Source organism: Chelonoidis abingdonii, chromosome 4, assembly GCF_003597395.2.
Source record: "Chelonoidis abingdonii isolate Lonesome George chromosome 4, CheloAbing_2.0, whole genome shotgun sequence".
Taxonomy (NCBI): domain Eukaryota; kingdom Metazoa; phylum Chordata; order Testudines; family Testudinidae; genus Chelonoidis; species Chelonoidis abingdonii.
Genome location: NC_133772.1, coordinates 40,477,409 through 40,621,587, shown reverse-complemented (window position 1 = coordinate 40,621,587; position 144,179 = coordinate 40,477,409). Strand labels below are relative to the sequence as shown.

Below are 144,179 nucleotides of genomic sequence, written 5' to 3'. Positions count from 1 at the left end.
CCATTTTAGCTCATGCCAGATTACAGGGAAGAGCCAGAAAGGTGGATTTAGCCATAAGGTAGGGCAGTGCAGTGTCTTCTGCGGCTATTGGTCAGTCCAAGGGCCTCTAAAAGGGAGTGGGACTTGGTGGTGTTAGGCAGTGCAGGTCAGTTGGGCCAAAATTTGGAGCCATCAGAGGGACAAACGCTGCTCCATCCTCCTATCTTTGCTGCATAAGTAACTAATTCAGGGATTAGAGCTCTACTGTGAGGTTTTCCGAGAAGAAGATGTTTGATTACAGTATTTACTGTTAAAGATGTGTAACTTTTGAGGTTTGAACTGCCTTGCATCTGGCTGCAGTCCTGTCCTTTTTTAATATCTCTGCAGTATCTGAAAGAGCCTTGGAAATCAAAGCAGTGTGAAACACCAGTGAAATGGAGCACAATCTGGCCTATTTACTCATTCTCTCATGAATAATGCTGCACAACAGACTTTATTCTTAGCACTGGTATGTTCCCAAAAGAGTACTTATTCTTCTTTAAACAAGTCTGAAGGCAAAGAAGTATTGTGAAGGTTGAACAATCAGTATTTTTTTCCCAGCGTTAGAGGGTAAATTGGGTATTGTTTGAAGCTGATATTACCAATTTCATCATGAGTGAATGGAGTTTTGTTTCTTAAACCAATGCTACAGCTCTCTCCAGCTTTTCATAATGTAGTTTCTAACTTTTGGCACACACTGAAGTGCATCTTGTTCTGCAGTTCTTCACCTGGATAGCTTTCAATAGACAGACACTGTATATAATACATACAACTGTATATTTATATGCCAATCAGCTGTAGAATACACTGTGTTCCTTTTGAATTACTGTACCAAAAGTTTGTTAAATTGCTTGTACCGTAATTTTAAATTCCTTCTACAAGTCACTACTCTAATTACATTGTTTACCACATCTGGAAAATTCAAGTAGCCTCAAAGGCATGTAATTAACCAATAGATAGACGAACTGTAGTAGATCCAAGGGGAATCTAAATTGCATATATACCATTATCTTATGATTTTATATTCAGATGGGTTTCCAGTCATGAAATCATACATAGGAAAAATGAGAGATTTTCCAAAATTGCTGTCAATGAGCAGCTATTCTCATACCAATCACTTGGGAATTATTGCAAACAAACCACACTTATGATAGCAAGAGTTAATCAGGTGAATCCTCTGATCATCAATGGAAGAATGGCAATGCAGAAATAAAAATGAAGGTAATGGAGAAAACTTAGTCCCCGAGTGTAGATCCTGATCCAGTACCCAGTGGGGTCAGTGGAAGGTCTCACATTAACTTCAACAGTGAATTGATCAAGCCCCAAAGAAGTAACCCCATTTAGCAAAAAGAAGTCTGTGATTTAATATAAACTCATTTATAAGCATAAATGCACTTATCCATATATACCCCCCAAAGACCATTGAAACGGTCTATAAGAGACACAGCTATCTAGTAGTGAGATCAGAACACTAAAAACTAGGACTCCTATATTATTCCTGTCGATGCTACTGACTTGCTATGTGGCCTTTTGAGAGTCATTTAATCGCTTGGTGCCACAGACTACCTATCTATACAATGGGGATATTAGTACTTAAATTACAAGAGAGTTTGTGGGCTGAATTAATTAATATTTATGAAATATGTTATACTTCTCAGATGATATGTGCAAATACACTTTTTGCAAGAAACTATTACTTTAATGTAACATAAAACAAATCAGTTTAATTAAAATGGTGCAAGTTTGTATATAGGTAAGGACTTGTGTAATGGTAGATGTTGTTGGTCAGAAACTGAACAGAAATGGATCTTATGGCAGCCAAGACTAAAATATATTGGGAATCCTTTGTATTCAGAGTTTGCCTAATTCCTGCCCATGCCATGCCTTGATTTAGCTAAGGATATTAGTCCCTCATTTTCATGAATGATAAATCCATCCATTATTCCCATAGAAAGAACACACAAGGTCAGACCCTCATCTGGTTTCAATTAGCGTAGCTATCTTGACTTCAGGGAAGCAACATCAATTTACAACAAGCTGAGGATATGGCCCATAGTATGCTTCTATCCCAGGGGTAGGCAACCTATGGCACGTGTGCCGAAGGCAGCACGCAAGCTGATTTTCAGTGACATTTACACTGCCCAGGTCCTGGCCACCGGTCTGGGGGTCTCTGCATTTTAATTTAATTTTAAATGAAGCTTCTTAAACATTTTTAAAACCTTATTTACTTTACATACAACAATAGTTTAGTTATATATTATGGACTTCTAGAAAGAGATCTTCTAAAAATGTTAAAAATGTATTACTGGCACGCAAAACCTTAAATTAGAGTGAATAAATGAAGACTCAGAACACCACTTCTGAAAGGTTGCCAACCCCTGTTCTATCCTATTTCTAAGATACCTATCACCTTGGCATGAGAGCACAGAACATAGTTGTTTCAACAGCGTAAGAGCTCCAAATTGTGTTCTCCTGTGCATATACACATGTTAATATGTTACACGTACCACAGACCCCAAGCCTCCAGCCGTTCAGGTGTACTCCTCTTGCAGCACAATCTCTGGAGTATGTAGAGAGCACACTACACAAGGCTGCTTCACTCTTCTCAGCATTACAAGTGTCATAAACACAGTTCTAGGCAATAGACAAGGAAACTGATATTATGATGAGAGCCCGAGCAGCAGAAACAAGGACTCATCTTAAATATTTATATGATCATAAACTCATTGCCAGTGAGACTTAATCCTCAATATTTGAAAACCAAAGAATGTTCCTTTTTTGGATTACAAAATGAATAAATTCAACTTTATTATGAGACAATGTTTGCAACTTTTAAGATACACAGATTATTGCCTTTTCATAACACACATTTGGTTAGCTGAGACTGAAACCCTGATCTCCCTCTTAAAAAACATGGCCTCTAACACCGAGCTAAAGCAAGAGCTCTGGTAGCTATCACCTACAGAAATATCCTTATGTTCTTTCTAAGCCGCAACCAGTCAGTAGAAGGCAACATGCTTATACAATGCCCATGCCTGCTCCTGCTTATATTAATGGGTAAAGCTCCCATTTGACATCAGCGGGAGAATTGGGCCAGCAACTCTCATTGAAATCAACAGGAACAGCAAAATTATCCACAACAAAATTCATTTCTGGTTTTGGTTAATTGCAATCTATTTTAAACATAGCTGGTCCATGAGTTTTCAATGAGATTTAATAATTTGGAACATTTGAAAGGTAATTTACAAGCCATTTTTTAATTGAACCCAAAGGCACATTGGACAAATGAACGTTAAAATCCCAGGTGATTTCTAAGTGACTTGTATCAAAAAAACAGTAGGGTTTTTTTTTTTTCAGATTTTTCAGAAACTTCGTTACCTTTAGAATAAAGATGGCCATTTTCAGGCCAAGTCAGTTTTTCTATATCATAATTACAGAGGTGTGAAATCAGAGCTTTCTAAGGACAGTTTGTTTCAATTTTAATAGGGAGTGGCTAATGTCTCTTCACCACAAAAGCCACTGATGTTTAATATAGTCTTGTTTTTAGATCTGAATTTTAAATGAAGCTAAGTGTGAAGCCAAGATGTTTCAGAAGCACTAAACTGTATTATAACATCTTTCTTAGAAGATTCCTTAAGTAACATGTTAGACTACCTTATAGGTATAAAAAAAGTGCACAGAAAGCTAGTGTCTTACCTCCATCTATTCAGTTTCTTTTATTTAGACCTTAAAACCTACAAGTCTTATCATTTCACAGTGAAAATGAGCTAGCACCATTTGTGGGAAGATAGTTAGTTTAAATGCCTTGCTGGTTACTAAAGCCCCAGTCCAGCAAAACACTGAGGCCTATGCTTCACTTTAGATATATGAGCAGCCCCATTGACTACAATGGGGCTATGCATCAGAGCTCATCAACACTTTTTTCATTGGAATCTTTTTGGTGAAAATGGGTCTGTGATGTTATCTAATTAGAATATAATTATGCAAATCATTATGTCTACCATTGTTATATAATTGCAATGAATCGTATACAAAATATAACTCATGGCCAAAAAGGGTTAAACAGCTTGCAGGCAGAATGACCCAAAGCCAACTTTCAAGTCATGTTAAAAAGGTATATGAATGGTAATTAGGGCCACTCATTGTAAATAGGCTAGAACTTTGAAATGCAAACCTATATTGTTAGAAGTTAGAAGCAATACTGATTGTGTGTATCTTAAATGCTAGCCAGGTAAACAGACTGTTCCTGTCGGTCACTATAACTATTAATTCAGAGATCAAAAGGGAATATTAACATTTAGATGAATTTTGGGTGAATGATGACAGTCTGCCTACCAGATAAATTGCCCTATGTTAATTTGTGTAACTAATTACTAGCGGTGTTTAGGAAACAGAGGGTTACATCAAAAGCCTATTGTTTACCCAGAACTGTATGGTCAAGAGAAGGCTAGAAAGCTGTATAAAAAACCATTGGGTCCTGATTCTATTCTCTCAGATCTGTTTGAGGCTTCATACAGGGGAAGCTTAGGCCACAAGGACTGAGTTCCCAGTTCTAAGCTGGAACACCCTGCAATGACATTGGACTATAACCTATGGTCTATTTCTGAAAGAACTCTTTGCAACTATAAAGCTCACCATCTGTGCTATGAATGTGAACCTTAATGAACTGAACCCTTGTCTGTATGTATATTGATCTTTTAACCATACTCTCACCATCTTTTCTTTTTTAATACATTTTAGCTTAGTTAATAAGAATTGGCATAAGCATGTGTTTGGGTTAGATCTGGAATATTCAATAACCTGGGAGGTAATGTGTCCGATCATTTGGGATTGGTAGAACCTTTTCTTTTATATGATGAAGTAAAATTTTCAGAAATCATCATATTTCACGAGGGTACCCAGATGGAGGCCTGAGGCTGGATCACTTTAAGGGAACTGTGTTGTTTGAACTTCTGAGTAACCAGTGAGGTAGAACAGAAGCTGTTTAATGCTGGCTTGGTAAATCTAACTGTTGAATTATCCACCAGCTTTGGGGTTTGTCTGTCCCATTCTTTGTAGTTCACCCTAATTGAGTGACCACACCTGGCCCCCACTGGGACCCTAGTCACAGTGGCATAGTAGCACTAGGATACATATTACCACAGGTTAATTGAGTTCTTGGATCAGAACCGCACACTTGTCAAAACTTAAATTTGATACTGGAGAGTTTAAAGGTTAAAAATCAGTTACAATGAGTGACCCATGATCAAGAGCCCAACTAAAAACAGCCTGGAAAAACTGTGCTCACAGAGGGAGTTTTCTTTTAAGAAAAAGCCCCAGAGCAGGAACTGAAAAATCTGTCAATTGCCAGTGATAAGGAAGTAGACCCAGCAAAAATGCTTGCATTGAGAAAGCAGCAGCAGTTTGAACATGAACAAAAAATAGCTGATATGAAAAGAGAAGCTGCTGAAAGAAAGAAAGAAAGAAAGAAGCCCATGCAATGCACATGGAACGGCTGGCTGCTGAGGAGAGGGTTGCCAGACTTAAGATCCAAATCAAAAAACCAATGAAAGAACAGCAGAAGCTGTATCATCCTGAAAAGCCATCTCCTCATAACAAAGATGGGGATAGAATCTATCCAGTTTATAACAATGTCGGTATATTATATGAGTCTAAGCAGTTTTCTATGTGTAACCAAATATACCCCGACACTGCCACCTCTTATGTAAATGCTTTTACTGTGAGCTCAGGTAAAGGTAACCACATAACATGTGCAGAGAATGTAAAAATCAATGGTAAAAGCTGTTTAGGGCAAATTACAGTTTCTAATATCCCTCTTGTTAAAGCAGATCTTGTCAAAAAGGAAGATTACTTACCAGATAAGAGTGTTAATAGTGTAATCCTCTATGAGTTTACTGTAAATGTGCTTTTAGCCAAAAGCCACTTTGAGTAGAATGGTGTTAAACAGGAAGTTATAGCTGGTGTAAGGAAGTTATTGCCTAAGGATCTTTTGATTGGGGATGATATTAAAGCTTTGTTCAGTCAGGTTGACATAAACCAGTCAGAGGAAAAAAATAATCCTAAATCTGTGTCAATTAGGGGCAAGGACTTGCCTCTGGAGCATTTCTCCAAATGTTTGTCTGAGAAAGATAGCTGTTTATCTGTGCAAAAGAGCAGTTTGTCTGTAAATGAAGTTTCTGAATATCTGTCTAGTATCTGAGAAGTGAATCTGGAATCAGATAAAGCACAGAGAAAACTTTGGTCAGGAAAATGTTTCTCTAGAGCAGATTAAAGTTAATGGTCAGATTAAAGCCCTAACTGAGGAAGGAAAGGGTACATGCTTGGGGAGTAACGGATTGTTGGCTAGTAAAGCTTGTAAAAGTGAGCCTAGGCAATGTAAAAGTGATTTGCTTAAAGTAGATCAGTATGAGCCACTGTCTGTGGAAAGCAGAAGTTTGTCTGTTGGAAGTGGCAACTTGCCTGTTAAGGAAGCTGTCCCACTATCTGAGCATTTGTCTGTGGACAGCCATAAGTGCTGGGACAAGGGAAATGATATTCTGAGCTGTTTGTCTGTTAAAGGGGAATGTTTCTCCAGCTCTTTTTTATGTGTAAAGCAGACAGAAGAAGCCTGTCAGCCTACGATGGTTGAAAATTTATCAGTTGACTCAGAGTTGATTCTGGATACAACTAAAGCCCAGGAAGGAAGAGATCTTAAATTTGTATCTGCTAGGAATAATGACATTGTAACCAGGTTGCATCCAGCTAATGTCATAAATAGCTCCCAGAGACCAAGCAATTCTGATGCTTCTATTTTGCCTGTTGCTAGTGTGTTGCTGGGTAAAGATATGACAACCTTGTCTGATTAGGCTGATATCGTAGCCAGGACATAAGGAACGCATAAAGGTGATTTGACTATGTTGCCCACGGACAGTGTGGAAGCTTGTGATAAGGAAGAAATGGTTCCTAAGCTTGTAGTTGTTGAGCAAAGAGAGCTGCAGGGGAGAAAACACTTCTAACCCTTTGACTATGAAATCTACCAGCTTGCCTGAAAGCAGGGCCAGATTAACCTTTTGTGGCCCGGCATCAAATATATTTGTGGGCCGCCATGGAGACAATGGAGCATGGCGCAGGGAGATCAGTCCCCAGAGCAAGGAGCCAACCAGAGTCAATGGGGTATGGCATGGCAGGGGTGACCCTGCTCCACTCAGCCCAGTGCGAGGGCACTATTTACAAACTGGTAGTTGCCAGATGCACAGTGCCCTGCCTGACCCTATGCTGCCAGCATACCCTTTCCCCTCAGTGGGGGGCCCATGCCACACCACACCCCCCATACCTCCGCCCAACAACTCCCCAGCTCCCTATGCCCAGAGTCTCCCTGGACCCACTATGCCCCTGGACCCTCTATGCCCAGTGCTCCCCCAGACCTCCCCCACAAATGCACAGCACCCTGCACAAAACCACCTCTGCCCAGAGCTCCCCTGCCCACAGCCCCACCACAACTGCAAGTGGTGGGTAGGGGGAGCCAGCAAGGTCTCAGGGCACAGTGCAAGTGGAGCAGGCCGGGACCCCTTCTGAGCATGGGCTTGGCCTCATGGAGCCACTGGCACCACTGCAAACCGCCAATGCCTGAAAGGGAGCTGTGTAAAAATCCTCCTAATGTGCCAGAGGTGATTCTGGATGTAAGTGAAACTCAGAAGGAGTTTGGTTATTTGTCTGTTGTGCCACAGTCTGTTCTGGACATAATGACAGTTCAGAAAGAATCTGTTGTAGTTCATGATATTGCAGAAGGAAAGGAATTTCCGGGTGAAATCTGAGGTTTGTGAGACCTCAATAGCTGTGCCTAGGGAGGGTGAAAAGGAATTGCTTCTTTTGACTCTTAATGGGCCACAGTTGATAGTAAACAGTCTCTTTTCTGAGGAAAGTGTGTTGGTGCCTAATGGCCAAAGTCTTTCAAATAAATATGAATCTACTGAATTTGCTTTGGAAAAAGCTAGTGTGGATAGCTTAAAGGAGGCTTCATTAGCTAATATTGGAAGTGAACAGACTGTGCCTCAGGTTCAAGGAAAAGGCTGGATTCCTGGCTTTACACAGCAAAGCAGCCTTATGAATAGACCTGTAGTGAGGCAGCCTGGCTCCCAGCCGCCCCAGAGAAGGACGAGCCCCTCCGGATGCCAAAGTCGGGGGAGCCACTGGAGCCTGCGCCAGAGGTCAAGGCACAGGACAGGAAGTATAAAAGCCCAACCCCAGGACTCAGAAGCTGCCTGGCCGCCAGAGAGGCCAGACGCTGGTGTCCTAGCTCCTGCTGGGGAGACTCCTGCCGCCTGTGACCGACCCAAGGACTGGCCATACCCGTTGAGGCCAGACACCGACCAGAAGCCAGTAAGCCTGCTGGGCCCAGAGGAGCTGCTCAACTTACCACTCGTGGAGTACGCCGAGGAGTCCATGGTGGTCAATGCCATAGAGGACAATGACCAGATACAGGTACTGCTAGATGGGGAGGTCGCAAGTAGCCTGGGGGCAGCCAACTCTAGTCTGGCTGTGGCACACCCAGAGCTGATGTCAGTGTGTTGCGGTCAGGATCCCCACTGACACAGCAGCAGGTCGTCTGCTGCTGTCAGGGCCCCGGGCTGGGACGCAGTAGAGTGGGTGGGCCTGCGTCCCCGCTGCCACCCCACTCACGGGTGGCAGTCTCCCCCTCGCCCTGATGCTCAGGACCAGGAGCCTGGGCTTTGCTCTTGAACTGCTTGTTTGCTGCCACGCCTTGACCGAGGGCCTGGGCTTATTACTGAACTCTCTGCTCAGCCCCTGCCTGAGGGTCTGAGCCCTGAATTGTTTGTTTGCTGCCCCACCCTGACCTGGGCTTGTTATTGAACTATTTGCTCAGCCCCTGCCGGAGGGCCTGAGCCCTTGACTGTTTCCTGCCCCACCAAGCTAATTCACCTACTCACCGGACTTGTGTAGTGAGGCAGCATGGCTCCCAGCCACCCCAGAGAGGGGTGACCCCAACAGCACACACCTACAAGACCCATAGACACTTGAGAATTGTCATGTGATTTCTTAGTAAGTTCTAATGCATCTGATGCCTTGTGAGTGCAGAAATTGGCAGTTGAAAAGCAGCTGTGTCCACAATAGAAAAGAACCATAAACCCTTGCAGAACATTCTTAAACTCTTGTTTTGTTACTTCCTCATTGGCATCGGTGCATTTAATTTTAAAGAGCAAGTAGAATACAGCATGTAATCCTTGCCTGATCAGAATACATTTATGGCAGGTCAAGTTTTGGACTAGACTAAAACAATTCCTTACCTTGACATATGATGCAGGATCTACAACGGAATGACAGGAAGCAAATACACCATTTGTGTTAGACAGTAGTTCACACCAGTGCTGCCCAAATTTTTCTGAAAGGGAAAATAGGAATAAACTACCCAAAGTCACATATGCAAATTTATAATCTCTCTCTTTCTCAATGGGCTTTACAAATCTCTAAAATGTTTTTCATCTTGAAGATATTTTAAGACATTCAGGTAAGAGTGGAAGAAAATAGCAGACAATCAGAAACTATGGTGATGAGTGTGATTAGATTGACAGATATAGTGGACAGACAGCTATGCCCCTGTCTGAACATTTCCATTTGCTACTAATATCAGTCCTGTGGTTTAGGTTTGCAGGACAGATGTTAGAATGCATTTTTCTCATTTCAAGCATTTTTTTCCAATCGCTTCCAAAGACATGATCGAACTAGCCATGTGATCACCAGAAAACTGTAGATTTCCTAACACACAGTGGCAGTTACCAGGGCAGATGTTGTACTGAAGCCAAACTGGGAGTTTTGGCTGCACATAGGTACAGCTTGCTCAGAAAGGACAGCCAGGGGAAAAGGGAGAACATGTTGCCTAGTATACCAAAGATGTATACACCTGCACTGAGGTTAAGATAGAAATGAGAGGCAACCCTGTTGAAAGTCTCAAGGTAAGGAAAAAAGGAGAAAAAACCAAGGATGATGTTATGGTAGGAGCCAACTATAGACCACCTAACCAGGAAAAAGAGGTAGATGAGGATTTTTTTAAACAACTAATAAAATAATTGAAAGCACAAGACTTGGTGGTAATGGAGGATTTCAAATACCTACACATCTGTTGAGAAAATAATACAGCAGGGCACGGATTATCCAATAGGTTCTTGAAATGCATTGGAGACAATTTTTATTAAAAAAGGTGGAGAAAGCAACTGGGGAGAGGTTGTTCTACACTTGATTCTGACAAATGGGGAGGCACTGATTGAGAATTTGAAGGTGGAAGGCAGACTGGGTGAAAATGATCATAAAATGATAGAGATCATGGTTCTAAGGAATAGTAGGAGGGAAAAAAGCAGAATAAAGACAATGGACTTCAAGAAGGCAAACTTTAACTAACTCAGAGAACTGGCAGGTAAGATTTGATGGGGAGCAAGTCCAAGGGAAAAAAGAGTTCAGGAGAATTGGCAGGTTTTTTTAAGGAGACATTATTAAGAGCACAAAAGCAAACTATCCCAATGAGTAGGAAAGTTAGAAAGTATGGCTGAAGACCACTCTGGCTTAACTAGGAGATCTTCAATGACCTGAAACTCCAAAAAGAGTGATACAAAAAGTAGAAACTAGGTCAAATTATGAAGAGCGAATATTAAAAAAACCACACACACACAAGCATGTAGGGATAAAATTAGAAAGGCCAAGGCACAAAATTAGATTAAACTAGCTACGGACATAAAGGGTAACAAGAAAACATTGTGCAAGTACTTTAGAAGCAAGAGGAAGACCAACGAAGGGTAGGTCCATTACTTAATGAGGAGGGAAAGACAATAACAGAAAATGCAGCAATGGTTAAAGAGTCAAATGTCTCTTTTGTTTCATTTTTTACCAAAAAGCCTACTATTGTATGGATAACTAACATAGTAAATATCAGTGTAAATGGGGTAGAATCTGGGGCTAAAATAGGGAAAGAACAAGTTAAAAATTACTTAGACAAATTAAATGTCTTCAAGTTGGCAGGGTCTAACAAAATACATCCTAGAATATTTAAGGAACTGACTGAACAGATCTCTGAGCCAATAGTGATCATCTCTGAGAACTCATGGAGGACAGGGGAGATCACAGAGGACTGGAAAGGGGCAAATATAGTGCCTACTTATAAAAAAGGGAATAAGGACAACCCAGGGTATTATCGACTCGTAAGCTGAATTTCCGCACCCAGAAAGATAATGGAGCAAATATTCAAGCAATCTGTTTGTAAGCATCAGGAAGATAATAAGGTGATAAATAACCATCAACATGGATTTGTCAAGAAAAAATCATGTCAAAACAACCTGACATCCCTCTTTGACAGGGTAACAAGCCTTTTGGATGGGGGGAAACACTGGATGTGATATATCTCAACTTTAGTAAGGCTTTTGATACTGTCTCATATGACCATCTATTGAGCAAACTAGGAAAATATAGCCTAGATGAACCTATTATATAAGGTGGGTGCATAACTGGTTGGAAAACCATATTCAGAGAGTAGTTTTCAATGGTTTCCAGTCAAGCTGGAGGGTCATATCATCTGGGGTCCTGCCTGGATCTGTCCTGCGTCTGGTTCTGTTCAATATCTTCGTAAATTATATGGTTAGTGCCATGGAGAGTATGCTTATAAAGTTTGCAGATGATAGCAAGCTGGCAGGGGTTACAAATGCTTCGGTGGACACGATTAGCACTCAAAATGATTTTGGCAAACTGGAGAAATGGTCTAACTAAATAGGATGAAAGTCAGTAAGAACAAATTAAAAGTTCTACACTTAGGAACAAATAATCAATTTCACAAATACAAAATGGGAAATGACCACATAGGAAGAAGTACTGCAGAAAAGGATCTGTGTGTTACAGTGGATCACAAACTAAATATGAGTCAACAATGTAATACTGTTGCAAAAAAAAGCCAACATCATTCTGGAATGTATTAGCAGGAGTGTTGTAAGCAAGACATGAGAAATAAATCTTCCACTCTACTCAGCACTGATAAGGCCTCAACTGGAGTATTGTGTCCAGTTCTGGGCACCACATTTCAGGAAAGATGTGGACATATTGGAAAGTCCAGAGGAGAGCAACAGAAGTGATTACAGGTCTAGAAAACATGAGCTACAAGGAAAGACTGAAACAAATGCATTTGTTCGGTCTGGAAAGGGGAGACTGCAGGGAGATATGATAAAAGCCTTGAAACTCTTAAAGGGTTGTTATAAAGAGAAAGGTGATAAATTGTTTTCCTTACCCACTGAGGACAGCACAAGAAGGAATAGGCTTAAATTGCAACAGGGGAAATTTAGGTTAGACTCCAGGGAAAGCTTCCTAACTGTAAGGGTAGTTAAGCCTGAAACTAGTTATCTAGGGAGATTGTGGAATCTCCATCAGTGGAAGTTTTAAAGAACAAGTTCGATAAACTCCTTTCAGGGATGGTCTAGATAATACTTAGAACTGCCTCAGTGCAGGGGACTGGACTAGATGACTGTGACGTTATTGATATAACCTGGGACCATATAGAACATGGGTTGCAACCAAGGTCCTGTAGTGGCACCAAATCTTATGTAAAGGGGGTCATATAAGGTGTCTAAGACCAGGTTACGGGTTACTGGTTATGATTATGCTGTTGTATATCTGTATCATTTTGTTTCGTAGTTTCAAGTTATGAATGATTGGTGAATATCTGTCTATATCTTCAAACTTGTGCTGTGTTACTGGGAAAGATCCCAGACAAGTGGGGTCTTTAGCTCTGCTAGCCTGCTTGATGGCCATTAAGGACCATCAGTACACAATTGACCATTGAGAGGAGGCAGATACGCCTTGTGGACTCAGCAGGGTGTGCAGAAACTGCCCATGTGACTGCAGACGCCTTTTGCTGTATTTCCACAGTAAACAAAGAATGTCCTTACACGGAAAAGCCTATATAAGGCTGATGCCTCATCTCCCATCTGGTCTTCAATCCTGCTTCTTACCTCTGAGGGACTTTGTACAAACTGAAGCTCTGCCACAAGGACAGAATGACCCATCCCAGGGCATTGTCCAGAGACTGGATTTTAACTTGGTAGTCTTACTCATCATTTGCTACAAGCCTGGATGACTTTGCCATTCACTGTATTGTAACTTATTCCATTTTAACAATTCCTAGCTTCATCTCTAATCTTGTCCTTTATGAATAAACCTTTTAGATTTTAGATTTCTAAAGATTGGCAACAGCGTGATTTTGTTGGGGTAAGATCTGTGTGTTATATTTGAGCCTTTGGTCTGGGGCTTGGTCATTTGGAGACGCGAGGAAACCTTTTTTTACTGGGTGTTGAGTTTCATACACATAGCCAGGGACGGTGGCACTGTAGGTAGATTACTGGAAGGACTGGAGTGTCTAGGAATTGCTGTGTGACTTGTGGTTAGCCAGTGGGGTGAAACCGAAGTCATTTTTGTCTGGCTGGTTTTGTTTGCCTTAGAGGTGGAAAAACCCCAGCTTAGGGTTGTGACTGCCCTGTCTAAGCAATTGGTCCTGGATTGGCACTCTCGGTTGGGTCCTGCCAGAACCACATCGTCACAATGACTTATCAAGTTCCCTTCCAGTCCTACACTTCTATGATTCTGTGATTCTATGGAATGCAGGGTCAGGCTTATCGGGCCAGATCCTTAGCTAGTGCAGTATGACGTAGTTCCACTGATTTCAGTGGTGCTATGCCAATTTATATCAGCAGTAGATATGGAGCATAATATTAATAACAATATATTTGTAGTCTTTAAAGTCCTTTATTCTAATACATCTTCTTTGGGTTTTCAAATTATTCAATGATCAAATCAAATGGAAAGTGCCACATCTTTCTGCATTACTATGTATGTTCTGTTTTAAAAACAAAACTATCACCTTTTAAACATGGAAGAACAACCTTTTTCAGGTTAAACCCACCTCCAGACGAAATCATTGTGTTCTCTCTTCTAATAGCACTGGAAGACAGACAGCTCTTGCGACCATAAACTCCCTGGTTAAAAGATTTCTAAAGCATTATAGGCTACCCAAAATACAAAAGACATTTAGCTCTGGAACATTACTGAGGATAAGTACCTTTGTCCACACTGTTTGCACAAGGGTCCTCAAAGTTATCTTCAACATCAGGACAGCTGCCCCTAGTCTTCCATGAGTTACCAAAGGCTGAAGCTGAATCCTCCACAACTCCACTAATTGTCCGAAAGTCATCAATCGGGATGTTGTTGAAATTGCCACAAAGACCTGGGTGGGGGATAAATCACAATCAAATGGTATAAATAGGGTTTTGAGATTTAGAGGGATGAGCTTAGCTCTCTGATGCTCTAGGTTTTCATCCAGGAAGTAGGAAATGAAGACTTGTCTTGCTTGGTATATTTAATATCCACACACAGCAGACTAGCCTTTTTAAGGTATAATTTTTATTATCTACTATAGTAGAATCAAGGGGCCCCAACAGAGACTGGTGTTGTACATATACATAGTGAGAGACTGTCTCTGCCTCAAAGAGTTTACAAACTAAAGAAATGGCAAAAAAAAGCTGGAGAAACAGAATATTATGCCATTTTACAGGCAGGAAACAGAGGCACTGAGAGGTTAAATGACTTGCCCAGGGTGTAACAGAAAGTCTGTGGAAAAGGTAGGAATCTAATCCACAGTCCTTGAGTCCTGGCCCAATATCTTAACCAGTCTTTCTTTATAGTCTAATAATCAAAAGATTCTCACATACCACATAATATGAAATTCAATTTATCTACCTCAGCAGAGTAGAAGGATTTAATCGATCCTACCTAGACTTTAAGTTTTTGTTCTAGGTGTGACATTGCACTCCATATGTTTATGGAAATATACTTATGAGTGTGAATATAATGTAACTGGAATATGCTTTATGCAAAAGGTCTCTTGTAAGATATCATTACAAAGCTTATATCTACTGAGTGTGTTCATCCTATTTGTATGAATGTATCATTCTTGTATCTGAAACTAGAAATATGAAGTATTACTTTGAGGTCCTATTGTAATTATGCAAAGTGTGGGCCATTAATGGTGGGTTGGAATCTTGATGGATCCCATTAACCAGGACAATTGGTTGTAAATGGCTCTGTTTATTCACAAACCTTCCTGGGTACGTGCAGGCCAACCCTGAAAGAACAGAGAATGAGGTCTTACAGTGACATGTGATCATGTCACCTAGTATTGCAATCCATCTTAAACCTGGTGCTTTTCCATTTAGAAGGAAGGGTGGGAACCCAGAGAGAGACAAAGGATTCCCACCTTGTGCCAAGCTATAAAAGAAGGTGGAACAGAACAAAGGGGGCTGCCATAATGAGAAATCCCCTAGTTACCACCTGAACTGGAACTAACAAGAACCGTACCAGGGGGAAGGATTGGGCCCAGACTAAGAAGGAGTCTAGTCTATGAAAGAAGCTTATTGGAACATCTTTGAGGGTGAGATTTACCTGTATTCAGTTTCTTAATGCATTAGGCTTAGACGTGTGTGTTTTGTTTTATTTTACTTGATAATTTACTTTGTTCTGCCTGTTATTACTTGAAACCACTTAAATCCTACTTTTTATACTGAATAAAATTATTTTTGTTTATTAATTAAACCAGAATAAGTGATTAATACCTGGGGGAGCAAACAGCTGTGCATATCTCTCTATCAGTGTTCTAGAGGGTGAACAATTTATGAATTTACCCTGTATAAGCTTTATACAGAGTAAAACAGATTTATTTGGGGTTTGGATCCCATTGGGAGCTGGGTGTTTGAGTGCTGAAGGCAGGAGCACTTCTTAAGCTGTTTTCAGTTAAGTCTGCAGCTTTGGAGCATGGTTCAGACCCTGGGTCTGTATTGCTGCGGAGTGGTGTGTCTGGCTCAACAAGGCAGGGTTCTGAAGTCCCAAGCTGTCAGGGAAAATGGGCTCAGATGTAGTTTCAGCATGTCAGGTGACAGTCCCAAGGGGGTCTCTGTGACCGAACCCATCACACCAGGGATGCGAGGTATTTCAATAAGGCTCTAAGTAATTTGGACAGGAAGTGTGATGGATGTACCATTATAACATGGGTAGACAGCATGAGCGTAATATACTGTACCAGATGTATGATTTTGGTAAGAGTCATCCACTGTTATGAAGAGCTGCATAATGGGTTTTATTTGCACTTGAATCTGTACTCCAAATGAGGTCAAGATGTTGATGTAGAATGTAGACGGTCTGAAGATAGTGATGCCATCTAAAAATACATAAATATATCTTTACCAAGAAAATATGCACAAACCTGCACATATGTGAAGAGTTGACGACACCAAATGTACACCTCCGTTTGCTTGCTCAATGAACAGGAATGCAGCAATTGTAATATTGCATCAGATCGTGGTCCATCTACTCCAGTATCTTGTCTCTGACAGTGGCCAGAAACAGATGCTTCAGAGGAAGGTGCAAGAACCCTGCTGCAGGCAGGCGTGGGATAACCTGGGGCAGATGTGAACACTGAAGAAGGAACACTTACCTCTAGTTATTGGCAGCACTGCAATGAAATTATTGATATAGACATTTCCACAGGAACAGAGTCGAATATTCTGCAAATGGAAAATGAAATATGCCACAATGCCAATCAAATATCAAAGAAAGGGATGGAATTGGTGTCACATTCTGACATGCATCAGCCTTGGAAACTTGCTTACAGAAGGAAGAGTCTTTAATAAATCAAGACCCCTCCACCCCTTAACACAGTTTGATATTATCTGGTGAGTGGTGTTGTCCAGGGATCTGTGCAGCAACACTGAAAAATTCTGAGAGCTGTACTGGAAAAAAAGAGAATCCATCTCCTAAGCAATATTCTTGACAGCATATGTTAACTCACTTAACTTTTTGAGGACAATAGAGGAAATTTACTTAGAGGAAATTTTTATCTTCAGAGCACTGTATGGACATCAGGTCTCATTCTGTTCCCAGAGTAGTAAATTTGAATTTTGCCATAGGCTACATGGGGAGCAGGATCAAGCCTTCCATCTGGAAAACGATGTGCTGTTATGGTGATTCTACTTCACAAAGGAGATTAGAGAGGATACAGCATAATGTAACAAAAGTACTATCAAGTCTCATGAATTTTAATGATAAGAAAGGTATAAGAGACTTGGGCTTCTATTTATTTCTTGGAAAAGAGGAGATGTTTTTGAAGTAGAAATTCTCAGAATTATGAAAAGGACCAAGAAGTCTGATAGAGATTCTTTTTGAACCTCTTACCACTGTGAAAAATGCAAGAGGCAGAATCTCAAAAGTTAGGAACTTAGAAGAAAACAGAGGATTTCTGTAGAACTAAGCTGGCAAACATATGGACCAGATCCTTAACTGGTGTAAAGTGGTGTAACACCATGAATTTCAATGGAGCTATGCTGATTTACATTACCAGAGGAGACCCATAAAACCAAATTCAAGCCCCTTTCCTTTTTCCCTTCAAAACCATCAAGAAAGCATGCTGCAAGGGTGGTGATACTTTAGATCCATTTTTGGTGGCTCCTTGTTACCCCCACCCCGTATATGTATATAAGAGTTGCCTGACTTAGGTTGGATCCAAAGAAGTGGGCTGTAGCCTACGAAAGCTTACGCTCAAATAAATTTGTTAGTCTCTAAGGTGCCACAAGTACTCCTGTTCTTTTTGTTCCCAGGAAAGATAATTGAAGCAAAAAGTACAAATGAATTCAATAATTCCCCAATGGTTTGTTCCTGGAGTAGGAGAGTTTGTGGAAGATTGAAAAGCATGCGGGTTAGAGAAACAATGGTCTTGTGATCAAGGCACCCGACAGAGGCTCCTAAGATCTATGTTGGGTTCCTGGTTCTGCCACAGACTTGCTGTGTGACTTTGAATAACTCAGTCTCTGTGTTCCACTGTTATCTGTCAAATGGAGACAATAATACCTCCCCTCTCCCACCCTTCATCAGTCTGTTTAGATGATAAAATCTTTGGGGCAAAGACTGTCTCTTCTTATGTGTTTATACAGAACCTAGCACAGAGCTCTGATCTTGTACGGGAATCTTGCAAACATTTAATCAAAAAGTTCAGGCATAGAGGGCCAGCTGATCTTTCCTGGTCCTTACATTTCTTTTTAAACTAAGTAGTTACCAATGACTTACAAGGGCTCTTAATGTGACTAATACATTCTTCAAGCAAGTCATAGTGCTTGATATCCCACATTGAATGATCTCTCCAACAACCACAAAGCTGCTGCCATTGTCCTGAAAATAAGCCAGAAAAACAGGTATGTAAACCATTTTCTGTCATATAATAAGAAGCAAGCAGTGGGGAAAATAGATCTCTAAAACATTTACAGGGAAATAGGAAAGGACCCAGGCATGCCAACTACAATTGCAAAATGTTACCTTTCACTCCCACTTGCAAAACCATGCCCGTTAACCTTTCCCTTATGGTCCATTCCTTCAGCATCTGCTGCTAGTCTATTTTTCAAAGGGCTACTTGGAGGTGGGTCTTTGGATAAGAAGGGGCCAGCTCATCCACCTTTGTTTGCCAGACAATTTTCCACCAGGACAAAGTGACAAAATCTATGCTAATAGGTCCACTAGAAAAGTAAATAATTTTTAAAAACTTTTTAAAAATGTGTTGATGCAGGAAAGATCCACTGATAAGCACTGAGCAGATGAGATCCAGACTTATGAGGTAGCAAATAGGACCCCTCATGCTTAAAAGTTAAGCACATGCTGAAGAGTTTTGTTAGATTGGGAGCCATCTCAGCAAATGAGGCAATAAAGCTCTAACATAGCTTAACTTTTGATCCTAAAAAGACTGAGAAATTAAAGAAGCTATTTTTCATACCTTAGCTAAGACATAATGACAATTGCCATGAAAAATGAACTCTTTGTTATCAAACGTAGTAATGTGGAACCCTCCCTCCACATTACAATTTCCAGAAAGAGGCAGAGATACACAAACCCATTGGCCACCAGCACAGGTACTATTAAAAAAAAAAGAACAGTTATAATCAGAATACATGTGAGGAGATATCATCTGCGTTGAAAACTTGAGATGTCTGTATAAATCAGTCAATCTTCTTCCTGTTCTTAGTAAAGCTGGCTGAAACTTAGAATTTCCATTTCATGGGAAATTTCAACATTTTGAAATTTGTGTCATTCTGAATCAGAACAAAAACAAATATTTTCAAATTTTTCTGCCAAACAGAAATTCCAAATTGGAAAATTTTCATTTTGTTTAGAATTTTATTTTATTTTATGATTTTTTTATTTTTACATTACTTCATAACATGTACTAGTGTAAAACTCACACATTATAATGTGACAGAATATAACGGTTGAAATAGCCTATTTTATTTCATTTCATTTTTAAAATAATCAATTGCAGCTGCTACTTAATACTGATTGATTGATTATCTTCCTTTCTAGATCAAATCGTTTCCTGTTCATGTTGTAATGAAACAGTTTGAATAAAATTTCAGAATTCCCTGAAACAAAGCTTTGGAATTCCCCAAACAAAAATTTCAGACACAACATTTTTTAAATTTAGAAATATTATTGTTCCCCTGGCATGTCAGAGACAATTGACACATTTTTTAAACAGCAAAGAGTCCTGCGGCACCTTATAGACTAACAGACGTATTGGAGCATGAGCTTTTATGGGTGAATATCTACTTCGTCGGTGCATCCAACGAAATGGGTATTCACCCACGAAAGCTCATGCTCCAATATGTCTGTTAGTCTATAAGGTGCCACAGGACTCTTTGCTGCTTTTACAGATCCAGACTAACACGGCTACCCCTCTGATACTTTATTTTTTAAACAATGTGTCCATTTCTATCCACAATGGCATGTTCAGTCAGAAAGATATTTCAATGCATAATTTTGCACCAGCTCTAGTTAGTTTGTTACTCAGCTACCTATTCAATGCAATGCTCCTCCCAAATGTATAAGACTTTGCATGATCAGGCCCTGAAATAATAAAAGTTTACTGAAGTTAATGGAAAGAAATTCACCCTTGGGTACTTAAAGATCTAGCTGAAGCCATCCTGGAATCATTAACCATTATCTTCAAGAGCTATTTGGAGAATGAGTGAGGTCCGAGAGGACAAGACACGGGCAAACATAGTACCCATCTTTCACAAGGGGGAACAAAAATGATGTGTGAAATTACAGACTAGTCAGCCTAACTTCTATACCTGGAAAGATACTGGAACAAATGATTAAACAATCAATTTGTAAGCACCTGAAGGATAATAGGATGAATAAGTAATAGCCCACATGGATTTCTCAAGAACAAATCATGCCAAACTAACCTAATTTCCTTCTTTGACAGTCTTATTAGGTTAGTGCAGGGGGAGGAAGCAGTAGACATGATACATCTTGATTTTGACACAGTCTCTCATGACTATCTCATAAGCAAACTAGGGAAATATAACTAGATGAACCTACTATATAAGGTGGGTGCACAACTGGTTGGAAAACTACTCAGAGAGTAGTTATCAATGGTTCCCAGTCAAGGTGGAAGGAAATATCTGCAAGGAACTGTCCTCTATCTGGTTTTATTCAATATCTTCATAAATGATTTGGATAATAGCATAGAGAGCACAGTTTGCAGACAGTACCTAGCTGGAATTCAATAACAAGTGCAAAGTACTACATTTAGGATTAAAAAATCAAATGCACAAATACAAAATGGAGAATAAGTGGGTAGGCAGTAGTACTGCAGAAAAAGGTTTAGGGGTTATAGCGGATCACAAATTGAATATGAGCCAACAATGTAATGCAGTTGTGGAAAAGGTTAACGTCATTCTGGGGTGTCATATGTAAGAAATGGGAGGTAATTGTTTTGCTCTACTTGGCACTGGTGAGGCCTCCTCTGGAGTATTCTGTCTAGTTCTGGGCACCACATTTTAAGAAAGACCTGGACACATTGAAGACATGTTTACTCTTGAGAAAAGAAGCATGAAGGGGGACCTGATAACTCTTCAAATATGTTAAGGGTTGTTATAAAGAGGCCAGTGATTAATTGTTCTCTATGTCCATTGAAGTTAGGACAAGAAGAAATCGGCTTAATATTCAGCAAGGGAGACATAGGTTAGATATTAGGAAAAACTTTGTCACTATAAAGATAGTTAAATAGCAGAATAAGTTACCCAGGGAGGTTGTGGAAGTGCTACCATTGGAGGCTTTCAAGAACAGGTTAGACAAACACCTGCCATGGATGATCTAGGTATACATGGTCCTGCCTCTGTGCACAGGGATGGACTAGATGATCCCTTGAGGTCCCTTCCAGCCCAACATTGCTATGATTCCTTTAATTCAATGGGCTTTGACTCAGGCACTTGAAAGGGACACTATTTCAAAACCCAGGATGTTATAATTAGTTGAGAAATATCTTACAGATTCTAAATCAATAGCTTTCTTTCCCCAGTGTTGCAGAGAACATAAATGAGTCTCTATGCAGGACCTACACTACTTTGTGCTGCAGATGCAGGTCTTCAGCTGGTATGGAGAACTCAAGGTAAAGGGCAATCTTCATTCTTAGAGCTATGCACACATAAGGAAAACAGCAAAATATGGGCATAGTGCTTGGACTTCATGAGGAACTAGGGAAATTTTTCAAACAGGAAAAGATAAGGCCTGCAGGAAAAACAAGCATGTTTGTTGAGCTTCTCAATGGACACTAGAATGATGAATAAAGGAGTAAAATGAAAACCGGCAAACAGCATATATGACAGGTCTCTTCAGTGAAAACCTTCTATAGGTGAAGACTAGAGATGGGCTCAAGTTGCAAAGTTTGGACCCAGATCTACACATTCTCAATGTTCAGAGAGTTTTAGATCCAGGGCATTGAAGCAGACCATTATTTCTATAAGAACTAATTGTGAATGCAACCCACACTAACACAGTGTAACTGTCCCCCCATAGTGACTAGACCACATAGAAGTTTGAGTCAGCTAATGCCTCCAAGCTAACGGACCTGATCCTTTATCTCAGATGGGAGAGGCTCATGCTTTCATCTTCTGAAGTCTCAGGTTCTGTATCTGCAAAGGATTTCCAACTAAGTTCATAACTACGATGTTCAGATCTCACTCTGAACTTCCCTAGAGCGTGGTGGTGATCAGATCCTAAGTTTTGTGTCAATACTATCTTTAGTAAAGACAAATACTAGGACTGGGATGTAGAGACAATGACATTTAACTCATCAGTGCTTTCTAATAAACGCATCTGCTACATTAATATAGTTAGGCTTGTAACAATACCAGTTTTGAGAAGGAGTGGAGTAGGACCCTCCGGTTGCATAGACTTTGCCTTGAAACATGCATGGACAGCTGTTAGTGGGGATGCATTTGTTGCCATTCATGTCATCGAGAATAGTCCCTGTTCAGAAATACTGGCTAATTAATATTTCTTAAGGTAGAAAGGACACTGAAGAAAATTCAGAAAATAAGAAAACACAGTACATCATATTTGGACATTTCTGCATGTCTGGCTTGGGATGAACTATAAGTTTTAAAGAAAAATCACGTCTTTTTGCTCATTGTCAGCAGCATTCTGAAAGTTCATCTGTTAGCTGATAGGAGACATTTCTCACCATGGCTAAAGTGCAGATGGTTTTAATTGCAATATGCATTTCTGATCCCATCGGGCTGTGTATTGTCTGTTACCTTGCTGAAACGTGACATCATGTGTGGCAAATGCAAGATTATGATACAGTCTCCATCCATTTCTAATACTGGTTCAGAAATCAGAAAGGAACTTCAGGGCCACAGCCCAGCCTCCATTTATCTATGTGCAAGCCTGCATCTGCACACACATTTTTTGTGTTTGACTTCAGCAGGAGCAAGTTCCCAGTGATTTGGACACATATCGAAAACTTAACTGAAACCATTGAGGTGCCTGACCACCCACACAGGCTCACACAACATTTCTCTGAATATATTCTCCCTATCGAGACAGCTTCTCCTTCCCTGATCCTTCCCCAACCAGACCTGTGCCTTTTTCTCTGTTCCTACACCAGAGACCCTCCTGTCTTCCTTTCCATTGTCATGATACTGACCCTTTAGAGGTTTGGCTTCAGCCAGGAGAAAGAGATGTAATTCAAACCAATCTTTACATTAATCCATTCTTCAGCTATAAGAAACTATTCATTCATCTCTAGTCATGGGTCAATACTGGATATTCCATGACTTCCGGGGACAATCCATGCAAACTTGTAAGACACAAACTATTATCTGTCTACTTGCCAGTTTTCCAGACAAAGGAATGTAAAATTCTGTCTACAGTTTTATTTAAGTATGTTCACATTTTAATGAAGAAGAATGCCTTTCACTCAACAACAAGAGATATCTCCCCATAAGTCCCTTCATGAGCATAGCCTGTTATAAGAAGGATACTACTTTACCAGCAGGGCAGAAGCAACCATCAGTACATGGGGCTTTACAAATCTTGCTCCTCTCTGGATTGGCGCATGTGTCAGCACAGGGGTTTCCACATTCCATATATTCCAGGTTGTTTGGACATTCCTGGACTGCAAACCCAAATGAAGCAGTTGTAGAGGGTAATGTAGAGGGTAAATCAATGCTCTAAATGCAGTTAATCATTTTCCAAAGGTTATAAAATGTTGGTTATAAAATGTTCTATCGAGAGCATTAGTGTAATTTTATCCACTTTTGGAACCAGTTATGTTTATGGTTACTTTGGTTTTATAAGCCAACAGGTCTTGCAGTTTTTAAATTGGCAGGCATTATAGACTATAACACTATTTACACCAATAGTTCACTGTTCACTCACTCTCAAACTGAAGTAGTCACTGTTGTAACATGCTCTGTCAGGCAGATGATCATCACACACACTCAGAAGCTTGCACTAAATACCTGCATTACTAACCTTTATTTAACTTATTCAGTTCTTGGAATCATCTTTCAAAACAGAGAATTTTATGAAAGCACGTAATTTCAGAAGCGCTTATAAAACACATTAAAAGAAACACTGCAGTTATCTTCTCTAATAAATACTGCTAAGGATATATAAATTATCCTTAGATGCCAACTGAATTGGTTACAGAATTTAAATTCTATAGTTACTTACAACAAAGATCTTTGGTTCTCCATTTGCCAGGGATTCCCCCATTCAGGACGCAGTCTCGGGAATACTGGCTAAGGGTACTGCATATGCAGCTAGAAACCAAAGCAGAATCAGAAGAAAAATTCTTTGCACAGATGCACATATCTCTTGTGCAGGTGGCTACATAGTCATCAAAAGCAACCACTCTGGAACAGTTCCCAAGTTGGGCTAAGAGTTTCTTGCATTTTGATTTCTGTAATGAAAGAAAAAGGAATAATCCACATCTTATCTTGGGGCCTGATCCTCAGCCAATATAAACTGGCAAAGCTCCATTGACTTACAGAGTGAGAGTTTAAGGCCAGAAGCAGGGGCGGCTCCAGGCCCCAGCACGCCAAGCGCGTGCTTGGGGCGGCATGTCGCGGGGGGTGCTCTGCCGGTCACTGGGAGGGCGGCAGGCAGGCCGCCTTTGGTGGCATGCCTGCGGAGGGTCCTCTGGTCCCGTGGCTCTGGTAGACCTCCCGCAGGCATGCCCGCAGAGGGTCCGCTGGTCCCACAGCTTCGGTCGAGCCGCGGGACCAGCGAACCCTCTGCAGGCATACCTGCGGGAGGTCCACCAGAGCTGCAAGACCGGCGACCTGCAGAGCGCCCACCGCGGCATGCCGCCATGCTTGGGGCGGCGAAATGTCTAGAGCTGCCCCTGGCCAGAAGGGGCCTTCAGATCATCTAGCTTCAGTGAACTCTGATTTACACCAGCTGAGGATCTGTCCCATGATCACTAAGCCCACAGAAAAGGCCTGCCAGACATTTGATGTGCTCATTTGCTGTTCTTCTTGGACTGGAGGCTATAATTCACTCATGTGCATTTTTCCACTGTAAACCTCTATAATACTATAATAGCACAGTCTTACAGCTACAGGTTCATTTTGGGCTCTGATTCATGGCTGGATTCCTGAAGAATTTTAATTCTTTGAAAATTGTTTATATAATATTTGCCTCAAGTTAACCTCTGGAATTGTACTTTATTGTATTTCAGGGAGGTTTATACTTACTGTGCCACTGGCTGCACACACTTACATATTTACTACATTTATTTTTTTGTTGATGAGAGCGACCTTTATGGTTTCTGGCATCTTCATCTTCAGCTACATCAGGGCACTTTTCTGTAGGCTCCTCTACTTTGTGAAGGTTTCCAAACTGCCTCGGGAGTAGTTTATAGCCTGGAAAATTCCAAAGTTCATCCTGAATACCAATCAAATGCAGAATCAAATCTTCAACTCTGCTTCTGTATTGTGAAGGCACATTTAATTATTGTGCTCTAGGGCAACATATTTTTTACTCAAATTATTTAATATAACCCAGACACCTGAAATATAGTGACTGACAGACTTACATCATTCCTATTGAGTTAGAATTCTGAAATAAAGAACACTTTTATTAGGAATTGATGATTCTTTTTTTAAAAAGTGAACTTTGACCTTTCACTTAGAGGTCATCAGTCTCAAGGGGTTTCAACTGTTTAAGTGCCTATTTGAGCTAGATGGCAAATCTGTCAAAAGTATCTAAATGGCTTAGCAGCCTAAGTCCCACTGGCTTTCAGTGAAACTTATGGTGAAATTTTAAAAATGGTCCTAAATGACTGAGTCCCATTGGAAAGTAATGTAATTTAGGCTCCTCAATCACTTAGGCCATTTTGAACATTTTGTCTTTAGGCTCCTAAGTCATTTCTGAAAATAGAATTTAGGTGCTGTTGAAATTGTTACCCAGAACCCTGAAGTCTCCTACATTAGCCTGGTAGGGTTATAAGAATGGTAAAGGGTACACGTAGTGTTCCTTTCATTTCTCCCCTTTGCAGGGGCTGAGTGCAGTTGAAATCCTCTCATTGCTCACTACCCAGGAGCTATCACCAGCACAAGATTTTGGCTGATCCAGGCTGTGATTACTGCCAATGCTGTCAACGTGCAGTGTGGGTCCAGAATGGATTTTAAAGTTATGTTGTTTGGACATAACCCTTTATTTCCTAATCAAAAATTTTTTGGAGGGCCATGCTATGACAGTAGGTATTTTGCTCAACAATTCTGGATTTGTGCCTAGGTAACACTCAGTTTCAGCTCTGAGTTTCAGTTGAATTCCTCCAGTTAGTGGGAGGGGAACGTTCCCTTCCCATGGAAAGAGATTGGGGTGTTCTATCCCCAAAACATGCAGATCCCTCAGGACCCAATGGAGGCACAGTGCTACCACAGAGAGAGGCATTGCCTAGGGTCGCCAACTGTCTAATCACATAAACCCAAACACCCTTGCCCTGCCCCCTGCCCTGCCCCTTCCCTGAGACCCCGCCCCACTCACTCCATCCCCCCTCTCTCCATCACTCACTGTCCCCCACCCTCCTCTCACTCACTTTAACTGGGCTGGGGCAGAGAAATGGGGTGCAGGAGGCAGTGAGGGGTGAGGGCTCTGGCTGGGCGGTGCTTAATTTGGGCAGCTTCCAGTCGGCGGCGCAGCAGGACTAAGGCAGGCTCTCTGCCTGGCCTGGTCCTGAGCCACTCCCGGAAACAGCTGCTCCATGCACTCCCCCTGCCTGTGGGCACCCCACCTCTGCAGCTCCCATTGGCCACAGCTCCCAATCAATGTGAGCTGCGGAGTCAGTGCTCAGGACGGGGGCAGGGCATGTAACCCCCTACCCTGTGTTCCAGGGGCTGCAGGGATGTGCCGGCTACTTCCAGGAGTAGCGCGGAGCCAGACCAGGCAAAGTCTGCCTTAGCCCTGCTGTGCAGCTGGACTTTTAGCAGCCTAAAATCTTCTGGTTTGGCTTTGGTAGCTTCTGGGAGTCAGAGCCTGATTCCAGGAGACTCCCGGAGAAACCGAGAGGGTTGGCAACCGTACCCTTGCCTCTTCAGTGCTGTTCAGTCCCATTAGTAGCTGCAGGCCTGAGATAGCCTGGCTCCTGCAGGAGCCATACTGCAAGGGGCTTTCCCAGTCACTGTGTGCCCCTGGAACTACCACAGGGCATGAAATTTAAGTTGATGAAGACTCTGTTTGCTTCCTGCACAGATATTGGCAGGGGAAAGAATCTTCCAGGGAACGCCACCTGCAAAGCCCAAACCTGAGGAACATCCAGGAGGGGAGCCCGATGCAGGGGAACATTCCCCCTGCTGCTCCCCTTCATCACCGATCCCGGGGTGCTGTCTTCCCTCCATTTTCAGAAGCAGAGGGAGCCTCGGGGCCAGAGTTGAGGGTTGCATTGGCCTCTTTCCAGTATAGTGGAATATTTGAAGCTGCCAGTAGCTTGCATTAGGGTTTTTGTAAACATTATCCTGAGCTCACTGAAGTTACTGAAAAGTATGGATCACTGTTGATGATTTTTAACAATACACAAATGAAAAATCACACTGGTTCCTAACTGTAAGAGGATGAAAATGTGAAGATCTGTCACGGAGGAAACAACTACCCACCCCTACTATGAAAGTGCAACTACCTTAGAATCTATTACTATCAAAGGTAAATATTAGGGTTGCCAGGCGTCCAGTTTTCAACCGGAACATCCAGTCAAAAAGGGATCCTGGTGGCTCCAGTCAGCACCACTGACTGGGCCATTAAAAGTCCAGTTGGCAGTACTGCGGGTTTAAGGCAGGCTAGTTCCTTCCTGTCCTGGCACTATACTGCGCCCTGGAAGCAGCCAGCAGGTCCGTCTCCTAGGTGGGGGGGCCATGGGGCTCTGTGTGCCGGCCATGCCCAAGCACCAGCTCCACACTACCATTGGCCAGGAACCATGATCAATGGGAGCTGGGGGGCGGGGTGCCTGCAGGTGAGAACAGTGCGGGGAACCTCCTGGACCCCCTACCTAGGAGCCAGACCTGCTGCTGGCCACTTCCAGGGTGCAGCGCGGAGCCAAGACAGTCAGGAAGCCTGCCTTAGCCCCACTACACTGCTGACTGGGAGCTGCCAGAGGTAAGCCCGAGCCCCAACCCCCTGCAACAGCCCTGAGCCCCCCAAAACCCAGAGCCCCCTCCTGCACTCCAAAACCCTCATCCCCAGCCCCATTCCAGAGCCTGCACTCCCAGACAGAGCCCTCAACCCCTGCATCCCAATCCCCTGCCCTAGCCCAGAGCCCCCTCTCATACCCTGTAGCCCTCATCCCCGAGCCCAGCCCCTCACTCCAGAGATTCACACCCTCAGTCCAGAGTTCATACCACCCCCTGCACCCTAACCCCCTGCCTCAACCCACAGCTCCTTCCCACATTCTGAATCCCTCGGCCCCATCCCCCAGCCTGGAGCCCCCTCCTGCTCCACAAACCCCTCATCCCCAGCCCCACCCCAGAGCCCACACCCCTAGTTAGATCCCTCACCCCCTCCCACACCCCAAACCCCTGCCCCAGCCCAGTGAAAGTGATTGAGGGTGGGGCAGAGTGAGCCACCAAGAGAGGGGGAATGTAGTGAGTGGGGCCGTGGCCTCAGGGAAGGGGTAGGGCTAGGGTGTTCAGTTTTGTGCGATTAGAAAGTTATCAAACCTAAATATGGTAGCGGTACAACATGAGAGATCTGCAATTAACTTTGGTTCGATGGGGCTTGTGTGAATCTTTCCAGGTTTGTAACCCCCTGAGAATCATGAATCAGCATTAGGTTTCTCAAAATTCACCCTAGGTTTGTCAAAATGTGTATATCAGGGTACCTTTCAGCAAACCAGAGGAAAATGGTTTTTAGTCATACTTCATAAAACTCCAGGGAACATATAATGTCCAATTCCTACCATTCAAATGCAAATCATTCTTCTCATTGCCATCATAGTTCCCACATAGACCACATGTTTTCCCCTTGTATGTATCTTCCAAGTCCAGCTACAAAATAAAAACAAACAGGAAAACCAGAGTTTTAAGTGGTTCAGTATGGAAAAGAACTAAGGTGTCAAATTTCTTCTATCATGTGAAAACATTGAACAAACAGCTAAGCCACATTCCTTTAGCGTTTATCTATTCATTTCTTTGGAGCATTATTTAATGTACATCATTTGCTTCAATACCTTTAAAGTATGACAATTCAGTTAAATATAAAATGTTGCTTTCTTCATTATATACATTTGGTCTTCACAAGTCCTTTCTCATTATCCACTCTGTGGCCCAAATCCTGAGGTCCTTACTAGAAGGGGCACATTCTGCTCTCAGTCACATGGTGTAAATCTGGACTATCTCTAGTTACTACAGATTTATACCAAGGTGGCTGAGAGTAGTCTTTGGACCTCAGTTTTCTTTAGGGATATTCCCATTGATTTCAGTGGAGAGGTGAATAAGGACTACAGACTGGACCATATATACTTACAGCTTAATTAGAAAAAAAGATGGCCAAATCCTGAGAATTACTGACCATAAACAATGCTCATGAAACACCTATTAAATGAAGATCAAGAAGCCAGGAAAATAATTGGGAATACTTTACCCAAGCTCCTCCAATTAGAAACTGTTTAGATAAACTCAGCTACATCAAACGAAGGAGGGAAGGTGATCCCCCCAACAGAAGGGTGGGGTGGGAGAAATCAGATTACAACATATATATAAATTTGCACATACAAGTGACTGGATTACAAGATGTAAATATATGTTTGGCAAATTTGCAACATTACTGTTTGGTAAAAAACCTGTAATAGAACTTCATAGGAGACAGGCCAAAATCAAAGAGAAAAACAGTTAACAAATGCTATTCCTACCAGATAAACAGCTAATTGCAATATATTACACAGCTAGATCAATAATACAAGTATCCTGTGGTAGGACAACTTCTTCCCTCCTCATATCAGGCACTACAGCCCCACTCTTCACAGGACGCTAAGTGTTCATGGAACAGCGGAAACCTGGTGAGAATAAGCTCCTGCCCACGTAATAGTGACTCCTATTGGCTTATCCTCTTCACCACTGGATTGAAAGGAAAACTTCATAGCACTTCTACATCTTGCTGGCTGGAGCAAATAGCAGACTAAATCGGAATTTGAACTATCATGTGACTGTAGAATCTTTTCCGATATGGATACCAAGCTGGCCTTCTAGCCACATGAGCAACTTTTCAATCTTTTTCTATCTTCTCTATTCCCTTCTTTAACTCTCTGAATTGTGAGGCAGAGAATAAAAATCTCTGAAACACCCAATAAGTGGATAATTAGAGAACTACAGTCTCTAGGGCTGTCAACCCAGTACCTTTCAGCAACACTAAAATTCACTAAAAGAACCAACTAACTGGATCTTCATACTAAGAGAGTGTCAGCCCAGTTCCACTTGAGAGTCAGGCCAAGCGTGGAAGTGACTTGGAAGTAAGTACAGGTGTCTTCAATCAAAATGCTCTTCAAGCTGAAGGGGAGAGGAATCCTAAAAAACAGAGCAGAAAAAACAACAAAACTATAAAATAGAGCCCAAATCAAATTCTCTCATCAGTGCTACTGAAAAATTAACAAAAGTCAAATTGAAGCAATGAAAGGTACAAGTATGTTCATGTAAAAGTTAGAGATGGTCTCCATTTATGCACAATAGAAGAGACTGCATCTTTTATCTTGTCCAATATGCCCTTTCGCCAGTCCTAATCCACAAGGCAATGTATTTTGCCCATTAGCCTGTTGATACTGGGACGCATCTTCAATTAGTGTAAACTGATTGGCTCCATTGACTTCAGTGTAGCTATGTTGATTTATACCAGCTGAGGATCAGATCCATCAAGACAGTAAGAGGAGCCAGGTCATAGTACTGGGGGTGGAGGAAGCTGCTTGCCTGCCTGGGGGCTCCCCCGTGTGAGGTACCACAGGTTCCTGTTTTCGCTCCACTGTCTTTAAAGGGCATGGGAGATGCTTTGGCCTGCAGTGTCATGTATACTGCTTTTACATCTGAGCCAGTTGATAGTCTCTCACTTTGCCTGTGCCTGGCTGAGAACGGAGTTTGGATAGCCAGCTAATGCTCAGCCTATGTAAGTCAAAGCAGGGGTTCCTCAACATTTTCCATAGTGTGATCCTCTCTTACATACCAGGACCATGCTGTGGTCCTATTCCATTTAGCAATACAGGAAGAGTAGGTGGTTTGGTTGGAGAAATAACTGGAAGAAATTGCAGATTTTTTCTGCTTTGATTGACGGGATGCATCTGCCTTTTGTCACTAAGATTTGCAATCTAATGACTCTTTCCTATGTTCCACTACTTCTGGATATCTGGACAGAAACAATGGCCAATAGTACTTTTTCCATCTTTGCTTGGCCAGGAGGGTGTGAGTATTTCTGCCAGGTTTAACCTTTGCCCATGCTCTTGACATCTCTGTGCTGGAATATGGGAACACACTTTACAGGGGATTGCCCTTGAAAAATCACTCCAAAAAAAAATTCAGCTAATTCTATATGTGCCTGTCAGTGTATTTAGGAGTGGTTCATGAATGGATCATACTTACCCCATGCTCCACAGAGTGCTACCAATTCATTTCAGGTTACCATTCAAGGTGAAATTCCACATGTATACGTTTTCAGTGTTTCAGTATATTTGTATAATTTGAAATAGGAGAAGACAGTTTCTGGATTGACCTTTTAGTTGTGGAAGATTCTTTCAATTCTTATTTTGATCACCACCTAATTGTGGATCTGTAAGTAAGTATGAAAAATTGGGATGGGAGTGGGGGTTATTAGGCACCTATATAAGACAAAGGCCCGAATATTGGGACTGTCACTATAAAATTGGGACATTTGGTCATCCTAGTCCCACAGTGCAGGAATCATTGGCTGGAAATGTGCATGTGTTACGTAGAAAATCAAAATCGATTACCATAAGGGTCCTTTTTGTCTTTACCATCTATGAACTCTAATGGAACACTTGCCAGGTGCTGAGTGCCTCATCTCCTATTAGTGTCAGTGGCAGCTGAGATGCTCTCACTGAAATTGTTCAGCACGTCAAAGGATCAGTCCCTGTATAAAGAACAGGAGTACTTGTGGCACCTTAGAGGCTAACACATTTATTTGAGCATAAGCTTTCGTGGAGATGAGCTTTCATATCTCCTCAATATATGTTCCATTCTATGCATCTGAAGAAGTGGGCTGTAGGCCCATGAAAGTTTATGCTCAAATAAATGTGTTAGTCGCTAAGGTGCCACAAGTACTCCTGTTCTTTTTGCGGATACAGACTAACATGGCGGCTACTCTGAAACCAGTCCCTATATAAATTTCTAAGAATTTTCACTGGCAGAAGGGTTTTAATTGCACTAACTCGGATACAACTACAGTACAATCTCTGTCAATCCTCATCCATTGTGGCACAATCTGGTCTACCAGCTGAGTGCAGGTTGAAAACTCTCTCACCTGGTATACAGTTGCATTGCATAATGTGAGGTATTTTGAATGTCTTATTCCTTCCTTTGATGATTCTGCCAAGTCTAGAAGGGCTATTAATGCATTGCTAATATACAAGACTGTACTTAGAACAAACAACTTAGTCCAGGGAGAACAATAAATGTTTACTTACTCATGTCCATTCACTGTGATGCCTGACTCTTTCACCTCTAGAAGCACTCCATCAATGGTAGCAGTGAAGCAGACTGGAAATCCATTCTTCTCGCTGCGCCTGACCTGGATGTTGAAGTCCTGGTAGCTGTCCTTACAGTGCGAGGCGAAAACATAGTGGCAGATTCCGGGGAAATCGAATTTAACATGGTCAAATGTCTGAAAGTGGAAATTTCCCCAGGTGGAACATTCACTCCTGGTGACTACAGGGCGCTGGACTGTAGAAAGAGATGCGGGGGGGGGGGGGTAATGTTATCAGTGTGTATTGCAAGGTTTTATTTATACAGTGCCTAGCACCTGCCATTGAAGTGGCACTTCAAAGATTTAAGGTGGAGATTTTCAGACATCCATGACACTTTGGCATCCAACTCTCATTGGCTTTCAGCTGGAGTTAGGTACCTAAGTGCTCTTGGTGCCTCTGTAAATCTCCCTTTAAACTGTATTAAAGCAGGTTGGAAACTGGTTTGCAGTTTCTTCTATTGGGCTGTCATCCAACAAGAGTCACAAATAACATCACTTTTCAGCAAGATGGCTGCCTCCAGCAGTAGACTCAGAAATGCCAGTTGTAATTAAAAAGTTTCTAAACTACTCTTCATTTCTCAGGTTATTCAAATTCAGAAGTGTCTCTAATATTGACTTAGCAAACATTTCCCTTCTTTGAGAGGGATGCCAGAAACGAACTTTTGCTGTACCTTAAATGGACCTTCAACTTCTAGTACATCTCAGTCCTATCTCAAAAACTTTGGGCCAGAACCTTGGCCCCTATGCAGCCAATTTGTGATGCTTAGAGACACCTTTGCTTCATCCGCCACTCAGGACTGAATCCTTTGAGTTTTCAATTGCATATGCTAAAGTTACACATGAAAACTTTCTTTGACTGTGTATGAAACTACATCTCAGAAACAACCTCAGACTGTGAAGCTAAGCAAAACGGGTGTAATTCTCCTTCAACAGGAATTACACTTTGCTGAAATATGCTTTAAGCCTCTCATTTTGCCTAGCTGGCAGAATGGCAGGAGAAAATGGGAAGGTTTTTCTGATTTGTTGATGTGATGGCCTTCAGTAATATTAACCTAGCAATAGACATCACAGACCACATCAAGATCAGCGCTTAACATACTCTGTGAATGCTGAAATGTTATGAAATATTCGTAACTGGGAATCAGCAGGGGTGCATTGAAAATATATTTTATTTAAATAAGATGCATCAATAAAACAAAGTAAGGTGCCAATATGTCTTTCCAGATTGCATGTGGTAATAGGTGTTTGTAAGACTTGAATAGAGTAGAATAAAGTAGCACCTTTCCACATAGGAGGCAGGGGGAAATAGGTAGGTTTTACTCATTTGTTGGTGTGGAGTTGCTAGAAATAATAACCCTGCAGCAGACATCACATGAATTCACAATCAACTGTTTGTGTAATAAATTAACTCAGAAAGCTATGAGACATTCAGAACCAGGAATCAGAAGGTAACAGTGCAGTAGGAAAAATAAATAGTACTCCTACTACAGTGCAGGTACCAGGCAATTAGCTCTAGGGGACATCATGCAGAAAAATTTATCCTAGAAAGTCAAACAATTAAAAAGGATGTCACCATTTTCTATATTACAAACTGTGTCCAGCAAATCTGCTCTTTAAACAACTAATCTTGGAATAGCGGAATGGCTGATGAATTGCTTTTTAAGGCAAAGAAAAACAATGAATTACTTAAATGAGGTTCATTTGCAGTGTACGTACAGAGGGCTAAGCTATTTACAGTATGCACATATATCTCAGTCTAAGCAATTATATTTTAATTTGACATTTGTATTTGTTACTTAATGGAGGTAAATATCTAGGCAAACAACTTCAGAGTTAGATTTTTCTTACCTATCTGCACGGGTGTTTTGCCCTCGCAATAACTCCAAATTAGGCAGAATATCCATAGCGCCCCTCCTTTTTTTTCCCCCATCACACCTATGAAGAGGTAACTTGAAAATCCTTCCAGGGAAATGTCTTTTTCTTGGCTTATCGGCACAGTTTTATAGTCCAGGAATTTGGCATGAGAACAAAACATTGATGGCAGGGTCCCTGAAAGGTGGAGCTTCACTGATTATTCCCTCGCTGATTCAAGCTTAAAAGACTGAGAACTCACATTTCCTTCTGCAAAGACAACCACGTGTTTCTGTGGTACTTAATTTTGGGGGCAGAGGGGCATGGCTGTAGCTTTTTCCATTCCCCTTTTAAATACTTTAAAGTGGTGTTTCTTTCTTCCCTTCCAGTTTTGTCTTTTCCTTCATAGCAAACATTTTCCTTTTTATTGTGACTTATTGGACACAAGCACTCTGGCCCTGATTCAGTCCCTTACTCCTTTCTGCAGACACCAGTGGAATTGCTCTTCCTGAGGATTAGTTTGTTGGTTATTATTACATGCTCCCTCTGCTGGCTGGATGGCTACTTCTGAGCAATAGAGGAAAAAGTACCGTTGGGTCAGGCATAAAGGAATGGCTTATTTAAAGAAAAAATATTGATAGCTGAGTGGTGGACTTTAAAAAGTGAAATCAAAATGGCTCACGAAAGGGGCCAGGTTAACTGCATTGCACACTGAAGTCGACTTTCCATAGAACAGGTGCAATGTTAATGCAGAGAATGCAAACTTCTTACCCCTACCATAAAAATGTGGCTCAACCTTGCTTTGCAGGGAAAGGAGGGTGATTTAGTCTTCAACCTCATAAAGCTGAGATTCATTGGTTCATTGGAGTTGGTTTTCGTTGTGAGGCTGTAAGATTTCAAAAGCCCAATTCATACAGGCCCACCAAAATACCATTGCAACAGTTTTCCTGCTGTTCCAGCATCACTAGGGTCTGAGTCACTTTATTCTCAGTGAACTCAAGACTGTGTGTGACACTTGACTTATGTACAAATGGAAGTGCCCAGGTGCTAATGAGTAGATATGGGTGAATTTCTTTGACAGAAACTTTTTTCAACAAAAAAAATGCATGTTTGATGACCTTAAAATATTTAGTGACTGAGTGTTGTATTGTTTCAGTCAAAAAAACTAACAATTTTTTGAAAAAAATGAAACATTTAATTTCAACACTTTTGAAGCAAAATATTTTGATTTGAAATGACTTTTCATTTTGAAATTTTCTTTAATTTTATTTCAAAAATTAAAAATCATTTTCACCTCCCATTGAAATGAAATGCTATAGATTGAAGAAAATGTTTCATTCAACCTAAACCTAAGTTTTTCAACTTCTGATTTGCCGAAAATTTTGAAAAAATTGGTTTTGCTTTGACCCAAAACAATTTTTATTATTTATCAAAATGCCAGCCAACTGAAAGTTCCGTTATTCATCCTGCTTTACTAAGGAGACTCATAGGCTTTAAGGCCAGAAGGAACTGTTGTGATCATCCAGTCTTCTCTCCTGCACATCTCAGGCCACAGAACCTCACCCACACAATCCTGTAATAGACCCATAACCTCTGGCTGAGTTTCTGCAGTCCTCAAATCATGATTTAAAGATTTCAAGATACAGAGAATCTACCATTTGTTCTAGTTGAAACCAGCAAGTGACCTGTGCCCCATGCTGTCGAATCTGCAGCGAATACTTTATGGGAGCTCATCATCCAAGATTCTCATCCCAAACAGAAAAGAGGGTATAGTGGTTTTAAATTGGATTTTTTTCCAACATTCATTCTATATATACCATTCATTGCATTTATATCAATCTATCTAAACCATTCATTGTATCAATATACATTATACCTGTAGTTAGATGAATAGTTAATCATTTATACTTTGATAGTTTTTCCACTTTCTCCCTTTGCTAATTTTCCATAAATGGATTGCAACTTTCTTATCACACTTATTCATTGTGTAAGGTTTTTCCTCTTGGGCTTGATTTCTTGATGTTAGGGCTGATTTATCCTACTCTTTGGGTACAAAACTGCCCTAAAAGCTGGCTTACCTGCTCAGTGGAGGATATCCTCAACCACCATAATAGCACCTGTGCTAGCTGCCCTCCCACCCAGCCAATCCCAGCTGCTGAGATGGCGCTACATGACATGGGTTCCTTTACAACTAGCTGCTAGAATGTCTTTTTGGGCCTAGACTTGAGCTAGAATGGCCATAGAATTGGGAGAGCACAAAGCTGGTTTATAACTAATTTTGACCTCAACCTCATTTAATACTGCTTTACCAGACTTTCTGGCATATACAAAGTTAAGCCTCCTAGCTCTGGCTCTTTGATTTCTTACTGCAGTTTCCCTGAGAGGTTTATGGGCATTCAGTGAGTAACTCATAGAAGTGCAGGTGCAAGTCTCTGGCAGACGAAGATTTGCTGCTGCTGTTGCTTTTAAGGAAATCCTGCACCAGCAGGTGAGCACATTGTGCAGGACATGACACATGGGTTCACATTATCCCTTTCCCACTGCCTGTGCCCCATTAAATCCATTGTCTGTCAGACACAATTAAACCAGGGCCCTTTGGGAGGTAAAGTCTGTTCTTGAACCTTTGCCATTTTGGCTGCTGCGCAAAGCGGACATTAGACTTTATGGCACCAAGGATGGAACTGCTGGGTTTCTGCCCCTTTTCCTTTTAATCACAGCTCTTCTTCTACTCCAGGCCCACCTGAACACTTAGGATGTCAAACCCCACAGAATTTCTGATGATAAATCAGAGTAAGAGAATGTGTGATAACAGATATTCAGATGATCCGAATTTCCTTTTGTTCAATAGGGTACTATTGTAATAATCAGTTCAGGCTTTGGTCAAACAATGAGTGAGCCAGAATTGGGTATCCCCATATGCATGAAGGCCATGCTACTACTAGCAGAGATGATTTTAGGGAGGGGTGGTTAAACCAAGGAGAGAATGTTCAAGAATCAGTGGCTCACACAGACTGGTATTTTATGGGAGGAGCTATATCAAAAAGGTGTGTTTGGCCAAGGGTGAGGAAGGGATGCTGAACTCAGCTGAATCCCCCACAGTAAGACCCAGTGGGAAGTTCTGATGTGATGCTGTAGGCAGGTATTGTCTCCATGGCTGCTGCTCAGGCATGCTGCAATGAGGTGAGGGAAGAAAGAATGCTTAAGGGGCCAGATTCTCAGCCCTGCTCCTTTCCTTTTATATCATTCAGGCAATGCAAAGGCAGCAGCAACGTCCTGTGAGCGCCTTGCTGAGGATACCCCGCATGTGGAGAAGCCCCCAGCATGGTTAGAGCTAGCAGAGCAGATTACTGCAGCTTCCTCCCTGAAGCCCCCATGCATGGGGTGTTCTGGGGACATGTCGGAGATGGCAGAAGGAGCGGATAGTGTGTGACTTGCTCCAGCAATTGCCATCTGGTAAATGTTCCCTTGGAGGAATATTGCCAGCTGGCACAAGTTAAAGAAACCCCTACACTGCTTCTAGGGAACAGGGCTGGGTAGAGAATCAGAATGCTGTGAGCATTGCCACCTGCCTTTGCTGCATCCAGCAAAAAAATTTGGCCCAAGTTAGTCAGCATCCTTTCCTGGAAACACAACAGAAGCAATTTGGAAGGCTCTTCCTGCCCAAACAAAAAAGGAGACCCTTCTCCCTTTTCTTGCCTTTATCTGTGTCTTGTCCATTTTTTACCTGTGCTCGGGTCCTCTCTGTCTATTTTATGGGAGCAACATTTGCTGCCAGTAACTGATCAGGATGTTCTGTTTCCAGCTCCTCTCCAGAAAGATGCTCTGCCACACTCTCAATAATCACTAGAAGCATCCACACACTGGGCAGTGATTTCAGGGATGCTGATATGATAGGGATATTTTGAATGGAAATAAGGGATTGAAGTAGCTTTTCGTAAGCCGTTTCATACCAACAAGGAGCCTGGGGATATGCTGAACCCACAGCACTGAACCAATGCCATTGCAGGCTTTCAACATATAACTTTTGCCACTGTAACAATATTAGAATTAATAACTTTTCCCTTTATTGGTCCCCCTGGCCTAAGAGGCAGTTGATCTAAGTTTCTTGCTTTCCACAGATGTCCTGGCAAAGGTACACTTATCTTGGCCTTTTTACAGCATATTTCATGGATCATTTGCCATTGAAGGGGACTTGTTTTTAGTTAATACAGTAGGTAAATATTAACTCCACTTTTTATCATATATAGAGGAAATGCTTCTATGGTCCAGATTCACCCATGTCTTACTGGAGATTCACTGGCATAAAACTGGAGTAATGAATAAATCACATCCCATACCCTTTTCTAGACTCTTGTTAATGACACACACATGCTGTTACTTACTGAATAACTGAGAGAATTACTACCACCCATCTCCAATTGCTTTGGAACACAGTACTTAAGGTCAGCACTTGCACTCATATCATTCAATTGTGCTGAAGGGTGGTCCTATAAGTGCTGCAGCAAAGCAAGATTTAAGCAATAAAGTAGCTTGTAACTTGTGCCATTATGGAAATAGTTTGCATGCTGATAGGATTCTCACTGGAAACCTGCTGGCATCCCAGTTAATCTCAGATTAGAAAAAGTGTGCCTTTTTTTAATGTAAATATCACCATAAAACACTGAGTTTATCCAGTCCTCTATTGGATAATGAAGTTTACTTTAATAACAATGTAAAGTTAGCCAAGATAGAGTGAGATTTGCTTTTGGTCTCATTCCTATGAGTGTAAACCATAAACATAAATTTGGCCAAACTGAACTGGCAATGTCTTTAGGGTAAGTGGTTGTTACATTATTTTTTTTTTATAGCTAGTCACATTCTACTTTACCAGTAGGTCACAAGTACAAAATGGGTAGAATTAATCGCTGGAATAATTCCAATGAATTCAGGTAATTTACACCAAAGATTAATTTGGCCCATTCGATTTGGGTCTGATCATAGCCACTAGTCCATGGTATAAAACCATTTCACTTAAAGGTGACCTGCAAAGTGGAAAAAAAGTAAGGCTGTGTCCTTGTTTGTTTCTTTATGATGTACGAAGAAGGAAGATTTTATTTTATGTTTTCAAATTTAAAAAAAAAAAGGTTAGAGTTCTTGTTTTTTTGCCTTTGAACATCAGAAATTTAAAATTCTACCCACTCAGATTTTGCCATAGGGTTTGCTGAATCAGCGATAAGAATTGGGAAACTTTGTTAGCCCTTAACTGGAAGGCTCCTGTCAATGTCATCAGGTCCTCACTTCCGTAAGGAACAAATTCACACAGTATTTTTTTTTTAAGAATTTTTTTAATAATGTCTGCATATAGTAACAATTACATTGCTGGCTAGGGCTGGCATTTGCACAAAAACACTGACAGATCTCAATAGGCTGTAGGCAGAGCTGTGTGAATAATGGATTTTAAGTTCACTGGCAGTTCCGAAAAAAAAATCATTACAAATTTTTCCTTTCAGGTCAACCCAAAACTAATTTTTTTTCCAGAATTTTTGGTGAAGCACAAGAATAACCCAACATTTTGGATCAAACAAAACATTTTTTTTTTGCCCCAAAACAAAAATTTTTCATTTAGATTTTGAGTATTTGATATTTTATAAAATTAAAGGAAATTTTGAAAGGAAAAGTTGAAACATTATATGTCAAAATGAAACATTTTGAGTTTTTCAACATTTTTAGGGTTTTTTTTGTTTGGTTGGTTTTTTTACCAAAATTGATATAAATTTGTAAAATGTGTTGGTTGACCCAAATCAGTATTTTTTTTTTACTGAAAGATGTTTCAGTTGAAAACTTCCCAACTCTAGTAGCATCTCCCTAAACTCCTCGCACAGGAATCAGTTTCATGAAGAGGCTGGTGCCTGTTGAGCATTTTTTAGCTAGAAGGTTCTGTTTAAACCTTCTTTATAAGAAAGACAGAGTATGCAACAATGCTGAATCAAGAGATAAGCCCTACAGGCCTGTGCCAGAGTCATGTGCTGACACCAGACTTTCTTTTTATTTTGCACAAATGTTTCTAGCCCTCATGGATGCGAAGAAGCTTAGTAGTATGGCCTGTCTCCAGCTGACACCTGAGTTGGCATACAGCCTGAAACAACAGCTCCATCAATAGCGACCTATTCATCTTGACTGAAAACTGCTGTCGTGCTAATGCCTGGTTAACCATGCAAAGACAGGCCCTGATCCTGATTGCCTGTATTTATGGTGCCATGTTATTGTTGTAGCCCTGTTGGTCCCAGGATACGAGAGAAACTAGGTAGGTGAGGTAATATATTTTATTGGACCAACTTCTGTTGGTAAAAGAGACAAGCTTTTGAGCTCCACAGAGCTTTTCTTCTTATATTTATGGTGCTCTGTGCCATATTGTGCGCTGAAGCTGAGCACAATGGGCTACATCATATAGTTCTAACACAGCCAACATTGTCATTGGTTTAAGTGGGAGTTTTGTCTGGGGAAGACTGTAGGATTTGGCCTAGAGGATCCATCAGTGCAAGGTACTGAACTCGGGAACAAAGTACACTAGGCTAAAGCAACCTTATAAATCAGATGTGTAGTTTTAAACACTGCAGATAGATGAATAAATAACCACAAATAAGGAATTCACTTGATAATTATCTGTTTTGTTCACTCCCTCTGGCATTGACCACTGTCAGAAGACAGGATATTGGGCTAGACGGACCATTGTTTTGATCCAGTATGACCATGTTCTTCTGTTCTTAAGCGCTTCCCTCCAAAAAGGAACCCATCATTAACCAAGAGTCCTTCTTATTCCAAAGATAAGGAATCCCATTAATCATTCCCACTTCCCCTAGAGAAGAATACCAGCAGCAGTGGAGAAGTAAAGGTGTCAATGGCATACCATACCAATTTTATTTCACTGCTGCTGGCAGTGGTGCTGCCTTCAGAGCTGGGTGCCCAGCCAGCCACCACTCCCTGATCTGCCTTTGAAGGTGAGCAGAGGTATTTGTACTTGTATGGCAGAAGTGTGGGGTTGGGGTGGAGGGGGTAAATGACTACAGACACAAAGAAGGCGGGCATAATCAAAAATAAGTTTCAGAACCATTGCGTGCATGTATCTTTAATAATAGTCCGACACATAGGTCTGTTGGCAGGAAACGGTTTTTCATTTCCTGGCTCCAGTCAGGGTTCTAGAAAGATCTGGTAAGCAAGACTGGAGGACTGCAAAGACCAACAAACTGTGTGGATCTGCATCTCCTATTACCCCATGTTTTGCAGAGCCTTCTGTGGGGTGAAGGGGTATATGGATGACTATCAGGACTCATTAGAGTCAAAACTTAAATTCCATACGAGCAAGGGATAAACTGCTTTGTATTACAATGAAGTTCTATGTGGGCAGTTTGCTTTCCGTCTCTTAAATAACACTGCATTCTTGGCACCAGAATTCCCTGTAATGATGACGCCAATACCTACCTTGTTATCAAAAGCATTTTTACAGACTGCCATTAAAGTCCCTTTGCTATTTAGAAATATTTGGGGGAGCGGATTAGGTGAGAGGAAGAATCAATGCAAATATGAAAGAAAGGCAATAAGAAAAGATGCTTAAATCTTGAATATAAACTTAGAATGTGTTAAATTCAAACATGTTGATGTGGTGTTGTCGTAGTATTATTCCTTGATTTGAACATTAGAGTTCAAATATAAGGTACTCGCATGAAGTCCTCTAAGCTTAATCTCTAGCTTAGATCTGATAGGCTGCCACCAGGTCAGGAATTGATAGGGCCTGACCCCCCTTCCTCCTCTGGTGTCCCCAACCTCCCCTGGGGGGACCTCCAGATAACCTGTTTCTCTGCTTCCCAAGAGATAAGCGTCTTCTCAGGACAGTTGAGATGCCAAAATAACAACAGCTGGCCTTTGCCTTTCTCCGTGCCTGCCTTCCCATTGAGGAGGACGATAACCTGATACAGAGGTTTCAATTTCTCTCTGCCTTACTAGAAAAAAGAAACTTCCACAAGGTTTTGAAAAAAGAAAGCTTTATGAAAAAGAGACGATCAGACTAATGACTTGCCATAAACATTTATACAGGCACCTACTAAGAAATCTGAATTAACCCAGTCTGATTTAAAATAGCCAATTTTAAATTGCCAGACAATCCACACACAGTAAGTACAAGCAAAAGCATATCATAGCCAATTTTACTTTGTCCCGTCTTTGTACTGCACTGCCCCTAGTAGAATGAGAAGAGATGGAATCAGCATAGCGTTAGCTTGTCCTCACAAGCCGAGGAAGCAACAAAGACCCAGCAATCCACATCTGTAATAAACACCAAAGCTCCTCTAGCCGAATTACTGTGCCCTTTCTTTGTACTCACAGACTTTTAGTAGAATATTTGAGATAAGATGGAGGTAAAAGAAACCTTGTTTACTCATAGCCGAGGAAACAACAAAGACCCCGAGTATACAAATTCCCGCCCCTGACTTTAAACAGTCCAGTTCTCTGATTGGTCCTCTGGTCAGGTGTTTGGTTACCCTTTCCAGGTAAAAGAAACTTAACCCTTACCTTACCTATCTACTTATGACAGGTATATATGTATATATATATATTTTTTTTTTAAATGACAACTCATTTTTCTACTCTGTTAGAGGGAGGTAAGCACCTGATCCATGGACTCTTCTTCTCCAATGTAGACAAGCATTTAAGCCCACAGCTCAATGTACATATGAGTCCTGTAACTCATTTCATTCCCTTTCTACATACCATCCTGTAGGCTTCCACATAGCCATGGTTGGATGAAAAGGACTTACTTTGGGATCTATCAATGTGTCTCACTAACGGGGCCAGAGGAGTCACTGTGGAATGCGAAAAGGCCACTGAGCATACTGCCTCTGCATAACTCTGTCTCTGTGCTTGTCTTGGGACATCAAATGTAGATCTCCCAGACGGCCAACCAAGTAGTACACGGACTAGCCCTTACTAGGCATTTTCTGCACTTTCATGGAGTCCCTTTACTGCCAGTTGTATAAAAAGGAGAATCTGAAACCTTACAAACCTACTTATGATTACATGAAGAACACTGGCGGAATAATGACAATATCCTTCATTTTATACTCATCAATAAATTCAGTCAAGTAAACTAGTGTGTTACTGACTTGCGCAATGTCTCAGTGCTTTAGACCATATTCTGGGGTCATTACTTTTGTATTTACTCAACTTTTAAGACTAAAAGAATTTGCCAGTATAAGGAACTGATGAAGGATTTCAGGATTTTTCATTTGTCTTGAAAATGATCTCTTATAGTTTGTTGGTAATATTGAAGGTATTCAAGTGGGAATCTCTTGGATGTACTTAGTTGAGCATTAAACCAAACCAGGTTGTGTATTGTATTAATTCATGATGAGTAGGTTAGGCAGATGTTATACAAACATAGCTGGGATATGATAGCCACTTCTGATGTTGCACAAACAAGCAATACTGCCTTTTTCTAACTCCTCACCCCCAATTAAATCAATGCAAAGACTCCTGATGACTTCAGTGGGAGTTGGATTGATCCTTACGGGAGGCTTGTTGTATGCAGTGTTGTTGTAGCTCTGTTGGTTCCAGGATATTAGACAGACAAGGTGGTTGAGGTAATATCTTTTATTGGACCAACTTCTGTTCCTGAGAGAGACAAGCTTTCTGGCTACATAGAGTTCTTCCTCGGGTCTGGGGAAAGCACTCGGAATGTTACGGCTCGATGCGAACTGGGACAGATTGTTTAGAATAAGTAGTTAACAAATATTTCAAGGGACCATTCAAGGTGAAGTGGCCAGTTAACACTGTTGGCATGTTGACATTTCTATCATATCAGGGTTAATCTCATGACTCGTGATACCCACCACAGTGTTCTTTTGTAGCCCATCAATATTCCATTTAAACGTCTGGTCCTAAATGTATAACAAAGTAAAGCAGGGGGGGTTTACCCCCATATATTGGGTGCCTAAGTAGATATGAAGTGGATAATGATATCTTGGCCACATGACATCATATCAGGAATGCAATAAAGTTTAACATACTTATTGTCAGTCTAGATGCAAAACCTTTAATTGCATACGTTATTTAAATCAATTTTATGCCTAAAACAATGGAAAGAGATCACCAGCTCGATGTCTTGACATAACTTGAGGTGCCTCTTTTTATAATAGCTATCCCAGAAAATGTCTGATCTGGTGTAGAATGGTAAGAGAAAGCAGCGTGGGTAGGAATGGTGGACATGCATTTTTACTCTATATAATACTTTGGATGTCATGGTATGAGACCCAAAAGATGATTATTTTAACTCTCAATGGTTGACAGATGCCAGTGGCCTGCCATAGAGTAGAATCTGTCACTTAAACTCTTCTGATGATATAAAGCTTCTGTCTTGTGTCTCACTTATTATATTGTGTATCCTTGGGATGAATGCCTATTTAGATGACATACATTTAGCAGGCCAAAAGATTGGTGGAATGGATGATACATAATAGGAAGTAAGCTAACTTTTAGCATACAGTACACTGTAACTACAGAGGCTGACTTCTGTGTCATTAACTCTTCTGCCTTATTTGGTGGATGCATGTATTTAAACTATACCAGTGGCTGGTATGCACATACAGATTTATTCCAAATTGCTAAGTTGGTAGACTACAATTTCGACTTACCAATGAGAGTGCAAATATTGCCACAGATTTCTGCTATCTGCACTTTTCACACACAATGTAAGTACATGGTCCCCAATTTTCAATTTCTGTGAGTAAGTGCAGCTATTTTTATTTGATGATGAGTGGTCTACTGGATCATCATTAATAGGAAGCAGCTCTTCAGGCATTTCTAATGCATAGAGAACAAAGCTGAAAACAGAGAGGCCCTGATAATGGGCTACAGGGAATATCTCTTAAAATAACTCCCAATCTTCTCAAAATGGCTGCTTTCTAGTAAATGAAACCTGATATTTCCCATATTTTGTTTTAGCAGATGTAGCATCATAATGCTGATACAAAAGAGTCTTGCCTGTTGGGACCCAGAATCTAGACCTCTATAGATTCTAGCACTTAGAGAGCCAAAATAGTTATTCAACTGACTTAGAAAATCTGGCACTTTACTACTTAGGCCTGGGACAGATCTCCCTTCCCTTTAAAGGTCTGAAGGCTCAAGAGTGCTGGTGAATAAACACAAAGTTTTCATGTCTGAAATGAATTTTTAATCATTTAAAGCAAAAGAAACTAACTTAAAACTAAACAAAAGAGACTCTCTCTTTTGTATACAAATAAATAGAGCACAATTACAAATAGTCAGAGAAGGCACAAAAGAGGAGGAAGTGAAAAAAGGCAAAGCATTGAATCCCTCTTGGAAGATTAGACTGGTGCATAGACCCTCCTTGTACTTTTTTCTGTGCGCCATTACTTTTCTCCCCTTCATTTCAATATTTTCCAAATGGCCCGCTTGACACGTTCGATGGAACTCTGTTCTTCACTTTCCTTTGACTCTTCTGAGGAGCTGGGTTCTGTGCATTCAGTGTTAAGACATTCACAACGGTCCACATGCAGGTACTTGTGCACCACAGATTTCCCGTTGGGGCATTGCAGTAGAACTTGCTTCTCGCTAGTAGCTGCCTCCCTGCAGCAGGAACACTTGTGCTCCATGGAGTTGGCCTCAGCAGAGTATCTGTTTGTTGGTGTGGGAAAAGATACCATTACACTTTGCCATAAGTGACAGAGAGAAAGAGAGAGAGTGAAATGAAGTACGATGAGGAATTCTGGTGAATAAGCTGCTGTAAGGAATTGGGAATAATATGTAAAAGGGGGCCTCTGATGGTGTGAGTTAGGGGAACTGCTCCTTTACCTCAGCTGGTGGAATGTTAGGCACCCAAGTTCAAGCATAATGTAGTCTGCTGTTTCAAAAACCAAGCCATCAAGGGCAGACTTTCAAAGGGGCTTAAGGGAATTAGGCACCCAACTCCTATTGAAAGTCACTGGGAGTTGGGTGCCCAATTTCCTTAGGCACCTTTGAAATCCTTGCCCAAAACCATTTAAGTTAGTTACTTTCTGTTTGCAGCAGATCAGATGTAGTGTAGCCAGCTGCAATATAAGCCTCCCTGCATCATCCTTCCAGTGAAACCAGCCCTAAGCATCCTGTAAGGATCAGCCTAACTTAGACTGTAAACTCTTTGTGTCAGGGGCCATCTTTTTTATGTTTATATTCAGTGGTTACCCCATCAGGATCCTAACTGGGGCCTGTCAGTACTGTAGCAGTACAAATAAATAATTCCCATGAGGAATTTGTAATTCATTTTCCACATTGACTAAAAATGGGTTTTCCTCCAGATAAGGGCTTCCAATTGTATTCAGTGATAGGCTGCAAAGGATCATTCCAGTCGGAAATTAAGGTTATAGACTTAATTTGTCAAAATGGTGTTCAGCAGCTGTATTCTAGGTTTCTTGCTAGGTTTTAGCAGCTGTACCTCTGGTTTCTTCAAAGTTCTCTCATCCCAGAGCAATGATACTGACTCCATTATCTCAGGAGTCATGTACAGCCCCTGAGTACACATTTTTTCAGTTCTTTACTCAACAAGTGTCTCCCTTGGGACTTCTTACAAAGTGTATTTAAATAAAGTGTCTCTCTCTTTTCCCTCCTCTCATTATATGTTCATCATTGGAAAGTAGCTTCTCTGCTGTTGAAGTTCAGACATGGCTACCATTAGGATATTTCCTGCAAAGGAGAATGAACTCAATGCCACATATCCAAGTTGCTCTAACACAAATGACATGTGAGCTGGCTAGGGTCACCAGACAGCAAGTGTGAAAAATTGGGACGGGGTGGGGGGTAATAGGCATCCATAGAAGAAAATGCCCCAAATATGGAGATTGTCCCTATAAAATAGGGACAGCTGGTCACCCTAGCTGGCTTTCACTTTATAGGTAATAAGGAATCAACACAACTCTCTGGAAGCAAAGATGCAGCCCCATGTGTCCCTTGGCTTTGGACTTCATTACTATGGTGAATCAACCCTTCACCTAGTTTCACCAAACCAGTTACAAATTTCAGTACTCGTGGGACTGGAAGTTGAGCCAGTTCTAGGTCTTCTACCATTCTTCAGCCTGGCTATGTATTGTCCCTTTTATAGAAACAGTCTCCTTGTCTGATTCACTTTACTTACAATGAGAAGGTTCCGCATGATCCTTCACATTGAGTCAGGTAGACTTTATCCACAGAGCGGCAGCCCTTATGGGTGATATAGTCCACGATTTGGGTGACAGAACATGGTGATGGGCTTTCGCGAGGGATGCCTGTGGGAGAAAAGAGTGGTAATGCCCTTCAATCAAATGGCTCCAAAAACACCTTGCTGCTTCATCACAGGCTGTGAGTCACTGATGCTTTGAAATAACTGCATTTAAAACCCAATGTAGCCAGAAAGGCCAAACACCTTAGCACTCAGCTTTACCCCTTAAACTTTAGCTCTCTATTGATTGCCTGGAGGACAGACTGTCTATTGAACATGCCCCGTATTGGAGCCGCTGAATGGCAAAGGAAATGATGAAACAAGCGAGGAAGAGAGAGAATGGCTCATTTATCATATATTATTTAGGTTTATACAAAATCAAATTATGTGAGAGTGTTTGGGTGTCTGTGGAGGGAAAAGTGAAGGCTGATTAAATCAAAACAATGATTTCAGAATGATTATTGTTTGGCGCTATCAGTGTTACTAGTGTCCAAATAAGTGCTGAAGTGCATGTTTTGAGAAAGCCACATGCAGTAGCCAGTTATGAGAGATGTGTCAAATAAACTGCTGGAGGGAATTGTAACATACCAGCTTACAGGGCAGAGTTTCAAACCCAAGGCCAAAAAGAAAACTCTTATAATTCTTATCTAGATACTTCTATGGCCTACTTCTCTGCATTAGGCAATGAACTCAGCAATTCAGAAGGGAAAGTGCAGAAACTCCACCAAACATATAAATACAGTAGATGAGTTACATTAGGAATGTCTTCCGATGCCATTGAGTTAAGTCCTTTCCTTCACCTGCTTTTCCTGTCTCAAAAGGCACTTTTGCTGCAAAGCCCCCTCTATGGAAGCACCAATTTATTAATAACAACAAAATCTGCTATGTGACCTCATACTCAGCCAAGGTTTTTTCTGCCAGCCTACAGTAATAAAGTAATAATTTACTTTTCTCAGCTTAGACTGAAAGCTGCTTGAGGCAGAGTCAGTGTCTGACTCTGTTCTGAGCACACTTTAAGTGCTCCACAAAATAACTAGCATGAATTTACTTGCATCTATTTAAATTAATATGTATTAGCAATAGCTTTTAGATAGGAAAAATCAGTCCCCATTTTGTTTTGCAATGACTATATGAACACTGGGTAATTATACTCACATGTTTTACAGCAACCATTAGGCAGCAGTGTAATAGTGCCCTGAAAACAAATCAGAAAAAAATATCTGTATTATCAAAATTATCTGTATTTTGAAATTGTCTGCATGCACAGTGAGAAAAAATAATTTAGTCCATGGCAGGAATTACTGGTTAAAATTGTGTGGCTTGTACTATGCAGATGGTCAGATTAGATTATCACGATGGCCTTTTCTGGCCTTAATATCTATGAATTCAGAATGGAATCTGTTGCAATATGTAATTCTCTGAAGGAAAGGCTTGTGACATATAATGGTCGCCACTTACAAATTACTGTTTACCTGGAATTCCATGCTGTTTAATCTGACATACCACAGTATTTCCTAATATTTTCAATAGGAAATAAGTGTGGGGTAATCCTTTCTTCTTACAACCACTGTGCCTACAGGGCACTCATGAAAATATGCAGTCTCATACAAAGAGGATCCTGCATACTATAGTGTGATAGGACGTTATAGCCCACTATTGGTCAATTTCTAAGCCATGAGATGCTAACTACCTATTATAAACCTCAGAACCCATCAATAAATATGTAGTATATACACCATATGTCCCTTTTTCAGATGGAAGCGTGCTTCAAGTAAATTAGTGCAACAAAAAAATCATAACCCCTCTGGGCTTAAATTCTTATCTATTATTTCCCGGAGCCACTCCATGCCCCTCCCAGTTTGGGGCTTGGGGCTTCAGCCCGGCAGGAGATGCTGGGGCTTTGGGCTTCAGCCATGGGGCATGCCCCACAGGTTTGAAAATATTTACCAGCGCTCCGCTCCAGACGGCGCTGGCTGAATTTAAGCCCTGATAATAACAATTACGGCAGCTCCTCAGCCCAATCGTGTCTTTTGATAGTAAGGTGGTTGGATCAAACTAAAATGCGTTGTCATAAAGGATGAGGGTAAATGTCCCAAATTTACTTACAGCCTGACAGTTCTCCTCATTGAATGATGGGCAGGTAATCTTTGAGGTGGAAGAGATCAGCTGACCTTTGATCGACACACAGCTATAAAGGGTGCAGTTGTCTTTTGGATCGTTTTCCGTTTCATCAGGCTGTGTACAAAAAGGAAATTCCGCATGCACGGAAGGATTCATAATGGGCTTAGACAGAAATCTTCCTAGCCTCTGAAAAAGATTCTCCTCATTTCTCAGCATAAAAATACTAGACAAATAACTGCCATGGTTAGCAGGGTAGTGACTGTATTGTGGGGTCCCATGGGTGGAGGGAATTTTGAGCTCCATAAGGAATTTTCCTTGGGAAAGAAAAAATCCCTCTGTGGGACCTAGGGTATTCTGGAGCTAAGGAAAAATAAGTGGGTGAGATTTTGATTAGGGATGATGGGTAAACTGGTAGCTATTAAATAGGAATAGCCCTTTACTCAAAAAAGGGCAACACAATTGAATCATGTTCAAGCTTTTCTGGCACCTTTCCACTTCTTGGTCAAAAAACTGCAAGAAAGGCTCTTTTCATAGTATTTCTGAGAAAGCCTGATCTGATAAGATCTCCAACCTATCTTCCAGATCAGAGAATTTCAGATGACTTTCTTTCAGATGAGCAGCTGAACTTTCAAATACACATCTGAACTTAACCACTGAACTTTTCCTTTCCCCCCATCAATAATTGCCATGTCTTTCCTCCCAGTTAACACTTTGAGGAATACAATAGGAATGATACACGTTTGGAAGACTCCTAAGAAGAGCAGCACACTTACACTCAAGATGAGGACGGTGCTGTCACCCTTATTTACAACACACTTGGTCTGCACGCATTTTGGACAGCATTCCCCTTTCACATCTTTAAGTTCATATCCCTAGGAATTAAAAAAGCACTAGGTTAAAAGTGTCCTTGAGAAAAACAAAAATGTAATAGTCTGAGCACCAGATTAAGGCTCTCTGTAAAAACCCAGCTAAATAGCAGCACTGATTATGGTTTTAAGGATAATCTAGATCTGTTGTGTTTTGTAACAGACAGAGATCACCAGGTGAAGAGAAAAGGGATAATGAAAGTAGAAAATAAAAGGAAGCAACAAAGGCATTATAATAACTACACTGTGCTTAGATGTCACTTTATCTTCAAAGCATTTTTAAAAACACGGTTAGCGAATCCTCACAACACGACTGTGATGCTCATAAGTATTATTATTGCTCTCTTTAAGATGCAGAAAACTGAGTGCCCAAGGTGAGCCAATGTCAGAGCTGGAATTAGGACCTAGGAATTCCTTTGCTTAGAATACACCTCTCTCAATCATGGTTATTTTTCAAGAAAATGTACATGACATTTTTTTTTTTTAAAGTTTGTTACTTACTGGCTGGCACGCTTCATTGCATGGAATGTGCTTGCATGAAATGACATTCAGACCACTACTGTTTGATTTCTCAGTGCAGACACAATCATGGCACTTATCAGCAAAGACTGGGGAACCAGGCTAGATTTTTTTTTTTTAAAAAAAGCAAGAGTTCTGGTATCAGGAAGGTGTGATTTGTAAGAGAGACATATCTCTAATATCCAATACTTCCCCCCACAAACATCCACTAGGGAAACATATCATAGACACATGCATTATGGTACATACAAAGTGGGTAACTTAATACCTGTCTGTATTAATAAATAAAATAATTACTGGAGCCAACAGAATTATAGGGGTGTAAGTCAGTACAGAATGTGACCCTTACTCATCTCTTTTTATTTGTGACAGCGAGTCTTTAGCATAGTGCAGCAAAGTACTGGTGTTAAATGTACATTGATTTTTTAGGGATATCTACATTGTGTATTAAAAACAAATCTTTACACCTGTGCTGCTTAGAACCACTGCTTCATTCTCTCTTATATGCAGCAACTTTCTCTGGAAAGCGTTAGGCTCTGTGTAACAGATAAATCCCTGACTGCAGTTTGGGGACGGGGGTGGGGGGGGAAGGGGATCTCTAAAAATGAATCGTACCAAATGCAAACTGCCTCAAAGCACTTCAATTAAAGGATGCTCTTGGGACTCAAATGTTTCATCCAAGAGTCCTTCTCATGAACAAATGGAAACTTACCATGTACTCAGCATTCTGAAGCACACAGACTTCCTTGGGAACTGTGAAATAAAGCAGAAGTTGTATGGTTATACATGCAAGGAAAGTGCCAAATTTTATTATCCCAGTCATACAAATTTCCTCCACAAATAATCACAACACAAATGTTCAAAAGTGTCACCCAGATTCCTTCTTTGCAGTGCAAATTGTGCAATACATGGACACAAATATTGTAAGGTACAATTTGCACCCACAAAAGAGAAAGGCTGTCTGGTCTGAATATCTATATCCCAGGTTTTACATCCCAGGATGTCCACTGGATGGTTGCAAAACGTTTCCTGGTATGTTTAGTTGGAACAATCCACGAATGATCATCTGCCTTTCCTATTGCTAAAGCTCATAGGGACAATTTCTTATGGGAGTACTGAAGTCCCAGTCAACAGTCCCGCAATTCTTACATAGGTGTATAACCAGAAATATTTGACCTGACCAGAGTGAACTCTCTCTCATCCACCTTGCACCACCATTTTCTCAGCTACTACTTGGGCTCGCCGATGGTGGCAACCTAGAATCTAAGCCTGGTTTTGTCACCTCCTCCAAAAGAGAAGCATACAGTGTTGGCTACCAACCTTAATGCTCAAGCATGTAAAGTGCAATACTGACTGTTCTCGTATATTTAAAAGCTACTTACCGCACTTATACGTAGGACAGCACTTGCCAGTGGCAATATCGGAAACAGGTTCGTAACCAATTTTACATTTAGGAGGTTTGGTTGTGCAAAAGCTCGTGTTGCATCCTGCAAAGGGAAAAAGCCAAGAGAAATGTAAAATAACAGCTACGGAGAAAGAAATATGCCACTTGGCTGGACTCAGTCCAAGCATTTAGCTGGCCTGGGCTTCACAGACTAATCTCAATTAAATTAACACAAATGAATAATGCAACTGTTATTGCAAAAGAAAGTTTGAGGGGTAGTGGAGTGCTGTAAATGAAGCAAAAGAGGAACTTACTGCAGGAAGTTATGTTGCAGCAGATGTTGTCAGGATTGACTTCAGTGACCTCGTAAAAGCCTTCATCACTGCAGCTTGGTTTATCCTCTTGCTCTGGACATTTGCGGGGCACACAGCTAATGCCACTTCCACCCTCCAGGCAAATGCATGTCTGACAGTCAAACTCAAAAATTTCCCCAAACTGCCATTAAAGAAAGAGAATAAAGGAACTAAATGAATAGTTAGTGAACAGAAAAAACATAAATCTGTTGTTTTCAATAGGCTGTGCTGGGTGTTTAAGTGTAAGCATGTGTACATGTATGTGCTAGGAGGGAGCAGAGTGGAATTATAAATTAACTATTTTGTAGTCTGGAAACTGAATATCAGAGCTGTCTAAAGGACAATATCTCCCACTAATGTATAACTCAAGCTGAGATAAATATAAATCAAGGATTTTCAAAATTCCACTCACCTACCAAATAAGTGCATGGATGAAAACCTGGGAGTCTATACAAAACAAAACTGATATGGAGGAGACACAAAATACTTGCAATTAGGGTAACCAGATGTCCCAATTTTATAGGGACAGTCCTGATATTTGGGCCTTTTTCTTATATAGGCTCCTATTACCCCCCCACCTTCTGCCCTGATTTTTCACACTCGCTGTCTGGTCACCTTACTTGCAATGGAAAAGCAAATGTGTAACATACCTTTCTTGGTTTATTATCTGGTCCAACACACCCTGCAAATAGAGCAAAATAAATCTCCATTACCACTGATATGATGACAGGTAGCCAGATTCAGAACTATATTGTGTACATGACATGGCAACAACAAAAAGGAAATGCACATCCATTTAAATATGGTAACACTACCCACCGCAGGTTTTTACACAGACATCCACACCATCACCATAAAGCATTGTTCCAGCAGGACAGAAGCAGCCTTCCACATGACGGTTTTGGTTTTGTGCAATTTGGCTGCACAAGGCAAAAAAGACCACCATTATTATCAGTGACACACAGTGGAAGGTTGGCCAAATATATTTTATCCAGAAATGTATGGGCAAAAGAAACTGCATATGTGAAATTTACAGATTTTAAATCATCCTGATTCTAATCTTAGCTTATTCCAATATACAGTGTTTGATTCAGCTGTATGAGGGGCTACCAGGGCAGATACAATGATAACCTGTTAAAGGCTGTCTCAAAGATTTCTATTTTAAATCAAGATTGTTAAACTGGATATTCCTCACTTCTCTATGGATTATCTACCCTGGGTAGTTGCATGGGACCTGACTGGCAGGAAAGTAACTATTTACCTTGACTTGCAGGTCACCTCTTCAATAGGACCACATGCTTTGTATACTTTGTTTGATGGGCACGTAAGCGCTTGAATGGAAGAAATACAGAGAAAGAAATATTTCAGCAAGACCATCATAAGCAGGCCCAGCAAATGTACACCTTTTGCAATCTTCAAACAAATATTGGAAACAAATAGATTTAAAAATATGTCAGACTCATTCAATAACATTGAAGGTCTGACTGAGAACCATAAAACCAAGAAACTCAGACTTAAGAGGGAAAAATCCATCCATTACCCCTCCTGCAAGTAGACAGGTATTGCAGGGTCTCTGGGTGGTAGGTGATTTTACACTAAGTAACATATGCAAAGCAACATCGCATCCTGTTGTGCCAAGGTAAGGACAGGATTTGACCTTCTGAATACAAATACGTTTGTTTGCTAGGGTTTCTTAGAGTCATATTTTTGAAAATGGGAATGCTCCCATACTGCACCAGCAAAAAAAAGTTTGTCTCCCATTAAATATATAGATTCACCCATTGTGCCTGCAAAATCCACATACTGGGCACACAGGCATTTGCTCAAACAGAAGTAGAGCATTTCACACACAATAGCACACTAGCATTTTTACAGGCTCATCTATTTCCCCCACCTTTGAAATCTGGCCTGTAAAATTATTTCAATAAAGCTTTTGGGGTTTATTACAGTCATTAGCGACTTGGAGAGCCATGTAACCCATTAATGGAAGGGGAATTGAAATAGACCCTACAACTAATAATTCAAGTTAAATGGCAGAAAAATGTCTCTACTTACGGCAGATATCACGAGTATGGCCTCTCCAATCAACACAGACCCCCTGATCAGCGCAGAGAGCAGCATAGTTTTGCAAACTTGCACACTCCAATTTAGAGTTGGGAAGAGCGCAGCTGTCAAAAACGCAGGCTGCATAGTAGTGGTCAGGGTTGACAAAGGGATGGCATGCTTTGAACGGGCTAGAAGCAGAAACATGTATCATTATTAGTTACTGAATGATCTGTGCTCACTTCAATATGCTGTATGCCATATTTTAGCATGATGCTATACAGGAAGATTTGAACAGGACTCATCAATGATAGATAAACATTTTGCTGGATTGCAGCCTTCCAACACACTTAGACCTTAACCTTTAGACTATCCACCCACTACTCTCTCTCCAAAATACTGCTTCCCACCTAGTAGCTGGAGGAATATAATTGAACACAGCCATGAATTAGAGTTGTGGATAAGACTTGGTTGGACATTTCCTCTTTTTGAAGCCATTTCCTGAAACTGAAGCACGAGATCCCTTTGGGATCTTCAGGGGACCTACATCTACTGCTGAGAGAGCATGGAAGAGGAACAAAGTGGAAAGGTCTGGAGAAGGCCAAGGGATCCCAGAAGAGTATGCAAGGGCTAAAGAATCATTAAAGAGGGCTGAAAGGTAGTGAGCAAGATGCAAAGATTAGAACAGATTAGGAGGGAAGATAAAGAGAATGGAAAAGAGGGAATGGAAGAGAGAGAAGGAGCAGAAGCAACTGCAAGAGACAATGAAGCAACACCAAAAATTTGCATTTCAGATTGCCACTGAATTTCAAAATTAGAGGTCTGTACACACGTCTAGTGTATTTACCCTTCTTTAATGAGCTTGCAGAGATCGGATGGTTTGCAGGGTGGTGGAGTGACAGGAGGTGCCTCTGTAGAAGGTGGGGATGGATAGCAGTCTGGCTTTTCGGGGTCATTAATCACCCAGTGATCTGCCATGGTTTCACAGTTACCTATGATCTTTCCACCAGGTAACATACAGTCATCTGCTGTGTTGTTGGTACAAGTGCCTACAATTGACAAGAGGAGAAAGAATTCACACACAAATCTTCACTATCAAATAATCATTGTATTTCCATCCATCACAGAGAACCAGCATCACATCTCTCTTACTGCCAGAGTTTACATTTAACTTTTTGTATTTCATTCTAAATGTAGAAAAATAGATCCTCACCGCACTGTCCTTGGGTGTTGTTGCCAAACCTCTGGTAGGACAATCTAATTGAGAAAGCCAATCCATTGTAGGTCACATTTACCCCGATTCTAGAAATTTCCACTACGTGATTTATGCCTGACTTAAAGACTTTCACGCCGTATTTTTCAAAAGGTGTAGCCACTTCCTGATTGTTTACCGTCACCTATTGTTTAAAGGAAAACAGAGAAGATATATATATATATTGTATGATGTTAATAAAAACAATCTATCAATCATTAACTTACAGTGGAGATACAATGTAAAGGAAAGGAATGTTCCTTTCTTTCTGTTTCCAATGAGCTGTATGTTTTTGCATATGTGACTGAAATGTTGAACTCTAAGACCCAATGAAGGGGTACATCAGCCTTGGGACACATTTGCAGAATTTTGGAGAAATGAGGATAGAATTTAGAATGCAGCCCCTGTTAAATGTAATAGGAGATGCATGCTAAATTTTCACTGCACCTGAGCTGAAATTTTCTCTCTCTCCCCAAAATGCTTCAAAGAAAGGGAAGCCTTTGATCTACATTTGTACAAAAATGGAATTGAATGAAATGTGGGGAGAAAAAAAAATCGTATTTACTAGTTCAGAACGAGGTGGTGGGCCTAGTGCAGCATTCTCAAACTATGGGATGGGCCTCCCAAGGGAGATGCAGGAATATGTCAAGGGAGGTCCGTGGTTTGTTTTTTAAAAGCTTGGGCTGTCAAACCTGGGTGGCTGGGGCTTGTGCAGAAGAGCCATGCACACCTGGGAGATGGGGATAAAGGGAACAGCCAAAGTCCAACTGCCCAGGCTCAGGCTCCCCCCTTACCAATTCCCCATGCTCAGTCTCTCCCCCACCATCTCTTATATGGAAGCAGTGTGGCTCAGGATCTCAGCCCTGGGGCAGCAGGGCTGTGCCTGTCAGCCCCCTGGGTGGCAGCAGCAGCTCAGAAGTAAGGCTGGCAATGGGGCACTAAGTCTGCAGTGAAAAGTGATAACAAATATCACTTTTCACATTGCCTCCCTTACTTCTGCACTGCTGCACCTTTACTTCTAAGTCTGCTGTGAAAAGTGATATTGACGAAAATCACTTTTCACATTGCCACCCTGACATCTGTGCTGGTGCAGTGTTGCCTTCCAAGCTAGGTGCCTGGCCAGCAGCTGCTGCTGTCCCCCCTACCTTCAGAGCAGGGTGGCAGTACAAGTACTTGCAGGAAGGACACGTAAATGACCACAGACACAAAGAAGCTGGGCCCAGTCAAATAAGTGTGAGAACCACTGGCCTAGTGCATCCCCCTTAAGTTCATCTAGGACTGATAAGTTTTGCTCGATCTCAGAAGGTAATGAGGAATTTAACCATATGTTGTAGTCTTGCAACACTTTACCTGTAGTTGCACCTCAAAAATTCCCCACCTAAATAGTCCAAAAGTCAGCAGAGAGCTGCTGATGGAAAATAAGGAGGTGAAGAATCCTAAAAGTAAGTACTTCCAACACATTTTGAAGAAAACAGATTCTATTACATGCCACAGCCTAATCCTTGGAACATGGGGTCTAAAAAATGACATAAAACTGATGACAGTCCTTCACCTGAAAAATCAAAAATGGAAGCATCTTAACCCATCTTGAGGTGTGACTACTATCACTATGGCCTGTTGAGGGTGTCTTTTAGAAACATTTTGGTCTACTACTTTGATTCCCATCTCTAATTCAAATGTGCCCTCTTGTTCAAATCCCAAAATGATCCAATGCCCTCCCTCAATCTTGCTTTACAAGGATAATGGGATGATCCTTGCTTGTTGGAAACCCTTTGATATACTATAACATTTATTCCTTTGAGCTGTTATCTACATTAAAATCTTTAAAAGTCATAATACAGTATTCCATGTTATGTTGTCAGCTAAAATGAATTCTTCCTCTAATCCATGTTTTGAAGGATCAGAGGATTGTAAAGATCTGAGTTTAGAAATGGGATGAGGGGGATGATCTCTTTCCATATGCAGATGAAGTAGTGTCCCTATAAAATTCCTTCAAAGCAACCCACAGAACAATTATCCCATTTTCCTAACATTGCTGTCACCAAAGTTATCAGGTTTGAGTGCCCCTAGCAAATAAAGATGTGAATCTGATTAAGTGAGGGCAAGTGTAGCTGAGCATGTACATTTGGTTTATTAGTCACTTTCCAATACCTGTACTTTGAGAGGAATCATTCTGATAGTCTTTATGCGCACTTCCTGGGTCTCGTATCTCACGATGAGTGTGCGTGGACAGGACACTCTGTCCTGTGCAATGCAGTGATAGTTATCAATGTAGATCCCAAAGTCGTCAATCTTTTTGTTAATCTCTTCCACCAGGACATACGTACAATTCCCTTGGTAGCTATAGTAAAGTCCATCAAAAGTCACATAATGTGGGTCTCCCCAGCCAGTGCAATAGCCTACCAAGAGATTCAGAGTTAGTTTAGCTGTGTATGGTAACATATAGAAGCAGAGCTGGACTATGAATAAAGTCTTTAGTAACTGGAAGACCAATCTACCCTACTAGCACTGGAGTCAAATAGGAGTGAGAGAACCTGAATGAAGTGAACTATAGATAAAGTAAAGAGAATTAATCTAAGACCTCAGTTGGACCCAAAATGTAAGTTTTTTCATATTTAAAGAAGCTGAACTCTTTCTTTCTTTCTTCCTTTCTTCCTTCCTTCCTTTCCACTCTCCATTTTCTGGATCTCCAGATTTCAGACAGGATGTCAAACATTCTCTGAAAAAGGCTGCGCTGCTATTTCCTATCAAGTTGAAATCAGTAAGTTCCATTAATCTCACAGGTAGGCCTGTGCCTGTGGGAGCTCCAGCCCACTTCCTGGATCAAAGAGTTCAAGATAATTTCAAGCAGCTGGCTCAAGATCCAAACTCAGCAACTTGGACTCATCTTTAATGTAATCATATAGGGCCACATTCCACCACCTTTCTCCTGCCATTAGTACCTTACACCAAATTATTTCGATGAGACTACTTGTATAGTGAGCTACCAGTCGACATGAGTAACTAAGTGACAGAATCAGGTCTGTGTAGATTATATCATAAAGAAAAAATTGCCAGAGCCAAACAATTTGGAGAACAAAATATGAATACATGTTTTCACTGTTAACCTTAATTTATATCAAGAGTTCACACACATTAATTTGTAATTGAAAAATTCAAATAATTTAATAGACTAAAAAGGTAAAATGAAAGATTAAGGAATATACATTTCATGAACCATTGTTAAAAGCAAGTGCTGTGGCAGAGCTGGGGGGAAACCCAGGACTAAGCTAGCAAGTGGTACTACAGGTAAGACTGAATTGCATTGCTAGGAATATGAGGGGCTAAACTTGCACAGCACTTGCCCCCACCTCAAATACTGTAGCTCTTAAAACTAGTATTCATCCATCAGTGATAAAAATATCCCTCCAGCTATATACTCACAGTCACACTCCCAGTGCGGACAGCATTCACCCTGCACCAGCACAGGAGTGAGCCCATTGACACAAGTGGGCTTAGGAGGAAGTTCACATACAGTCGAAACCAGCGTCCATGTGTTGTTGTTAATGCATATTAACTCGGTGCAGTTACATGGCCAGTAGCTTTCACCTGGCTGGATTTAAGACAGAAGTAGGGAGCAAGGGGGGAACAGTGAGAGCTATAATGAAGCAATCAAATTAATAAAGGAAAAATGGATTTCTGGATATTTTACACAGCTTTATATTGCCAACATCTTTATCCCAAACAAATATTGAAAGTGAGAATAAAGCACCACATTCAGTACCATCATCAAGGTCTGTAAAATGAGATTGTTGCATTGTTAATTATTAACTGTAAAGGATTTATTATGAGCACAATGCCAGTGACCAAGGTTTTATTCTGATTTCCCTTCCCTGGGTCGCATTGTAAAACAGCAGCTGCACCCGAGTTATTGACTACTAGTAGTCTTTTTGGAAACTGTATCATCAGTCAGCCAATAGATGGATCCAAATGTATTTTGTATGTCACATTTCACAAGCAAAAAGTAAAGCAGGTGAATATGCCGTGCCTGTAAAAACTTGTACATTTGAATAAGTCATTAGTGCAGTGATTCCAACTTTGTGCTGCTAGAGGCAAATACATCCCTTCAGAGCTCTTCACGAGGCACTACCTAAATTTGTTTGATTTGAGCTCCTCTTGCTATCCCTGGCTTCAGAGGCCTTCTGATCAGAGGAGTGGTCCCCATGCAACCTGATGTATGCAAGGCAGAGCACAGTGGCAAAAAAGAAAATGGATTGGCATTGCCAAGACCCCTCTTTGGCCCTACAAGAAGTGCCTCAAGTTTCTTTCCAGATGGAATCAGAAATGGAAAAAGATTGGAGTAATATGCCCCTTCCCAGAACAAAGAGCCAAAATGGAGGGGAGATCTGATCATGTAAAACGGAATTACAGTGAGACACAAAGTAATTGTGGTGCAATGTCCAGAGATGTTCACATCCATGCATCATAACAATACAGGTTGATGTTACATTGTCAGTATGTCAAAGCATGGCTATTTTTGTCTCCCTGTAACTGCATTTGGTGATGAAGAGGATCTTTGTGTCTATAAGGCTGAGTACCACTGTTTTAGACTCAGACATTTTCAACTGATTAGGAGAAAGCAGCCACATGCTACAGATTGAGAAGGTATTGGGCCAATCCAAAAAGGGGATGGGCTATTGACTTCAGTGGGAGTTCCAGGTTTTCAACACATTCTCTGTGCCGTTCAGGATGTGGCCCATTAAATCTAATCCAGGATACAGTTCATGACTGATTTGGGTTGGTAGATGAGTTAATACTTTGGCATAATCATTCTGACAAACACTAGAAAGATAAAGTGGAAGGTATGGAAGGTGGAATTTGCTCGTGGTCAGAGACCTTGTTGTCACTCTTTCACCAAAGCTCCTTCACAGTTCTGCACTGTGATATAATCCCTTGAAGAAATGCCACCTGAGAGCTTAAATTCAAAGAATGCCATGAGTCTCTAAGATACCATAATGAGAGAAAGGGTCACTGAGTGCCATGACAATAGCCAAAAAATTAGTATGACATAGATGGAAAAATCTTTATATACCCAGCATAACAGAGGATCACTATGTTAATGAATGAATTAAAATATCTCATGATTGCATCCTCCAAATTGCAAATATAGTAGTACAACATGGTCTTCTTTCATAGACGTATAATAAAAACATGAAAGATACTTACGTTAATTATAGTGCCATTAGGTAACAGACAGCCAGGGGGTGGTATAGTTGTGGTGGTAGGTGTCGTTGTCTCCGTGGTAGTTGTTTCCGTGGTGGTGGTGGTGGTGGTAGGTGTCGTTGTCTCTGTGGTAGTTGTTTCCGTGGTGGTGGTGGTAGGTGTCGTTGTCTCTGTGGTAGTTGTTTCCGTGGTGGTGGTGGTAGTTGTCGTTGTCTCTGTGGTAGTTGTTTCCGTGGTGGTGGTGGTGGTGGTAGGTGTCGTTGTCTCTGTGGTAGTTGTTTCCGTGGTGGTGGTGGTGGTGGTAGGTGTCGTTGTCTCTGTGGTAGTTGTTTCCGTGGTGGTGGTGGTGGTGGTAGGTGTCGTTGTCTCTGTGGTAGTTGTTTCCGTGGTGGTGGTGGTGGTGGTAGGTGTCGTTGTCTCTGTGGTAGTTGTTTCCGTGGTGGTGGTGGTGGTGGTAGGTGTCGTTGTCTCTGTGGTAGTTGTTTCCGTGGTGGTGGTGGTAGGTGTCGTTGTCTCTGTGGTAGTTGTTTCCGTGGTGGTGGTGGTGGTGGTAGGTGTCGTTGTCTCTGTGGTAGTTGTTTCCGTGGTGGTGGTGGTGGTGGTAGGTGTCGTTGTCTCTGTGGTAGTTGTTTCCGTGGTGGTGGTGGTGGTGGTAGGTGTCGTTGTCTCTGTGGTAGTTGTTTCCGTGGTGGTGGTGGTGGTGGTAGGTGTCGTTGTCTCTGTGGTAGTTGTTTCCGTGGTGGTGGTGGTGGTGGTAGGTGTCGTTGTCTCTGTGGTAGTTGTTTCCGTGGTGGTGGTGGTGGTGGTAGGTGTCGTTGTCTCTGTGGTAGTTGTTTCCGTGGTGGTGGTGGTGGTGGTAGGTGTCGTTGTCTCTGTGGTAGTTGTTTCCGTGGTGGTGGTGGTGGTGGTAGGTGTCGTTGTCTCTGTGGTAGTTGTTTCCGTGGTGGTGGTGGTGGTGGGAGGTGTCGTTGTCTCTGTGGTAGTTGTTTCCGTGGTGGTGGTGGTGGTGGTAGGTGTCGTTGTCTCTGTGGTAGTTGTTTCCGTGGTGGTGGTGGTGGTGGTAGGTGTCGTTGTCTCTGTGGTAGTTGTTTCCGTGGTGGTGGTGGTGGTGGTAGGTGTCGTTGTCTCTGTGGTAGTTGTTTCCGTGGTGGTGGTGGTGGTGGTAGGTGTCGTTGTCTCTGTGGTAGTTGTTTCCGTGGTGGTGGTGGTGGTGGTAGGTGTCGTTGTCTCTGTGGTAGTTGTTTCCGTGGTGGTGGTGGTGGTGGTAGGTGTCGTTGTCTCTGTGGTAGTTGTTTCCGTGGTGGTGGTGGTGGTGGTAGGTGTCGTTGTCTCTGTGGTAGTTGTTTCCGTGGTGGTGGTGGTGGTGGTAGGTGTCGTTGTCTCTGTGGTAGTTGTTTCCGTGGTGGTGGTGGTGGTGGTAGGTGTCGTTGTCTCTGTGGTAGTTGTTTCCGTGGTGGTGGTGGTGGTGGGAGGTGTCGTTGTCTCTGTGGTAGTTGTTTCCGTGGTGGTGGTGGTAGGTGTCGTTGTCTCCGTGGTAGTTGTTTCTGTGGTGGTGGTGGTGGTGGTAGGTGTTGTTGTCTCTGTGGTAGTTGTTTCTGTGGTGGTGGTGGTAGGGAAATCAGATATAAATATCCAAATCGTTTGTAAAAAAAATACTGCAGGAAATACATACGCTACTCTTACCACATTACCTTTTGTGATAATGATCTCTTTTACAGAAGATACCATGAATCCAAACTTTGCTAACTAATATAGTTTGTACGAAGCATTGCTACATCCTGGATTCTTAAAATTCTACCTCAGCTTCACATAGGTTGTCTCTTTCTTGGAAGAACATCAGTGTTATTCACCAAAATTCACCATACGAATGGTGGAATCAAGGACTGCACACATTTTGGAAAAGGACAAATGTGATAATTATATGCATATCCAGTGAGGCAGCAATCAATCCTTCCACTCATGCCTTACATGTAGGAGAGATATAGTCATAATAGACATTAACTCCTTTACTCATGAGCAGCTCAGCATCAGTTGCCCAAATAGCAGTAAGAGCAATTGCTCTGTGCACTCTTTAATACCGGTTTCATCCTTCTGAGGTTTGAAGGGACAGCTGTGGAACCAGCTTACACAGGAATTAGGGACTTAACGTGCCTCTTATTCCCATGTAAACCATGGCCAGAGCTTGTTCTAAGTAGTAATAGATGTCTCTATTATAGCATTCTTAAATCTCAAAAAATCTTGTTTCAAATCAATTGGCAATAGATATCTTTAAAATATCAATTACATTTAAATTAACACATGGAAGGACATCTAGGACTACATGTATAATGTTCAAAAATGACATTTTTCCTGTTGATGCTATATGTCATATAATATTTTGTTAGAAATTCTGGAAAGCTAAACAGAGATGAACCCATTAACTAAATCTATGACGTTAGCACAATTCTAACTATAGCATCTGCATCCACCCTTCAATATCTGAATTATTAATGATGGTTACCTGTGGCTAATGAGAATCACACGAACAGTTACAGAATTTTGTTGTTATCGTTAAGTGTGAGTAGTTACTATTCAATACTTACCTGTTGAAGTGCTGGTTGTGGTTCCGGTTGTAGTAGTGGTAGTTGCAGTTGTGGTGCAAAATGATGAGCAGCAGTAAACACTGATCTCATAATCGTAGCATATCGGAATCAGACTTCCTAGGTCTTGGTCTCTATTATTACAGATAAGCCCAGTGGAAACATCACATGTCACTTTTTGTCCTAAATCTTCAATGGGGGTGTCAGGAAATTGCTGAGCTCTGCATGAAATATTTAGTGGAGTCTCACATATCACTGAGGCATTCCACTCTCTGATTTTGTCATAGGTTTCATAATCACCATTTTCTGGGCCATATTTTGGCTTATTCACATTAATCCAGTCAGACCACCAACAATATTGAGATAGAGGTGTACATGGTGCTGCAAAACAACAATGGAACACATAATTTAGAAAGAAGGGAAATATGCATGACATAGTAGCGGTGTAAGCAGTGCTGAGAGTGAAACACTGGATGTACATTGGTCCAAAACAAATAATTAGTGCAACCTACAAAGATTTAGCATGAGAGCAGGATTATGATCTCATCTACACCAGTTTTAGTCACAAGTGCTTCAGTTCAAGTCCATGGGGGTAAACTAGCCTAAAAATAGTGCAAGATCAGAATCAGGCTGTGAATGTGCTAAACTGGTGTTTCTTTTGCACAAAAAATCATGTAGCATGAACAGTTACATGTAAGAGTAGAATAGAAGAGGGAACAAGATCAAGTAGGAACTTCCTACTTTATCTGACACTCTCCTTTTAGTTGCTTTCCCAGCCACTTGCATCTGATAGAAATGACACGGGGGCAGGGCAGGAGAGCAGATGTAAGTATTCAAATTATTTATAAAACAAATTTAACTGTATTAAATACACACACCTTCCCTCTCACACACACAGTTTTCTGAGATAATAAACTGTCTGAGAGAATCCAAAATTTGCAAAGTTGTATAAAATATAGACTGTAGAAAACTTCCTCATTATAATACAAGGGATTCTGTCCTAATTACTGAAGCCAGAGCAATTGCAGCAGTGGAGTGAGAGTGCAAACTGGCTGGACTCCGCAGAGGCACTCTGGTTGACTCAACTGGAAAGCCCTCTGGGCTTTTCAAGGAGAACATGGCAGACGGGAGGACACAAAACCCTTAAAAAGAATGCAGCATCTGTTCCTTATGTGCAGCCCTGCTCCAATTAACTGTGTGAGGGATGCAGAACAGCAAAGCCATGTTCTCCTCCACTTTGGGATATGTCCAGTGTCATTGCTAGTAATAGACACCCTGGTCTTTGTGACCTGGTTCTCTTTTTGCCCAGATGTATAAGGGGCGAGGGATCTCAGTCCCACCACCCCTCCTCCCAGCTGTGTGCACTTTAGAAGGGCTAATCACAATTTAGGGTGAAAGGAAATTCTTTGACACACACCCCAAATCATGAGCCAGAGACTGTAGCAGCATACAAAGTAAATAAGAGCACAAGAAGCCTTACCTCACCTTGCCCCCTTTAACTTCCTACAAAATTCCTGCACTGATTCGTCACAATTAGGGACGGCTCCAGGCCCTAGCACGCCAAGCGTGTGCCTGGGGCGGCAAGCCATGGGGCGCGCTCTGCTGGTTGCCGCAAAGGCGGCTGGCAGGTTGCCTTCAGTGGCATGCCTGTGGAAGGTCCGCTGGTGCCGTAGTTTAGGCGGACCTCCGGCAGGCAGGCCACCGAATCCGCGGGACTGGGGACCTCCCACAGGTAAGCTGCTGAAGACAGCCTGCCTGCCATCCTTGGGGCGGCAAAATACCTAGAGCCACCCCTGGTCACAATAACAATCCTTGCACTTCTCTCAATGACCAATATGAACTCATTCTCACTCTGCATGCACTATAGTCTAGATTCTTAAAGTTCCACCTTTTCTATTTGGGAGTTGTGTCTTTTTTATAGGAACATCAATAGTATTCAGTAGAATTGACACCATAGGACAAAAAATCCCCTCCAGGACTGGTGGAATCGAGGGCTGCATATATTAAGGCCTAGAGACTTTTATGTGTGTCATAGCTGGTTACACCAGATATAAAGTTGTCTGAGTGTTTAAAAGCAAGCTTTTTGTTTTGCCACTTACTTCATAAAATGCAAGGATGAAATACAAACATGCGCACACATATTCTTTTACCATTCTAAAATGAAAATGTATTTCTTTTCTGCCTGGTTATCTCTGTTTCTTCCTTGTCCCCTGTTTTCTACCTACCATGTTTCATAATGAGCAGCTTCCTAATAAATAAACTTACTTGTAGAGGTTGAAGAGGTTGTGGTGGAAACCGCAATGGAAAAATAATAAGTATTACTACAAGAGTCCAGAGGAAAGAAAACAGTAGCTAAAATCCCACCAACATTCAGTTCAGGATTTGTGTCCAAGACACTAGGGGCACCTTCCATCAGTGGACCAAGCCCAAAGATTTACAGCACTTGCTTCAGATTCCCAGCTGTGACCTTGTGATTCAGGAACATTTTCATCATGGTGAGAGCATCAGTCACACCAATATATGAGGTTCTCAGCATTGCAGGACAGAACAACTTCTAGTATTTCAAAGTTTTATTAGTTCAGCATGATAAGGCCATGCAAAAGCATAGTTATAAACAGTTGTAAGAAGCCAAATTTCTATGCAATCTATCTGTAAAACCCTTACCTGAGGTAGTCGTTCCTGTGGTGGTGGTGGTAGGTGTCGTTGTCTCTGTGGTAGTTGTTTCCGTGGTGGTGGTGGTAGGTGTCGTCGTCTCTGTGGTAGTTGTTTCCGTGGTGGTGGTGGTAGGTGTCGTTGTTTCTGTGGTAGTTGTTTCTGTGGTGGTGGTAGGTGTCGTTGTCTCTGTGGTAGTTGTAGGTGTTGTTGTCTCTGTGGTAGTTGTTACCGTGGTGGTGGTGGTAGGTGTCGTCTCTGTGGTAGTTGTTTCTGTGGTGGTAGTGGTAGGTGTAGATGGGGGGCAAACTGATGAGCAGCAGTAAACACTGATCTCATAATTGAGGCACATAAGCATCGGAATCATGCCCCCTGGGACTTGGTCCCTATTATTACAGATAAGCCCAGTGGAAACATTACATGTCAATTTTTGTCCTAAATCTTCAATGGGAATGCCTGGGAATTTCAGAGCTCTGCATGAAATATCTAGTGGATTCTCACATATTGCTGAGGCGTTCCACTCTCTGATTTTGTCATAGGTTTCATTATCACCATATTCTGGGCCATATTTTGGCTCAGTCACACTAATCCAGTCAGACCACCAACAATATTGAGATAGAGGTGTACATGGTGCTGCAAGACAACAACGGAACATGTATTTTAGAAAGAAGAGAAACATGCATGACATAGTAGTGAAGTAAGCAGTGCTGAGAGTGAAACAGTGGATGTACATTGGTCCAAAACAAATAATTAGTGCAACCTACAAAGATTTGGCATGAGAGCAGGATTATGATCTCATTTACACTAGTTTTAGTCACAAGTGCTTCAATTCAAGTCCATGGAGGTAAACTGCCTAAAAATAGTGCAAGATCAGAATCACACTGTGAATGTGCTAAATTGGTGTTTCTTATGCACAGAAAACAATGGAGCATGAACAGTTACATGTAAGAGTAGAATGGAAGAGGGAACAAGATCAAGTAGGCACTTCCTACTTTATCTCACACCCTCCTGTTAGTTGCTTTTCTAGCAACTCGCATCTAAATTCTGTTATTGCTAGAATGAATTAACTGGTATAGTATAAAGACCCAGAACAAAATAGCCATCAAGTAGTGTTTCATCGCCCGAAGTAGACTTGCAGTGGCTCATCGGGAAAAGAGACAGTATCCTGATGTAGTATGTCATCAGGATAGAGAAGTATCCATGGGGCATAATCAGATATTGTAATACCAAGCCTCAGTCTGCAATCACTGTCCTGTGCATATACTGAAAATATAGTCAGTAAGTCCTTCTGCAGAGAGTTAAACAAATACACATTCATGCTTTTGTGGAATCAATACTTCTTCTAATGGAACTTGTGGTTATTACTGATGGACATGACACAAGTGGGGAAAAAGGAGAGCAGATGTAAATACCCAAAGTATTTATAAAACAAATTTAACTGTATTAAATATATATACCTCCTCTCTCTCACACACAGTTTTCAGAGATAATAAACTCTCTGCGAAAATCCAAAATATGCTAAGTTATATAAAATATAGACTGTAGAGAACATCCCTCATTACAACACAAAGCAATCTATCCTAAATCCAGAGCAATTGCAGCAGTGGCGTGAGGGTGTAAACCAGCTGGACTCTGCAGATGCATTCTGCCTGACTCAGCTGGAAAGCCTCTGGGCTTCTCAAGGAGAACATGGCAGACTGGAGGATACAAAACCCTTCAAAAGGGTGCAGCATCTCCTCCTTATGTGCAGCCTTGCTCCAATTAACTGTGCTAGGGATGCAGAACAGTAGAGCCATGTTCTTGTCCACTTTGGGATATGTCCAGTGTCATTGCTAGTAATAGACACCCTGGTCTTTGTGACATGGTTCTCTTTTTGCCCAGATGTATGAAGGAATCTCATTCCCACCACCTCTCCTCCCATTTTTGTGCACTTTTGAATGGTTAATCATAATCTAGGGAGAAAGGAAGCCCTTTAGTCCCCACAATAGTGAGCCAGAGACTGTAGTATCATACAGAGTAAGTAAGAGCACAAAAAGCCTTACCCCACCTTGTCCCTACATTGGTTATGCACAAGAACAACTCTTTACTCCTCTCAGTGAGCAATATTAACTCTTCCTCACAATGATGTGGACTTTTTAAATTCCACCTTTTCTACCTGGAGGTGTTGTTTTTTTTACAGGAACATCAGTACTATTCAGTGGAAGTCACACCATAGGACAAAAAATCCCCTCCAGGACTGGTGGAATCAAGGGCTGCATATATCAAGGAATACATGCAAATGTGATAAATATTATGCATATCCAGAGATGCAGTAATCACTCATCCCACCCAAGCCTTACATGTGGGAGAGACGTAGTAACAACAGTCAGATGACCAGGAATATGGACTGTATACTTATATTTACTCCTTAGCCCATGAGTAGCTCAGTATCACCTGCCTACAAAGCAGTCCCAGAGAAGCTCTGCACACTCTTTAATACCAGTTTCAGCCTCTTGAGGTTCGCTGGGACAGATGTGGATCCAGCTTATACAGGAATAACGAACTTAATATGCCTCTTATTCCCACGTAAACCAGGAGCAGGATTTGTTCCAAGTGAAAATACAAGTCGCTATTATTTTATTCTTAAGTCTCAAAAAATACCTTGTTCAAAATCTGTTGGCAATACACTTTTTTAAATATCAATTACATTTAAATCAGCATGTGAGAGGGTATCTAGGCCAAAACGTATGATGTTCAAATAAATAAAAAAGATGGTGGGCGCTTTTTCCAGTTGATGCTATATTTCTTTTTTGTTGTGGTTGTTGTTGTTAGAAATTCTGGAAGGCTAAGCAGAGATGAACACATTAAATAAATCTCTGCTGTTAGGACACTTCTGTCTGTAGCTGCCACCTTACTTTGTCTGAATTTTTACTGTTGGTTAACTAAGGTTAATGAGAATCACATCAACACTTACAGAATTTTATTCTTCTCAGTAAGTGTGGGCAATTATCATTCAAAGCTTACCTGCTGAAATGCTGGTTGTGGTTCCGCTTATAATATTTGATGATGGCATGGTGGTAGTTTTAGTGGTTGGAGGCTTAGTGGTACTAGTTATAGTCAGGGGCAGCTCCAGGCCCCAGCACGCCAAGAGCGTGCTTGGGGCAGCAAGCCACTGGGGACGCGCTGCCAGTCGCCGCAAGAGTTGCAGGCAGGCTGCCGTGCTTGGGACGGCAAAATGCCTAGAGCCACTCCTGGTTATGTTTTTTGGTGTTGGCATTGGAGTGTGTGTTGGATGCTAAATGGTGCTGGTTGGCAGTGTGATGGTTGGAGTGGATTTTGGGGGTCAGTGCTGATAGTGGTTGCTAGTGTGGTGGGGGGTGGTTAGTGTAGGGGGTTGGGGGCCTGGTAGTAGTTACGGCGGTGAGTATGGGGGTTTGGTGGAAGTTGTGCTTGTGGGTGTGGGGGTTAGGGGCTTCATGGTAGTTGTGGGTGTTGGGGGCTCATTAGTTGATATACTTCTGGGTTTGAGGGTTGGGGGCACTTGGTGGTAGTTGTGTTGGTGTGTGTAGGATTTGGGAACTCGATGGTAGTTGTGAGGGGAGGGTTGGGGAGTTCATGGTAGTTGTGGTTGTAGAGATTGGGGGCTTGGTGGTCATTGGAAGTGGTAGTTGTAATTGTGGTGGATTTTGGCTAGCTGCAGTAAACGCTGATCTCACAACTGAGGCAGACAGGTATTGGAATCAGACCCCGTGGGACCTGGTCTTTATTATTACAGATAAACCCAGTGAAAACATCACCTTGCACTTTTTGTCCTAAAACTATAATGGAGATGACAAAGAATTTCTTAGCTCTGTATTAAATGTTTAATGGATTCTCATATATCGCTGAGGAGTTGCACACACTGATTTTTTCATAAGTTTCTAATCACCATTTTCTGGGCCATGTAAAAACTTCAAAGATTTGACATTCAGTGAGATCCTGACTCCCAGTTCTCTTACACCAGCCTTTATATCATCACTGATTAAGGCCTAGAGACTTTAATGGGAATCATACCTGGTTACAGCAGGTCTGGAGCTGTCTGACTGTTTAAAAGCAAGCTTTTTGTTTTGCCACTTAATTCGAAAAATGCAAGGAGGAAATACACACACACACACACACACACACACACATTTTTTTCCCATTCTAAAATGAAAATGTATTTCTTTGCTGCCTTGCTATCTCTTTTTCTTCCTTGTCCCTTGTTGTCTACCTACCATGTTTCACAATGAGGAGCTTCCTAATAAATAAACTTACTTGTAGAGGTTGAAGAGGTCGTGGTGGTAACTGCAATGGAAAAATAATAAGTAACACTATACAGTCTAAGAGTTCCAGAGAAATGAAAACAGTAGTTTAAAAACCCGCCAACATTCAGTTCAAGATTTTTGTCCAAGACACTGGGGGCACCTTCCATCAGTGCACTAGCCCCAAAGATTTACAACTCTTGCTTCAGACTTCCAGCAGTGACCTTGTGATTCAGGAACATTTTCATCATGGTGACAGCATCAGTTACACCAATATCTGAGATTCCCCCCCATGACAGGGTACAGCAACATGTAGTATTTCAAAGCTTTCTGAGTTCAGCATAATAAAGCCATGCAGAAGCATAGTTTTGAACAGTTATGAAAAGCCAAATGTCTATGCAATCTATCTGTAAAACATCTTCAAGGAGAAAAGTATTAGATGTGCATCCACGTTGGAACTTTACCGGTATTACAGAATACATACAAATATGATAATATTATGCATATTCAGGGAGACAGCAATCACTCCTCCCACTGAAGTCTTACATGTGGGAGAGACCTAGAAACGATAGCCATGTGGCTAATCTTGGGCAGGGATGCTGAGAGTATCATTACATTAACTCTTAATCCATGAGTGGCTTGGTATCACCTGCCTAAAAAGCAGCCATAGAGATGCTCTGTGCACTCTTTAGTAACAGTTTCAGCCTTCTGAGGCTTGGTGGGGCAGGTGTGGAATCAGCTTACACAGGAATTAGGGACTTAAAATGCCCCTTCCTCCCATGTAAATGACAGTCAGGATTTGTTCCTATTAATAATATGTGTATCTATTATTTTATTGTTAAATCTAAAAAAATCAAGTTCAGAATCTATTGGCATTCAGTATATCCAGTACTTTTAAAATGTTAACTGAATTTAAATTAGAAGGTGGAAATGTATCTGGACAAAATGTATAATGTTTCAAAAAAGAGTGATTTTATTCACGTAGTACAATATTTGACAGAATTTTGTCACAAATTATGGAAGGCTAAAGAAAGTTGAAACTATTAATTGAATCTCTGATGTTAAGACAATTCCAGCTATAGTTTATAATTATTGTTAAATTCTTACCTGTTGTGGTCTCTGTTGTAGTAGTTGACGTTGGCACAGTGGTAGTTGTAGTAGTTGTTGGCGTGGGGGTGGCTGTGGGGGTGGTAGTAGGAGTTGTTGTGCAAGGGACTGCAAGAAAGAGCTTCATTGTGAAGTTGTTCTTCTATGAAATGATCAAGAGCAACAACATGCCGAGACATTTATGGAAGAGCTTAAGGTAAATCTGATATTTTTGAGTGTGTGAGAGGTGCACTTCTAAGAGCTATACCTAAAGCTAAACAATGCAAAGCTCATTAATTTATATTTGCATGTAAGAGGAAGCTAAGACATATCTAATAAAGCCCTATGTAAGTGAGGCACATAAACTAATTAGCAAGAATAGAAATTTCGTTTAGAAGCAGGGTTACTAAAATACTTCCTAATATGGTAATGGATCTAAATAATAATGAACCTGTTCTAAAATACGACATGTTCTTGAGGGTTAAGTGGCTTGAGCTGAAAATTAATAGTTAGGATATTAGGGAAGAGGCATTGTTCTAACAACACCGAAAGAAAGGGGCAGTTGTTACACTTTGATCTTAAATCAGCCTAATTCATTTTCTTGTCATATCCTTGGATGTGTGAGTGATGACTATGAGGTTACAAAGTGCGACCCAATTTTTCTTTTGTGCAATCCTGGCTAGAACTGCAAAGAATCATTCAAAATCATTACTAAATCTCCTGTGGAGACAGATGGAAGAGATACGTGACATTCCTTTTCTTTCCCTTTCCAGTTTGAAGACAGAATAAAATGCAATTTACCTGGTATTTGTGTGCACATCACTTTTCCTGGTGAGATGCAGATACTAAAAGAAAAATAATTCAGTCAAAATGAACATTCTTGCAAACCAACAGCAGCCCCTGCAGTAATTTCTCATGAATCCTTGCAATTAATTTATAGCAGGGGCTAGGAGTCTAAAAACTTAAAAACAATTTTAGCACTCAAACTTCACCTCATGAGACTGGATATTTCTTTGTCAGTTGTTTACTCCAACATTGACAATTGTTATTTCCTCCTGACACAACTACCAGCTTTCCTTCCTCCAAACACTTCTCCTTGAGATAATTAATTACCCTCTATCAGGAGCAGGGAAAATATAATATGACTAACAGCCACTGCTCTCTTAAACCATTTTGCTCCATCTCTGCTGCACAGCATCCTTATATCTCACAAATTACTGATCAGGTGTATACTGAAGAGGGCTGAGGGTGTGAGGGAAGATGGCCAGAGACATTTATGCTCCAGTGACCGCCCAGCTGGTTCTATCTGGCAAAACTTACAACAGCATAAGGGCTGCTCTAAGTGTAATTTCCAGATACGACATATTTAAAGTAATATTTAATGCCATTATCAAAAGATTTATTAATGGGCCATCATCAATGTGCAATACAGTCAATTTAAAAACATGAGTTAAAAATAGTTTCAGGTACTACATCTGCTCTTGAGTTTTTCTGTCAATTTTTGCAGTTTTACAGCCACATGTTCCTATTAAAAAAAAAAAAATCTCTCCTCTGCTGTTGAATGAAAGACATACATGAACAACAGGTGCAACTGACTTTAGTGAATGACTGAAAATGACTATACACAATGTCCTGTTAAATTCACAATGTGAATAAGTTGAAAAAAAATATAAGTACTTTTATTTCTCTAGTCTCTCCCAGTTATAGCAATCTGGGAATTATTTCCAACAATTGCAGGTAAAAAAAATGCACAGAGAAAAATGTGAGCAGAAATAGATGGCATTCCTTTGAAATCCAACTGTATTGTAACTATGGTGCTCCCCTCACCCACTATTTTTGTAAGGCAAGATCTTCATCTGTGGTAAATCAGCATTTATATGGAGAAGGGCCAATTCATACTGAGGTTCTTGCAGGTAATCTGTAATATTACAGCCTTCATTCAGGAAAACATGACAGCATGGTCTGTTCACAACAGCAGTTAAGCATGTGCTGAAGTCACACTGAGGTCAATGAGATTTAAGCATGCACTTATGTGATTTCCTGAATCAAGGTCTACATATGCATTGCTCCATCACTTTTGTATTTCCACCTACCATTTCAGACAGTCATCTTTTGGGGGTATTTCTGAGCCATTTTCATAACGAGTGCCATTTACATAACAGCCACATTCAACTTCAGTTACACATTCTTTGAGGTCTTCATCAAAAATGGGCTTTTCTTTAGGGCATCTCGGGTAGCAACCTGTTGACCACAAATGGTCCATTTTGTAATACTAATAAAGACTGTTAACTTAGTGATCACATTTTCACTGGGGGCCTCATCTAAGGCCCACTGAAGTATGAAAAAACTCCTTCTGATTCTAGATGAGGCCCTGGATGATGAACACTTCCAAAAGTGGTGACTTATTCATTGTAAATCCTGAATATTTCCCATTGATCCATCCATTAAGAAGCCAATATTTATGAGCACTACGATGTCTGAGATATCAGTTATTTCTTTTTGCAAGGATACAGAAATGCTACAGTATCTCAGTTACAGCAATGTGTAGCTGACATAGCAAAAATAAATAAAAAGTTTAAAAGAAATAAGCAATAAAATTCTAGTTTTTTTTTTACCACAGTAAGAATCTTTTCTCCCCCTTGAGGTACTCTTAAAATGGCATTGGTCAATGGGGATGGTGGATCAATCTTATACCACAATTCAGGAAAATACTCAGGCATATGCTTAATATGTATCATCCCCATTGATGTCAATAAACAGTATGTTACAGCACACCAAATACTTGTGCAAGATTATAGATTTAGGAATGGCCAGGCAATCAATAGGTCTCATTAGCTAATAGCTCCAATTCCATCAAGTAACATTTTAACTAAATCTTTATGATATGCAATACAAAAACAATCAGGAGTGTCTTACCTTCCAGATATGGCACTGAGAAGTTGGTGCTGACATTGTTAATGATCCTGCAGGTCACAATATGACGGCCACAAGGTTCGTAGTGCCATTCGCACTCATTCCGAGGGTTGTAGTAATCACAAAATATTGCTGATAGAAAACAGAAGCTGATCAAAAAAACAGCTGACAGAACAGAATCCCATTCCCACCTCTGACCATGCCAGCCAAATGACCCTAAACAGTGCACTGGCAGCAATATTTCCCTTGACATATGGGAGTTGGGTTTTTTCTTCCTACTGAACCTGAATACAGAATATATGAAACTCGGATTTCAGCACCTTCACATTTAACACCACTGTTGCAGAAAACAAATGTTTGATTGAAATTATGCAACTACTCCGAACCAATTTTGAATTCAAGCTATCTGTTGGAGTATTGTGATTTTTATCTTTTTTAACTTCTCTGGACATCTGCAAACTCTTAGGGCTAATAGTGCATATAGGCTGAAATCAGTTTCACCCAGATGTATCATATGGAGTAGTCACACGGTGTTCCTCCCAGTAAAACCACATGGACATGCACAAACTCTTCAGACCTGAACCTTGTTCATGGCTGCATAACAAGATGTGAATGGGGGAAAGCTTAACACATTCAAAATCAAATTCCTCAAACTATATGGCCTATGAACCAGTGTGAATTGCCACGTGGCTACAGAATAAAATTTGCAAGATTTCTGAGATGGGAAGTGATATACTGTGTGTAAGAACAAGTCCCCACTGCTCCTACTGGTTGGATCGGTGGAAGTGTTTCCCGTAACTCATTTAGTACACCCATTGTGATGATCACCATCCCAGCTTGACTTTTGGTGTCAGTAGTTATATGCAAGAGGCACATACACTAGCCTAAAATGAAGTCAATGGGGTTTTATGAGTATAACTTAAACATAGTTTGACCTAGTGGGACTATCACAGGCTACTGTGCTATACACAAAATGAAAAAAAAAAAAAAAAAGAGTAACAATTCTGGGTGGGAGGTTTTGCTGACTAAATAAATATGCTGGGAATGTCAGTACATCAGTAGGCACACACAATGGGAAGGATCATTTGAAATGTCATTTAAGGGTCAACCCATAGTGACAATTTAAATACACTAAACTCATTAATACAACAATGGGCATCTGCTTATACTGTGATGGTGAATCCTTTCCACTGTGCGCCATAGCATACAACCCTGTGTCAACAAACTGCTGCAGTGATTAAAGGCTTTGTGATATTATTCTGATAGGTCCTGTTGTACTCAGTGGGGAATATTTAAAGATTACTCACGGCATATATCAGGCGTTCTCCAGAAGACGCAAGCTTCAGCCTTAATGCACTCTTGGGCATAAGCAGCAACTGCAGAACAGAAGCACTCACAGTCTCCACCACTGTCACAGGAACAGGCATCATGAACACAATTTTCATAGAATGGAGTTGGGTCCACCTGTTGGGGAAACACATGGGGCAGCTGTTAACACCAGAGCTCTGTTTCCAATTTGGAATCTCAGATGGAAATCCTTTACACCAGAAGTTGCTTACTGTCTGTCAGGTAGCAGATCTGAGCTAGGTTAATTTCCATTAATTTATCTTAATTTCTTCAAATGTGGTTATGGAAAAAAGGTAACTAAAAGAAATGTCGTGTGCATTGACCATATCTTCTGATGTGCATCGTTTTAGCTTAATGACAAAAAATTATTACTCTCAGCACACGACCACTGTACCAATGTCAAAGCAAAATTTTATTCTATTCTGCATCCTGCATTATCAACAGAATTGACAGCTGAGTTCTGAAGCCAGACTCTTTATCAATAAATATGATGCACAAAGTAGAAACAAACACTTTATTGAATTTACAAAGCTGGTGATTAGAAAAAATGTGGTTTGACTGGCAAACTGAACTATTTCAACATGGAAGTTGCTGATGAAGAATAAAAATATCATTTTTACAACTGCTCTTCTAACCATAAACACATTCTGAAAACAATTTTGTTAAGCTTCCCTTCTAAACCTATCTGCTAGTAGGATAGCATACTTCAGCTTTCAAAAAAAAAAATCCCTTCACTTAAATTATCCTCCTTTTACAAGCAACTAGCCTGGACACTTTTCAGGGTGTCTTCTTCTTTAAAGTGAATTAATCTGCTGACTCTATCACCTTCTCCAATCTACTGAACTTTATGGCTGCTAATACTACTGCTGATCTAAAAGAAAATTCGACTGAAGTCAATGAAATTTTCTCTTCAGTTAGTTAACCAGCCAAGTGGTGTACATCTGCCAGACATATCATCTGGTAGCAGAGAAGAAGCAGAGACAGTTCTATACCTGCTAGTGTTGGTGCATCCTGTCATACATTAGCAAATGCTTTTCTCTCCACTTTGGATGATCAGCGGGAGAACCCAGACTGGGTTTTATGCCCCCACTGAAAGAAGCATAAAAGCATATGCAAGAACAGCAGGAATCATGACTCTTTGTGACTCTTCCTATACCTATAATGTGTGTGAAGTGCTTTGAAAAACTCTAAGTGCAAACTGTTATCATTATTAAATTAATATTACACTTCAATTGAGGGACAAGGCTTAGATAAATTACATAACACTATGTATACCTTGAGCCTAGAACACTGTGTTTTGTTGTTATGATTTGGATGCATTTTAATATGAGATAGAGTGATGTAAGCATGCTTAAACTATGAGCTGATTGATACCAATTATCGCTTAAAACAAGGAGAATGCAATGCAACAGATGGAAACATCTAAAGTCTGTCCACAGTCAGAACCATTATCTGTGCTTAGAGAGGGGGAGGATCCATAAAATCTCAGTGACGTATTGGATAGGGATCCCAGTCTGCACACTAGAAAGGAACCTCCATTCTATATGTAAGCAGAGTATTACTTCTGAGTGGCTCACAAACAATACCATGTCAGGGAATTTCTTCCAAACTAGAACAAATGGATGCTTCAGTCCAATCTATGAAAACATATCAAATCCCTGGTTTGAGTGTCCCAAGGAACAGCAGGTGCTTGAACATCTAACTTTCAAGTGTAGTACCTGTTCTTATCAGAGGGTTGGACCTGATGATCTCAAAGGTCTTTTCCAGTTTCTAACTTCTGTGGCTACTATGATTAACTATTCCCTCGCTCAGATGTGCAAATTCAGCCTTCCTCTGTGTTCTTGCACAGAGGTTCACCTGTAGGTAGTAGCCACCAGCCTCTCTCCTAACCTTGTCGCGACAAACTTTAAAGACTTCGCTCCGGATGATGCTGCACTCCTTCTCTGCCCAGGACTTGCGGTGAGGTTTTAGATTGCAGGGCAGGATCTCATCCATCACATCAGGGCAGGAGCCAGACAGTTTCCAAGAATTACCAAACTCCAGAGGATTGGTCACCAGCAGCCCGTTCCTTGTTGTGAAGTCATTGTTGGACTTGTCATCAAAGTTGCCACACAAACCACAGATTTTGCCCTGAAAAAGCAAAAGTTGCTTAATTTCAGAACGTTATCAGATTTTCAGCTTGCCCAGTAAGCGAGCACCAGTAGAGTTAGAACCAATTTCTCCCTGTAACTTACTTATTTTCATCTTTACTTCAAAATCATGTGTATAAGTTAAACTTATTTTTATGTGTTTATCTCCCTGGTTAGCAAGCTACCGGTAGCCCAGGCAAGGAACCTGTGTCTTCTCTTCCTGTTACATACAGTACCTAGTAACTATATCTATATTTCTTTGCAGCCTCCCATTCAACTTATAGGGATCCAAACAGTGGCTACACTTATCTCACCTGACAACAAGCCATCTCTTTACAGTGCATTGTAGTATGCAGCAACTTAGCTGCATGAGTCCTATTAATATAAATATGAGTCACATGACTAAATTTTCCAGTACACAATGCACTGAAATTTTAGCCCTAAGTCTATTAAATGTTAACTTTGAAGAGCTGGCTGATCATCTTTAAGGCAGATTTCCATTATTTGCGAAGAGTAAGATGGAATAAGGAAAAAATGAAGCATCCTTGAATAAAACTTAAAAGCCACTACAGTGGCTTTAGTGGGTTTTGATTGGCTGGCATCCTTCTAGTTAAGGATACGGCTGCAATAAAAACTAGGAATCTTTTGCCTCACTTTTTCTCCTCCCTCCATTTTTTTAAACCTTACTCAAGCTACTTTAAGATTTCCAGAAAAGTGTTATGAAAACATTTACTGCTTAGGAAAACAAACAAAGCAGTGTCATAAATGGGCACAAGTATGAGGTCCTAAAATGTGTGCACAGCCCCCAACACTACAAAGGGCTGTTTGAGTCTCTTGCTAAACAAATCAAATGTTTTATAACGGAAGATGTCCGAGTTGGAAGCATTTCATCAATAGAGAACTTTTAGTTTCTTTTCAGACAGGTCCCTTACACAGAGGCTGTGAGATGTTGTCACACTTTGCATTACTTGAACCACAACTGCATTTCCTCAAGGTAAAATATGTAAAATATGTTGCATTATTATTTGAGAGCTGAGGTTAGTCTGTGGCAATCTTGTGAATTTTTGTTCTGTCTTCTACTGGTGAATTACAATGTTTTAGCCATTTCTTTGGTATTAAGGGTCATATATAATGAATAAATTGTGATTTAATAGTGAAATGCCTCTAAATACATGTTGGCCTATACCACAGCTTGAGAGATCAAGCCTAGCAATATAGCTCACTGTCTGGAAAATAGGGCTTGTTTTGTTTTTCACTTACTCTAGAATATAGAGCAAAGTTTTGGTCTATAATGATGAGAAAATGATATCTGGGGTCCCAAGAGTTTATTCTTTTGGGTTCTGATCCAAGTCAACAAGAATATTTTAATGAACTTCAGTGGGATTTGTATTAGAGCATTAATGTTTACAACTACTAGAAAACCACAGGGGACTGCTCATCCATATTGCAATATTACACAATACACTCACTGGTATTGTTGCACAGGATCATACCATAAGAAGCAACATACAATGGCACGCACCATCATTGGTAATGCAAGATATATATGAATCATCAACATACACAAGATTTAGGGACACTATTAAGAGTAACAGTAAAGCACCATCCATATTTACCTGCATTCAACTATTCATAATCATATCAGCAGATTCCATAACATTTTAGAAAAAAGGCCTGGAGTTGCTCACCTTATAATTAGGAGTCAGCTTTATGAAAATAGTAGTCTTCTTATCCCAGATGAGCATCACACCATTGCTGGCCTCAATAACAAGATAGAGCCCCACTGTACGATTCCTATACTGTATATGGTCGCCAACACCTCGCTGAATTTCTACATTTTGCTTGTCCTCAAACTTCAGTTCGGTTCTCTGAAGGACAGAAAAAGAAGGGATATAATAGCACTGGCTTCATAGTGAGGCAAGCTATTGGAATGATGATGCTGATGGACTTCATTATGAAGCTAAGACTGCCAAACCACTGCCCAAATCCTTAGCAAGTGGAAATTACATAGTTCCATTTACTTTAATGGAGCTATGCCAACTTTCAATTTCAAGCAACATGACTACAAGCAAAGGGCAGGTTTGATCAGCTGCATTCTAGGGCTGAACCCATCCAGGGCCACCACTCACCCCTAGAAATATTTTAATAGCCTTTGAACAGGTGACTCCGGTGGTTCCACATGGCACATTCACTGTGACGATACTAAACGAACCACTGCGATCCTTGCCACAATAATCCTGTTGTGAGTGGAATAAAGAAACATAAGTCAATGAAAGGAATCATATTATTTATTTTGATTTCAATCTAAAATAATTTAAATTCATTCTTCAAATTCCATTACACACACACACATGCATGCACCATTTAACCGAGAAAGAAGTGGGACAACTGAATTAAACAATAGTTTATGTCCCAAAAAATATGGATATTTGTTTTCCAATTTCAGAATCAGCCACTTGTTTTGGAGTAGCGTTAATGAGCTGACAACTTTTATTGTTGAGCTAGCCCAGTTGCGTACAATCTGCAACAACATCAGCAGAAGAAATGTTCACTCAAGTGCCATTAATTTCCTTGCATAGCTGGGATTTGTTGAAAATATGGAATTTAACTTGGCAGAAGCTGCAGTCACCACAGAAACAGTGATCTTAAAGAAAAAGGGTCTAAGAGAGGTGGTCCAAGAACCAACTGATAGCTACGTTGTTGTAGAACTTTTCATTCATTTTAGATCTGTCTGCTCACGGCTCCCATTGGACATTACCTGGGCAGCCACATATTCACAGTGTCCATCAAAGTCATAGTGTTTTCCATCAAAGCTGATATAATGGCCACTTCCATATACAGTACAAGTCCCATAGCACACATTATCGGTGCAGGTCCATCTTCCTTTTCGGCAGGTACTAGGGAAAGAATAAAAGAGTTGGATGAAATCTGAAAAGTCAAGCCTAATGCTGATGTATGCTGCTTTGGAAGCTGCAGGATAAATCACATAGCTGGCTGACACAACATGGAATCCATCACATGCATAATATTATGGAACAGAGTATTATAAATCACCATCTCATCAACAGTCCCCACATGGAATTGTCCCACTGATGAATTTATAGCACGGTTGTTAGCTCTGCACAGCTCTCTTTTTTGTTCCTGCATCAGCACTACCCAAAAATTACACTATTATGCAATCAGAGATGCTGCTGGCAGAGAGATGGACTCTGAACTCAGTTAAGTGATCACCCTAAACACTTGTCCATTTTGCCTGAGATAAACAGAGATAATTACCTTAATATTTGTAGAATTACCTAAATTTACACAAAGGGAGTCATCCAGGTCACAAAGAAGCCAGAGTGGAGCTGAGAATCAAGGCTTGTATACCTATACCCTGCTCATCACAGTGGTATTTAAACCATTTCATTACCATTCATTTATTACAAGAAACATACATCAAAAGGAAAAAGGAGAACTCTCAGCATCTTACCATTTGTTGCAGCCCACTTTTATGGTCTGGCCACTAGCATAAAACTGCTTGTTATGAATACATGGACAGTCCTTCTCCTTGACACAGCCCCCTCTGCCATCGTCAATCAGTCCATGAGGACACATGCACCCTGAGACACACTCTGTCTGGAACTAAAGAAAATAAGAGAAAAAATTATATTATTTCATAAGAAAACACAGCTTCTCTGTTATCCCACTTCTTCTACAAACATTCATCCCATGTGCTTCATTCCCTGGTTTATACTCAGCCATTTTTATTTATTAAATTCTATCGGTCTCATCTCTCTAGTATCTGAGTGCCTGAGAATTTCCTTCCTATTTTACAGAGATGTTAAGTTCGGACTATCTTACTTTTGTTCTACACAGAAAACTACAGCGCTGTATTGTAAACAAAATGTCTGTCCATCTAACCCATGGTTTTCCTATTGAGAAAAGAGAAGACTAATCAGTGAAAAGAGAAAGGATGGCAAAAAGTAGTGGAGAACTAGAACAAAAATGATGAAAGAAAAGAAAGGATGGAAATAAAAGGAAAGAAGAGAGAAAAGACTAAAAGATTGTGTTGGCACTGTTTCATTTAGGGACTAAGAGAAAGAAAGAGCCATGCCATAGTCAGAGGTAAAATGAAAACGTACATAGTCAGTATCCAGCGTATGGCAGCTTAGTTGCAGAGGGGTTTGTGAAGACCAAGACTTGACACTGCTGCAATCAAAGTGAATCTTGGGGGATGGACACTCTGTAAAAAAAAGATACCATGTTAGATGGGTGAACTTTGAAGATCAAGGGAACAGAAAATAAATGGGGCGTTATTAGATACTGAGACAGAAAGAGCAGCGTGTACCCCTTAAAAATAATAAATGAAAAAGCCCTTTCTAATACAAGGTAAAATCCTCAGCCAAATCAAAGTGAAAGGTAGTGACTGTTTCACAGAAGGGAAAAAGAAACAAGTTGAGAATTCAAATGAGAAACTGAGATGTTTCTCTATAAAACATTTCACTTACTGTCATCTATATCCTTCACTGGAGTGCAATGGAGAATTCCATTTCGGCAAACACTAAAAAGGATGAGAAGATAGAAATTCATAGGATGTAAGCTTAATATTTTCAAATGATAAACATCTGAGAACAATTTGCAGAGGCATAAATGAACAAATGAGATTATTATTTCTGCCAGACAATTATTCTTTTGGACTGTCAAAAATTCCCTGTTGCTGTGGTATGTTCTTAGGTGTTAAAGTAATAATGAACCCAACTGATCTATTAGTGGAATAATATTTAGTAGTGGCCTCTGTAAAATATGCACCTTGGGGAGGAAGTCTCACATGATTTCAACAGAGATTTAATAGTGAGTTTGAGGGAAAGTTCCGGAGAACTTTTGAATGTTACATTATAAACAGATGGTAAATTCATGATTTTCAAAGAATGGCCCGAAATTATCCTGCAAATCCTCAAAATTGTCCTTTTAACAATCAAGGGAATACATGGTCATACCCTTTCAGAGTATCTCCTTAGTCTCCAATAAATACACATAAATACATATCACCATTTTATGCCAACTCCAGTCAAATGCAATAACCTCATTGGCTTGTACTCTTATCTTCTAGTTCTCTCCTCCTTGAAAGGCAAGGAAATATTTTACCATTCACAGCATGAGTCACTGGAGTTCATGCAAAAGACTATTGCTTCTGGGAGCCTGCATGTTGGTTTTGGAACTCCACAATCTTAATTAAATGGGTATCAATTAGTAACTGTTTTAACTGTTAGAATAATCTGTTTTCAGTGAGAAACCCTCTAATTGCTCATGTAGCTTTTTTTCCCCATTGCCTAGCAAAACCCCCATTGACTTTAGTGGTGCAGGATCAGGTCCATAGTTACCACAAGAGGCCACCACACACCTCATAAATAAAGAGATATGCCATACATATTAATAAGTTAACTTACTGCAGTATGACATTTTGTTCTGTTAGGGTGGTGACAGGTAATATAAACCTTTTATCTACATGATATCACCATCAATATCTATATATGGTATATTTAATAAGCAAAGACAAGAAGTGGGGACTTTCACCTTCACAATTCACAAGTGACAAGCCATAAAATAACCTACCAGCGTTCTTCTTGTTTCACAATGACATCCCCAGGTTCCAGGTATGACCCTTTATAGTAGCATGTACAACGGGAGATGGACACACAGTTACCCTTCTCATTCATATAGGTGTTATCAGGGCAGCCACAGCCATCAATGGGAATAAAGCCCTCCAAGCAGTGCTTTTCGCCATCAGCAAGGGAGCGACAGGTATGCTGACATGTGGTCAGATTGTAACGGAAGACCTGAGATGCTGAGCAAGAGGACACTTCTTTGTCTGGAGAGGGGGGAAAAGACCAATGGTTGCTATACTGGCAAATAAAAAAACCCTGACCAGGCATTATAGAATTTAAATCTTTCTTTCTGATCACTCTGCCCAGGCAGTATGTAATAGTGAAAATAAAGGGACTCCCTCTCATTGTATTATGGAATAAATTATTGTAATTAATAAATATTTTTGCCTTAACTTTGTCCTACCTTTTAAATTACCATCTAGGAAGTAATACTATTCCTATTCTAAAGGGTATATTCTTCCTTTAATGAACATGCATAATTTCTTTTATTATAAATGAGAGTTGAATATGTAGAGGAAGTAATGAAAAGAGATTCATTCAATATATATGTAGCATTGTTTCTTTTTCTTTTCCCTTTAGTTAACTGATCTTTTGCTACTGGAATTTGCTTTCTAATAATAATATCTTTTTCTCTGCTGCTTCATATCCCTATAATCCTCCAACAGAAGCACAATTTAACAAAGCCCAGTTCCCAGTGTTGATGATACCATTGATAATGCTGGTACACAACCAGGAAAATAAATAAAATGCAAGAGCCATGATGGCTTATAGTCCACTGGACAAAGAGAAGAGAGATCAGTGTCTGTGAAGTGGTAGAGGAGATGACGAAAGGGAAAATAATTACTCCCCAGTTTATGAAGTTGTCCTATAAACAAAGGACACGTAAAGAATGCAGCTTTAACTATTCAACATTATTGACACTGTCTCCTTAAATTGTATTGGGCATCTCCAAGGCACTTCTAAACCCTTAACAGTGAGGTTAATGTAACTGTAGTCAGGTGCACTCTATCCATTCCAATGACTGATTTCAAGGGGATTACAGTGTCATCACTTACTGCAGACAGTTTGTCTCCAGCCCCCCAACATGATTCCTTTGAAGGCACAGGCTCTTGCGTAAGAGGAGAGGGCCCCACACAAGCATTCTTCACTGTTCTTACAGTTGCAGGTGTCATATTTACATCTCTGGGACAAAGAAGCAAATTGTTAACAAGCCTGCAGGAGGAGGATTAGAACTATAAAATGAAGACTGTGAAAACCGGGGCTCCAGTACAGTAACTGTAGAACACCCAGTACCTTCTTTCCCATGTGGCTTTCATTCACTCCCATAATCAGAGAGCACAGTAGATGAGCAGAGAGCTACCCATTAGCGAGGGCCAAACCCAAAAAGGCTCAGGGTGCATTTGATTAAGCATGAAAAATGTGGCTAGTTCGCCAAACCTTATCTGAACAGCCAAACCTTTTGAAAGTTCAAAGTTTAGTCAGCTTCCTAACAGCAGCCTTTTTTAAGGGAACTTTGATACTTTTAATTCCTGATCAGTCACAACCCAGAAATGTATAAGCCCACAGAAATGAAACATAATAAAATCAAAAAAAAAAAATTAGCTGAAGGGGTTAAGATCTTCACAAAGGTTCAGCTCAGACTGAATAATAGAAATGAGTAAAAGTTAGGGGGTTCTTTCTTTTCTCCCCAGATTGGTTTGTTTATCCCTCCTCAATAGAACTCAAAGCAGAGGGAAATAGACCAGGAATAAAATGACACATAAATGGGTTGTTGTTTATCTCTGGATCAAATAAACTCAATTTACTGTATATTAAGCCACAGAATAGATCACATTAATGGTTAAGGGCTGGCTTAACATGTGACTGCCAAGGCTCAGTATTCCTGCCTCTCTTGAATTCTCATATGAAAATGAGACTCTATAGTGCCCTTTCACCACTCACAAGCCCCACCCCAAAAAAGCACAATGATTTCCATCTTCTAAATTAGCATTCTGTGAGAAAGCCTGTTGTAGAAGATCAGGGATGCACACAATGCCATTGGACACTATAACATTTAAACCAATGTTTCTGGCCAAATTAAAATAATCACTTGAAAATATGTATATAGTAAAACACGTAATTAGACCAGTGCCAGAAGATGTCAGTATAGTATAAAATCCACACCTTATAATATTCCACAGGATCAATGGCTGAGTGACATCTGGCAAAAGGAGATTCTAAATTTTTCAGTAAGGAACACCAATATTCAGCATAATTTTCTGTAACAAAAGGAGAAACAACGCATTATTTTCCTTGCATCATACCCTCTTGCACCATATTATCACATTGCATTATGCAAAATATTCTGACCCAAGCAACAAAATGATAAAAATGAGAACCCTAAACTTTTCTGGGAGTGGAGAGATTGCACAGAATCGCTATAAATTTGGCCCACAGTCTCTGATTCAAATACCTACTGGCAAACACATAGTGAAAATCATATCCTATTAATGCCTGCACAGAATTGTCTTCCTCTAGCTTCCAATTGTCTCAGAACACAAGATCAGAGGATCACAAATCCAAGCTAAACATAAAAAGAAGTAATAATGCTAAGGAAGGGCCACCACTACTCCAGATATATATTAACGACTTTTCTTCTGTGTCTTTCGACACAGGGTTGCCCCTGCAATTTCCCTCTGAACTTTCCATCTCTTTTATAGAGTCACAGATTCAAAGGCCAGAAGGGGCCATTATGATCATCTAATCTGACCTCCTGTATAACACATACCATAAAACGTCCCCAAAATAATTCCTAGAGCAGATCTTTTAGAAAAGCATCCAATATTGCTTTTAAAATCTTCAGTGATAGAGAATCTACCAGGAGCCTTGATAAACTGTTCCAGTGGTTAATTACTCTCACTGTTAAAATATATTCTTATTTCCAGTATGAATTTGTCTAGTTTAAACTTCCAGCCACTGGATTAAAACCTACTGCCTGAACAGAAAGCTGAACACTGGACCCTCAGATTAAGAATCTGACACATTACCAAGTAAATTCTCCAGGGTCCCATAGTTGACTAATGGCATTTTGAAATAATATCCTTATTGTGTATTTATTACCATCTGAACCAGGCAGATCAAGGACTTGAACTTGGGTCTTCCACAGCCCAGTTGCATGCCTTAACCACAGGACAATGAATTACTCCCAAAGGGAAGCACCTGTTAGCTGATGTGTGCAAGCCCACAGTACATCAGACAAGCACACACATTATTAATTTATCAGCCTTCTAAATAAAGATTATTATTTTGAGACTGCTATTTGACTGACTGTGTATGAGATATAGAATTTGGAGGAAAGAGGCTCTATGAAAATGTAGTATTCTTACCGCTTTCAAAGCTGAGAGCACAAGGGTCTTCCAAATTATCCACTTGGTCTTTACAGGTGGCTTGTGCTTTCCAAGTGTTAGCAAAGGCAGATCCTGTAGCTTCTACCAGCCCACCAGCTGTTTTAAAATCATCATATTCTATGCCATTGAAATTCCCACAAAGACCTGTTGAGAAAAAAATGTGATGTTTAAAAATAATTATTATTCATTCTTCTTCTAAAAGAGCAACAAAAAAGGAAAAGGATGATTGCCACATGACTAGCAGTCAGATTGTCAAACTCAGTATTCCTCCAACTCAGTATTAACTCCTCCAACTCAGTATTAACACTGCAATCACAGAAGTAGGCATTTGCGGGGGTCTCACTTTAAAAATCCAAGCTCTGGAGCAGGTGATCCTCAACTGGTATTTGGAGTTTTGGGGGATTCTCCCTATCATCCTTTTATGGATTAGTTTCCCAAGACTGGCCATTTAAATAATTTAAAACTAAACTGAACAAAGCAGTGGGGAATATATTCCAGCGATCAATCCTGCATTGACATGGGGATGACGGGTTTATTTAATGTGTAATATCAATAATTCATCTGTAAAATATATGAGCTGTGGGGCCATTCTCTCATGAAATTTTGGATTCTGCTCTCTTTCTTCCTATATTCAACCAGATAAGCATTTCTGTCTCTTTTAAAAAATATGTATCACTAAATATGAAAAAAGTGTTCATTTGTTAAGTCTATATTAGTATCTTAACAGGCACACAGTTTCCTTAGTATCTTAATTAGTATGGAACAATGCATTAGCTAGAAATTTCGTGCTATGCCAGTCACAGACACATCTCACCATCAATGTTAAGAACACACACACTTCAGTTGCAAATATTCTTGCTGTATCATTTCTCCTTTAGAAGTAGACATAATTGTGCACTTACCTTGCAGTTTTCCTTGGGCAGATTGATCCACAACCACAAACAGCTGCATGATTGGAACCAATTGGATTTGTAGCTTGAGACCAAAATAGGTACGCACAATGATATGGTATGATGTTGGCTGGAAAATTGAGAAGCTTGCTGGAAAACAAAAGGAAAGAAAAGTCATGCTTCCCTGATTTTTTATTTGTTTTTATCACCTCTTTCTGTTATCATCCAGAAATGTCGCAGACAGGAGAACACTAGCCTGCTGAAAGCAACACTTCACATGAGCAGCCCAAGTCACCATCTGCCCTGAAAACTGCAATAGGCAGAGGACCAAAGATCAGATTCTGACAGATCCAATGCTATGAAAACATGGAATATTCAAAGACTTTTGTATTAACTTTATAAATGTTACATGTATCATTATGCGCTAGTTAGTGATTGTATTCCTGGCTCAATGGGTGAGCTAAAGGATGTTTCCCCACAGGAACTAAAGACACTGGATAATAATTAATGCAAATCCCCAATATCAAAACCATGCACGTAACAATTCTTGTAAAGTTTTGCACCCTCTGGGCAATAACATCTATTGGTTTGACCTAGTTCAAAAAGTCTTAACAGGCAGAGGACTTTAAACTGTACAAAATAACAGGCCTGACCTGGGAGATAGTCTCTCACACTTGATCCAAGAACTCACCTGAGTCTGTGTCCAGAGACAGGCTTTGTGAGAGGGCCTAAAGTACTTTAAACTCTACCCGAGATTCCACGTGGAAGACGGCTGATTGTTTGGTGAGCCAAACATGCAAGAAAACTGTTCAGAGTTTTAAAGATATGGTTTTTTCTGAAATGCCTTTGTTCTGAATAACTAGTACTTGGCTTTATGAGGGTTGGCTGGTCACTGTTAATCCTATCCTCACTGTCACTGAGAGAACAGCAGGTGCTGGACTGAAGTCAGATCTGCTGAGGTGATCACAGTGTATTGCAGGAGTCTGCAGCCTAAGCCCCCATCTGAAGGGAGATGGTCGTGGGAGATCCTGCCCCAGGAAAGGTGAAGGCTAAATGCCTGAGACATAAGTGGGGTGCCCTCACAGAGAGAGAGAGGGCATGAGAGGCACAATTAACTCAGGACCGGTGACACAAACCTCTCTTATTTTGCTCTGGAGAACACTGACCACTTAGCTATAGTACCAGACCCCGCTATATTAATAACCCAGCTACTTATGATGACTGTGTGGAATCAGGAATCAAACAAATCTCTGCTCTGTGGCATGACAGCTCACAGTGCTGAGTTATATGCTTCTGTGTTAAAAGCTTTATGGAAAAGTCACAATAAGAAACTTATAACAATAAGTAAGCGTCTCCCTCCCTATGCCCTCTGCTTAACTACCATTTGTTCCTGTTTCTATTTGAAGATCATCTTGTTCTTCCATGGGCTGGTCTATTTACTTAAGGGTTTGGTACCTCAGGTGTCACAGTGAATGCTGGGTACAATGAAAGGGACAGCAGTGACAGTGACTTAAAGGGGCAATTCCCACTATCCTTCTGAGAGGAGAATGATGGTGACTCAAAAGTTAGTGCCACTGTAATGACGACATATTCCAGTTAGATTCCTGTTTTAAAACCAATTCAATCTAACACAAAATATCTGGAGCAACTAATGATAAGACCCTGGACATCCCCCAAATAAGGAGTGGAATTGCCATTCCAGAATAGACCAATGGTCCATCTAGTTCAGCGTCCTCTCTCTGATATTAGCCAGTGCTGGATAGCTCAGGGGAAGATGTTAAATCTACACTGCAGGGAACGTTTCTCCTGGACCTCACCCAGTGATCAATGTATGCCCTTAAGTATGGAGACTGAGATTTGCTTTCCCTCTTTTATCCTACATCCATAAATCTTTGTAAGAATGGATGGTATGTCATATTATATCAAAGAGAAGCACTACTCAATTGTAAATATTAAAAAGTAGCTCTTCAATAAAAGAAGCATCCCAAAACTGAACTCCCTTTTAAACTTTCCTTGCTTCTAATCAGGGGCAGCTCTAGGTATTTTGCCGCCTCATGCAAGGCAGGCAGGCTGCCTTCGGCAGCTTGCCTGCAGGAGGTCCCCAGTCCCGCGGATTCAGCGGTGCATCTGTGGGAGGTCTGATGAAGCCACGGGACCAGCAGACCCTCCACAGGCATGCCACCAAAGGCAACCAGCCTGCTGCCCTTGTGGCAACAGGCAGAGCGCTCCCCGTGGCTTGCCGCCCCAGGCACGTGCTTGGTGTGCTGGTGCCTGGAGCCGCCCCTGCTTCTAATATACAAGTGCTGAACTTAATTGATGCTTGTGATGCTGAAGTCACATCCAAAGAACAAAAAGAAGAGTTGTTTTTGAGGCTATCCATATATTTTTTGGCATAGGGTTTTCCAGTCACCTGTATTCCCCAGAACTGGGATTCTCAACCTGAGTCACAAACAGGTGTCAGGGGTCGTAACTACCCTTCCCTTCCCATACTGCTAAATGGAAGAGGGGTCCCACTATGAAAAAGAGTGTCACCATATGGAAAGGTTTGAGAACCATAGCTGTTACTGATTGGGGCTGTGGATATTTATTCCCAGGAACTGAACTGGGTGAATGTTAAACCAGCTCTCAGTATGTGCCAGCTGCTCATAAAACACTCAAAAACAGCTGAGCTCTGACACACTTGGAGGTATTATATATAGGCAGTACAGCACTATCAAGCCTGAGTAGGAAAATCAACAGAACAGCCCTACAAAATAAATAAACTGGAAGAGCCATGCATACTGGTGTCTCTGTGATGTTGCCCAAGAGGAGTCATATGCTAAGGTGAGGCTATTTAATATATGGCCTGTATATTGCTCATTTTGTAGAGAACTTTGATCTGGATCCTTTCTACCAGGCAAATTACAAACTTCTCCTTCCATGTGTGTCTGTCCCCCCTCCCCTCTATCTGTGCAACTGAATAGTTTTTGGTAGAGGTGGCATTGACTGAGAAGTGGTGCTGATCATGGAGCTGGTGACTCTGCAGCATAAACATTCACAATAAGCAGCGCAAAAAGGATTTACAAATTTTGGGGGGAGGTTACTTCAGGATCCTCTGTTTACTGATCTCCCACAATAACCCTCACGGATCCTGCATCACTGCAAACTTCTTTCTAGCAGAAGAAGGCTAAATGTGACTCTTTCTAGGCACCATCAGCAATGCTCTGTGCTTCACCGCAGGGTATTGTTTGACGCTAATATAAAGTAACTGCCCCATTAAAGCTCCATAAGCCAAATGTAAGCTGATACCTCCATTGAACTTTCTGCCCATGTCAGTTCAGCCATAGAGAGACCTAAGGTCAGTCCTCAGCACCACCAGCCTTGAAAGGAGTACTTAAAGGGGAAAAGGCAACAAGAAGGAAAAGATCCTCTTGTTGGAATTTAAGTGATAGATATAAATCAAAAAACTTTTTCTGTCTCCTCACCAGGGTATATGGGTTAAATATGACATTCCTCATCCCAGACAGAATATATATGCAGGCAGTGAAGTTCATTTCTATCTATTGATGTGAGGCACACACAGATTAAGCTATTTGCCCAACATCATACAGGAAGCCTGTGCAGCACTGGGGCACAGGCCAGTGCCTTAACCACAAAGCCATCCTTCCTGATTAGCCTCTGTACACAGAACCACCCTCTGGTGGTTAGGTCATAAATTCCACAATGTATTTTCTCAAATCCCCTTCCTCTCAAGCTCTTTACATTGCAATCCAGTTCATTCAGCACAAACATTCAGAAAATGCCTCTCTGCCTTTCTTTTATCCAAGGCTCTCACACATAAATAGCTTGTTTTTTCCTTAACATCAGATGTGCATTGGAGAGGTGACCACATTCCTTACCTGTCACATGGGGCAAGTGCACTTCCAGTTCATTCAGCAGCACAGTGCCATCTGATCTGAATACCAAGATCTGCATGCAAGCAAAGAGAACATGTTTACATTACTGCAACTTCATGTACGCAGAGGGAAGCACACCACAAACATCAACCTTAAAACTTGGGAGACAAGAAGGGATCACGCTACTTTGTGCAGACGAACTCAACATTCTAGTCACAGTTTAAAAAAGGAGCAATCTAATTAGCTAATGAAGATTCTGTTTGCCCAAGCATCCAGTACATGTACAAAGCTTTGGGTTTGTTAGACAAATTTTTTAATGTGTACTAAAACAGTTTCTACTAGAGAAAAAATGCTTCCAAAAAGTCACTAATTCTGGATATCAGCTTTGCCAGGTGGCCGAAAACATTTGACACGACACCAGTCATGTGTGGGGATTTGCTATAAGCACACACCTTGCCATGTGTTTTGGTTTTTTTTTACATAATTGTACAGCATTGATAGAATGATAGGGAAGTGCTTCAGGAAATTCTTATGACAAATTTTAGTATGTACTTTTGGGAACATAACTAGTTTCACAAATGTTACTGTCAAGAGCCAAGAAGACCAGAACTATATGGCAGGAAAGGAGGAGAAAAAACACACAGAGGTCTAGATACTATGGTGATGGGAGCATTAGAGATAAATCAGAAAGACAGAACAGAAAAAAATAGATTAGACAAGTGGGCAGAGTGAACACGAGTGAGAATTTCTAATGTCCCCCCTCACTATTAATCTTGGGTGAAATTCAGACAGTTGAGAAACTTGGCTTGATCAGTATTCAAGTGTTTGAATCCTAACCAGAACATCTTAGCTCTGCAAAACTGGACTTAAATCTCAATAAAATAAAATATCAAGGACTTCTTATTTGCAGTCAGACTGGAAATCCCATGAGAGCGGACTCACAATGTTTCCAGCACTAGGCAGAAGCAGAAAGAGGGAAAAGAAAGAAAGAAGGAAGAAAAAGTCAAGCAAAAACTTTTAACTCTGAACTTGTTCAGACTATGCAGTGCCAATCTGATCTGGGATTTGTATAAACATTTTGACTTTTTTTTTATTTTTTCTGTATTCAACCATCCTTACTCAGGATCCTCACAGAAAGATTATCAAAAGTAAGTAGGGAAAAAGAAATCGGGGAATACATTGAGAGAATCCACACATCCAGCAGACTCCCACACATCACTTACATTTTTTTTGTGGTCTATTAACAGCACAACAGTTTTCAAACAGGTCTGTTTGTCTGTAGAGCCACAGGGAGACAGCTCTGCCAGGAGGGCGTGAGTGTCATTTATACCTCCCTGCAATCCAAGCAGAAAAAAACATAAATTAGTATAGTATGGTGGGTTGTATATACCCCACACTGGCTGAGAAGGGGTTAATTGGAGCCTGAGAGCTCTATTACCCCCACATTATTACACCTGGAGTATGTGTCAGGCTCAGGGATGAACAGGGCTGGATTTAGGGGCAGGCTACCTGGGTGAGAGCCTGGGGTTTCAGGCTAGGGGTCCTGGGTCATGAAATGGGCTACAAATCCAATAAAAAAATAAAGTATTCAATAGTTTAACAAATGGAAGGGGGGCACCAAAGATGCTCCTCACCTGGGGTGCCATTTGGTCTAGGCCAGGGTACAAGGAAGGAGTTCAGTGTAGCTGGAAGGAGGAGAGAGATGGTCTGGACTTCCATCTCTGTGGGAAGGGCCAGATGGGATCCAGGCAGAAAGAGAACCAGGCAAAGGCTACAAGCATACAATTAACTTCTTGGATGAGCCTTGAAAAAGGAGCAGGACTCCAAGGAGACCGCCATTTGGATAACAGTTCCGCAGGAGAGCGGAGAACTCAGGGAAGCCTAAGATAGACTAAAGTCTGAGATGGGCAGAAGTTGCTTAGTTTGTTTTTGTCTGTTTTTAGGGTTTTACTGGAGGATTCCAGCAAGAAGCCCTGAGACCTTCTGCTCTGGAAATAAACTGAGACTGAAGAAGAGCCCAGGTGAAGTGAAAGGCATTATATTTGCTACTATTACTTTGTCAGACATTGCTTGGGACATTCATACTTCAGAAGGGATGGAACTATAGTGTGACCTGTCTGGAAGGCCAAGTCACCACCAGACCAGACCACTAACATCCCAAGGAAGAGAGCTAGATGGAGTTCTGAAATGCTGTTTCATGCCACACAGGAGCACTCTGGAACAGTGAGTCTACGACACAGAGACAGCCCTTTCATACCCTGAGCTGATTTCTATTATAGAGGACTGAAATCCTCTGTTAAACTAACAAACACTGTAGAGTTTGCTTTTGAGAAATTTCTTTCTAGGACTACCACCAGAACTAGGACTTCCTTTCAAAGCTCCAGTGGCAAGCATTCAAGTGTTGGTAAGTCAGATCTTTGTTCTCGGGAGCAATGGGGACCAGGTACTTCAGAGACAAAGGGATGACATAACTCGCTGTGCTCTCTCCCATCCCCCAATTGACTCGATATCACCCGAACACAAGCATAGGTGTATTACAGATCAGGTAGGACACTTCCAACCCTCACTTCAGATCTATTTGGCAGAGCTGAGTCCTTCAAGTTGCAGGTCCAGCCATCTGTTCACTAGCACCAGTGTGCTCCTCTGGACTCTTACAAGTGAGACTGGGCTGTGTACTATAAACCTGTTCCATAATCATCATGAAATTGGAAACGACTAAGGCAGTCATTGTGTACCAGGTGAGCACAAACCCTCGCTACCACATCAGTGGACACTGGGGATCATGACTCACTTTGAATTCTCTGCTATAGACTCTACAGTATCCTCCATCCCAGCCTCAAAATGTATAATGAAACAGTGATCTACAGCCACTAAATCCGAAGGCAGATGCATCTATTTTTGCTATCTGAGAGAAGAGACCTTTAATATACGATACCTTGGACAGCACATAGTAGCAGTCTCCGTGGAAGGTGTATTTCTTCCCATCAAAGGTGGTGATGTGAGCACCTCCTTCCACTAAGCATGAGCCTGGACAGGATAACTGCTTGCACACCCACCTGCCTGAATCACAGGTGCTATAAACACAAATAAATAAGGAATCAAAAATGGGGTTGGGTGTCAGAGGGACTGAAAGCACTGAAAAAATCTGTATACAGAGCACTGTTGGGTCAGGACAAAGTACCCCTAGGTGCTTTGAAAATTTGTCATTGGCTGCTTATTTAAAACTCTCCTCTTCCACATATCACAGACTCAAGATGCCATAAAATTGGCTCACTGTAGCGTCTTGATATTGCAACACATAGAAAGGCACCATGACTTTTGCAGCAGGACATATACAAATAGGTAGCAACTCTGCTGACAGATCCATGCACAGTGATTCTGAGAGTGCTTTCGAGTGAATTGTAACCCTTACCATTCTTCACATTCATTGGTGATATTTTGCCCAGGTGAATACAGGGATCCATGCAGTTTGCAGTGACATTGGTTAACAGAGACACAGCCTTTCCCACTGACGTCATCATACACAGTTCCTACAAAACACAACCGTAGGCTCTTATAGTTCATGTCAAAATACCAGCACCAACCAACCTAGGAGAAACTCTTGGAGTAGGCACACTCTCAACCAGACCCAAAATTAATGGTAACTGAGGATCTCAAAAGGGGATTAGGCCACAGAGCTTCCATTGTTTTTAATGTTTAATTTAATATTTTTAATGGAAGTTGTGTGGCTAAATCCCCTGTGTCACTCTGAAAATCTCAACGTAAATCTGTATATTCTAAATGGTTGGATTTAAAATTCACTTAAACTATTGTTGTTGTGCTATCACTGTGAAGGTATTTTCCAAGGTTGGCAACAGGGTCTTGAATATTACATTTGAGCTCATTGTCACATATTATTAATAATATCTCCATATAGATAATATATATGTAATTATGCCCCTTCTCAGGAATACCGACAGGGTCTGAAACTCTACATCTAAAAACATGCATGTCTACTGCTTAACCCAAAGGACCAACTCTCAGTTCAGAGGTGGTAACAGTCTCATATACCATGTGCCTTGCCACAGACAGAAATAAAGAGCCTAACTGAGTTAGTGTGAGTTAAATAAAGCCAAGCTAATGCATTACTTTTGTAAACATGCTAGAATTTTATTAATTTACAAGGACAAATTTACTCCACTGGTAAAATGTATTCATTTCTAAAATGTAACTTGCTTTATACTGACTATTTAAATCCTGAACTCCTTGTGGGTTCTTTTTAGTGAAGGTAAAGTATAGATAATACAGCCTTTTTCAGATATATTCTGGAGTATATGAAGAGACTTGAATCCAAACCTATTGCCTCATATAGAACTGAGACACCCACCTTCAGGGCAGAAGCAACCATCCATGAAGTGTTCCTCACAAAGGCTGCTGATCTCCAAATGGGAACAAGTGCTTATGCATGGTGAGCTGCTTTCCTGGTAGATCATGTTTCCAGGGCACGTCTTAGCTAAAATAATGAAAGAAAAAGATTAGTGACCTGTATACAAACTTTGCGTTCCACAGAAACCAAAGAGCATATATTGGCTGCAACGAAATCAATGGAATTGACTCAATAGGCTGCAATTTTGCCAAATATATTTAATGTGTTTAATTTCTGGACCGCTTTTTTTCTTCTCTACATTCTTTTCTTGCTTCTTGAACAGAAGACAGTGATCCTAATCATGCTTCCACTGTAATTAATGGCAAAAAATCCCATTACTTTCACAGGAAGCAGGATCAAACCATATCGCTTTCAGCTGGAACATAATTTCTACTTCCAATAAATGTCCTTAATAACAAAGGCAAGGGAGCAGGCGAGAGGAAATACACAAGATGAGCAGTTTTAAATATTTCACCCAGGATGAACTGATTGCTCTGCCAAGTTTGGGAAGATGCTTACGGCAAAACTTTTCTGTCCTCCAGTTTCCAGGCCGGCCACCAGCATGGGAGCATTGGCGAGAGTACTCAGAGATGGTGTTACAGAGGCAGAAGGAATCCTCAGCTCCCTGGCAGGCACACTTATCCTGCATACAGGCTTGAACATACATCTCCAGGTTCAGACGAGACTCACAGTCAGCGAATACTGAAGAAGTCAGCAGACTCAGACACTCATCACGCTAAGGAGGAGAGGGGGAAAAAAGAAAAGTTTAAAAGGCATCCCTAGTACCCAAGTTTCTAGAGAGGTTCCTTTGTGCGTGGCTTCTGGACATCACTAATGGTTGCAAAAGAGGGATGATTCCAAGTCTTAGGTTATCTCTAGATAATTCTGTGTCAGAAACAACACGCGTGCAACTAAGATCTTTCATCGGTTCTACCTCTCCTTTTTGAAGGCATAACAATGTTAATGCCATTGGAGTTAGTTAGGGACATGGTATGTGCCTTGGAAAGTTCCAGGCTCTTAACTATCTCCACATTCAGTGGTCTCCCCACGTTGCAGGAATGTCTCTACCTGCCAGCTAAGTAAAGTTGACCACTATGATTACTCACATGCTGATTACAGGTTGCAACAATCTGTGTTTCATCAGGGTCCTCACATATTGTGTTGGGTTTGTTAATCTTTTGCATATTTCCAAATGTGATCGGATTGAAGATCATGTCTGCAAAGAAGATGTAAAAAAGTCTCGATAAACACAACAAACTTAACAATACATATCTGATTCCTGGCACTTTAGTGATCAAGCAAACTGTTTATTATATATCAGGCACTGTACTGACTATTTTAATACTTTTAAGAAAATCCATTTCAGATGGACATGAAAAGCTCACTAGTATTCCGAAAAGTGAGAGTCTATACCAGGAGTTCTCAAATGGGGGTTGGGACCCCTCGGGGGGTCATGAAGTTATTATATGAGGGGGTGCAAGCTGTCAGCCTCCACCCCAAACCTCGCTTTGCCTCCAGCATTTATAATGGTGTTAAATATATTAAAAAGTGTTTTTAATTTCTAAGGGGGGATTGCATTCAGAGGCTTGCTATGTGAAAGGGGTTACCTGTATAAAAGTTTGAGAACCACTGGCCTACACCAACAGAGACTCCACAGAATCAACTGATTCACTTGGAATATAGTACACCATTAATAATTTATCTCTGTATCTCTTAGCAATTACTGGAAAATCTCTGACGGAATTTAAATTCCTGTACTGTAAATCCTACCTTTGCCCTCTTTGATGCTTCCACATACAATAACTATATGCCTGCCTTACGTGGTATCTATATATACTGTCAGACCACTTACCATTAGAGATAAATTCATTGTAGACCTGCTGTCCATTGTAATCCCCACAAAGACCACATGTATTGTTGTTAAACTTGGAATCCAGCTCCAACTAAATAATGAAAACAAAATCAGAAAGAAAATCAGCTGTAGCACTAAAAAAAAAACATTCCCAACAAGAATAAATTCACTAGTAGGGGAAGTTAATAGAGGAGAGATAATGAATGCCTCTCCATTGTAAATTAGGTTTTAGTACATCTAACAGAATAGTAACACAGTCCAATGCAAACAATCACCATAGGAAAATAAAAACATATTATGGAAGAATGTGAGAAGTTACTATACCAGTACAGTGCTTCTTGTCAACATTATGTCAAAGCTTAGGAAGAAAGGGTTCTTCATATAACAAACTTTTTCCCTTAAGGGGTGAATTTATTTCTCATTGGGAAGCTGAATAACAGAGCACACCAATCCTCCAAGAGACAATCAAATGGATTGCAGATCAGAATTTGTTAGGATTTTTTAACCAAAATATTAGCTGTTTCTCATTCCCATCTCATCTGCTCTTGAGAGCGAAGGAAAGTTCATTTCTATGCCCAGCTCCAGTCACATGATGGACAAAGGAACCTTCTCATCTGGGAATAAACTATCTCCATTCCCAGTTGCAAGAGGCTGCTTAACACAATGACTCTGTTTGGCTTATGCTAATTTGTTAAAACCGAATAGTAGCAAAAGTAAAGTTCAGTGTCAGACGTACCATCAGTGAATTTTCACGGTTCCACATTAGAACCAGGCCCGCTCTTGCATAGACTTTAGTGTAGATTTCACTGTTCTCAATCAGCAAACCGGAACTATAGTATGGTGTTGTTACACTGAGAAGAAGAAAGTCAGAGATTTTGTATCAGATGTAATGTAGAAAACAGAAAGGATAAACTGAATGTCTTAGATGTTGCAAGAGGAACATCAGAGTGCATGGAAGAACCAGGCTCTGCAGATTACACTTTTCTGGCCTCCATCTCTGAGTCCCACACAGCTGTTCTCTGTTGTACAGGACAGACTCTGTTTAGCAGGGAATTAAATCCCCTTCCTCTCAGATACTTATTGAGGTAAGTCATATTTTGTTTGACCTGGTTTAAATTGCTCTAATCAGCATTCATTCCAGTTGCTCACAGAAATCCAGTTCAGATTCTTCCTATTTCAAGGCAGTTTTGCAGACTTCTCTGCCTAACGCTTACACAGACTTCATTAGATAACACTTATCTCCTGTGACCATCACATGTAAAATTTCAGACTTGATATGTTGGTGCCATCTGGAATTTACCTTGACAAAGCAAGGCAATCTTAGAGCCACAGGCTCCTTAATGGGATAGATTCTCTATCTCAGGTTAGGAAAGAAGGCAAAATGCCAGCGAAGAAACGTGATTCAGTCAGTAAAAGCAAAAAACAAAGGACCTGAACCTGGGAGAGTGAATATTCACTGCTTACCCGTGATTGAGGTTCACATGGCAAATGGGCACAAGAAACTGAATAGTGTCTTTCATTTTCCAAAAATCATGTACTGTTTTAGGAGACTGGATATCCCCTTTAAATAACTTTTGTTTTTTGATAGAATGGTCTAATGATTTGGGATGGGGACAATGCAGACATGGGGCCTGATGGTCAACAGAAGTGGAAGAAAAATGTGGAGAGAAAAGAGCTTGTTAAAAGCATCAAAATTCAATAATCTAATTATGAGATGAATCATTAATAGAATCAGCCGAGGTCATTAATTTGACCCAAGTATTTCAAACAGGACTGAACAAAAATGCTGTTGACTGATAAGAAGCTGATCCACTTAATATCCACCCTTATGTTCACTGTGTACACAAGCCACAATGCAGAACTTGATTAGGTGATAAAAGCATTCCCGCAAACAGCTTCTTACAATAAAACCTAAAGAGCTCAATACTTGACCACATAGAATTAGTTACCTTGGAATCCAGCCAAATCAATGAATAGCTATTTCCTTCTCTACACAGGTCTCAGAGCAAATGCTATTGCTAGTTTAATGGTGTGTGCCCAGGCATACATCCCCTCTCACAATTTCTTTCCTAGCCTTTCACAGGCGTATTTTAAGTCTTAATTTCTTGATGCCAGAGCTTTTCTAACTACTCATCTTGCACATTTCTAATGCATGCAATCACGTTAGCTAGAGTGTAGACACCAAATAGAAACTCACAAACTAACATTCCTACCCCAAGCTACGGGTCACATCATGAACATTGGAGCATGAACATTTTTTTAAAACATTAGGCAGCTACTTGAGAGCATGGAGTCTTCTGGGATGGAGCTTTTCTAATGCTGACTCTAAGCTAGGGAATCAGAACAGAGGAGTTTTGTATCATTTATGGAACCAACACTGTAGCACCAAGCCTTGACATAAATAACTGTTCTTTCTTCTATTCTGATTTCCACCTTTGTACATTTTCTTTCTTTCATTCTTTGATTTTATAATTGTTTCTTTTCTTATCTTATACAGGGCACCTGTAAAGTAGTAAAAATCCAATTCTGAAGATTGCCTTGGTGGAACATGCAACTATATGCTGATACTGGAGTTTGCAATGGGGACCCACACTTACTAGGATGGCTATGAGTATCTGCTATGGGATGGTGTTTGGCTTGCCTGTGTGTATCAGCTATGCCACTGAGATGCATAGAAGTGGCATTTCAAAAATCTTTATCTGTTCTATGGAGCCCAAAATTCTGTGACAATCCACAGAAGTACTAGAAAGTCTTAGGGTATGTTGACACTAGAAATGTAATATAAACTAGTAATTACTGTGGTGGTACATGTCCACCCTACCCTCCTTGGGTCAGTAGTGCACATCCTCACCAGGAGTGCTCTACCAGCTCTGCCGGGAGCACCCTGCTGGGACCCTGGCTGCCCCACAAGCTCCAAGGTTCCTGGTGAACTGCCTCCTCTTAACTCCCCCTTCGTCGCTGGGAGCTGGGGGAAGATGCCTAGGGCTTCTTGCCCTCAGGGAGCAGGGACCAGTTGCCCCAGCTTCTTGGTACCCCCACCACTCCCTGCTGGGAGCCGGGCAGCCTTGTCAATTTGAAATTTGAACGGGCGCTAGGGCGTCTTGCTGTAGGGTGACTAGATGTCCCAATTTTATAGGGACAGTCCCAATTTTTGGGTCTTTTTCTTATATAGGCACCTATTACCCCCCACTCCTTGTCCTGATTTTTCACACTTGCTGTCTGGTCACCCTATCTTGCTGTGGCTCCCAGCTAGGAACAGGGTCTGAAGCCACCATGGCTTCTCACTCTAGTGCAGACATTAACATAATTAGGTTGACATAAGCTGCCTTATGTCGACCTAACTGCGTGGTGTAGACCAGCCCTTAGAGACTCACTCTTTCCAGCACTCTGCTGATTGATATCTCAGGACCCCTTCCAAGCTGCAAAAGTACTACCAGCAGTGAAAGACTAAGTCCAAGTGTTGAACTCAGACCCAGCCCATCTCCCCTAGGCAGAGCATGGTCATCAAATCATTCAATATTATGATATAATTTGAAAAAAAAAAAGATGTCACCAAATCACCATCTGAAGAGTTATCTGATTACCATAATACCCTGTATTAATTTTGTGTTGGTAGTCAATGGATTGGGTCTTCCTCAGTCACTTTTTAAAATTCTATAGCTTTCATTGCATTGGCATGTAGAGATATTTTATATGCCACTGGGATATGTGCCAAAGGTATGGTTTAAAGAGTATGAAAGTCTATAGAACATTGAATCCTATACACAGTGAAAACTTGTTCCACAAGTCTTCTTTTATTAGGGTTATATTGTTTTATGAACAATACTTAGAAGAAGAATAGGTTCAGTGCATGGGAAAGCAATCTTTAAAGGACCCCTAAAAAGCTGCTTGTGAATTTCTTTTTAACATTTTGGTGCACAACTAAGCAATCTCTCATTTTTGGCAGTAATATATGTCAAAAGACTTCATGATATTTCTGGATATATTCTGGCTTGGTGCCTGGAAAATAGAATGTTATTTTCTATTCCTTAGTAGGCATTCACTGGAGTGGGTTTGACAGTTTTTCATAAAACCTGGGCTCTAGTTAGAGGCAGCAATGACAACAGAAGGGTACATATTTATTTGATCATGTTAAAATCTGTTAAACTTGATCCAGGTTCTGGAACCCTTTCTCCAGTACTTTACCTAGCAAGTGTCTCATTTGCCTCAGTCGGTCAATTCAGAATATTGTGTTCCTTCCCCAGAATTTCTTTTGCCTGGGCTCACAGTAGATATCTTAATGCTGCTACACATTGTACAGTTCTATTTGTCTATGGAAGCATCTTACTGGACATTTCTTTGAAGAATTATGATACTAGAAGAACTCACATTTGCTCATCCACGACAACCGCATTTTGGGTGAGGTAGATTACAACATCCTTTATGGTGATCAGGACATATTGGATGTCAGGGTGTCCATTTTCATTCATAGCACGCTGGATGTGGACTGAGAACTCCTGGTAAGACTCTCGGCAGTCAGAAGCAAAGTTGTAATCACAGAGGCCAGGGAACTGGTAGAAGTCTCCATCAAAAGATTTGAAATGATTGTTCCCCCAGGTACTGCAGACGTAGTGGCCATGGTTTTGGGTTCTGCCTGTTAAGTTATGGAGAAGGGATGAAGAAAGTGAAATAAAGTAGCTAGCACCCTTTGATAATAAGCAACATTACACAGCAAGACAGCTAAGGAATGATACTTGGATGATTCAGCTATGGCATACTACTAGGCTTACACAAGAAGATAATCTGCTATGTATACAGAACAAGCCATTTATAAATATATACTCAACAATTTGCCAAAAAACCAAATCCCCAGTGTTTGCATAATAAACAGACAATATGTGCATCTCTCTGGCTGAGAGTCATGCATTTTTACATGCAGCTGGGGCCTGGATACCTCTTCGAGTTCTGACTGAATGTGTGATGGATGAGAGCACTTGCCTGTTGAAATTGAGAAGTAGAAATGGGCACAATTGGTTGCACATAGTTTATTCACTGAAAAAAGCAGTTTCAGTAAGCCCGAAACTATTTCTGAATTTGAACAAAGTTGTCAAATAGGTTTGTCTCAAATAATTTAGGGGGGTTCTATTCACAAAGGGACTCGGGCTCCATTCACAGAAGGAGAAATGGTAGCTGCTGCTTTATACCTTAGAACCCTTAGTGGTTAGGGCTCTCCCCTGAGATGTAGGAAACCTGGGTTCAATTTCCCTCCCTCTGCCTAATGTAGTGCAGGGACTTGAACTTGGGTATCTCACATTGCCAGAGTCTGCCATAACCAGACTATAGAGTCATTATCATACACTCTCTCTCTGGCCCAATGACTAGTCAAGTATTTTATACAAAATGGAATAGCTTTAACAGGAGAAACTGAGAGACACACCTCCCAGAGTAGCTGATGGCTTAGCGGTTAGGGCACAGATTAGGCAAGTGCCCTAACCACTGGGCTAAAGGACGCTCCTCTTTGGCTTTTTTATGAATCTAACTCCTTAATTTCCCTTGTTTGTTATTGTTAAAATGTCCAAAAATGAAATCAAATGCTCTGTTCAACTTAACAGAAATTTTGGCTGAATTTTTTGATTCACTGAATTTTTTTAGAATTTGACATTTGGTTTGACCCAAAGCAATTTTGTTATTTATTTATTTATTTTTCAGAACCGCGAATGAACAAAATAAATCAGTTATTTTCTGAGCTCTACTGAGGAGCTTTAACTCTCCTATCATATGACACTCCCATACCATTAATGTAGGCTCAGGCCAGGATGGCAAGTGTATTAATTTATTCTAAATAATTTTGTCACTTTTCCAATTTTTTTGCAAGATACTTTACAGGAATTAATCCCTTATGTAATCCAAATTCCAAGTGTGAATTCATCATTTCCATTCAAAATAGTGACTTGGAGTACCATCAATATTCACAAGAACTGAAGATAAGACAACAACTAAACTATGTCAGGAAGGTAAGAAGAAAGCAATAGCAACCAAATGTTTGGAGGTCTCAAATTCATTCCGACCACCATTTGTCCACAACAGTAACTGACACAAATTTAGCACAACTTACATTCTCAAAACTGCAATTACAGGGATTGTTGTAGGTTAGGTTTGAGGTTCATTGTCAGAGCTATGTGATAAGGGAAGCAGCCAAGCAAGCATTAGCATGCCTCACACTCATAAATACTAGATTAACTCTCAATTTTTAAATTGATTGAACAAAACCATAGGTCCCCTTGAACAATTCATATTTGAAGGCATCAAGACATACTGTATGTAATACACACAGCAAAGCAGGGGTCGGCAACCTTTCAGAAGTGATGTGCCAAATCTTCATTCATTCACTCTAATTTAAGATTGTGTGTACCAGTAATATATTTTAACATTCTTAGAAGGTCTCTTTCTATAAGTCTATAATATATAACTAAACTATTGTTGTATGTAAAGTAAATAAGGTTTTTAAAATGTTTAAGAAGCTTCATTTAAAATTAATTAAAATGCAGAGCCCCCCAGACTGGTGGTCAGGACCCGGGCAGTGTGAGTGCCACTGAAAATCAGCTTGCGTGCTGCCTTTGGCACCCGTGCCATAGGTTGCCTACCCCTGCAGCAGAGCATCATATTTATAGTTCATGGGTCTACTTTGCTGCTCACTTTCTCCAGAGATCTAATATGTAACACTGACAGACCCCGGTTGTCGGTGGGCAGGATTGAACCTGGGGCCTTTGGAGCTTAGTGCAGGAGCCTATACCACATGAGCTAAAAGCCAACTGGCTGTTAGCTAAGGTGGTAGTGCAGACTCAATCTCTATCTCTTTAAGTGGTCTCGGTGCCACAAGATGGGACAGAACACCACACCCAGGAGTTGTGTGGGTTACATATAGATATTGTTTGCTTTGGGAGAAGTTCAGGGATCCTGTAGATCTCCTAATTTCTCTATTTTCTACTCCATCCAAACAAATCCCTGTGTTGCAGCATCGCCCTCTTCATTTAAGGAAGGGTTCACATCCATCCTTCCAAAGCCCATCACTGCTGATTCTTGCATCCACTAGAGAGTGGGATTGGAAAGCAATCCAATGTGTTCCCTTCCTCCCAATTACTAACATCAGGGGCTCTCCTAGCCATAGTATATTCAAGAAGGGACCAATCCCAGGATCCAACCCCCTGATCACCTGCACAGGAATGCATCACCCAGTTGTACCAAAATATTTGCTATTCTTCAATAATATATATTCATCCTAACATCTCAAGCTAATTAAATTGGAGACTCATTCTTTTAGAAAGGTAGATTAAGAAATTATGGACTAGGATTGCTGAAGTAATAGGTTAAAAAATGATCTAGTCCAATTGTTAACAACATATACATCTTTTGGACAAGAAAGCATATACTGCTATTTCTGAATAGCCAAATGCAGAGGTTTCCTTATGACACTCATCCCCTTTCCCTGTTGCTATTGCTTGGTACCTGTCGAACTCCTGCAAACCTTCATGCTAGGCAATTGTTACTTCATCACATACATCAAGCTAGAGATCGATATAATGGATTCAGCCAGCCACAAAGCTCAGAAAGAAAACTATAGAATCTTCCTCCAAAAGAATCCACATCTATTTCAGCTCATACATTTCGTCTCAGCATTTGAATGTCAAAAATGAAGGGAGGATATTTGATATCATAATATTCCCTTTAATTATTTCATCGCGTGCTTAGCTTTTTCTTAACTGCACTAGTTAAATCTTTCCACCCTTTTCCAGTGGGAAATTCCTCACCATCTCATTTCTAGATCTTACCTTTTTTTATTTCATTCGCACAGGAAAGAGCCAGCCAGAGTGCAAAAAAGCTGGCAAGTCTTAGCCCCATGGTGGCTAAGCTGGCTGCACAGCGAACCTCTTCAGAAACCTCTCTTTATATAAGGCCCTTTGGTACAATTAATACCATCACAAGGGAGGACATGTAAAGTGAGAAGGAGGAGTAGGAGGAACACAAAATGGGTGCAATGTTTACTGAGATAAGAAAGTAAACAGACATAGGTTTTTTTCATAGCAAAATTGGGAATCTGGCATAGAGGATGCAGGACAATATTGATTCAGTTATCATGCAACTGAATTTTATTGTCTTTTTATATTTTAGCTCATCTAAGCTTAACCCACAATAACCCTTGGCAACAGAGAGTAAACATTTTGGGGACAATCACACAACAAGGGAATCCCTTAAATGAAGCTTAACCTGGGATATCCTCAAGTGTCTGCTTTGAAACCAAGAGTTTTTAATTTTGCATTATTGCTCAGAGGTATTTATGTACAGATTAAATAATGTTTGTAAAGCACCTTGAAGATGATATTAGCACTTGTGGGTAGGGCCCACCAAATTCACAGTCCATTTTGGTCAATTTTACGTTCATAGGGTTTTAAAAATTGCACATTTCATGATTCCAGTTATTTAAATCTGAAATGTATGGTGTTGTAATTGTAGGGGTTGTGACCCAAAAAGGAGTTCTGGGGGGAGTTGCAAGGTGGTTACACAGGGAGTTGCCTAACTGCTGCTATCCTTACTTCTACACTACTACTGGTGATGGCACTGCCTTCAGAGCTGGGCAGCTGCAGAGCAGCAGCTGCTGGCTGGGAGCCCAGCTCTGAAGGCAGAGCTACCACCAGCAGCAGCACAGAAGGAAAGATGGCATGGAATGGTATGGTATTGTCACCCTTTCTTCTGGGCTGCTGCCTGCAGAGCTGAGTCCTCAGTCAGTAACTGCCACTCTCTGGCTGCCGAGCTCTGAAGGCAGCAGCACAGAAGTAAGAATGGCATGGCGTGGTATTGCCACCTTTACTTCTATGCTGCTGCTGGCGGGGCACTGCCTTCAGAGCTGGGCGCCGAGCTAACAGCCGCCGCTCTCTAGCCACCCAGCTCTGAAGGAGTGCAGAAGTAAGGGTGGCAATACCAAGCCCCCTTCAGCTCCCTTTCTGGTCAGGCCCCTAGTTTGAGATATGTTGGTCTCTCCCATGAAATCTGTGTAATATAGGGTAAAAGCACACAAGATCAGATTTCACAGGGGGAGACCAGATTTCACAGTCCATGACGTGTTTTTCATGGCCTTGAATTTGGTAGGGCCCTACTTATGGACTAAATGTTGTTATTATATGTTATCTGTTGCAAAATTACAGTGCAATTAACTCTTGGGATTTCTGTTCTGGGACTCATACAGTGCTAGATCCTCAGATGGTATAAATCACTGAAATACACCTACTGAAGATTTAGCCCATAAAGTATATTGTATTGAAAAGTATTTAAAATCTCTGGGGGTGATCTCATGCAACTTCAAGTATTCCATACCAAAGACAGGGTCCACAAAACATCTCTGCAGTGCTACAAAGTCCACCAAAAGTTTATGGGAGGGTCTCACAAAGCAAACACCACTATTTCAGGCTTTAATTAAAGAAGGGGGAAGTTGTAATCCACACCCATCAGCATTAAACCTGGGCAATGCAGGTTTTCACACAAAATGCCCCCTGAACCGTTTATTTTTGTCATAAATAAATTGCTTATGTGCTGCTTTACTGATAACCTGTCACTCCCTCTTATTCCCCAGGCCAACTGTTTCAAAAGACTGCAGCCTGAAAAAGGAGAGAAAAAAAGGGGATTCTTGGGTGAGTTACAAAACCTGAGGTTAGTTCATAGCATTACTATGGAAATAACTGCCTTCTACATGCATTTTCCTCTCTCTCTCTCTCTCTCCTGTTCCTCATCACAAAAAGTTTCCCTGTAACCTTTCTTAGCAGGGAAAAGACCTTCTCATTTCAGTGTGTCTTTAACACTACTGCTTCTCAGTACTCACAGGCTCCTCCTAAAAGCAGCAGAGAATCCTGTGGCACCTTATAGACTAACAGACGTTTTGGAGCGTGAGCTTTCGTGGGTGAATACCCACTTCGTCAGATGCAGGTAGTGGAAATTTCCAGGGGCAGGTATATATATGCTAGCAAGCAAGCTAGAGATAACGAGGTTAGTTCAGTCAGGGAGGGTGAGGTCCTGCCCAGCAGTAGAGTGTGAAAACCAAGGGAGGAGAAACTGGTTCTGTAATTGGCAAGCCATTCACAGTCTTTGTTGAAGTCCAGAGCTGATAGTGTCAAATTTGCAAATGAACTGAGCTCAGCAGTTTCTCTTTGAAGTCTGGTCCTGAAGTTTTTTTGCTGCAGTTGCTGAGCTTCAGTTCATTTGCAAATTTGACACTATCAGCTCTGGACTCACAAAAGACTGTGAATGGCTTGCCAATTACAGCACCAGTTTCCCTCCTCCTTGGTTTTCACACCTCTACTGCTGGAGCAGCCTCACCCTCCCTGACTGAACTAACCTCGTATTCTCTAGCTTGCTTGCTAGCATATATATACCTGCCCCTGGAAATGTCCACTACCTGCGTCTGACGAAGTGGGTATTCACCCACGAAAGCTCACGCTCCAAAACGTCTGTTAGTCTATAAGGTGCCACAGGATTCTCTGCTGCTTTTACAGATCCAGACTAACACGGCTACCCCTCTGATACTTGACAGGCTCCTCCTAGTCCATTCCCTTTATAGTCCCAAGCAAGAGTTTCTCCTTGCAGTTTTTCTGCATAAATCTCTAAGCCTTTCAGCAGATCATTCTTTGTCTCCTTCTAGTTGCTCTAACAGAACTTTTAAACTTTTCAAAACAGTTGGGGAAACCAGACTGTCTTTTAAAAAGTGTCTCAAAAGAGAAGGAATAAATGCCCCACAAAAAAGTCTAGAGTGAGTTTTGGAATAGAATATTCAAGTAAAAAGGATTCAGATCCTTAGAATAAGTGTTTCATTTCTAGTCTTTCCCCTGACTGGCATCAGATATAATCAATCTTAAAAAATGGCAACATTGTCCTGTGTTTGTCCTGTGTTCAAGAAACTTTCACTCAAGTGCACAGCAGAGACAACATTAAATATGAACTCTTTAAGAAAAGAAACCTTTGGGGCTCTTGGAGGACGTTAATAATCTTAACAGAGACATGTTGTTTAGTTCCTCAGCAACCTAAGCATAACATACTTTATACTTAGGCTTGGGCTTTACCGGTATGTACACTACTCACCACCAAAAAAAGTGTGCAGTATTGTCACACCCTAATAGAAGGGAACCAAGAGTGATGAGGGATCTGTCCCCTGATGTCAAAGAGAAGGATCACACTGAAGAGAAAAATCTCATCTAGTCTCTACGCACCTTCTCTTTCCCCTTCACAACTCCGCTCACAATAGATTATTGATACTGAAAATACTATTAGGTGGTGGCAGAAGGGTGATCTGAGCTGTTTTTTAAACAAATCATTACATGTTCATAATAGATCTTTAGTACTTTGAGAAACTTCAGTTTGGCTTTTGACTATATCATAGTAATGAAATTACATTGTTCAGGTTTCAAATTTTAAATGATTATAATTAGTTAACAGGAGTGACAAGTTTCCCACTGATGGACATAAAATGAATATACTGCCAGATCATCTCAAGCTCTTTGCCAGAGTCTGATCCAGGTGGTGCTCAATCTGCACCCTTAGGGATTTGCCATCATGATGATGATGATGATGGGTAGATGGGTGGGTTTAGCAAATAATGAGTTCAATCAGAAATCTGTCATGTAAATATACCAACTCTCAGGCTCCACCCAACCCATCCTTGGGGGATCTTACTACTATTTTTTAAAAGTGAATTCAGTGTTATACTGGTGAAAAGCTCCAATGACTGCATCAACATCAATGTACTTGGGACAATACCTGTGGGTTTCCAGGAGGATGATGCTGTGGAAATCAGTTCTCCTTTGCTTCTGCCCATTCGCCAACCAGCCATTCCCATACCTAAATCACATAGAAGCCTGAGCATACAGAGACCACATAGAGTGAATCCTTCAGGATGGGTCACTACATTGCCTGAAGACACTCTTCCGCCTTCTCATATTTTGACCTAGTAGCTCTGGTTTTGCCCCAATTCATATTTTGACCCATTAGATCTGGTTTTCCTGATCTTCTATCCTCTGTTTGTGAACTATTGGAAGGAAGTGTGTTTATCATGTGCGTTTGAGAGTGGAGAGGTGAGAAGGAGTTCCTACTTCTTTGAAGAAGTAATTTTGGTGATATGGCTCGGTATGGAGTTGGGGAAAGTGCAAACAGAGTGTGCACATGTAAGCACTTATTTTCAGGTTGGGTTTTACCTTTGATGCTATTTTCAGTATCGAAGATGTTTGAGGTGGGGAAGTGAGGAAGTATCCAGCAGAACCAGAAGGTGTTCTGCTTGTCTGTAATTCTAAGTTCTGAGATACTAATGTTTTCTTTCATCTTTCCACCTCTAACCACACTGATACCTTGTCACAAAAAAACCTAACAGTAGTGCTCCGGCTCAAGTGACAGATGGAAGTGTTACTCTCTATGCACATTCCTCAGTTTTGCAGTCATACACAGATGACTTTTAGATAACACTCTAGCAATCATGTCTACTCCCTGGCCATTAGAGTACACTTTGGTCCACACTGCTACGTCAGGAAATTCTCACTATAGCCATTCTTCTATTGAAAGATTATGATTGTTTCATATTTTTCTGGAGAGGCTTATTTTACAGCCTAATTTATGAAATTGTGTCAGCTAAATAGAAATGCTATCCACATTCAACAGGTTTAGGATCAAAGATGGATATTTAGACAATTAAATCATGCTCATCTGAGCAATTTACATAATTATTCAAAGTCCTTGCAAGACACCACAGAAACCTTGGATGGGATATAGATTGACATTCTGAAGACAAGCATTCCATTTTTCTCTTCCCAGCCCTGAACCTGTACTGGATTTACAGTACTTACAGTAAGCTTTTCATGTTTTCAGTCATTGTGTACATAACTAAATCCATAATTTATAGTGCTCACCACACAGAGTGAAGGGACAGACAACATCAAATACAAAAATATGCCTAGCTTGTATCTGAGTCTTCCAACTGCTACACACATTTTCCAGGACAACAATAGCTTATCATTAAACTTTCAATCATCAGAAAATACATCACAGATAAACGCTGAACCAAAGCAGACCTTTAGTTTTTCTTGTTTTCATAAGCATTCTATAAATGTATTAATGTGACTATTGGACAAAGCATTGGAGAACATGCACTAGAAAACATACCATAGAGAAGAGTCTTGCCATGGTAAAGGAAAGGAGGAAAAAATCAGTTAACCTAATAAATATTTTCTACCCCTCATTTCTGTGATTCCATAGTTTAAATGCCTAAGGACCAGATCCACAAAGGATATTAGGAGCCTAATCCCCACTGATTTCAATAGGATTTGGTGCCTAAATGTCTTTGAGGACCTGGGCCCAAATGTATAAAAATGTGTATATTCGAGGTGTATTATATCCCACTGAAGTACCTACCCTCAGTTTCCTGGAATCACACAATTCTCCAGACATTGGAGTAATACTACAAACTTGATCAGCTGCAAGACATGGGCAGTGTGGAAATGGCTAGGAAAATGGAGAGAAAAGATGAGACGTGACACTGCTTGACACCAGCTGAGAATCTGGCCCTAAAGGATTAGAGACAGCATTGCTAACATTTAATATCCAGGAACTGGCTAGTTTAATTCATAACCTTTATTTTTAATATACATTTTTCATAACACAAAAATAAAAATAAAATAACATGCTTCCCTAATTTTTCTTTTTTCCTATTTTTTATTAAATGTCAATTTTGCAGATTAATTTATTTACCTTATTAGAAGCCCAAAATAGCATCAATTCCCAGTTGCATTCAGGCTGTACAGGCACATAGAAAAAACATTGTAAGTTTTTCACAGAGAGGACTATCTACACTCACAGTATAAAAGGGTGGGAAAACAAAATTATTATGAACCTAAATGACAGAGAAGGAACTCAGGCAGACAGAAAATAAGTGCCCGTGTAAGGTACTTATGTGACCCCATTATGGTAAGATCTGAGCAGTGCAAAACCTTGAATGTAGGTTTCTCTATAACATCTCTGTGAGGTAGGGAAGTATTATTATCCCCAATTTACAGATGCGGAGTTCCACAAGGCAAAAGCAGGCATTTGCTAGAGAAGAAAAGGAGCCATCAAGAGGCCAAGCAAGAGAAAACGGGGGAGGAAGGGCCCCTAATTAACAGACATGCTGAAATTCACTTTCACCGTGAATATGTTACTCCAGGGATATATAGACAGGCTGCATTTTAGTGGGCAGTACTGCACCACAAGACTGATGAAGTGTGCATGCTTTGAATGGGCATACTGCAAAGGCCATTGAAGTCAATGGAAAGAAAGACTCAATGAGCTTTGAATAAGGTCTTGTGTACTTGGTTGCATTTACCAAGCCTGAAGGTACACTTTTACAACTGCTGCTTTTCCTGCTAACTACTTACCACTTTTTACTACTATTCTTTGTGTAGACTTGTTTATATTTTGGGTGGTTTGTATTTTACTCTTCTCCATTTTTGCCCCATGCTGAAGATAACACCCATTTCCCAGGAACATACATAATACATCGTCTAGATTAATCTTTTGTCAATATTACATTTAATTCCAGGATATGCTGGTTAATAGTTTCTTATAATCTACTTTGTGCATCGCTTGTCGCATAAGTAAACAATGTTCCACAGATGCACGTATGCAGTGTGTGTCACCTAAGTATACAGTACTGCAATAATACACGTTGGCCTTTCAAAAATAACTTCAATACATCTGTAATAAATGAGAGTACACACCATTGGTGTATAAACCCCCTTCCCTTACCTCAGTAAGTAGCCTCTTGTATGTTTAAAAACCAGTTTATTTACCTCTTGCTCATGATTACTATATTCCACATGGTCGATGATTGCAAGTGGCTTTCATATAAGGAACCTAGAAATTAAAGGGTCATTGTCAAGTTGAAAATGACATTTGTCTGAAAAATTTCTGCCTAAAATATTTACAAGTAACTCCTAAAATGACTAAAACGGAAAGAAATTAGCAAAAAAGAAACCAAGCCCTGTATACAGTTAGTCTGTTCCTTTTGTGTATTTGACAAAATGTTGTAAGTTCTCAGTTTCATTGTTCCCCTTTACAGCTGTCAGTGAATTAGGGCCTGATCCCAAACCCATTGAAATGAATGGGAGTCTTCTACACAGATTTTAACATGCTTTGGATAAGGTGTCCTGAGATTTTGTTCCTTGCTTGTAAAAATTAAAAAATATAAAAATAAAAATATTAGTGTATAGTACTGAAAATATGCTGTATCTGATTCCAGAATTTGTTGAAACTAGACAATTAAAAATCTGTTCAATTTAGTATCCTTTTTACTACCTGTGTGGCTGAAAAGATTACATGCATCCATTAATTTACAGATCTGAATTTCCACAATATCCTGCATGGAAAAGAACACTCCCTCACAAAGAATTATAAAATTAGTAGATAGTAACATTAGTCAGCTCATGAAAAATTCTCAGATTACAAATAAATTTGTTATAGCATCTTCAAGAAAGTTTTTGTTTTTCTCATTCAATCTCTCCCTTTCCATGGTTTTCCAGCCTAGAAGTCTTTAGTTCCTTTTGATAATCCTGTATCAGAATCTGGCCATTTGACCTCATTTTGTGTTGTCAACTCAATAATTTTTAACGGAGAAGATGGATACAGTGTAGAAGAAGCCCCTCTTGTTGCCATCTGAACAGAAACTTATGGGATTAGTGAATACGTAGTTTCAATATGTGGGGTCTGAATGACTAAGTGAGAAATCTGGCTTGTTGAAAATTATCTAAAGCCCTGATGCTGGAAGAAACTTCATGCAGGTGGTTTGTAGAAAATTATTTCCAAACCTAAGCCTTGATCCTGGAAGAGATTCCATGCAGATGTACTCCCACTGAAGCCATTGAGATCTGAGCAGGACAAAGAGTTCACCTGCATAAGGATCATGTATTTAAAATGTCCTGAATAGGGATGCTTTCCTGAATTGGAGACTCGAGTGTGGTCCTAGAGCCAGAGACAATCCATCTGCCAAGATACTCAGATATAATCAGATTTCACCTGAGTTTTTACACCAGATGTGTTAGAACTCAGCTATTCTGAATGAAGTCTTAGTTATAGAAACATCCCTTACAGAGTTCCTGAACCTTACCATTCCACTGCAATTTTTCTAGGAAATTGATTATCAGTACATTTCCAGAAAAGGGTAACTAGTGCTTGACTTAGGCAGAGAAAATTTATTATATGTAACTGCCTATTTTCTTTCAAATTTATGATTTTCTTATCTCTACCTGTCCAGCTGAAGCACTGAGGATAGCTACAGTGGTATCATGTGCGATAAATTTCCTCCTCTGCCTTGATGGGTTCTGTGCTTTCTGGCGGATTTGCTCGCCTCAGAGATTCACGACAGTCCTTAGTTTGGCTCCTTTTGTTAGTGGCACAAACCTGCTGTTCACTTGGCTAACCTCATCACTGGCTAGCATTGGGAAAAGGAGAAGAGCAATCGCCACAGTCTCTGCTCATCCACCTTATGGGTCGGGGAACATGCCAGAGACCTTCCCCCTGGTGGGACCCACAGTCCAGTTGAACTCCTCTTATATCAAATAGGGAGTTGAGGGTGATGGGGGGAACCTGGGATTGCCCTCTGCTCCGGGTTCCAGCCCAGGCACTGTGGACTGCAGCTCTCTATAGTGTCTCCTGTAACAGCTGCATGACAGCTACAACTCCCTGGGCTACTTCCCCATGGCCTCCTCCAAACACCTTCTTTATCCTTACCCCAGGACCTTCCTCCTGATGTCTGGTAATGCTTATAGTTTGCAGTCCTCCAGCAATACGCCTACTCACTCTCAACTTCTGGCACCTCTTACTCCCAGCTCCTCACACATGCCCCTCACTTACTGAAGTAAGGTTCTTTTTAAACCAGGTGCCCTGATTAGCCTGCCTGTCTTAATTGATTGTAGCAGCTTCTTAACTGGCTCCAGATGTCCTAATAAGCCCATCTGCCTTAATGTGTTCCAGCATGTTCCTGATTGTTCTGGAACTGCCCCGTTACCCTAGCCAGGGAAAAGGGACCTGCTTAACCTGGGGCTAATATTTCTGCCTTCTATCACTCTCCTGTAACCATCTGGCCTGACCCTGTCACACATGATAGATTTGATTCTAGTTTTATTATTTAAATGTTTTTCTTGTTCTTAATATAAATCCAAATATACCTATTAGGTGGAATCTGGCACTGAACAGACTTCCTGTGTCATCTAAGACAAATCACTATGTGTCTCGGTGCCTCAGATCCCTATCTGTAATTTAGAGTTATAAAAATTCTTTTCCTCACTTCTTTACATCGTGAATTCAGATATTCTTTTTCCTAAAGAGGTAACAATGTTTTTAGTATGTGTCTTTACAGCACTGAAAGCAATGGGTTCTCTATATCATTATGGACCTACAATAATGTAAATAAATTAATGTGCAAAACACATTTAAGAAGAAGAAGAAGGAAAAAGTAAAATTAGGGAAGACTAGAAAGCTGTGTTTTAATTTTCCACTTTATTATTTTTATTTTTATGCTATCAAAAGTTACATTAAAATTAGAGAAACAACGAGGAGTACTTGTGGCACATAAAGAGACTAACAAATGTATTTGAGCATAAGCTTTTGCAGGCTAAAACCCATTTCAGCAGATGCATGGAATGAAAAATACAGTAGGCAGATATATATACACAGTACATGAAAAGATGGGAGTTGCCTTACCAAGTGGAGGGTCAGTGCTAAACAAGACAAATCAGTTAAAGTGGAAATGGGCTATTCTCCACAGTAGAATACCAAGGGAGGAAAAATCTCTTTTGTAGTGGTAATGAGGGTAGCCCATTTCAAACAGTTGACAAGAAAGTGTGAGTAACAGTAGGGGGAAATTAGTATGGGGAAATTAGTTTTCATAACAACCCATCCACTCCCAGACTGTATTCAGGCCTGAAACCATTACAATTTGAGGTTATGAATTAAACTAGCAAATGCCTGAAAATTAATTGTTAGAGGTGATATCTTAAGCCTTTAGGGCCAGATTTTCAGCTGCTATATATTAATGTAGCGCCTCATTTTCTCTCTCTCTCTTATCCATTTCCATGTTGTCTACATCTTGCAGCTGATAAAGTATGTAATACTATTCCAATATCTGGAGAATTCTGTGATTCCAGGAAACTGAGGGCAAGTACTTCAGTAGGATATATTGCATTTTGATAGATATACCATTATACCTGTTGGAATTAAAACCATAGAACTGACAGATGGAAAAGACTTATTAGGTATTTAATCCATTCCTGCCTTCCCCTGTCAAGACCAGATGCTTTTCTATAGTATATTTTCTAATGCTTGTTCTCCAATGTTTTATTAAATATGCATACTATTATTTTCATAGAAAACTTATTAAAACAAGAAAAGCTACAGTTATGTTTTCGTTCAGTGTTTATCTGTGATTATTCTGATGATTGAAGGATTAATGATAAGGCCAATACTGTCCTGGAAAATGTGTGTGGCAGCTGGAAGACTCAGATACAATATAGGCATAATTCTGTCTTTGACGTCTTTCTCTCCACCCTGTTTTGTGAGTACTGTAAATTACAGATCCGGCTCTGTACACAATGGCTGAAAAGATAAAGAACCTACTCTACGTACTGTAAATCCCGATAGTACTGTTCAGGGATAGGAAGAGAAAAATGGAATGGTCTTCTCCAAAATGTGAATGCATAACAATCAAGGTTTCATGGTCTCTCGCAAGGAGTTTGTGTAATTCTGTTGATAGCTGAGATATGCAGGACTTTATGCCCTAAATATTGTTGTTCTGCATCAGTTAAATAGAAATGTTATCCATATGCAAGAAGAAAGAGTCATAAATTCTCCACAGAAGAATGGCTAGAGCGAGAATTTACTGAAGTAGGAGTGTAATTACTTCTGCCTCAAACTCAGTTGTATGTGTTAAAAGCTCATTTTGGACAAAAGTCTTCAACTTATTTGAGGAAACAAAACTTTCCCAAACAGAATCAATACCTCTCACAGAGTGGTTCCTCAGGGTGTGAACAGAGCTCTTAATATGCAATGCTGGAACTATTCACCTGTGTTTGCTTAGCCCAGACCTGTGTTTCAGAGTAGATATGCAAACTAAGTAGTGGTAGAACTGGACAGGAGTGGAGAGAACAGGCAGAAAGAAGTAAGGTGCATATAATAATTATCCTCTGCTTAACACAAGCATTAGTTATCCTTGCTGACAACATATTGATTAATACTGGCAGAAAAATTGCAGGGGAATGGTATTTTTTCATAAATCTGTAAGGGCTGTCTGTATAATTGAGACTTCATCCAGTATAGCTGAGTACAGCCGTATAGTATAAAAGCTCGTTGATTACAATATTTTGGCAGCAAATTAGCTGTCCTTGGATTTAGACCCATTGAGATCCCAGTTCTGGAAAATATCCCTTTTTGGGACACCACTTAAATATGCACTTAATTTTAAGCACATGCTTAAGTGTTGCCCTGAACAGGGAAGCATTTAAGCACATTTTTTTTATAGATTCATAAATCATAAAGTCACAAGGGACCATTGTGATAATCTAGGTTGATCTCCTGAATAACATACATAAACCATAGGATTATCCTCAATTAATTCCTGTTTGAACTAAAGCATATAATTTTAGAAAAACATCCATTCTTGATTTACAAATTTCCAATGATAGAGAATATACCAGAACCCTGGGAAAAATTATTCCAGTGATTAATTGCCCTCACTGTTAAAAATTTGTGCCTTATTTCTAATCTGACTTTGTCTAGCTTCCACTTCCAGCCATTGGATGTTGTTATACCCTTGTCAGCTAGATTGAAGAGCCCTGTTATCAAATTTTGTTCCCCATATAGGTATTTATAGACTGTGAACAAGTCACCCCTTATTCTTCTCTTTGGTAAAATAAATAGATTAATCTTAATCCTTCCACTAAAAGGCATGGTTTCCAATCCTCTAATCATTCTCTGAACCCTCTTCAATTTTCAATATTCTTCTTGAATTTGAACTTTGGACACTAGAAATGGACACAGTATTCTGGTAATGGTCAGAGCAGTGCTGAATACACAGCCAGATATAACCTTCCTACTTCTGGTCAATATTCCCCTTGTTTATAAATCACAGGCTCATACTAGCCATTTTGACCACATTGTCACACTGGGAGCTCAGCTGACTCTCAACTGTGAACTCCAAGTTTAGCAGAGTGGCTGCTTCCCAGAGAAGAGCCCGTATTCTTTGTTCCTAGATGTTCATACTTAAATTTAAGCACAGTCTTTATGAGCCAAATTATTTAAATTTGTTCCTGAATCAGGGTCCTGACTTCTTGACTTGCCCAGAACCCCAATCATTTCAATGGGTTTCCACCTGCATCAAGTCCCTTTTAGCATCAAGGCTTTACATAATTTTCTATAAGCCAGACTTCACACTTAGCCATTTAAACTCCAAATATTCACACTTGTCCAACAACTTTGTGTTGAGATGGCAAGGGTAGGGGCTTCTTCTACACTGTATCCGTTTCTCCATTAAAAAGTATTCCATTGAGTCACACAAAATGAGGCTAAATGGCCAGCCTCTGATACAGGATTACCACAAGTGATTGAAGGTTGGACAACATGGAAAAGAAAAGATTGAATGAGAAAGACAATCAGCTCTTGAAGAAGGTGCTTATCATGACTCCATGTTTCCTACTCCCTGGGCTTGGGTAACTGCTGCTATTGCCAACCTTCAGACTTGGAAATTTTCCCTTGTGTCACTCCTCACTCTGCTGCCTTATTCCAAAGACCCCGTACCCAGGGATGTTTCTAATAAATGCATTAGGTGTTCTTCAAAGGCTTGCAGGAAAATCCAATTACCATAGCTCCACTCCAGACTTTTTTTTAACAAATTCTTACTTTATTTACTACAAGCAAATCCACGAATGAACTCAGTTACTGTTTAAATATATGTGCTCTCTTTACCATCTCAAGCACAGGAAAGTCTTATCTGATCCCATTTCAAATTTCTTTTTCAGTAGCTGTTGGGTCCTATGTACGCCAAATATGGTCTCAAAACCACATTCCCACTAGCCTGGATACAGTCCATGAAGAGACTAGTCTTTGGTGTCTTTAGGGTCTATCTAGTTACCTTCAGCCAGTAAAATCCACCTCCAGCCAGCAATCCTCAACTATTCCTTCTACGAGTCCTCACTCAAATGTCGGCATTTGAACAAAAATTTCAGGGTGGCTCCTAGCAACCAAATAGGCTTTTACACAGTCCTCAGATATTAAATCACTGTCTTATGTTCAAGCATGGGTTCTGCTTCCTACAACCCCATACACAGAATAATAGTAACTCAACAGATTACTTAATGTTCTCGCAGTGCTATATGATATTTATTAGTAATCTGAAAAATGCCTGGAAGCCAACTAAAGTTACTGTCCACAAATTTTCTAAATCTTTATAGAAAGATTTCACCAATCAATACATTTGTGGAAATTCAGATTTGTGAATTCATAGACATGTATCTTTTCAGCCAATCTTCCTCTTAAATACAGGCAGTAAAAGGATACTAACTTGAAAAGTTTTTTAATTGTCTAGTTTCAACAAATTCCAGAATGTGATACAGCATCTTTTCAATAATATATACTGATATTTTTATTTGTATATTTTTAATTTTTACAAGAATCTTTTCAGCAAGGGACAAACTGTCAAGACAACTTACTCAAAGCTATTGAAATTAGTGCAAAAGATCCCCATTCACTTCAATGGCTGTTGGATCAGGCCCTACCTAGCTGGCAAATATAATGGGGAACATTTTTTGTTAACTTCTTTCACTTTTAGTAATGTTAGGCATTACTGATAACCTATGTCAAAATTTTCCAGACAAATATCATTTTCAAGGTAACAATGACTCATGAATTTCCTGGTCCCTTACATGCAAGCCACTTAAAATTGTCAGAGAAAAACTATATGGAATATAGCAAATATAAACAAGAGATAAAGAACCGGTTTTTAACTATAGCAAAAGGTTATTTGCCTTTGTACAGGGAAGGGATTTATACAATAATAGCATGCCTTCTCACTCATTACGAATGTACTGGAATTACTTTTAAAACGCCAGTATCAATTTGTTTCAGCAATGTTGTATACTTCAGTCACACACTGTATACTTTTATTTATGCAATACTGTATACTTAGGTGACACCCAATGCACAAAGTAAATTTACAAAAAAATATAAAACAGAGTATCCTGGAGTGAATTTAATGTTGACAAAAGATTAGTCTCTTGTACTGGCTTACTTAACATGCTGGAGGGGTTTATCTAACTTACTAAGAAGGTGTATCCTGTATATATTATGCATGGTAAATAGCTATTATCTCTTCAGGGCAGTTCAAACAGGACTAGATTATTTGCTTAAAAGCAGGTATTTTTCTCAGTTTCAACTAAGACACAAGGACAGACATGGAGAAGAGTAAAATACAAAGTAATGAAAATAAAGACAGAAGACCTAACTTCCAAATTGTCTACCCAGTACAAAATTAATAAAATCTTTGACCAAGTAGATTGTATTAGAGCAAAGACCAACATTTCAGGGATGCAACTGAAAAAAATATTTTCCTCAGGTGCAGAAATAACACTCAATGCCTACTTCCTCCTGTTCCCCCAAATCCATCTGTTCACAAGTTCATCTCATGAAATGGAATATACATCAGAAACCACCTAGAATATAAATAAGACTAAGTAAATAATAGCTGTGAAAAATGATGATTAGTTAGCAGGAAAAGCAGTGGCCACAGATATGTATGTGCAGGCTTGTTAAATGCAACCAAGCACGCAAGACCTTATTCAAAGCTCATTGAAGTCACCATGAGTGTTTTCATTGATTTCAGTGGGCTTTGTATCATGTCCATTCAGAGCATGAGCTCTTCAAAAACTAAGTGAAGCAGCACTTCCCAATAAAATGCAGCCTTTCTATGTCACTGAAATGACATGTTCTTGGTGAAAGTCAGTTTCAGGATGACTGTTAACTATGGGCCATCCCTCTATTTCTTTCTCTTGCTTGGTCTCTTGTTCACTCCTCTGGTGAGTTTACCTTGTGCCACTCAGCCCTCACTGGAAAAGGACCCTTTCTTCCTTGGTCTTGGACTGACACAGGAGTGGAGTGTCCCAGCTTTCAGAACTCTTCCCTTAAACTCCCATTTTTAGGTAATCTGGATGTTTTTTCTTCAGTGGCAAAACTGCAGTGGAGGTGTTTGGAAAATGGCTTTCTCCATCCCCCATCCACAGTGGAAAGTGTTGCTGATAACAAAATAAAATTGTTTGTAAAAATGTTCCATAAACAATTTGAACTTTTATGCAAAAACCTGAAAATCAAGCTTTTCTGTATTCAGGTTTTTATTTTTTTGATCGAAAGTCAAAGCAGACACTTTGCAGAACTATGATAGTGAAAAACAATTTTGACAGAATTTTTTTAAGCATGTACACATTCCAAACCTATAACCGAATTCCCTTGCAAAATAAGATTTTTTTTTAAAAAAAAGAGATAAAAAGACTTTAAACAAACAAATTATTGTCTCATCATATCAGGATTCATTTATCCCAGTTGCTAATTAGATTTTAGATTAAGTTACGGAAATATGGTCAAAGGTAATTCCTTCCATGGTATGTATAGCAATCTGGCCTTCTGTCCTCTACTCAAAAGCCAACTTCCTCCTCTTTTGTCTCCTGCCAAAGAGCTACCTTAGTATGAGTCTTTGCTTCTTTAAGAAAATCATTCTTCCCATTTGTCACAGACCTTGCTGAGCTCCCCTAATGGTTGATCACCAGACTGTGATAATCAGACCCAACTCTGGATCCCATGCGTATCCAAGCCAGTTTCACCTAGGCAGAGTCCAGACACTGTTTCTAGCTCTGGCCTCCAAGACATACTGCTGGGGAAGACTTCCTGTCTTGTTCCCTTTCTTGATTTGTGGTACTCAGCTGTCTAATGGCTCTAGTTGCTGAAACCAGTGCTGCACCTCCAAGAATCCCCAACTGCTTGTGCATTCTCCCCATAGATCCATCTCCATGGGCACTTGATTTATAGTTCAACTCTTCGGGCACACATGACAAGTAAATAGGGTACACAGGCTTTGCAAAGAAACTTCTTAAATACACACACTTTATTCCTGAACATCCCAGGAGAGTTACACATCTAAGCAAAACAATAAATGCCTGAACACAATCTGCCCATGAGAGACATCACTCTTGAGAGAGTCATTGGGTTTGGTCAGTGTCATTAAATGAAGGCAATGCTCCTCCTGTCTCTACTTCTCCAGCTGTAACTTCTGTTTGTGGTAATAGACTGCCGCCTCTTTTGTTTAGAGAGCATGTTGCTTTTAAAAGCAGCCTCTGACACATTTTATGTTTCTTTTCTCCTGCTGGTAATTTTCTGTGCTCCAACCTCTGCCATTAAAATGCAGTGGCTCTACCAGTACCAATCTCATCTTCCCACCAGGTGTTGGTCTGACCATACCTAACACCTTAAGTGTATGCATAAAGTGTTAGGTGTTGTCAGAACAACAGTATACAAGAGGTCCCCGGTAGGGTAAAAGTGGGAAGACCCCAAGGGACAACAACATTGGAAATCCCAGGAGGAACCATCTCTCTATCAATGATCATCTGTTGAAAGATGATAAAATGAACTAATTGGCTACAAGGATAGGACTATTGAATGTTGATTGCCCCTTGATAGCCCCTTTTCAGATTCCCAGACACAGTCAGTTTCTAACAAAATGGATGTTTCTAATCCACACTGAAAGTTACAATCATAAATACAATGAGGAGTCCGGTGGTACCTTAAAGACTAACAGATTTATTTGGGCATAAGCTTTCATGGGTAAAAAACCCACTTCTTCAGATGCATGGAGTGAAAATTACAGACAGAGGCATAAATATACTGGCACATGAAGAGAAGGATGTTACCTTACAAGTGGAGAACCAGTGTTGACGAGGCCAATTCAGTCAGGGTGGATATGGTCCACTCTCAGTAATTGATGAGGAGATGTCAATACCAAGAAAGGGAAAATTGCTTTTGTAGTGAGCCAGCCACTCCCAGTCACTATTCAAGACCAAATTAATGATGTTAAGTTTGCAAATGAATTGTAGCTCTGCAGTGCAAAACAGAAAGGAATTCATAAACCGATATAGACGTATTTCCCATTCTGTCACATTGTTCTTTCATTACACTCCAGCAAGAATCTATTAACATAATTACAATGACCTATGCTGGCTGCAGATGTATTTCCTGAAGAGACAGCCCATTCTCCCTGCCCAAGTCCAGTTTTACCAGTACTTAGTTTGCATGTCTACTCTTAAAACACTAGTCACAGTGACATTTGGGCTCAATAATTACAGGTGAAGAGTTCTGGAATGGAGTATTAAGATATTTATTCATGCCATGATGGCCCCTCTGTGAGGGAGATTGAATGTGTCTGAGCCTTGGTCTACACTACAAGTTTAGATCGAATTTAGCAGAATTCGATCGATTTAACCCTGCACCCATCCACACTATGAAGCCATTTTTGTCAACTTAAAGGCTCTTAAAATCGATTTCTGTACTCCTCCACGACGAAGGGATTAGTGCTGAAATTGACATCGCCGGGTCGAATTTGGGGTGGGTTGGATGCAATTCAGTCATAGTGGCTCTGGGAGCTATCCCAGAGTGTGCCATTGTGACTGCTCTGGACAGCACTCTCAACTCAGATGCACTGGCCAGATAGATAGGAAAAGCCCCAGGAACTTTTGAATTTCATTTCCTGTTTGGCCAGCGTGGCAAGCTGATCAGCACAGGTGACCATGCAGAGCTCATCAGCAGAAGTGACCATGGAGTCCCAGAATCGCAAAAGATCTCCAGCATGGACCAAAAGGGAGATATTGGATCTGATCACTGTATGGAGAGATGAATCTATGCTATCAGAACTCTGTTCCAAAAGACAAAATGCCAAAATATTTGAAAAAATCTCCAAGGGCATGAAGGACAGAGGCTATAACAGGGACCTGCAGCAGTGCCGCATGAAACTTAAGGAGCTCAGACAAGCCTACCAAAAAACCAAAGAGGCAAATGGCCACTCCAGGTCAGACTCCCAGACATGCTGCTTCTATGATGAGCTGCATGCAGTTCTAGGGGGTGCCCCCACCACTACCCCACCCCTATTTGTAGACTCCTGCAAAGGGGGTAGTCTCACGCAACAGGGATGAGGATTTGGGGGATGAGGAAGATGAGGAGGAGGAGGGTAGCGCACAGCAGGCAAGCGGAGAAACCGTTCTCCCCGACAGCCAGGAACTGTTTATCACCCTGGAGACAATACCCTCCCAACCCACCCAAGGCAGGCTCCCAGAACTTGACGGCAGAGGAGGCACCTCTGGTGAATGTACCTTTGTAAATATAATACATGGTTTAAAAGCAAGCGTGTTTAATGACTAATTTGTCCTGAAGACTTGGGATGCATTTGCAGGCAGTATAGCTACTGGAATGCACTCAAGCAACATCCGTTCTTTATCTCGCTGTATTATCCTCAGGTGAGTGATATCATTCGTGGTCACCTGGTTGAAATAGGGGAATTTTATTAAAGGGACATTCATTTCCACATGTTATGAAAGTTAAAGAAGCCAAAAGACCGTGGCTTACCATGGCTTCCTGCAAGCCAAATTCTGTTGCCCGGCCCTACATGTGCAATCTCTCACACCAAACTGGCAGGCCCTCAATATAAGAGGCAAAATGTGACCATGTACCAAAAGCACATGTGCTATGTAATGTTAACAGCTTGGTTCACCGTGAAAGAGTCCACCCATTGTTCTCTAAAATGTGTCTTTTTAAATACTACTCTCCCTTTTTTTCCTCCCACAGCTGCAAATGCTCCCCCATCATCTCCGTCCCAGAGGCTAGCGCAGATAAGAAAGCAAAATAAATGCACTCACGATTAAATGTTCTCTGAGCTCATGCAGTCCTCCCGCACTGAAAGAGCTCAGCAAAATGCGAGAAGGCAGACAACATCAGAGTACAGGAAAGCATAAAATGAACACGAGGACAGGAGGGACACAGAGAGGACAGGTGGCGGAAGCAAGATGATAGGTGGTGGCAGCTTGATGAGAGGAGGCAGGATGTACTGCTAAGGCTACTGGAGGATCAAACTGATATGCTCTAGCGTATAGCTGAGCTGCAGGAAAGGCAGCAGGAGCACAGATCGCCACTGCAGCCCCTGTGTAACTGACTGCCCTCCTCCCCAAGTTCCATAGCCTCCTCACCCAGATGCCCAAGAATGCGGAGGAGGGAAGGGAGCTCCAGGCACCCAAGCACTCTATCCCAGAGGACTGCCCAAGCATCAGAAGGCTGGTATTCAATAAGTTATGAAGTGTAGTGTGGCCTTGGCTTTCCCTCCTCCTCCACCCCACCTGGTGCTTCCCTCTTCCCCCACCCCTCCTGAGCTATCTTGGCACTTATCCTCCTATTTGTGTGATAAATTAAAAAATGCATGAATTTGAAACAACAATCACTTTATTGCCTCTGAAAATGGTGATCAAAGTAGGGAGGTCAGTTGAGTTACAGGGAAGTAGAGTGAACCAAGGGGGCGGGTTTACATCAAGGAGAAACAAACAGAACTTTCACACCGTAGCCTAGACAGTTATGAAACTGGTTTTCAAAGCTTCTCTGATGCGCAGTGCGCCCTGATGTGCTCTTCTAATAGCCCTGGTGTCTGGCTGCACGTAACACTGGTCTACAATTTTTGAGAAGTCATCTGCTTCAGAGATAAAATGTGGTATTTATTATGTATTTTGATGTGCTGAATTCAAATATGACAATTAAAACAACTGATTGGCTACTGTTTCTAAGATATTTAAGTTTACTTTTATGTCTATGTATATTGTGTAAGTAGTAGAGTTTTAATCATAAATTGGAAACCTAGGTCTTTTCATGTGTTTATGGTTGCTTTACATGATAATATTTCACCTGTCGTGTTTATGTAACACTTTAAAAAATCAGCAAAAGGGTTATATAAATAAAATTTATTATAAAACAAAAGGCAAAAAAACTATTATGTACATAGTTTAGTCCTATTCAGTGTCTACTCGGCGCTTCTTGGCTTGTCTCGTGTATTCATTAAATGGAGCACTCTTGTCACTGTCCAGCAATAGTCTGCAAGCATTGATGGGCCCATCTTGCCCTGATAGACGTTTCTCCATTGTTGCAATGTCCTGGTGAAATCGCTCACCGTGGCTCGTCGCTCACTGCTCCGCAGTTCGGTGGAAAAAAATCTAGATGAGAGTGCAAAAATGTATCTTTAGTGACATGTTGCAACCAAGGCTTTTGTATGCCTTGAGGAGGTTTTCCACCAACAACCTGTAGTTTTCTGCCTTGTTGTTTCCGAGAAAATTTATTGCCACTAATTGGAAGGCTTTCCATGCGTCTTTTCTCCACGCAGTGTGTGGTCAAATGCATCATCTCGAAGAAGTTCACGAATCTGAGGACCAACAAACACACCTTCCTTTATCTTAGCTTCACTTAACCTTGGAAATTTTCCATGGAGATACTGAAAGCTGCTTGTGTTTTGTCAATGGCCTTGACAAAGTTCTTCATCAGACCCAGTTTGATATGTAGGGTGGTAACAAAATCTTCTTGATTCAACAAGTGGTGGATGCTGAACACTTTTCCTCCCAGGCTCCAATGACTGTTGGAGTGGCCATTCTTTCTTGATGTATGGAATCTCTTGCATGACTATTCCATTCGCAGAGAAAACAGCAGTACTTTGTGATCCAGTCTGCAGACCAAGCAAGAGAGCAACAACCTTCAAATCACCACAAAGCTGCCACTGATGTTGGTCATAGTTTATGCTCCTCAAAAGTTGTTTCATGTTGTCATAGGTTCTTCCATATGGATTGCTGACCCACTGGAATGATGCAAAACATTGCATTATGCAGCAAAACAGCTTTAAGACTCGTCTTCGATGAATCAATGAACAGTCTCCACTCATTTGGATGGTGAACGATGTTGAGGCTGCCATCACACCATCGATGTTGTTGCAGGCTACAAGATCACCTTCCATGAAGAAGAATGGACAAGATCCTTTTACAGTCATGGAACATGGAAACCCTAACATCACTTGCCAGGGATTCCACTGCTGTAGTCTGGAGCCAACAGCTAGACTAGAGTCAATCAACAATTTTAAGCATCATTTTTGTCTCAGTGACCAGAATTAGTAAAGTTTGACTACATTTATTTCAGAAGCATTTTGGCTGTAGAGCAGTGTAATCAGCGTCCAAGAGATTTGCCTCAACCTCCCACCCACCAAAAATGTCTCCCTCTTACTCTCACAGAGATTGTGGAGTGCACAGCAAGCAGTAATAACAATGGGAATATTAGTTTCACTGAGGTCTAAACTAGTCAGTAAACTGTGCCAGCGCACTTTTAAATGTACAAATGCACATTCTACCACCATTCTGCACTTGCTCACCTATAGTTTAACAGTTCCTGACTACTGTCCAGGGTGCCTATGTATGGCTTCATGAGCCATGGCATTAAGGAGTAGGCTGGGTCCTCAAGGATAACTATAGGCATTTCAACACCCCAACGGTTATTTCTGGTCTGGAAAGTAAGTCCTTGCTGCAGCTATTCGACAGACCAGAGTCCTGAAGATGCAAGTGTCATTATCTTTCCCGGCCATCCCACGCTGACGTTGTGAAAATCCCTTGTGATCCACCAGTGCTTGCAGCACCACTGAAAAGTACCCCTTTCGGTTTATGTACTGGCTGCCAAGGTGGTCCAGTCCCAACATAGGGATATATGTTCTGTCTATCACCCCTCCAGAGTTAGGGAATCCCATTGCAGCAAAGCCATCCATTATGACCTGCACATTTCCCAGAGTCACTACTCTTGATAGCAGCAGCTCAGTGATTGCATTGGCTACTTGGATCACAGCAGCCCCCACAGTAGATTTGCCCACTCCAAATTGATTACCAACTATCCAGTAGCTGTGTGGCATTGAAAGCTTCTAGAGGGCTATTGCCTCTCGCTTGTGAACTGTGAGGGCTGCTCTCATCTTGATATTCTTGCACTTCTGGGCAGGGGAAAGCAAGTCACAAAGTTCCATGAAAGTGCCCTTACACATGCAAAAGTTTCGCAGCCACTGGGAATCATCCGAGACCTGCAACACTATGCGGTCCCACCAGTCAGTGCTTGTTTCCTGGGCCCAGAATCAGCATTCCATGACATAAGCCTGCCCCATTGCCACCAGGATGTCCAAATTGCCAGGGTCCGTGCTTTGAGAGAAGTCTGTTTCCGTGTCCTCATCATTCTTGTCACTGTGCTGCCATCGCCTCCTCACCTGCTTTTGCAGGTTCTGGTTCTGAACATACTGCAGGATAATGCACAAGGTGTTTACAATGCTCATAACTGCCACGGTGATCTAAGCGGGCTCCATGCTTGTCATGGTATGGCATCTGCAGGAGAGCAGAATTGCAGTGAAAGCTCTGTCTAATGACAGATGCGATGAGAAGTTTGGTCAAATATTTTCTGTTCAAAATTGTTCTTTTTTTTTTTAAGGAAAACTGCAGCTTGATTAACTGAAAAAATTTCACAAAAAGTGTCTTCTTTTCATGGGAATTTTCAATTTTTCAGCAAAAGATTTTAGCAAAAACATCAGTTTTTATGGAATTTTTTAAATCAGCTCTACTAGAAGGTCAGTGAGAGGAAAGCAGGCTGCAACCTATGACAGGCCTGGTGGAGCAGTGGTCCTTCAGGCACATACACTCCTAACCCACTGTTAATTTCAGAAGCTCAGCTGGCTGATGGAACATTTTCAAGTGATGAGTCTTCAAGGGTTCATATAAAAATGGAGACAAAGCACAAACTTTGGGGACAAACTGGGTGTTCCAGGACACATTATCACAGTGTTCCTTGTTAAATTTCTCCCTCCCTCCCATTTCTTCCCACTTCTCCACCATATTGTCTGTCTCACTCCTTTCCTCACACTCCCCTCCATGTTGGCTCTCTCTCTTGTCTGACTTCTTGCCTTCCCCACATGGTTGTCACCCCTCCCATCCTCAATTTCCCAACTCAGGACATGGCATCATCCCTAAAAAAAAGATCCAGGTCTGTGCCTAGATTTAATACAGTCCTTCCTCCTGCCCTGAAGAAAATGCCAACAGCTGGCAAAACCACCAATCCCACTTCTAGCAATTATATGAGAGAAGGGAAAGGCACCCCATGTTTAGCATCCACACTTGAGAGTTAATCCAGCCTTGTATAAGACCACTATCTAAGTAAATTAAATTGAAAGCTTAACAACTGCGGCCATCTCTCTTCATATCAGTTTCATAGTGAGTGGACTTTACATAATTAATAGGTACTCAGAGGACTTCCCTTATGTAATTTATTTCCTGATGAGAAAGATTTGCCTTTTCACCTCTATTTCCTTGCTACTTTAAACATACCTTCCTATGAACTCATCTGCCTACGTACACTGTATCTTTATAGAACTAACAATATGTTGTTCTCATATTGTAAAAGTTATTTCAACACATCGGAAAAAGCAAATAAATGTGACCACTGGAATGCATCAAGAAAAAACAATATGCTACTAGTTATGCAACTGTTCCCAGGGAGATCTGAATACTGATTGTGATGAACATAAAGATATAAATGTGATTGAAAGAAATTGCTTGCATTCAAACAAATAAGAGTTAGAAGACATTTATTTATTCCCTCTGCAATTGCAAGATTTCTTCCTACAGTGTATTTTCTACTTTTCCCAGTCTATTTCTAACTGATTCAAGTGATGGAGCTTCCATTAGGTGACTCTTCCACATAATATTCACATATACAGCCAGAATTTTCCTTTCTGCAATTTCATTCCATTACTCCTGGACCCCAGAAATATTTTGATTGTCAAATCCGCCTCAGTTGTCATCTATCTAAGCTACATAGATGTACCTCTTTAAAATTTTTAATTAATCCCTCCAGAACCTTAATTATTTTTCTCTTTTCTTAATTTCCTCCATTTTCATGGATCTCTTTCTTGTTTTGAGGTGCCCAAAATTATAGGTGACCTTCACAGTGTGGTCTCTATTATGAAGAGAGTTAAATAACACATTCAGTAAGTATACTGTGATTGCCACTAAGAAAAACAACACGTATAATTAGTTAATATGTTGTGTTGTCCAGGACAACAAAGTACTGTCCTGTAAACTGTAGAACTGTGGTGAACGAGATATCATAGTGTGATAAAAAGAACAAGGAGTAGTTGTGGCACCTTAGAGACTAACAAATTTTTTTGAGTATAAGCTTTCGTGGGCTAAAACCCACTTCATCAGATGCATGCAGTGGAAAATACAGTGGATGGGAGTGGATGGGTCATTACACAAAGTAAAAACTGTTTCCCCATGCTAATTTTTCCCCCTACTATTACTCACACCTACTTGTCAACAGTTGGAAATGGGCCACCTGATTATCACTACAAAAGTTTTTTTTTCTCCTGCTGATAATGGATCACCTAATAGCTCACCTTAATTAATTCTCTCATTACAGTTGGTATGGCAATACCCATTTTTTTCATGTTCTCTATGTATATATATCTTCCTACTGTATTTTCCACTGCATGCATCTGATGAAGTGGGTTTTAGCCCACGAAAGCTTATGCCCAAATAAATTTGTTAGTCTCTAAGGTGTCACAAGTATTCCTTGTTCTTTTTGCTGATACAGATAACACAGCTACCACTCTGAAACCTGCCATGGTGTGGTAATTATTGGTACATTTTTATTTTTAAAATTAATAACCACTGTACCTGCTTTTATGTATGTATGCACTACAGACTGTACATTATGTTCAAATTTCATATACTCTGGATTGTATAACCTAGGGCTTGTCTACACTACCTGCTGAATCGGCAGGCAACAATCAATCCAGCGGGGTTTAATTTTCGCGTCTTGTATAGACACGATGAATCAACCACTGAGCGCTCTCCCGTCAACTCCAGTACTCCACCAGAATGAGGAGCACAAGTGGAGTCAACAGGAGAGCATCAGCTGTCAACTTACCACAGTGAAGACACCACGGTAAGTAGATATAAGTATGTCAACTTCAGCTACGCTATCCACGTGATAGTGTAGACAAGCCCCTAGCGTTCATTGTATTCTACAGGGCATACAAAATTAGAATACGGCAACTAGGGTAGTAGTAGAGGGTTCAGTGGAGGGAAAAAAGGAGCTAAACCTCCTGCTGTTATGCCATCTAAAAGACAGGGAAACAAGTATTAACCCACATACACCTAGCAAAGAAAGAAGCTCAGTAAGTCTGTCAGTCTTTCTAATGATTGTACATAAAAGTAAGGCACGACAAGAGGAAAGGTTAAAAAGAGAGATGGCTGAGAAGGTTGCACATAAGGACTATGTGGATCAAACAGCTTACAATGCATTTATACAGGAAGAGCTAGATTTCTAAAGGACTGTTAATGTGATCTGGAGACTTTTCATATCTAGGTTACCCGTTCAGATCAAACCCAGATCATGGCAGTGACCAAAATTCATTATTGTATATTGACGTTTTAGTGGTCTATGTGACATCTACATGGAGTTTTCAGTACAATTCTTAGTAGACAAATGTCCAGCTCAGTAAAATCATAATCACAGCTAGCATTAATTGATACTCTTGTGTTTGTTTCAGTAGAGATATCAAGGATTAAATGGGTGTGGAAACTGAGGTTGCCCTTTCAATCCTAGAATTGGTTCCACTATCTCAGGACTGAGATACAATGGTGAGGTGAGGAGGAGAAGCTTGAACTGCCGCTACTTGTATTCTACGTGTTCTGTGGATATACGAGAGCTTCAAACATACAGCTTCTATCATATCTTGTGTTTCAGAATGCAGTCCTCCAAATATATGTAGATGTGTGTACCTACATAACACGACAATCATTTTCAGAACAGTGTTAAAAAATAGTGGAGACTCACATACTCACATACTGTACAGTATCAGGGGGTAGCCATGTTAGTCTGTATCCACAAAAACAAGGAGGAGTCTGGTGGCACCTTAAAGGTTAATAGATTTATTTGGGCATAAGCTTCTGTGGGTAAAAAACCCACTTCTTCAGATGCATGGAGTGAAAATTACAGATGAATGCATTATTATATTGACACATGAAGAAAAGGGAGTTACCTTACAAGGTGGAGAACCAGTGATGACAGGGCCAATTCAATCAGGGTGGATATAGTCCACTCCCAATAATTGGTGAGGAGGTGTCAATACCAGGAGAGGGAAAGTTGTTTTTGTAGTGAGCCAGCCACTCCCAGTCCCTATTCAAGATATGGAGAGGTTTTAGCTGGGGGGCTGTACATAATGGCCAGTGGTGTTCTGTTATTTTCCTTGGAGGCCCTTGAAGAATTCTGCACGGATTTCAACAATTTCCACCCCACCATCAACCTCAGCCTGGATCAGTCCACACAAGAGATCCACTTCCTGGATACTATAGTGCAAATAAGTGATGGTAACATAAACACCACCCGATTCTGGACACCTACTGACTGCTATACTTACCTGTATGTCTCCAGTTTCCATCCAGGACACATCACATGATCCATTGTCTACAGCCAAGACATAAGATACAACCGAATTTGCTCCAATCCCTCAGACAGAGACAAGCACCTACAACATCTTTATCAAGCATTCTTAAAACTACAATGCCCACCTGGGGAAGTGAGGATACAGATTGACAGAGCAAGACAGGTACCCAGAAGTCACCTATTACAGGACAATCACAACAAGGAAAATAACAGAACATCACTGGCCATCACATACAGCTGTCAGCTAAAACCTCTCCAGCACATCATCAACGATCTACAACCTATCCTGGAAAACAATCTCTCACCCTCACAGACCTTAGGAGGCAGGTCAGTCCTCACTTACAGACAGCCCCCCAACCTGAAGCAAATACTCACCACACCACAGAACCACTAACCCAGGAACTAATGTCTGTAACAAACCCCGTTGCCTACTCTATCCTCATATCTACTCTAGGGACACGAGAGGCCCCAAACACAGGAGCCACATCATCAGGGGCTCATTCAACTGCACATCTACTAATGTGATATATGCCATCATGTGACAGCAATGCCCCTCTGCCATGTACACTGGCCAAACTGAACAGTCTCTAGGTAAAAGACTAAATGGACACAAATCAGACATCAGGAATGGTAATATACAAAAGCCAGTAGGAGAACACTTCAGTCTCCCTGGTCATTCTATAACAGATTTAAAAGTAGCCATACTTGAACAAAAAACTTTCAAAAACAGACTTCAAAGAGAAACTGCAGAACTAAAATTCATTTGCAAATTTAATACCATTAATTTGGGCTTGCATAGGGACTGGAAGTGGCTGGCTCACTACAAAAGCAACTTTTCCTCTCCTGGTATTGACACTTCCTCATCAATTATTGGGAGTGGACTACATTCACCCTGATTGAATTGACCCTGTCAACACTGGTTCTCCACTTGTAAGGTAACTCCCTTCTCTTCGTGTGTCAGTATAATAATGCCTGCATCTGTAACTTACACTTCATTCATCTGAAGAAGTGGGTTTTTTACCAACAAAAGCTTATGCCCAAATAAATCTGTTAGTCTTTAAGGTGCCACCAGACTCCTTGTTGTTTTTATACTGTACATACAGAGCTCATGATTTCCATTCTTGATTTTAACTTCATTATTTCTGAACAAAATTTCTATATAAATACACAAAATTTTTGTTATGAAACAATTAAGGGTAATATACACACAACATACCTAACACAAATCCACAAAAGCAAAGAAATAAAAAGTTGCACCATCTAGCAGTATATACCTTCAGTTCCTCCATTCATAGGCACACAACTTACCGCTACTACAACTATCCTACTACACAGCCCTCACACCACAGCCTTAACTCTGCCTTCCCCTGGGGATGCCAGTTTATAAGTATCCCCTTTTAGTAAAATACTCTCAAACATAATCAAAAAGGACATTTACCAAATTTACTTAAAATTTTCACGTTTAAGCTAAGAATAATAAACATGACAAAATTTAAACCTAAGCAGATTTTTTTAGAAAGCTAGAAGCAACAGCAAATATTATATAATTAGATCACAGGTTCAAAATTTCCATACACTGAGCCCCCACTCAAAAAGATCTTGACAAAATGGCAGGACAGTGGTGGGGACCCTCTTCTTGAACTTGAAATTAACTTTGAAATCTGGTGTCCTAAGACAACAGAGGTATGGCTTGTTTTGGGATTGGACACAGAAAGGAACAAATGTTCTTTGATAAGGAATATTGTCAGAGAAACTGTAATTTCATGAAACCTCAAATGGTTCATGTAAATATCCACATTTTTGATGCATCATCAGATGCGATATTAGTTTACTCTTGGATCTGAATTGCTTCAATATTTTAAAATGTCTCCAAGACCACTCAGATCTGGAAAATGGCATGTCTTTCTATGATAGAGTTAAGTACAGAAGTCTTATTAAAAAAGTTTTATAACCTGAAGTAAACAGGCGGGGTAAGGAAATCTATAATGCGCCAGTCACCACCTAGTTTCTTAAAGGAACAAACAATAAATGTTTCAGTCTGCCTTGAAGGAGTTGACGACAGCTGCTTGCCACGAACAGATAAATGTTTATGAGGTGACAAAGGTGTAATCCGCACCTAATTTCCCTTAAGCTTTGTTGATTTATAGTGAGTTCCTGTTGTAGACTAACTAAGCTCCGGTTTGCAAGCCATTTCCTTATTGCAGCTCTATGAATGCAAAGAAGCATCATGCAAGGTAACTCTTTTTTAACTTCAATTTGAAATAGACCCTTTTTCATGCATGGTTACATGGTAACTCCATGTCCATCATATATCCATCAGAACCAGTCACAGAGGTCTGACAATGGTGCTTTTGTTCTGAGCTGCTCCACATCCCATTGTACAATATGTTTTATTGTGATTAGAGTGTTAAAATGAAATGACAATGAAAATGGTACAGTGAGATAATAATAAATCATAGAAGCATGTAAATTAGAAATGGAAAAACAAATTAGGTCCTTTATCTTCCTACAAATGCAGGCCTGATCCCTACAATATATTTCTTAGTGTTATATTAAATACTTCTGTAATCTCTAAATTTCTAATGTACATGTATTATAACATTTATTATTATTATTATTAATTATTAAAATTTAGTGTGCAATATTTCAAAAGTGTTTAGCGCTGATCTAATTTGATCCCCACCGAAGCCCATGGGAGTTTTTCCATTAACTTTAACGGGAGCAGAGCTCCAAGATTATAAAGCCAGAAGGGACCACTGTGATCATCCAGTCTGACCACCTGCACAACACAGGCTATAGAACTTCCCTAAATTAATTCCTGTTTAAATCAGAGCATATCTTTCAGAAAAATAGCCAGTCTTGATTTAAAAATGGTAAGTGATGGAGAATCCACCAAAAGACTGCATAATTTTTTGCTATGGTTATTATCCTCATTGTTAAACATTTGCACCTTATTTCAGTTTGAATTTGTCTAGCTTCCATGTCCAGCAATCAGATTTTGTTATACCTTCATCTGCTAGATTGAAGAGCTCATAATCAAAATCTTAGTCCCTGTGTAGGCACTTATAAACTGTGATCAAGTCAACCCTTAACCTTCTCTTTAATAAGCTAAATAGAATGAGTTCCTTGAGTCTTTTACTATAAGACATGGTTTCCAATCCTTTAATCATTCTTGGGACTCTTTTCTGAACCCTCTCTAAGTTTATCAGCATCTTTCTCAAATTGTGGACACCAGAACTTGACATATGACTGCAGTATCATAGGGGTTGCACCAGTGCCAAATACAGAGTTAATGTAACCCCCATACCCTATTTGATATTCCTGTTCATATATCCAAGGTTCGCATAGCACCCAGAGCTCATGTTCAGCTGATGATCCACTGTGACATGCAGTGTCATTGCTTTTCAGAATCTAGTCTCCTATACTCTACATTTTCCCTACATGTAATTACTTTACATTTGGCCATATTAAACATTTCTTGTACCTACCTTACTAAGCAATCCAGGTCACTCTGTATAAGTGACCTGTCCTCCTCATTATTGACCATTCCCACAACAAACTTTACCAGTAATGATTTCATGTTTTCTTTCAGGTCATTGGTAAAAATGTTAAATAGCATAGGACATACAACCGATCCCTGCAGGATGCCATTTGAAACACTCCCACTCAGTAATGATTCCAATTTGCAATTATATTTTGTGACCTGTCAATTAGCTAGTTTAATGTGTCCCATGCTAATTCTGTATTACTATAGTTTTTAAATAAGAATATTATGCGATACAAAGACAAAAATCTAAATATATTACATCATCACTATTATCTTTATTAACTAAACTTGGAATCTCATCAAAAAATATCAGGTTAGTTTGACAGGATCTATTTTCCATAAACCCATGTTCATTGGCATTATTGATATCATCCTTCTTTGATTCTTTACTGATCAAGTCCATGTCAGCTCTTCCATTATTTTGCCTGGGATTGATATCAGGATGACAGTCCAGTAATTACCCAGCTCACCACATTTATCCTTTTGTTAAAATTGGCACAGCACTAGCTTTCTTACAGTCTTTGGCCTGCAAACTCCTCGGCCAGCTCACTTCAAACTCTTGGATGCAAGTTAGCTGGACCTGCTTGGTCAACACCAAGAACTTTTGAAAATCCTACCTTTGCTGGATGTCCACAAAGTTTGGGCCCCATTGTGCTAAACACTGGATAAACATGTAGTAAATGATAGCTCCTGATTTGAAGAATTTATAATCCAATGTTGCAGAAGAGACACTATACTTAAAGTTAAGATAATATTTTCATTTTATAGCTCTGATTTTTAATCACATTTGTAGTGGCTGATGCCACTGAAGAGTATGGAGACATTTTTACAGATTATCTATATGATCTGTGAATTCTTGATCTGTTACAAGAAATTGTCCTGTTCTAGTAAGAATGAGTTTTGCACTTTTCAAAGATAACCATTATATCTCAGGCACTGATGTCCCAATTACCAGCACTTCAGTGACCTGCTCCACAATATGTTAGATGCTTCATTTACCAATCGCCCCAAAGCACATGCTCTTATCCCCAATCCTCCAGTTTCAGTGCTGTGGTCAAAGGCACAGAAGAGGATTTACAGCTGAGAAAGATCATAATAAAATGCCTAGGTCAAATGTAATAAGAAAGAAAAATTAAGAGTTTGGGTGGGTCTGAGGAGCTCTTGCAAATAACTCCTTATCAGAAATATAGGGCACCAGGAATCTATGAGGGAAGATATTTTTCTTTACACCTTTACAAATATGGAAGAAACATAAAGCAATAAATAGAAATGCCTACAGAAAAACCTTCAGTAAGAACCATAAGCATCTAATTTCAAATAGCTCCAAAGTTTCCAAAATAATTTAATTCAGCTTTTATCTACAGACAAACAATCAGGCAAACAATTGATCTTTCAGGCAAACCACTTTTGTTGATACCGTAAGCAAACACTTGAACAGGTTTCACTGTAATGCAGTTAAATAGAAAAGGAGCGCAAAAGGGTGAACTATATTGTCCTACAGTTGTAACTTCATGTGTATACAATTGCATGAGGCTGAATATCAATTGTTTCCACCAATCCAAGAAGTGAAAATGCAAACACTTGAAAGCATTTTATTGTGATTATAAAACAGCGTGGGGTTGCAATAGAAATTGACAATGTCTATTTTTTGTATGCAAGTGTTGTTGTAGCCATGTTCACCCCTGGGTATTAGTTTATTTTTTATTATTTCTGAAGGTTACTGTAGGATAACATAGTTCACCCTCTTGTGCCCCTTTTATATTTAATTGCATTACAGTGAAACATGTTTAAGCATCTGCTTAAGGTACCAACAAAAATGGTTTGCTTGCATAGCGAGGCAGTGTGGTCCCCTGCCACCTCAGAGAGGGACAAGCCCCTCTCAACACCAAAGTGGGCGGAGCCAGTGAGTCCTGCGCCTGCCCCCTAGAGTTCAAGGTGCAGGACAGGAAGAATAAAAGCCAAGCCCCAGAGCTCACTGGAGGAGCAGCCGCCGGAGAGGCCAAATGCCTTCGGCCTAGCTCCCGGTTGGGAGACCCTGGCAACTGGTGGCGGACCCAAAGACGGTCTCGCCCAACCAACGTGTGACGTTGACCAGAGCCCGGAGGACTGTCAAGCCTGCCCCTCACCAGTTACCCAGTGGAGCTGCCAAACCTACCCCTCACCAGTTACCCTGAGGATCCCATGGCGCTTGACCCCCCGGAGGACACGATCCAGATCCAGGTACGTCTAGAGGGGGAGTTAGGAAGTAGCCCAGGGGCAGCCAACCCTAATCTGGCTGTAGCCTATGTCAGAGCCTATGTCAGTGTGTTGCGACCAGGATCCCCACTGACTCAGCAGAAGGCCTTCTGCCTTTGCTAGGGTCCCAGGCTGGGATGCAGTGGAGTGGGTGGGTCTGCAGCCCCCCTGCCACCCAACTCGTGGGTGGCAGTCTCCCCCTCTCGTAGGCCCCTCTGAGCCGAGATCCTGGGCTGGTTGTTTACCTGCATTTGCTCATCCCCTGTTCAAAGGCCTGAGCCATTGACTCTGTATTGCCCCGCCCCGACCCAGGGCCGGGACCTACTAATTATATAACTGTTTTCTCAGCCCCTGTCAGAGGACCTTAGCTCTGGATTCACTGTTGCCCATCGACCATGGGCCGGGCGTGAATAACTGTCTGTGTTTGTCCCTACTGCTGCCATGGCATGAGTCTCCCCTGGCTAAGCTAATTTCCTGTCAACTACTGGAAGGAAGTACCCAGGTGGTGTGGTCCCCTGCTGCCCCGGAGAGGGACAAGCCTTGGCCAAACCCCTCTACACTTGGTGGAGAATGAGGGAAACGGTCCCCCAATCCCTGTGAGAAGGGTTCTGAGGAGGAACATGCCCAGGACGACCATGGATAAGGACAAGCTCATTAAGTTCCTGGCTGAGAGGCAGCAGCAGTAGCAGGCAACCCAGCTGCAATAGCAGCAGCTGGTCAAGCAGTTAGGGGCACAGCAGTCACAGCTAATTTTGGACCACCAGCAACAATGCCTGCAGCAGCTGGTGACTCTGCTCCCCCATCCTGCGGGACCCCAGCCGGGAGATGCTGCTGGGCCATCCAGCATAGCCCCACTGGTCCAACTGCCAAGATGGGCTCCAATTGATGACCCCGAGGCCTTCCTCATGACCTTTGAGAGGGTGACATTAGTTGTAGGGGGGGTCTGAGACCAATGGGCCACCCTCCTGGCCCCATATCTGACCGGGACCATCCAAACTGTGTACCATGGACTATCCACAGAGGAGGCATGGGACTACACCTGCGTAAAGGTGGCAATCCTAGATGCCTTGGACATCAGCCCGGAAACCTTCCGGCAGCTGTTCTGGATTTTGACCTACCCAATGCACACCCATCCTCGGTTGGTGGCCCAGGACCTAAGGGAGGCGTGCAAGCAGTGGCTACAGCCCGAGAGGTGAACCCCAGATGAACTCACTGAGCAAGTTATTATGGAAAAATTCATCCAAAACCTCCCACTGCAAGGATGGGCCTGGGTCTTCCACCATCAGCCTGCAACGCTGGCCACCACCGTCACTCTAATAGAGGATTTTCTCACGACTGAAGTCGAGCCCACCCACTAGGGCCCAAGCACCCTAACCTAGAGAAGAAGGGGAGCACCTGGACCAAACTGCGAGACCCTTCCAAATGTCCAGAGGTGTCAGTTCAACAAGCCCCAGGGACTCCTGAGCCAGAGGCCAGGGGGACCAACCAAAGCCCCCCTCCAAGAACGTCTGCCCAGCCTGGACGTCCAGAGCTCGGACCCTGTTTCTCCTGCAGGAAATACGGACATCTGTAACGTGACTGCACTGAGATGGACTGCAGCTTCAGTCATGTTTGAGCGGGAGAAACCTGTGCCCAACAGCCGCACTCCACCAAGATTACAGTGCCAGTAGTTGACAGTGATTGCCCGACCCTGGCCCTGGTTGATTCAGGCTGTGGCTAGATGCTAATCCGCCAAAGCTTAGGCCTCCCAGCTGACCCAAACCTGGGAATGATTTGGCTGCAATGCATCCACAATGATGTACGGCCCTACCCCAGTGCCTGAGTCCAGCTAACCGTGGATGGGGTCATGCGGCTGATGGTGGTTGGCTGCGCTCCTCGACTAGCCTAGCCAGTGATCCTGGGATGCAATTGGCCTGAGTTCCCAGAGATCCTTCATTCAAATGCTGAGAAAGGCCCTAGGGTCACTCCAGCATTGGAAGGGGGCTGCCCAAGACCTGCTCTGAGGAGAGGGAGGAACCAGACCCCAGCGGACAGAGAGAAGAGCCCGAGGACCCCCTCCCCACTGTGGCCTGACGTCAAACCCATGCTAAGCACTGACTTTTGCCAGGACCAAAGGGAGGACTCCACCCTCAATCGAGCATATGAGCAACTAGCGGCTGTTGATGGGACCCTGATCAATCAGTCCCAGGCAAAGCGGTGGCCCCATTTAGAGTTGTGCTGTGACCGTCTCTATCTGACGGAATGAGACCCCCACACTGGAGAGCTCCAGACCCAACTTCTCGTGCTTCGATGTAACTGACAAGCTGTAATGAAACTCACCCACATCATCCCAGTTGCAAGGCACTTGGTCCATGAAAAGACCCTCACCCGAATTCTGACATGGTTCTTCTGGCCCGGTATGCACCAGGAGGTGAGGAAGTATTGTAGTTCCTGTCCAGAATGTTAGCTAGCTGTTCCCCCATGGATGTCCAAAGCCCTGTTGATTCCCATGCCCATTATAGAAACACTGTTCGAGCGAGTGACCATGGACTTCGTGGGCCCCCTTCCGAAAAGCATTGCCGGATTTCAGTATGTGCTGGTCAACATGGACTATGCCATCTGCTTCCCTGAAACAGTACTGCTATGGAGCATCACTGCCCAAACATTCGCTGATGAATTTGTGAAGGTCTTCGCCTGTGTGGACCTGCCCTGGGAAATCCTCACCGACCAGGGTACCAACTTCATCTCCTGGCTCCTGCGGCAGGTGTGCAACCTGCTGGGGATTAACAAGCAGCTGTGAACCTCCATCTACCATCTGCAAACCGATGGCTTGGTTGAACGGTTTAACCATACCCTGAAGGACATGCTGCGCAAGTTTCCCCTGGACAACCTACACCGGTGGGATCAGCTACTCCCGTCCTTGCTTCTGGTCCCAACCCTCCACAAAATTTCCCCCTTTGAGCTATTGCAGAGGTGGCCAACCTGAGCCTGAGAGGAGCCAGAATTTACCAATATACATTGCCAAAGAGCCACATCTAATACATCAGCACCCCCCGCCATTAGCTCCCCACCCACCGGCAGCCTTGCTGATCAGCACCTCCCCTGGGACTTGCTGGCTACTATCAGCATTTTATTCCCTGATTCACATCCATTCCAGCCCCCTTAACCAGGCTTTTGACCAAAGACAGCTCCTGGTGTGTGGTTTGGACCCCAGAGTGTGAAGACACCTTTCAGACACTCAAAGAGAGTCTCTGACGCAAACCTGTCCTATATAGACCAGACTTTCACTGGGAGTTCATCATCCAGATGGACTCCTTGGAGGTAGGACTTGGGGCCATCCTGTCCCAGGAGATTGATGGAGAAGAACACTCAGTTTTGCATATTAGCCGGAAATTGTTTCTGCAGGAGAAGAACTATGCCATGGTAGAGAAGGAGGCCCTTGCGTTGAAATGGGCTTGTGATGCCCTGCATTACTACCTCCACAGGGGCCCGTTCACATTGGTCACCAACCACGCCTCGCTCCAGTAGCTGGCCACAGTGAAAAATAATAATGCAAGAATAATGAGCTGGTACCTGGCACTACAGCCATATGCTTTTACTGTTTGCCATGGGGCAGGTAAGGACCATGCAAATGCAGACTTTCTGTCCCACCTGGGAGGTATGGAAGAGTCTGGCCCTGATGAGCAGAGCCAGACTTGAGGGGGATGTGTGTAGAGAGGCAGTGTGGTCCCCTGCCACCCTGAAGAGGGACGAGCCCCTTTGGACACCAAAGTGGGTGGAGCCAGCGAGTCCTGCACCTGTCACCCAGAGGTAAAGACACAGGACAGAAAGTATAAAATCCCAACCCCAAAGCTCACTGGAGGAGGAGTCGCCAGAGGCGCCAGATGCCTGCAGTATACTTCCTGGTTGGGAGACCCCAGCAACTGGCGGTGGACCCGAAGACTGGCCTGCCCAACCAATGCCTGATGCTGACCACAGCCCAGAGGAGCTGTCAAACCTACCCCTCACCAGTTACCCAGAGGAGCCCATGATGTTTGACCCCCTCCCCTATAGGACACCATCCAGACCCAGGTACCTCTAGAGGGGCAGTTAGGAAGTAGCCTGGGGGCAGTCGACTCTAGTCTGGCTGTAGCACTGCCAGAGCCTGTGTCAGTGTGTTGCGGACAGGATCCCCACTGACTCAGCAGCAGGCCTTCTGCCACTGCTAGGGCCCCAGGCTGGGATTAGTGGAGTGGGTGGGTCTGCGGCCCCCCCTGCCACCCAACTTGTGGGTGGCAGTTACCCCCTCTCCCAAGCCCTTCTGAGACAAAAGCTGGGCTGGTTGTTTACCTGCATTTGCTCTGCCCCTGTCCGAGGGCCTGAGCCATTGACTCTGTGTTGCCCCCCCCCTCCAACCCAGGGCTGGGGCCTGCTGATTATATAGCTGTTTGCTCAGCCCCTGCCTGAGGACCTGAGCTCTGGACCCACTACTGCCCGTTGACCACGGGCCAGGGGTGAATAATTGTCTGTGTTTGCCTCTACTGCTGCCACGGCGAGAGACTCCCATGGCCAGGCTATTCCCCATCAACAACTGGAAGTACGGAGGCAGTGTGCTCCCCTGCTGCCCCGGAGAGGGATGAGCCTCAGCCAAACCCTTCTACAGCCTGATAGAAGAAGTCTGTAGCTAAACTTCTAAATAAATATTCTGCTCAGTTCCATGGGGTGGTTCACCTATACAATTGCAGTACCATAAACTCACAGCTATGAGTCACACCATTCACCAGTCAGGTCATAATAGATTCCAGTGCAGGATGTTCATGAGGATAGCTAAACTTCTAAATAAATATTCTGCTCAGTTCCATGGGGTGGTTCACCTATACAATTGCAGTATCATAAACTCACAGCTATGAGTCACACCATTCACCAATCAGGTCATAATAGATTCCAGTGCAGGATGTTCATGAGGGAGTGTCTTCACTTTGAGCTGGGGGTATAATTCTCAGCTCAAAGACACACAACTGTACTAGCTCTGATCAAGTCAGCTTGCTAAAGATAGAGCATAAAGCACTAGCCATACCAAGTGTGTACTCATCCAAGATGCTAGGCACATACTTGGGGGAGCTAGCCCCTCCTGCTGCCAAGGCTATGCTCTATTTTTAGCACGCTAACTCAGCCAGAGCTTGCGTATGTCTCCTCAAGCTGTGAATTACACCCCAAGCTCTAATTGTAGATGTACCCTGGGAGTTGTGGTACACCAGTTACTTGTAGGTACTTGGTGGCGTGCTATGCATACTACAAGCTCAAAGGCAAGAACTCTAAATGTTCCAAGCTCTAGGTGCTACATTCCAGCCACTCACAAACTTGTATTGAATAGATGAAGTGTCTTTACTGGCGCTGGC

General features: G+C 41.1%; 2 protein-coding genes across 2 annotated transcripts in view; both read right to left on the bottom strand.

Moving 5' to 3' along the window:
- The window catches only part of LOC116829791 (mucin-5B-like), a 72,551-nt gene extending 37,915 nt beyond the window's left edge, over positions 1-34,636 (bottom strand). Inside the window, exons 1-15 of the mRNA XM_032788836.2 lie at positions 34,450-34,636; positions 32,543-32,798; positions 30,308-30,422; positions 28,820-28,907; positions 25,150-25,292; positions 24,100-24,328; positions 23,414-23,539; positions 22,272-22,389; positions 18,851-18,989; positions 18,154-18,255; positions 16,529-16,598; positions 16,115-16,252; positions 14,102-14,266; positions 9,303-9,397; positions 2,526-2,652 (exon numbers count right to left, since the gene is read on the bottom strand). Coding sequence (XP_032644727.2) covers positions 2,526-2,652; positions 9,303-9,397; positions 14,102-14,266; positions 16,115-16,252; positions 16,529-16,598; positions 18,154-18,255; positions 18,851-18,989; positions 22,272-22,389; positions 23,414-23,539; positions 24,100-24,328; positions 25,150-25,292; positions 28,820-28,907; positions 30,308-30,422; positions 32,543-32,798; positions 34,450-34,636 — 2,098 coding nt within the window. The remainder of the gene's footprint in view (positions 1-2,525; positions 2,653-9,302; positions 9,398-14,101; positions 14,267-16,114; positions 16,253-16,528; positions 16,599-18,153; positions 18,256-18,850; positions 18,990-22,271; positions 22,390-23,413; positions 23,540-24,099; positions 24,329-25,149; positions 25,293-28,819; positions 28,908-30,307; positions 30,423-32,542; positions 32,799-34,449) is intronic.
- An 11,099-nt stretch (positions 34,637-45,735) lies between these two features.
- MUC2 (mucin 2, oligomeric mucus/gel-forming) lies at positions 45,736-106,310 on the bottom strand. Its single transcript, XM_075065834.1, has 51 exons — positions 106,241-106,310; positions 102,801-103,065; positions 99,169-99,283; positions 98,433-98,523; positions 97,687-97,796; positions 97,100-97,316; positions 96,542-96,667; positions 95,588-95,705; positions 95,111-95,249; positions 93,399-93,509; positions 92,179-92,248; positions 88,313-88,450; positions 87,390-87,554; positions 86,188-86,282; positions 85,080-85,206; positions 83,972-84,227; positions 82,886-82,919; positions 82,501-82,635; positions 81,849-82,000; positions 81,135-81,273; positions 80,506-80,613; positions 80,065-80,244; positions 78,138-78,377; positions 76,208-76,364; positions 74,904-75,032; positions 74,081-74,228; positions 73,562-73,619; positions 72,009-72,150; positions 70,915-70,944; positions 70,338-70,439; positions 66,718-67,275; positions 64,002-64,371; positions 61,787-63,038; positions 61,658-61,705; positions 59,633-59,801; positions 58,361-58,608; positions 56,171-56,354; positions 55,805-56,006; positions 54,970-55,148; positions 54,176-54,245; positions 53,734-53,834; positions 53,565-53,596; positions 52,876-53,056; positions 52,560-52,664; positions 51,890-51,930; positions 51,160-51,279; positions 50,566-50,664; positions 49,778-49,906; positions 48,827-48,866; positions 47,609-47,738; positions 45,736-46,116 (listed from the first exon to the last, which is right to left on the bottom strand). Exons 1-51 carry the CDS (start codon positions 106,308-106,310, stop codon positions 45,867-45,869), a joined length of 8,475 nt encoding a protein of 2,824 aa, XP_074921935.1. The 3' UTR covers positions 45,736-45,866.
- Between the last annotated feature and the right edge of the window lie 37,869 nt (positions 106,311-144,179).

Bases quoted from the DNA above. Each gene is read 5' to 3' on its own strand.
- MUC2 (XM_075065834.1), bottom strand. From the start codon at position 106,310: ATGGGGCTAAGACTTGCCAGCTTTTTTGCACTCTGGCTGGCTCTTTCC. The intron at 99,284-102,800 runs GTGAGTTCTTCT...TCTTCTTCTCAG, and splicing joins GTTGTCGTGGATGAGCAAAT to TGTAACAACACCATACTATA. The intron at 46,117-47,608 runs GTAAGTAAAGTG...ACCAACAAACAG, and splicing joins TCATGCGGAACCTTCTCATT to ATACTCTGCTGAGGCCAACT.